Here is a 144,179-nt window from a genome sequence, read left to right as displayed (position 1 = left end):
CCAAAGGAATTTTCGTTTACGTTTTCTTATTTAGAGCAATCTAACGCTTGTTGCCATATTGACCTTAAAAGGTGAGCTTGTTCAATGACGGGATTCAAACCCACGACTCGCAACTTGAGGGCTTGAATCAAAAATTGAATTCAAACGAATTAATTTGTACACAAAATTCCAAATAACCACATGTATACTACCTGAACCACATATATTCAATAAGGAGACATTAAGTGACTATCAATAGAATATATTCATGACGAGCAACATATAATTGAAATAATATAATTTAACATTATTATATAAAGTTTAGTTATATTTTGTTAAACTTAATGAAATGTAGATGAAATTCAAAAACAAATAAAACTATACAAATTCAATAACATCAATTAATAGGGGATATCCAACTTTTGATATTCTTAACGTAGGAAAGAGTAGCAATTTATCCCTATTGGACACTGTGATGACTGGAAGAAGTAACAAATAATATATTGTTGTTGCACACTATAATGACTGGAAGCAATCACAAATAAGATATTCCTGTTAGAAACTATGGTGACTGGAAGTAGTAACAAGTGTATTAATGTTGGACACTATGATGACTGGACGTAGTAACAAATATATTCCTGTTAGACACTATGATGTTTGGAAGTAGGAATAAATAATATATTCATGTTGGACACTATAATGATTAGAAGGAGTAATAAATAATATATTCCTTTTGGACGCTATGATGACTGGAAGTAGGAACAAATAATATATTCCTGTTGGACATTGATGACTGGAAGTAGTAACAAATAATATATTTTTGTTGGAAACTATGATGGCTGGAAGTAGTAACAAATAATATATTCATTTTGCACACTATGATGACTGGAAGTAGGACAAATAATATATTCTTGTTGCACACTATAATGACTGGAAACAATCATAAATAATTATTCATGTTGGACACTATGATGACTGGAAGTAGGAACAAAGAGATTGCTGTTGGGCACTATGATGACTGGAAGTAGTAACAAAAATATTCATGTTGGACACTGGTGACTGGAAGTAGTAACAAATATATTCCTGTTGGACACTATGATGGCTGGAAGTAGAAACAAATAATATATTCCTGTTGGACACAACGATGACTGGAAGTAGGTATAAATAGATTGCTGTTGGGCACTATGATGACTGGAAGTAGTAACAAATATATTCCTGTTAGACACTATTATGACTAGAAGTAGGAACAAATATATTCATGTTGGACACTATGATAACTAGAAGTAGGAAGAAATAGTATATTCATGTTGGACACTATGATGACTGGAAGTAGGAACTAATACATTTCTGTTTGACACTATGATGACTGGAAGTAGGAACAAATAGATTGCTGTTGGGCACTATGATGACTGGAAGTAGTAACAAAAATATTCATGTTGGACACTGATGACTGGAAGTAGTAACAAATATATTCCTGTTGGGCACTATGATGACTGGAAGTAGTAACAAATATATTCATGTTGGACACTGATGACTGGAAGTAGTAACAAATATATTCCTGTTGTGCACTATGATGGCTGGAAGTAGAAACAAATATATTCATGTTGGACACTATGATGACTGGAAGTAGGAACTAATACATTTCTGTTGGACACTATGATGACTGGAAGTAGGAACAAATAGATTGCTGTTGGGCACTATGATGACTGGAAGTAGTAACAAAAATATTCATGTTGGACACTGATGACTGGAAGTAGTAACAAATATATTCCTGTTGGGCACTATGATGACTGGAAGTAGTAACAAATATATTCATGTTGGGCACTATGATGGCTGGAAGTAGAAACAAATATATTCATGTTGGACACTGATGACTGGAAGTAGTAACAAATATATTCCTGTTGGGCACTATTATGACTAGAAGTAGGAACAAATATATTCATGTTGGACACTATGATAACTAGAAGTAGGAAGAAATAGTATATTCATGTTGGACACTATGATGACTGGAAGTAGGAACTAATACATTTCTGTTTGACACTATGATGACTGGAAGTAGGAACAAATAGATTGCTGTTGGGCACTATGATGACTGGAAGTAGTAACAAAAATATTCATGTTGGACACTGATGACTGGAAGTAGTAACAAATATATTCCTGTTGGGCACTATGATGACTGGAAGTAGTAACAAATATATTCATGTTGGACACTGATGACTGGAAGTAGTAACAAATATATTCCTGTTGGGCACTATGATGGCTGGAAGTAGAAACAAATATATTCATGTTGGACACTATGATGACTGGAAGTAGGAACTAATACATTTCTGTTGGACACTATGATGACTGGAAGTAGGAACAAATAGATTGCTGTTGGGCACTATGATGACTGGAAGTAGTAACAAAAATATTCATGTTGGACACTGATGACTGGAAGTAGTAACAAATATATTCCTGTTGGGCACTATGATGACTGGAAGTAGTAACAAATATATTCATGTTGGACACTGATGACTGGAAGTAGTAACAAATATATTCCTGTTGGGCACTATGATGGCTGGAAGTAGAAACAAATATATTCATGTTGGACACTGATGACTGGAAGTAGTAACAAATATATTCCTGTTGGGCACTATTATGACTAGAAGTAGGAACAAATATATTCATGTTGGACACTATGATAACTAGAAGTAGGAAGAAATAGTATATTCATGTTGGACACTATGATGACTGGAAGTAGGAACTAATACATTTCTGTTTGACACTATGATGACTGGAAGTAGGAACAAATAGATTGCTGTTGGGCACTATGATGACTGAAAGTAGTAACAAAAATATTCATGTTGGACACTGATGACTGGAAGTAGTAACAAATATATTCCTGTTGGACACTATGATGGCTGGAAGTAGAAACAAATAATATATTCCTGTTGGACACTACGATGACTGGAAGTAAGAATAAATACTATATTCCTCTTGGACATTATGATGCCTGGATGTAAGAACAAATAACATATTTCTGTTGGAAACTGTCACGACAAAGCTACATTTTATATCTATTTTACATTCTTGAGCCCATATTTTTTATCGAAAGTAATTTCATTAAAAGGACATTATTTTATAAAATTAATAATTTTTCAACAAAATTTAATCGCCAATCAATCAAAAGAAATTAGCAAGTTAATAAGTATCAACATGCTCTAATAAACACGTTTGTAAATGCTACAAAATAATTAATCAATTATTACGTTGGTCGACACTTTTCTCAGTTCACTCAACACTTGTGTTACAGGTGTAGGAACGAGCTTACGTGACGACCATGAGGAAGGCTCAACAAATTTCACGATCGTTAGGTTTGATGTTGGTTTTTATTGTTTTATCTTTAAAAAAGTTATTTTAATTATTTAATTAAATCATACAGGGTGATATATGGATATATCAGATTTTATTAAAATATCATAAATAATTATTCTAAATACTAGTTTTATGCCTTGATTCTAATGTGTAATGGTTATCTACATTTTGAAAGCAGTAATTATTTTTAAGTTTCGTTTACTATTATAAGATTCAAGTGTAAGGAAATGTATATTATTAAAATGGAAAGAAAATTTATTTTCGCTAAATTGGTATCGTTATGCTATGCTATGATCTGATCATTTTAACATATCGTACAATTAAAAAAAAATTCAAACGTAAATAAAAATTTCGGAAAGAGTTGTTTAAACACCTGGATAAGAATATTTTTTCTATAATGTCAAACAAATCATAACATAAAACATTTTTACTTTTAACCCTTTATCAGAATATTAACTGGACACTACACAACATCTCTACCCATTCCAAAATCATTCGTTCATACGATAAGATAGGTCCTTATTAGATTTTCTTAAACACCATTAAGTTAAATGAGGAATAGTGGTGTTTATGTTACTGTATAAAACAGTGACAATGTTTATCTTCTGCATGTCTTGACCTAGCGACCAGGAAAGAACCCTCGTAGGTCAACATGAAAAATGTCCAAATGTAGTTTTTCCAAGAAGTCCACCATCAGGTATGTATTATAATAGTATGAGTAAAAAAATTTAAAACTAATTTTCGGATAACTTGATTAACCTCTTTTAGTTCAGGTAGCCTGTTTTCTCCAACACTGCCATTTGATTCTTACCAAATTTTGTTTGTGCCTTATTGTGTGCATCTGAAGATATATCAGTGCTTAAGTTCTAATTTTAGGACTTCCTCGATTGCGTTGCGAATTCATAATTGAATACCTTTGTTTGTTTGTTTCGAATTAAGCACAAAGCTACACAATGGGCTGTGCTCTGCCCACCAAGAGTAGGCCTAGCATGGCCAGGTGGTTAGGGCATTCGACTCGTAGTATGAGGGGTCGCGAGTTTGAATTCCTGTCACACTAAACATGCTAACCCTTTCAGCTGTGAGGATCAATCCCACTATTCAATTTTAAAAGAATAGCTCAAGTGTTGGCGGTGGGTGGTAATGACTAGCTGCCTAACCTCTAGTTTTAAACTGCTAAATTAGGGACGGCTAGCGCAGATAACCTTCGTTTAGCTTTGTGCGAAATTCAAAACAGACAAACAAACCCACCACGAGTATCGAAATTCGGTTTCTAATGGCATGAGTTCGCAGACATACCACTCACTGTCAACTACGTTACTCACTTATAACCCCATTCCAAGTAAAACCGCCCAATAATATTAAAATTGATATCTCTCAGAATTGGAAATACCATCCTTTCATTCATAATTGGAAACCCGGTAATATTTTTAACCATAAAATATGTAATTTCTTTCTATAATTAATAAAAAATGGATTTCGATACACGTGATGGGCAAAGGACAAGTAGTCTACTATGTTGTTTTGTGCTTTACGTACAACAACAAATATTAAATAAAATTATTCACTTTTAAAGAAACTGGATTTCAATTGGATTAGTGAACTTTCAGTGCGCAGTGGGACTGCGATAAATTTACAGACTTAAAACGCTAAAATTCTGGGGATTAATTCTCTCTAGCAGACACAACAGATAGCTCAATGTAGCTTTGTTCCACAATGAATAAACAAGCAAACAAAGCGATCTGGTACGGTGTTGATAGCTCTTAAAAAGCTTGTAATAATGAAATATTGAGCTAATAAAAGTACATTCTAGAGGTATATGTAATTATAATTGTTATTAACGCAATAGGTTCGTTTTTCCAGCCTGAGCATTGTATAAAGAATATTGTCGGCTCAGCTATAGAACATTGAAGCATATAAACTGTTTAGAATTACTTCGACTGATACCATTCGACCAACACTAATTAAATATATCACAGTTAAACCAGATAATTCTTTCTCTTTCTTCTTTGTTTTGGTTAGAAACCCAGTCATTTAACATGTTCGTCCTTTCAACCGTGATGGTGTTATAATGTATTGGCCAATCCCACTATTAGTTGGGAAAAGAATAGCTTATGGCTTTGGATATGACGGTGGGTGGTGTTCATTAGCTTTTTTCTCTCTAGTCTGTCACTTCGAAATTATGGACGACTGTTGCAGATATCCATATAGATGATTTGTGGAACATTAGGTAAACAAATATTTTCCCAGATTTCTAGGTATTTCTAAATTAGAACAGTATTTCTGGCTTGGATTATTTCCTTTCTGCCCTCTTAACATATTAAAAATAACAGAATGTCGTAACTATGTACACCAAATGGCAGCCAGAAAAATCTTACTTTTATTTAACATGGAATATTCTTGATGACGAGAAACCCACTTGAAAAAATGTATCTCAGAACGGGTGGTATGAGTTAACAAAGATTAACCTGAAGAGGAATGTCGAAACGTTGTTCTCTGCTTATCAATAAAAGTGTTAATACCCATACCAGCAGTTCTGAGATACATTAACATCGAACATTGTGACTGCGTTAATATGATTCGTAATGAATAATAAAAAAACATAAAAGAAAACATCCTTTAGTGGGACAGCGGTAAGTCAGGGACTTTTCAAAGTTAAACTTGGCGTTCGATTCCCACATTAGACATAGTAAGTACTTCAAGGTAGCGTTGCTCTACAACAACCAAACAAATACCAGAAGAAAATGGATCCATAAAGTATCGTGGAAGAAAATACACATTATAAATACATTAGTTCCTTGATGAATGGCCAAGTGGATAAGGCACTCGACTCGTAATCACAGGATTGCGGGTTCAAATCCTCGTCACACCAAACATGCTCGCCTTTTCAGCCGTGAGGGCATTATAATGTGATGGTCAATCTCCCCTATTCGTTGGTAAAAGAGTAGCACAAAAATGGTGGTAGTAGCTGCCTTCCTCCTAGTCTTATATTGCTAATTAGGGACGGCTAACGCCGATAGCCCTCGAATAGCTTTGCGCGAAATTTAAAACCAACAATCCATAATGAATGTCTTATCGCTTTGTGAACATGCAACAAGTGAAATATTTTGAAAGAAACGAGTCAACAGTACTAATTTACAAGTAAATGTGTGTATTTCACAGTAAAATACCTGGAATTCGTGCATGTGAAAGTCTAAATTAATCAGACTTTTATTTCATGATGTTACTTTATTTTCTCTTTATGTTTATAGTCACACAGTTTACCGACTTGATGATGTCTCTAGAGACCAAAGAAGCTGATGTGGATAATCAAAGGATTTGCGAAAATTATAGAACTGAGAAAAATCAAAACTACCGAAGTCGAAAGTCTAAGAAAATGCTTTTTTTAAATTTGGTTAGTGTTTATTAGCATACTGTTTTTTTTATTGTGGTCCTTTAAAACTCCAGATATGTCTCTTTTGTAGTTGTAATTATGGTAGATTTAAAACCCAGTTCTGCGAGTCAGAGGGGCATTTTTAGTGAGAACTTTCCGATAATCTCCTCTTCGATTCTCAATAAATATCTGGAATTATTGTTATATATGGAATTGAATCAGTGAGGCCAAATTAACACTTACTTCTCGGGCTATGAGGGAGCAGAACCCATACCACTATTTAAAATTCCCACTTTTATGTTTTATCATGGAAGTGGCTATAGATATTGCGCAATACAAGATCTGGTTCCACAGCGCTATCAAGCCGTTTTCTTCGCGGTTTTCGCGAGTTCCGTCGATATAAATGGTCCAGCGAAACTTACTTTCCGCTTTCAATACATTTCTACTACTTTGTGTCAGTAAATCATTCTGTATCTTTAGAATCAAACATTATTTAGATGGGGAGCTAATTAAACAGTAAAGAATTTTTTTAGCACCACCCAATCTATCCTTATATCGGAGCACATGTCGTTTTGGTTTCTAGCTTAACTACCAAAAACATTGATACTTTTTGGAAGCCCGCCCAGTTTCCCAAATTCAGTCTCAACAACCCTATAGTGGATGTTAAATAAGATTTATCTTTGTATATCTTTCTAACAGAGTTATAATGGTCAGTTAAGAGTCAAGCGAGAGGTGATTATAATATGTATTTTCTGATACTTTCATACGCTCTCATTTATATAATTGTCTAAGTTTGAAAACTGTCACATTTAAAATTTTGTTTTATCATAAGTTTCATGATCGTCAGTTGTTAATAAGAAGCGCGATGTTGTAGTTCATATTTGAAAGCTGTGTAAGTAACTGACTGTATGAAAAAATCAAAAAATCAATAAATTCAATATTAAAACATTACCCAATATATTTCTAGTTTAAATAGGTGACAATTAATTCAGTATTACATTTAAAGTATTCAAACTTTGATACCTGAGCCTTGTACCGTTAAAATATGGGTTTCGATACCCTCTATGGGCACAGTATAGTACAGATAGCTCAGTATGTAGCTTTGTACTTAACAAGAAACAGAAATTCTTAATTTATTGTTCCAAGGAATAAAGTCAAGTACTGAACATTTTTGAAGCTCACGTGAATTTCACCACAAGCGTTAATTGGCATATAACATCATGTTTTATACGCAGACGCAGAAAGAGTCCTTGTGCTATGAGTCGTCTATTTCTGCAACTGTACCAAACATGTTAAGAGGGAATAATTCAGTCCAAAGCCACAACATTCAGTACCGACAAGGGCAAGAGAACGACATGGAGTATCTCTGGAAACACCACTGATGAATCGCATTGAAAGTGGTCAAAAGGTGAGGATTATCCACTTAAAATGTAGTTTAAATATTAGCAAGACTAAACCTGTTTTGTTTGTTTCTGGATTTTCAATATATATTTGAATTAACAAAGATTAACAATGGAGGTGTTTTCTATTACTACTTCTTTCTAAAACATTTTTACATTTTACAGTTCTTAGGCGAGATAAAAATACCCTTTAAAACAGGTGTGACGGATATACTCTGCTTGCTCAGATGGTCTTAAACATTTGATCAGTTAGTATTTAGGCTAATTTCAAAGTGTCTACATTTTCCAAATTAAATGCTATAAACGTTTTTTATTTTTATTTTCTCTTTTCTTATTGTCATCTTTCGAAGCTCTACTCAAACAAGTGGTTGAATCTAACAACGTAAAATACATATTTTTTCTTCATACTCATTGGACTTAAGAATTTGGCCAATTTTGGAAATTTAAGTGTAACTTTTATAATTTTTAAACGATCCACGAATCTGCGCCGGGTTATTTAATAATTCTTTAACTCTTTCTTTTGAATCACAGCTGTTCATTAAACCGTGTATGAAGCCCAAACATTGATGTCAAACATTTGGTCTAATTATTACACGTCTAAGGTTATTTACTAATTTGCTCTAACATTATTGAACTACTTACTTGTTTCAGGTTCCGTCTTCTGTGCAAGTTTCTCTTAAATCTTATGATTATTAATTTATATGTTTTCAAAGTTTATAATGTAAATTATTAACCGTTATATTGACTCGTGGTTTCAAAATACAAATATATGCACGTGCACTTTGTGTTACAGTTAAACAACTGAGCTCCAACAGCGTGATGTTATTAGAATGAGCTTGTACAAAAACTTGTGCTAAAAAACTGGAGTTAACAATTGCACTAAAGAAGTACTAAAACAACACATTTTAAGCACAATAAAACTTATATAAAAATAATACGTTCTTACAGAAAAATAATTAAACTGATACTACGTTCTTATAATGAAAACAACAATACGTTCTTACAGTGAAGTTATATAAGAAAATAGTACGTTCTTGCAGTGAAATAATTAAACTAATACAACGTGTTTATAATGAAAACAATAGTACGTTGTTACACTGAAATTATGAAAATGAAAATAGTAGTTCTAATAGTGAAATAAATAAACTGATACTACGTTTTTATAATAAGAACAGTAGTACGTTTCTACCGTGAAATTATGAAAATAAAAATCGTACATTATTACAGTGAAATAATAAAAACCAGTACTACTTTATTACAGAGAACGAAAGTAGATGGAAGAGATCTCCTTCATCAACAACAGTGTGATATTGTAATTTCTCAAACAATATTTTGAAATTTATAAAGACACGTCGACAGCTCCTCTTTTCAAGCAAATTCACTAAAAAACATGTTTTTCCGAAGCATTTAATATTATCATTGTATTACTAAGTCGTGAATTGTTTCTCTTCTAATTTGATTAATTAAAAAAAACATTTAATACTATCATGGTGTGAGTAAGTCGTGAATTGTTTCTCTTCTAATTTGTTTAATTTAAAAATAACATTTAATACAATCATGGTGTGAGTAAGTCGTGAATTGTTTTTCTTCTTATTTGTTTAATCTTAATTAACATTTAATATTATCATGGTATAACTGAGTCGTGAATTGTTTCTCTTCTAATTTGTTTCAATTTTAATAAACATTTAATTCTATCATGATATAAATAAGTCGTAAATTGTTTCTTTTCTAATTTGTTTAAGTTTTAATTAAAATTTAATGTTATCAATGTAAAAATAGGTCGTAAATTGTTTCTTTTGGATTTGTTTAATTTTAATAAACATTTAATACTATCATGGTATAACTAAGCAGTGAATTGTTTCTCTTCTAATTTGTTTAATTTTAATAAACATTTAATATTATCATGGTATAACTGAGTCGTGAATTGTTTCTCCTCTAATTTGTTTAAGTTTTAATAAACATTTAATTCTATCATGATATAAATAAGTCGTAAATTCTTTCTTTTCTAATTTGTTTAAGTTTAAATAAACATTTAATGTTATTAATGTAAAAATAAGTCGTGAATTTTTTTCTTCTCATTTGTTTAATTTTAATAAACATTTAATGTTATCAATGTAAAAATAGGTCGTAAATTGTTTCTTTTTGATTTGTTTAATTTTAATAAACATTTAATACCATCATGGTATAACTAAGCAGTGAATTGTTTCTCTTCTAATTTGTTTAATTTTAATAAACATTTAATATTATCATGATATAAATAAGTCGTAAATTCTTTCTTTTCTAATTTGTTTAAGTTTAAATAAACATTTAATGTTATTAATGTAAAAATAAGTCGTGAATTGTTTCTCTTCTAATTTGTTTAATTTTAATAAACATTTAATACTATCATGGTGTGACATAGTCGTGAATTGTTTCTCTTCTAATTTGTTTGAGTTTTAATGAACATTTAATATTATCAATGTAAAAATAAGTCGTGAATTGTTTTTCTTTTAAGTTTTTAATTTTAGTAAACATTTAATACTATCATGGTGTGAGTAAGTGGTAAATTGTTTCTCTTCTAATTTGTTTAATTTTAAAAAGAAACATTTAATACTATCATGGTGTTAGAAAGTCGTGAATTGTTTCTCTTCTAATTTGTTTAATTTTAATAAACATTTAATACCAGCAAAGTATAAATAAATCGTTAATTGTTTCTCTTCTAAATTGTTGAAGTTTTAATAAACATTTAATTTTATCAATGTAAAAATAGGTCGTGAATTGTTTCTTTTTTAATTTATTTAATTTTAATAAACATTTAATACTATCATGGTATAACTAAGCAGTGAATTGTTTCTTTTCTAATTTGTTTAATAATAATAAACATTTAATACTATCATGGTATATAACTAAGTCGTCAATTAAACAAATTAGAAGAGAAATAATTGACGACTCAGTTATATACTATCATGGTATATAACTAAGTCGTCAATTGTTTCTCTTCTAATTTGTTTCAATTTTAATAAACATTTAATACTATCCTGGTGTGAGTAAGTGGTGAATTGTTTCTCTTCTAATTTGTTTAATTTAAAAATAACATTTAATACAATCATGGTGTGACTAAGTCGTGAATTGTTTTTCTCCTTATTTGTTTAATTTTAACTAACATTTAATATTATCATGGTATAACTGAGTCGTGAATTGTTTATCTTCTAATTTGTTTCAATTTTAATAAATATTTAATTCTATCATGGTATAACTACTAGCCTTTATTGTTTCTTTTCTAATTTGTTTAATTTAATAAACATTTAATATTATCCTGGTATAATTAAGTCGTGAATTGTTTTTCTTCTAATTTGTTTAATTATAATAAATATTTAAAACTATCATGGTATAAGTAGTATCGTGAATTGTTTCCTTTCTAATTTCTTTAATTATAATAAACATTTAATACTGTCATGGTATATAACTAAGACATGAATTGTTTCTCTTCTAATGTGTTTAATTCAAAAAAAATAACATTTAATACTGTCATGGTGTGAGTAAGTCGTGAATTGTTTATCTTCTTATTTGTTTAATTTTAATAACATTTAATCATATCATGGTATAACTGAGTCGTGAATTGTTTCTCTTCTAATTTGTTTAAGTTTTAATAAACATTTAATGTTATCAATGTAAAAATAAGTCGTGAATTGTTTCTCTTCTAATTTGTTTAATTTTAATAAACATTTAATACTATCATGGTATAACTAAGTCGTGAATTGTTTTTCTTCTAATTTGTTTAATTTTGATAAACATTTAATATTATCATGGTATAACTAAGTCGTGAATTGTTTCTCTTCTAATTTGCTTCAATTTTAATAAACATTTAATATTATTATGGTATAAGTACTATCGTGAATTGTTTCTCTTCCAATTTGTTTAATTAAAAAAAACATTTAATACTATCATGGTGTCAGTAAGTCTTTAATTGTTTCTCTTCTTATTTGTTTAATTATAATAAACATTTAATACTGTCATGGTATATAACTAAGTCATGAATTGTTTCTCTTCTAATGTGTTTAATTTAAAAAAATAACATTTAATACTGTCATGGTGTGAGTAAGTCGTGAATTGTTTATCTTCTTATTTGTTTAATTTTAATAACATTTAATCATATCATGGTATAACTGAGTCGTGAATTGTTTCTCTTCTAATTTGTTTAAGTTTTAATAAACATTTAATGTTATCAATGTAAAAATAAGTCGTGAATTGTTTCTCTTCTAATTTGTTTAATTTTAATAAACATTTAATACTATCATGGTATAACTAAGCCGTGAATTGTTTTTCTTCTAATTTGTTTAATTTTGATAAACATTTAATATTATCATGGTATAACTAAGTCGTGAATTGTATCTCTTCTAATTTGTTTCAATTTTAATGAACATTTAATTCTATCATGATATAAATGAGTCGTAAATTGTTTCTCTTCTAATTTGCTTAAGTTTTAATTAACATTTAATATTATCAATGTAAAGATAAGTCGTGAATTATTTTTCTTCTAATTTGTTTAATTATAATAAATATTTAAAACTATCATGGTATATAACTAAGTGGTGAATTCTTTCTCTTCTAATTTGTTTAATTTTAATAAACATTTAATATTATCATCTTATAACTAAGTCGTGAATTGCTTCTCTACTAATTTGTTTCAATTTTAATAAACACTTAATATTATCATGGTATAAGTACTATCGTGAATTGTTTCTCTTCTAATTTGTTTAATTTTAATAAACATTTAATACCACCATGTTATAAATAAATCGTTTATTGTTTCTCTTCTAAATTGTTTAAGTTTTAATAAACATTTAATATTATCAATGTAAAAAATAGGTCGTGAATTGTTTGTTTTTTAATTTGTTTAATTTTAATAAACATTTAATACTATCATTGTATAACTAAGCAGTGAATTGTTTCTCTTCTAATTTGTTTAATAATAATAAACATTTAATACTATCATGGTATATAACTAAGTCGTCAATTCCTTCTCTTCTAATTTGTTTTAATTTTAATAAACATTTAATGCTATTATGGTGTGACTAGGTTGTGAATTGTTTCTCTTATAATTTGTTTAATTAAAAAAAAACATTTAATACTATCATTGTGTCAGTAAGTCGTTAATTGTTTCTCTTCTTATTTGTTAAATTATAATAAACATTTAATACTATAATGGTATATAACTAAGTCGTGAAAATTTTCTCTTCTAATGTGTTTAATTTTAAAAAATAACATTTAATACTATCATGGTCTGAGAAAGTGGTGAATTGTTTCATTTCTAATTTGTTTAATTTAAAAAAATAAACCATTTAATACTATCATGGTGTTAGTAAGTCGTTAATTGTTTCTCTTCTAATTTGTTTTACTTAAAAATAACATTTAATACTATCATGGCGTGAGTAAGTCGTGAATTGTTTCTCTTCTTATTTGTTTAATATTAATAAACATTTAATATTATCATGGTACAACTGAGTCGTGAATTGTTTATCTTCTAATTTGTTTCAATTTTAATAAATATTTAATCTATCATGGTATAACTAATAGCCTGTATTGTTTCTTTTATAATTTGTTTAATTTTAATAAACATTTAATATTATCATGGTATAAGTACTATCGTGAATCGTTTCTCTTCCAATTTGTTTAATTAAAAAAACTATTTAATACTATCATGGTGTCAGTAAGTCTTTAATAGTTTCTCTTCTTAATTGTTTAATTATAATAAACATTTTATAATATCATGGTATATAAATAAGTCATGTATTGTTTCGCTTCTAATGTGTTTAAATAAAAAACATAACATTTAATACTGTCGTAGTGTGAATAAGTCGTGAATTGTTTCTCTTCTAATTTGTTTAATTTTAATAAACTTTTAACACTATCATGGTATAACTAAGTCGTGAATTGTTTTTCTTCTAATTTGTTTAATTATAATAAATATTTAAAACTATCATGGTATATAACTGAGTCGTGAATTGTTTCTCTTCTAATTTGTTTAATTTTAATAAGCATTTAATATTATTGTGGTATAACTACTATCGTGAATTGTTTCTCTTCTAAATCGTTTAATTTTAATAAACATTTAATATTATCATGTTATAACTAAGTCGCGAATTGTTTCTCTTCTAATTTGTTTAATTATAATAAATATTTAAAACTATCATGGTATATAACTAAGTCGTGAATTGTTTCTCTTCTAATTTGTTTAATTTTAATAAACATTTAATATTATTATGGTATAAGTACTATCGTGAGTTGTTTCTCTTCCAATTTGTTTAATTAAAAAAAACATTTAATACTATCATGGTGTCAGTAAGTCTTTAATTGTTTCTCTTCTTATTTGTTTAATTATAATAAACATTTAATACTGTCATGGTATATAACTAAGTCATGAATTGTTTCTCTTCTAATGTGTTTAATTTAAAAAAATAACATTTAATACTGTCATGGTGTGAGTAAGTCGTGAATTGTTTATCTTCTTATTTGTTTAATTTTAATAACATTTAATCATATCATGGTATAACTGAGTCGTGAATTGTTTCTCTTCTAATTTGTTTAAGTTTTAATAAACATTTAATGTTATCAATGTAAAAATAAGTCGTGAATTGTTTCTCTTCTAATTTGTTTAATTTTAATAAACATTTAATATTATCATGGTATAACTAAGTCGTGAATTGTTTCTCTTCTAATTTGTTTCAATTTTAATAAACATTTAATTCTATCATGATATAAATAAGTCGTAAATTGTTTCTATTCTAATTTGCTTAAGTTTTAATTAACATTTAATATTATCAATGTAAAAATAAGTCGTGAATTATTTTTCTTCTAATTTGTTTAATTATAATAAATATTTAAAACTATCATGGTATATAACTAAGTGGTGAATTGTTTCTCTTCTAATTTGTTTAATTTTAATAAATATTTAATATTATTGTGGTATAACCTCTATCGTGAATTGTTTCTCATCTAATTTGTTTAATTTTGGTAAACATTTAATATTATCATCTTATAACTAAGTCGTGAATTGCTTCTCTACTAATTTGTTTCAATTTTAATAAACACTTAATATTATCATGGTATAACTACTAGCGTGTATTGTTTCTCTTCTAATTTTTTAATTTTAATACACATTTAATATTATCATGGTATAAGTACTATCGTGAATTGTTTCTCTTCTAATTTGTTTAATTTTAATAAACATTTAATACCACCATGTTACAAATAAATCGTTTATTGTTTCTCTTCTAAATTGTTTAAGTTTTAATAAACATTTAATATTATCAATGTAAAAATAGGTCGTGAATTGTTTCTTTTTTAATTTGTTTAATTTTAATAAACATTTAATACTATCATTGTATAACTAAGCAGTGAATTGTTTCTCTTCTAATTTGTTTAATAATAATAAACATTTAATACTATCATGGTATATAACTCAGTCGTCAATTGCTTCTCTTCTAATTTGTTTTAATTTTAATAAACATTTAATGCTATTATGGTGTGACTAGGTTGTGAATTGTTTCTCTTATAATTTGTTTAATTGAAAAACAAAACATTTAATACTATCCTGGTGTGAGTAAGTGGTGAATTGTTTCTCTTCTAATTTGTTTAATTTAAAAAAAAAACATTTAATACTATCATTGTGTCAGTAAGTCGTTAATTGTTTCTCTTCTTATTTGTTAAATTATAATAAACATTTAATACTATCATGGTATATAACTAAGTCGTGAAAATTTTCTCTTCTAATGTGTTTAATTTTAAAAAATAACATTTAATACTATCATGGTCTGAGAAAGTGGTGAATTGTTTCATTTCTAATTTGTTTAATTTAAAAAAAAACCATTTAATACTATCATGGTGTTAGTAAGTCGTTAATTGTTTCTCTTCTAATTTGTTTTACTTAAAAATAACATTTAATACTATCATGGCGTGAGTAAGTCGTGAATTGTTTCTCTTCTTATTTGTTTAATATTAATAAACATTTAATATTATCATGGTACAACTGAGTCGTGAATTGTTTATCTTCTAATTTGTTTCAATTTTAATAAATATTTAATCTATCATGGTATAACTAATAGCCTGTATTGTTTCTTTTATAATTTGTTTAATTTTAATAAACATTTAATATTATCATGGTATAAGTACTATCGTGAATCGTTTCTCTTCCAATTTGTTTAATTAAAAAAACTATTTAATACTATCATGGTGTCAGTAAGTCTTTAATTGTTTCTCTTCTTAATTGTTTAATTATAATAAACATTTTATACTATCATGGTATATAAATAAGTCATGTATTGTTTCGCTTCTAATGTGTTTAAATAGAAAACATAACATTTAATACTGTCATAGTGTGAATAAGTCGTGAATTGTTTCTCTTCTAATTTGTTTAATTTTAATAAACTTTTAACACTATCATGGTATAACTAAGTCGTGAATTGTTTTTCTTCTAAATTGTTTAATTATAATAAATATTTAAAACTATCATGGTATATAACTGAGTCGTGAATTGTTTCTCTTCTAATTTGTTTAATTTTAATAAACATTTAATATTATCAATGTAAAAATAAGTCGTGAATTGTTTTTCTTCTAATTTGTTTAATTTTTATAAGCATTTAATATTATTGTGGTATAACTACTATCGTGAATTGTTTCTCTTCTAAATCGTTTAATTTTAATAAACATTTAATATTATCATGTTATAACTAAGTCGTGAATTGTTTCTCTTCTGATTTGTTTCAATTTTAATAAACATTTAATTCTATCATGATATAAATAAATCGTTAATTGTTTTTCTTCTAAATTGCCTTAGTTTTAATAAACAGTTAATATTATCAATGTAAAAATAAGTCGTGAATTGTTTCTTTTTTAATTTGTTTAATTTTAATAAACATTTAATACTATTATGGTATAACTAAGTCTTGAATTGTTTCTTTTTTAATTTGTTTTATTATAATAAACATTTAATACTATCATGGTATATAACTAAGTCGTCAATTGTTTCTCTTCTAATTGGTTTAATTTAAAAAAAACATTTAATACTATCATGCTGATAGTGAGTCGTGAATTGTTTCTCTTCTAATTTGTTTAATTTAAAAAAAAACATTTAATAGTATCATGGTGTCATTAAGTCGCTAATTGTTTCTCTTCTTATTTGTTAAATTATAATAATCATTTAATACTATCATGGTATATAACTAAGTCGTGAAAATTTTCTCTTCTAATGTGTTTAATTTTAAAAAATTACATTTAATACTATCATGGTCTGAGAAAGTGGTGAATTGTTTCATTTCTAATTTGTTTATTTTAAAAAATTACATTTAATACTATCATGGTCTGAGAAAGTGGTGAATTGTTTCATTTCTAATTTGTTTATTTTAAAAAAAAATATTTAATACTATCATGGTGTTAGTAAGTCGTTAATTGTTTCTCTTCTAATTTATTTTACTTAAAAATAACATTTAATACTATCATGGCGTGAGTAAGTCGTGAATTGTTTCTCTTCTTATTTGTTTAATATTAATAAACATTTAATATTATCATGGTACAACTGAGTCATGAATTGTTTATCTTCTAATTTGTTTCAAGTTTAATAAATATTTAATCTATCATGATATAACTAATAGCCTGTATTGTTTCTTTTATAATTTGTTTAATTTTAATAAACATTTAATATTATCATGGTATAAGTACTATCGTGAATCGTTTCTCTTCCAATTTGTTTAATTAAAAAAACTATTTAATACTATCATGGTGTCAGTAAGTCTTTAATTGTTTCTCTTCTTAATTGTTTAATTATAATAAACATTTTATACTATCATGGTATATAAATAAGTCATGTATTGTTTCGCTTCTAATGTGTTTAAATAAAAAACATAACATTTAATATTGTCATAGTGTGAATAAGTCGTGAATTGTTTCTCTTCTAATTTGTTTAATTTTAATAAACTTTTAACACTATCATGGAATAACTAAATCGTGAATTGTTTTTCTTCTAATTTGTTTAATTATAATAAATATTTAAAACTATCATGGTATATAACTGAGTCGTGAATTGTTTCTCTTCTAATTTCTTTAATTTTAATAAACATTTAATATTATCAATGTAAAAATAAGTCTTGAATTGTTTCTCTTCTAATTTGTTTAATTTTAATAAACATTTAATATTATCAATGTAAAAATAAGTCGTGAATTGTTTCTCTTCTAATTTCTTTAATTTTAATAAACATTTAATACTATCATGGTATAACTAAGTCGTGAATTGTTTCTCTTCTAATTTGTTTAATTTTAATAAGCATTTAATATTATTGTGGTATAACTACTATCGTGAATTGTTTCTCTTCTAAATCGTTTAATTTTAATAAACATTTAATATTATCATGTTATAACTAAGTCGTGAATTGTTTCTCTTCTAAATTGCTTAAGTTTTAATAAACAGTTAATATTATAAATGTAAAAATAAGTCGTGAATTGTTTCCTTTCTAATTTGTGTAATTTTAATAAATAATTCATACTATCATGGTATAAATAAATCGTTAATTATTTCTCTTCTAATTTGTTTAATTTTAATAAACATTTTATATTAACAATGTAAAAATAAGTCGTGAATTTTTTCTCTTCTAATTTCTTTAATTTTAATAAACATTTAATACTATTATGGTATAACTAAGTCTTGAATTGTTTCTTTTTTAATTTGTTTTATTATAATAAACATTTAATACTATCATGGTATATAACTAAGTCGTCAATTGTTTCTCTTCTAATTGGTTTAATTAAAAAAAAAAACATTTAATACTATCATGCTGATAGTAAGTCGTGAATTGTTTCTCTTCTAATTTGTTTAATTTAAAAAAAACATTTATTAGTATCATGGTGTCATAAAGTCGTTAATTGTTTCTCTTCTTATGTGTTAAATTATAATAATCATTTAATACTATCATGGTATATAACTAAGTCGTGAATATTTTCTCTTCTAATGTGTTTAATTTTAAAAAATAACATTTAATACTATCATGGTGTGAGTAAGTGGTGAATTGTTTCTCTTCTAATTTGTTTATTTTAAAAAAAAACATTTAATACTATTATGGTGTTAGTAAGTCGTGAATTGTTTCTCTTCTAATTTGTTTTACTTAAAATAACATTTAATACTTTCATGGTGTGAGTAAGTCGTGAATTGTTTCTCTTCTTATTTGTTTAATATTAATAAACATTTAATATTATCATGGTATAATTGAGTCGTGAATTGTTTATTTTCTAATTTGTTTCAATTTTAATAAAATTTAATTCTATCATGGTATAAGTACTTGCCTGTATTGTTTCTTTTCTAATGTGTTTAATTTTAATAAACATTTAATATTATCATGGTATAAGTACTATCGTGAATTGTTTCTCTTCCAATTTGTTTAATTAAAAAAAAATTAATACTATCATGGTGTCAGTAAGTCTTTAATTGTTTCTCTTCTTATTTGTTTAATTATAATAAACATTTAATACTATCACGGTATATAACTAAGACATGAATTGTTTCTCTTCTAGTGTGTTTAATTTAAAAAAATAACATTTAATACTGTCATGGTGTGAGTAAGTCGTGAATTGTTTCTCTTCTAATTTGTTTAAGTTTTAATAAACATTTAATTCTTTCAATGTAAAAATAGGTGGTGAATTATTCTTTTTTGATTTGCTTAATTTTAATAAACATTAAATTCTATTATGGTATAACTAAGTAGTGAACTGTTTCTCCTCTAATTTGTTTAATTTTAATAAACACTTAATATTATCATGGTATAACTACTAGCGTGTATTGTTTCTCTTCTAATTTGTTTAATTTTAATACACATTTAATATTATCATGGTATAAGTACTATCGTGAATTGTTTCTCTTCTAATTTGTTTAATTTTGATAAACATTTAATATTATCAATGTAAAAATAAGTCGTGAATTGTTTCTCTTCTAATTTGTTTACGTTTTAATAAACATTTAATACGGTCATATTGTAACTAAATCGTGAATTGTTTCTCTTCTAATTTGTTTAATTATAATAAATATTTAAAACTATCATGGTATATAACTAAGTCGTGAATTGTTTCTTTTCTAATTTGTTTAATTTTAATAAATAATTCATACTATCATGGTATAAATAAATCGTTAATTATTTCTCTTCTAATTTGTTTAATTTTATTAAACATTTAATATTATCAATGTAAAAATAAGTCGTGAATTGTTTCTCTTCTAATTTATTTAATTTTAATAAACATTTTATACTATCATGGTAAAACTAAGTCGTGAATTGTTTCCTTTCTAATTTGTTTAATTTTAATAAATAATTCATACTATCATGGTATAAATCAATCGTTAATTGTTTCTCTTCTAATTTGTTTAATTTTAAAGAACATTTAATATTATCAATGTAAAAAAAAGTCGTGAATTTTTTCTCTTCTAATTTATTTAATTTTAATAAACATTTAATACTATCATGGTAAAACTAAGTCGTGAATTGTTTTTCTTCTAATTTGTTTAATTATAATGAATATTTAAAACTATCATGGTATATAACTAAGTCGTGAATTGTTTCTCTTCTAATTTATTTAATTTTGATAAACATTTAATATTATCATGTTATAACTAAGTCGTGAATTGTATCTCTTCTAATTTGTTTCAATTTTAATAAACATTTAATTCTATCATGATATAAATAAGTCGTAAATTGTTTCTTTTCTAATTTGCTTAAGTTTTAATAAACATTTAATATTATCAATGTAAAAATTAGTCGTGAATTGTTTCTCTTCTAATTTGTTTACGTTTTAATAAACATTTAATACGGTCATATTGTAACTAAATCGTGAATTGTTTCTCTTCTAATTTGTTTAATTATAATAAATATTTAAAACTATCATGGTATATAACTAAGTCGTGAATTTTTTCCTTTCTAATTTGTTTAATTTTAATAAATAATTCATACTATCATGGTATAAATAAATCGTTAATTATTTCTATTCTAATTTGTTTAATTTTAATAAACATTTAATATTATCATTGTAAAAATAAGTCGTGAATTGTTTCTCTTCTAATTTATTTAATTTTAATAAACATTTAATACTATCATGGTATAACTAAGTCGTGAATTGTTTCCTTTCTAATTTGTTTAATTTTAATAAATAATTCATACTATCATGGTATAAATAAATCGTAAATTGTTTCTCTTCTAATTTGTTTAATTTTAGAGAACATTTAATATTATCTATGTAAAAATAAGTCGTGAATTTTTTCTCTTCTAATTTATTTAATTTTAATAAACATTTAATATTATTATGGTATAACTACTATCGTGAATTTTTTCTCTTCTAATTTGTTTAATTTTGATAAACATTTAATATTATCATGGTATAACTGAGTCGTGAATTGTTTTTCTTCTAATTTGTTTAATTATAATAAACATTTAATACTCTCATGATATAAATAAGTCGTAAATTGTTTCTTTTCTAATTTGCTTAAGTTTTAATAAACATTTAATATTATCAATGTAAAAATAAGTCGTGAATTGTTTCTCTTCTAATTTGTTTACGTTTTAATAAACATTTTAAACGGTCATATTGTAACTAAGTCGTGAATTGTTTCTCTTTTAATTTGTTTAATTATAATAAATATTTAAAACTATCATGGAATATAACTAAGTCGTGAATTGTTTCTCTTCTAATTTGTTTAATTTTAATAAACATTTAATATTATTGTGGTATAACTACTATCTTCAATTGTTTCTCTTCTAATTTGTTTAATTTTGATAAACATTTAATATTATCATGTTATAACTAAGTCGTTAATTGTTTCTCTTCTAATTTGTTTCAATTTTAAAAAACATTTAATTCTATCATGGTATAAATAAGTCGTAAATTGTTTCTCTTCTAATTTGTTTAATTTTAATGATCATTTAATATTATCAATGTAAAAATAAGTCGTGAATTGTTTCTCTTCTAATTTGTTTACGTTTTAATAAACATTTAATACGGTCATATTGTAACTAAATCGTGAATTGTTTTTCTTCTAATTTGTTTAATTATAATAAATATTTAAAACTATCATGGTATATAACTAAGTCGTGAATTGTTTCCTTTCTAATTTGTTTAATTTTAATAAATAATTCATACTATCATGGTATAAATAAATCGTTAATTATTTCTCTTCTAATTTGTTTAATTTTAATAAACATTTAATATTATCAATGTAAAAATAAGTCGTGAATTGTTTCTCTTCTAATTTATTTAATTTTAATAAACATTTAATACTATCATGGTATAACTAAGTCATGAATTGTTTTTCTTCTAATTTGTTTAATTATAATAAATATTTAAAACTATCATGGTATATAACTAAGTCGTGAATTGTTTCTTTTGTATTTGTTTAATTCTAATTAACATTTAATACTCTCATGGTGTGAGTAAGTTGTGAATTGTTTCTCTTGTAATTTTTTAATTTAAAAAAAAAACATTTAATACTCTCATAGTGTGAGTAAGTCGTGAATTGTTTCTCTTCTTATTTGTTTAATATTAATAAACATTTAATATTATCATGGTATTATTGAGTCGTGAATTGTTTCTCTTCTAATTTGTTTAAGTTTTAATGAACATTTAATATTATTAATGTACAAATAAGTAGTGAATTGTTTTTTTTTTTCTATTTTTTTAATTTTAAAAAATAACATTTAATACTCTTATGGTGTGAGTAAGTGGTGAATTGTTTCTCTTTTAATTTGTTTAATTTAAAAATAACATTTAATACAATCATTGTGTGAGTAAGTCGTGAATTGTTTTTCTTCTTATTTGTTTAATTTTAATTAACATTTAATATTATCATGGTATAATTGAGTCGTGAATTGTTTATCTTCTAATTTGTTTCAATTTTAATAAACATTTAATTCTATCATGATATAAATAAATCGTTAATTGTTTCTCTTATAAATTGATTAAGTTTTAATAAACAGTTAATATTATCAATGTAAAAATAAGTCGTGAATTGTTTCTTTTTTAATTTGTTTAATTTTAATAAACATTTAATACTATTATGGTATAACTAAGTCTTGAATTGTTTCTTTTTTAATTTGTTTTATTATAATAAACATTTAATACTATCATGGTATATAACTAAGTCGTCAATTGTTTCTCTTCTAATTGGTTTAATTTAAAAAAAAAAACATTTAATACTATCATGCTGATAGTAAGTCGTGAATTGTTTCTCGTCTAATTTGTTTAATTTAAAAAAAAACATTTAATAGTATCATCGTGTCATTAAGTCGTTAATTGTTTCTCTTCTTATTTGTTTAATTATAATAAACATTTAATACTATCATGGTATATAACTAAGTCATGAATTGTTTCTCTTCTAATGTGTTTAATTTCAAAAAATAACATCTAATACCATCATGGTGTGAGTAAGTCGTGAATTGTTTCTCTTCTAATTTGTTTAATTTTAATAAACATTTAATACCATCATAGTATAACTAAGTCGTGAAAGATTTCTCTTCTAATTTGTTTTATTATAATAAATATTTAATACTATGATGGTATATAACTAAGTAGTGAATTGTTTCTCTTCTAATTTCTTTAATTTTAATAAACATTTAATACTATTATGGTATAACTAAGTCGTGAACTGTTTCTCTTCTTATTTGTTTAATATTAATAAACATTTAATATTATCATGGTATTATTGAGTCGTGAATTGTTTCTCTTCTAATTTGTTTAAGTTTTAATAAACATTTAATATTATCATTGTATAACTACTAGCGTGTATTGTTTCGCTTCTAATTTGTTTAATTTTAATACACATTTAATATTATCATGGTATAAGTACTATCGTGAATTGTTTCTCTTATAAATTGATTAAGTTTTAATAAACATTTAATATTATCAATGTAAAAATAAGTCGTGAATTGTTTCTCTTCTAATTTGTTTACGTTTTAATAAATAATTAATACTATCATGGTATAACTAAGCCGTTAATTGTTTATCTTCTAATTTGTTTAATTATAATAAACATTATTACTATCATGGTATATAACTAAGTCGTCAATTGTTTCTTTTCTAATTTGTTTCAATTTTAATAAACATTTAATGCTATTATGGTGTAACTAGGTTGTGAATTGTTTCTCTTCTAATTTCTTTAATTTTAATAAAAAATTAATACTATCGTGGTATAAATAAATCGTTAATTTTTTCTCTTCTAATTTCTTTAATTTAAAAAAAAAACATTTAATACTATCATGCTGTTAGTAAGTCGTGAATTGTTTCTTTTCTAATTTGTTTAATTTTAATAAACATTTAATACTATCATAGTATAACTAAATCGTGAAAGATTTCTCTTCTAATTTGTTTAATTATAATAAATATTTAATACTATGATGATATATAACTAAGTAGTGAATTGTTTCTCTTCCAATTTCTTTAATTTTAATAAACATTTAATACTATTATGGTATAACTAAGTCGTGAACTGTTTCTCTTCTAATTTGTTTAATAATAATAAACATTTAATACTATCATGGTATATAACTAAGTCGTCAATTGTTTCTCTTCTAATTTGTTTCAATTTTAATAAACATTTAATACTATCATGGTATAACTAAGCAGTGAATTGTTTCTCTTCTAATTTGTTTAATTTTAATAAACATTTAATACTATTATGGTATAACTAAGTCGTGAACTGTTTCTCTTCTAATTTGTTTAATTTTAATAAACACTTAATATTATCAATGTAAAAATAAATCGTTAATTGTTTCTCTTATAAATTGATTAAGTTTTAATAAACATTTAATATTATGAATTTAAAAATAAGTCGTGAATTGTTTCTCTTCTCATTTGTTTAATTTTAATAAATAATTAATACTATCATGGTATAACAAAGCAGTGAATTTTTTCTCTTCTAATTTATTTAATTTTAATTAACATTTAATACTATCATGGTGTGAGTAAGTGGTGAATTGTTTCTCTTCTAATTTTTTAATTTAAAAAAAAAACATTTAATACTATCATGGTGTCAGTAAGTCGTTAATTGTTTCTCTTCTTATTTGTTAAATTATAATAAACATTTAATACTATCATGGTATATAACTAAGTCATGAATTGTTTCTCTTCTAATGTGTTTAATTTTAAAAAATAACATTTAATGCTCTCATGGTGTGAGTAAGTCGCGAATTGTTTCTCTTCTTATTTGTTTAATATTAATAAACATTTAATATTATCATGGTATTATTGAGTCGTGAATTGTTTCTCTTCTAATTTCTTTAATTATAACAAATATTTAATACTATCATGGTATATAACTAAGTCGTGAACTGTTTCTCTTCTGATTTGTTTTAATTTTAATAAACATTTAATATTATCATGGTATAAGTACTATCGTGAATTGTTTCTCTTATAATTTGTTTAATTTTAATAAACATTTAATACCACCATGGTATAAATAAATCGTTAATTGTTTCTCATCTAATTTCTTTAATTTTAATAAACATTTAATATTATTATTGTATAACTACTATCGTGAATTGTTTCTCTTCTAATTTGTTTAATTTTGATAAACATTTAATATTATCATGGTATAACTAAGTCGTGAATTGTTTCTCTTCTAATTTGTTTAGGGTCCGGCATGGCCTAGCGCGTAAGGCGGGCGAATCGTAATCCGAGGGTCGCGGGATCGCGGCCGCGTCGCGCTAAACATGCTCGCCCTCCCAGCCGTGGGGGTGTATAAAGTGACGGTCAATCCCACTATTCGTTAGTAAAGAGTAGCCCAAGAGTTGGCGGTGGGTGGTGATGACTAGCTGCCTTCTCTCTAGTCTTACACTGCTAAGTTAGGGACGGCTAGCACAGATAGTCCTCGAGTAGCTTTGTGCGAAATTTCCAAACAAACAAATCTAATTTGTTTACGTTTTAATAAACATTTAATACTATCATGTCGTGATACTAAGTCGACATACTACGACATACTAAGTCGTGAATTGTTTCTCTTGTAATTTGTTTGATTTTAATAAATAGTTAACACTATCATGGTATAAATAAATCGTTAATTGTTTCTTTTCTAAATTGTTTAAGTTTTAATAAATATTTAATATAATAATTTAATTTAATTTAATATCATGGTGTAACTAAGTTGCGAATATTTTCGCTTCTAATTTGTTTAAGTTTTCCGACGAAGTGACATCTTGAATATTTGCCAGAACTTAAAGAATTTCTTTTCTAACAACAGTTTTGAAATAAATGTTTTTTTTACGATTTCCAGTGTGTTTAATTATAATTAACAAAAATCAAATTAAAAACACAATAGAAACTGTTACAGAAAAAGTTAAGTAGTAATTGAAATATGTACACAGCTACATACGTACATGTGTGATATTCTAATAATATGTAATATGTACACTGCTATATACATACATGTGTTAATATTCTAATACTATGTATGCATATTTTACGTGCAGACATACATAGATGTTTAAATGGCAACGTTCTGTGTAAAAGAAACCATTGTTTTACATGTGTTTGATGTTACCTAGCTCTCTATGTGTTGTAAGGAAAATCATTGTTTTACATACGTTTGATGTTACCTATCTATTTACGTATTGTAAAAGAAACTATTGTTTTAGAAGTGTTTGATGTTACCTATCTATTTACGTATTGTAAAAGAAACTATTGTTTTAGAAGTGTTTGATGTTACCTATCTATCTATGTATTGTAAAGTAAACCACTGTTTCAGAAATGTTTGATGTTACCTCTCTATCTATGTATTTTAAAAAAAACTACTGATTTAGAAATGTTTAATGTTACTTATCTGTCCATGTATTGTAATGAAAACCACTGTTTTGAAGCGTTTGATGTTACCTATCTATGTATTGTAAAAAAAACCACTGTTTTAGAACAGTTTGATGTTTCCTATCTATCTATGTATTGTAAAAGAAACCACTGCTTCAGAAGTGTTTGATGTCACCTATCTGTGTATTGTAAGGAAAACAACTGTTTTGAAGCGTTTGATGTTACCTATTTATCTACGTATTGTAAGGAAAACCATTGTTTTAGAAATGTTTGATGTTGCCTATCTATCTATGTATTGTAAAGAAAACCACTGTTTTAGAAATGTTTGATGTTAGCTATCTATATATGTATTGTAAAATAAACCATTGTTTTGAAGCGTTTGGTGTTACCTATCTATCTATGTATTGTAAGGAAAATCATTTTTAGAAGCGTTTGATGTTACCTATCTTTTTATGTATTATAAGGAAAATCATTTTTAGAAGCGTTTGATGTTACCTATCTTTTTATGTATTATAAGGAAAATCATTTTTTTAGAAGCGTTTGATGTTACTTATCTATCTATGTATTGTAAAGAAAGCTACTGTTTTAGAAGCGTTTGATGTTACCTATCTACCGATTTTGTGTTCCTTACTTGATGAATTTATGAACAAGTTTGTTGGAGATATATTTTCGCTGTCTCATCACAATGGAATTAATACTGTAAAAATATTACATGTTTCAAAATTACTCTGGAAATTACACTTTCGAAGAAGTGAAACATTGACTTAAGTATTTTGCAAAAGGGAACAAAATAGACTATATTTTAAGTATCCACTACAGTTATCGAAACACGGTTTTTAGAGTCACAAGCCTTCAGACTTACAGTCGCTAAGCCGTTAGAGAACATTGTTTATGATAAACTGAAAATTACTAAACAAATTTTAAAGGAACTTTTTGTCGAATTTTGTTAGCGGAATTCCTTTAGTTATGTTCACTATAATTTTCCGTAAAGAACATAATTGTTCTTTCAGCCACTTAAAAATGTTGTTGATACTCGTGGTGGCAAAGCACAGGTAGCCCTTTGTGCTTAATTATAAGCAAACAAACATTTAAGACTGTGTGGTGTATTGTTCACGGTAGACTGTCGAATATAATGAGTTTACTTATTTAACAAGAGTCTCTGTAGTGAATTTTGTTCGTTTGTTTGTAGTTAAGGGCAAAACTACAGAATGGGCTATGTGTGCTGTGCCCACCCAGTTTTTAGTGTTGTAAGTCTCTAAGCTCCACTGAGCTAATGGGTGTGGGCTAGTCTGAGGATATGGCTATAATCAGTGACCCTAAGTCTTTTTATAAACAGTAAACATTAAACAGAAAGCTGTGGAAAGGCAGTTAACAATTATTATCTTACAACTTTATGGCTACTCTAAAATCGAACATAGAATTTGGTCGTCATCCTGCCCAGTAGCTCAGCTAGAAGTCTGGTGGCTTATAACCATAAAATCTGGATTTCTATACCCGGATAGCCCATTGGGTTGCTTGGCACTTAACAAGAAACAAACAAAGACCTTTATTTTAATAAAGCACTCTTAACTTAAAGTGCTTTTCAAGATTTTTAACTGTGAGGCCGTAAAAAAGAACCATCAAATTTACAATCCGTTTACATCTAGATTAACATTATATTTATGATACAATGACTTCTGTTTCGAAAGTAATTAAGGTAATTCCGAGTTGGTTATTTTTAGATATACTTTACTTGGAGGTCCTATAAATCAATGGATTATTTAAAAAATGGTTCCAGTGAAGTATCTTTCATGGATTTTTTGGTCGCTGTAATAAAAATTACTGTTTCTTATTACAGAACCAGAACAGATTGAAAGTCATTTTTAAAGTAATCCAAGCTCATTAAATAAGATATTGAATCAGCTATACTGTTCGTTAGACCAATACATAGGTTTTAGTGGATTTTTTATTAAGATTTCAAAGTGCTTTTTTTTAATATAAAGTTATATAATTAGAGTAGATGAAAAGTGATGCGCTATTGAACTTATACAGACTTGCTGTCCAAAATAATGTCTTTTTAGAGTAATATCATGTATTTCACCATCATATGTTATAACCCAAACCTAAAGTACTAATTTAATTTTATCTATTGTACTTTTCATTTTCTAAGTACATGTGGACAGAAGAATTAGATTAATAAGTGTGGTTTATATTATAAAATAAAATATGTTAAGAACTAAATGACGTTTTGATGTGTGGCTTTAGGGGATAAAAGATAATGACAAATTGGACGGTAATCTAAACCTAGGTATTAAAATATGTAACTAAACCTTTATTTCTATGTATGGTTATATGTAACTATATTTTTGCTGCGTAATTGCACTGAATAGGTAGATTTATTACAAAGATAGATAATATTTTTGTGGCCTTACATCTTTAACTATCATTATACATGAAACACATTTCAATTAAAGCAAGAGAAACACCGATTATTAATCGCTTTACGAAAGCGATACACTAGGGCTCTTGCTAACCGTAAAACTAGACAGGTATTGTCTCGAAAGTGCAATTTCTCAGCGTAACAAACGTTTTCTGAGAACTGGTAAGTTAATCTTTGGCGACTTGTCACGGAAAATTTCCATAAATCTTCCTCTGCACTTGAACTATGCACCTTGAAGCGGACAAAAGAATGAACCACGAGAGCTGCTTCAGCAGATGTGACAAGTATGTCAATAATGCGAAAACTCTGATTTTGTTTCTTCCATCATGAAAACAGCTGTTGATACCGAAGCATAGCCAGAAACCTGGGAACTTTTGTATTGTTAGCCTTCTTTAACTTCAGGTCCTTTATTTATTCTCTTGTTAACAGTGCTAAAATATATATCTAGTATTACCACTATAGCTTTCGGGTTCGGAAGGATCTCTTTCCTAATTGTTTTCTTCATTTTTTTCAGAGAGGTCATATATCCAGATTTGCTCGAATCTTTATGTAGCCTTTTACTGTCTTAAACACTTTTCTGTTCGAATATCTCCGTTTCCATGGAGGACATCAAAGATTTCATTCTTTTGAATGATATGTTCTTCAGCTTAACATATTTTAAAAATGTTGATATCATGTCTAAAAAGAGGATCTGCTAAACTTTCTAAAGTTTAACAGTGAAAAACTACTTGAGCTACTCTTTTACCAATGAACAGTGAGAGTGACCATCACATAATAACGTCCCCAAGGATTAAATGGCGATCATGTTTTTTTGTGACGAGGCGAGCATGTTTGGTGTGACGAGGGTTTGAACCCGCAAACTACGAGTCAAGCGCCTTAACCACTGGCCATGCCGGGCCTCTGTATAGTCTACGTTTTACAGATTTATGTCTTGTTGGAAATCCCAAGACTGAAATTCATTTTTGTAATAAAGTTTCTTTTATTATCCATTCAAAACGTCTCTACATTTACTTACTGAAACATAGATTCCTTGTCACCGACTTGGAAAGTTACTAGATTATGTTTAGTTGTAATCTGGTAGAAATTTTCTCTGTCTTGCTGTATTATTTTACTGAACCAGACATAGAAAATAATTTGTACTTATTTAAGTAAAAATAATCCGATTAAAAACAAACAATATTTACGTTGATTAATTCAATAAGTATAATCTACTCGGCTTGAATCAAACGAGTATATAATCAAAACGCTTCTCTGTCGAACAGATAAAACTGGAGAATGAAACCAAACATTTTAAACTGGAAGGTAAAATAAAAACGGTTGTAAAAATATAATAAATCATGGCTTAATATGAGAAAGGTTTTGTGTTAAATTGAATATAGATAAGTCAGTTACTATGCTATTTAAAATGGTTTATTTATTAGATTAATTGAAAAATGGCAACATAACAAAAAACCCAATAATAACAGCTTTCAGAATTAATTACGTAAAGGGAAAGCCACTTGACTCATAATCCAAGGGTAGCGAGTTCGAATCTCTGTCACACAAAACATACTTGCCTTTTCAGCCATGGGGCATTATAATGTGACGCTCACTCCCACTATTCTTTGGTAAAAAAGTAACCCAAGAGTTGGGGGTGGATGGTGATGACTAGCTGCTTTCCCTCTAGTCTTACACTGCTAAAATAAGGGCAGCTAGCACAGATAGACCATTTGTAGCTTTGCATAAAATTCAAAGCAAACCAAACCAGAGTAATCCTGTGTGTGTTTTCTTATGGCAAAGCCACATCGAGCTATCTGCTAAGTCCACTGATGGGAATTGAATCCCTGATTTTAGTATTGTACCACTGTACCAGCAGGGGACAACTAATCATGTGAAGATATAATTATCAACATTGTTACGATACAGAATAAATAATAATTACATGTTATGAAGACATGTTCTTACAAAAATTAGATTGTGGTTTAACATACAAAGCGCTGTTCGAAACTGTTTACAATGGCACTCTCAGAGTTTTCCCCAGGAATTGAAATTGGAGGCAGTGTTTGAATTTACAGAGGGTGAAACGGTGAAGGTAAAAGTGGGTTTTATGGAAACGAAATGAAAAATGTTTGACGGCAATTTTATTTCTTTAATTAACTGTTTTGGTTCATAGAAAAATGTTATGCATCAATGAACAGACAACTAATAAAATATCTTATACAACTAAATGAAATATTTTTTCCAATTAAAAGAAAATCTAGTTAGAGTAGCTTGACAACACTGCATGTGACTTCTTGACCATATTGACAGCTTATTAGGTACAACAGAATTTATTCAAAATTACAGGACTTCTTGTAATAAGGTTGCAAACTTATCCTAATTTCCCCCAAAACTTAGCAAAAGTATTGTTAATAAAATAGTTTATCTACAATACTCTGATAGTTGTTTTAAGGATAGCATGTAAATTGTTAAACATTATGATTTACTTAAAAATTTATTAATTATTTAAAAGAAATACAGAAATTCTAACATTGTTAAAGCATTTTCAAAATTTTATTTTTTTAAAACACAGGACAATTTACCTCAGCAATTGGTTATTATTGAGAGTAGAATTATTGTTTTGTTAATGCTTTTCATCACTTAAATGTTTACATAAGATAACTACAGACAAACATTTTGAAGCATCAACATTATTCATACATACACATGGGTTCACTTTGACTTAGAAGTTGAAAAGGAAGTTATGGTTTATTTAATAAATATTATCTGTCAAAGACATATCAGGTCTTTTATGGGCCTTTGCAAGCAATTACTCCTCAGAATATATTCAGACCAGTGTTTAGGACATTGATAATCTCAATAATAATAATAATTAACTCAGCATTATCCAGATTACTTTAAACCAATCTCACATTATCCAGATTACTTTAAGCAAATCTCACATTATCCAAATTACTTTAAGCCAATCGCAGTGTGAAATGTATATTTTGTTATTTCATTATATAATCATAAATTTTATACTGAAGCTCAAACATATTTTTTTAACCACTTATAATTTAAACTAATAATTAGCACCATAAATAGTGTAGTGTACAATATTCTTATAATCAGATTCTGATAATCAGCCTCATGAAGAGTAAATAGATACAACATGGTGTTTTCAGAGTCTCCATATGCATGCAGCCTTAAAGAATATTAACAAATATAATATATGCCATATAGTTTCTCTAAAGCACAGGTTCTCCATCACACACATCTTGGTTTGACCAAGCCTATTCCCATACTTCTTAGCAGTTTCCCTTATAAAAAAAGTGGGTTACTGCATTTAATACACAACGTATTAGAACCACCAAACTATTTTGTAGTTTAGAAGGAAATTCATCTTCTTTAGCAATATCACTGAAGTTATAAAGCATTATTGTCTTTCATCCTGTAATCAAAGATGGATTGGTCTATAAAAACACCCTAAAACTATTAGCCAGCAAGGGAATGTTGCCTTAATAGTTTGAGTGACTTCTATCTTCATGCCAAGGTTCTTTTCTTCATTCAGGCTGATAAGTGGGATTTCATCTGTATCAAACATGGGAACTAATTTGTGATAACTAAAACATAGCACCTAACAATTAGTACAAAGTTCATTTGCTACCTTACCAATTGGTACAAGTCATTCTGTGTCACCTCAACATCCATAATACATCAATATAGTTAGAAATACCTACAAGTTGAGCAAAACAGAATGAGACCTTCAAAGAATCAGAAATGTAGAAACAAGTGACAGAACCAAGTAGTAGCTTCTGGGCATCACCAATTGTACTTTTAACAGAGAAGAATAAATGGATCCACAAGGTTTACCAGAAGGTGTCTGAAGTCATACAGGATGCCCTCCCTCTGCCAAGAATCAACTCTACTATAGGTGCTTCTTTGGGATCTAAATTATTTTAATACTAAAGATAAAGAGAAAATATTGATAAGGATAGAGCCATCAGTACATTTACTTTAGCATCTGTCCAGGGGGAGCTCCCCAAGTGACAAAACATAAAGTGATGGCAAGGGGCAAGACACCAATCTATCTGTACACCACAAATCTCAGAAAAGAAAACTGCCAAAACAAGTTGGTGATAGACAGTTTAGTGAGATGTTTTCTTTGTTCAACAGAATTCACAATCAGAGGATGGAAAGGGTTATAAGCTATATTTTCTTTTTTTTCCCTTCAATTTTATTATCTTAAGAATATACTAAAATAAAATCAAAGGTAATTTCACATCAGTGATTAACAACAAGTGACGTGTTGGTGTACATAGGTCATCCCATCCACTAACCATACATAAATAATACTTGTAACATATATCTATGTTTAGTGTGTCCTTATCATTTAAATCTTTGTCAAGTCTTCTGTTACACTGATAAAATAAAATTGTCTTAGTAGAAGATGGCATCAAATCTTTGTTAAGTCTTCTGTTACACTGATAAAATAAAATTGTCTTAGTAGAAGATGGCATCAAATCTTTGTCAAGCCTTCTGTTACACTGATAAAATAAAATTGTCATAGTAGAAGATGGCATCAAATCTTTGTCAAGCCTTCTGTTACACTGATAAAATAAAATTGTCTTAGTAGAAGATGGCATCAAATCTTTGTCAAGCCTTCTGTTACACTGATAAAATAAAATTGCCTTAGTAGAAGATGGCATCAAATCTTTGTCAAGTCTTCTGTTACACTGATAAAATAAAATTGCCTTAGTAGAAGATGGCATCAAATCTTTGTCAAGCCTTCTGTTACACTGATAAAATAAAATTGTCTTAGTAGAAGATGGCATCAAATCTTTGTCAAGTCTTCTGTTACACTGATAAAATAAAATTGTCTTAGTAGAAGATGGCATCAAATCTTTGTCAAGCCTTCTGTCACACTGATAAAATAAAATTGTCTTAGTAGAAGATGGCATCAAATCTTTGTCAAGCCTTCTGTTACACTGATAAAATAAAATTGTCTTAGTAGAAGATGGCATCAAATCTTTGTCAAGTCTTCTGTTACACTGATGAAATAAAATTGTCTTAGTAGAAGATGGCATCAAATCTTTGTCAAGTCTTCTGTTACACTGATAAAATAAAATTGTCTTAGTAGAAGATGGCATCAAATCTTTGTCAAGTCTTCTGTTACACTGATAAAATAAAATTGCCTTAGTAGAAGATGGCATCAAATCTTTGTCAAGCCTTCTGTTACACTGATAAAATAAAATTGTCTTAGTAGAAGATGGCATCAAATCTTTGTCAAGTCTTCTGTTACACTGATAAAATAAAATTGTCTTAGTAGAAGATGGCATCAAATCTTTGTCAAGCCTTCTGTTACACTGATAAAATAAAATTGTCTTAGTAGAAGATGGCATCAAATCTTTGTCAAGCCTTCTGTTACACTGATAAAATAAAATTGTCTTAGTAGAAGATGGCATCAAATCTTTGTCAAGTCTTCTGTTACACTGATGAAATAAAATTGTCTTAGTAGAAGATGGCATCAAATCTTTGTCAAGTCTTCTGTTACACTGATAAAATAAAATTGTCTTAGTAGAAGATGGCATCAAATCTTTGTCAAGCCTTCTGTTACACTGATAAAATAAAATTGTCTTAGTAGAAGATGGCATCAAATCTTTGTCAAGCCTTCTGTTACACTGATGAAATAAAATTGTCTTAGTAGAAGATGGCATCAAATCTTTGTCAAGTCTTCTGTTACACTGATGAAATAAAATTGTCTTAGTAGAAGATGGCATCAAATCTTTGTCAAGCCTTCTGTTACACTGATAAAATAAAATTGTCTTAGTAGAAGATGGCATCAAATCTTTGTCAAGTCTTCTGTTACACTGATGAAATAAAATTGTCTTAGTAGAAGATGGCATCAAATCTTTGTCAAGCCTTCTGTTACACTGATAAAATAAAATTGTCTTAGTAGAAGATGGCATCAAATCTTTGTCAAGCCTTCTGTTACACTGATAAAATAAAATTGTCTTAGTAGAAGATGGCATCAAATCTTTGTCAAGTGTTCTGTTACACTGATAAAAATAAAAATGTCTTAGCAGAAGATGACATCAAATATTTGTCAAGCCTTCTGTTACACTGATAAAAATAAAACTGTCTTAGCAGAAAATGGCATCAAATCTTTATTAAGTTTTCTGTTACACTGATAAAAATATAACTGTTTTAGCAGAAGATACATCAAATATTTGTCAAGCCTTCTGTTGCACTGATAAAAATACAGCTGTCTTAGCAGATGACATCTACCCTGCCAAACTTTATGTTGTGTCTCATAGTCTTACAATTTTCCCCATTAAATATGAAAAAAAGTGATGCATCAATACTTATAAAGTTCTTTATATCTCTTTGTTTTACAAAACAGAATAGTTTTAGAGATTTTAAATATCCTTGTATGATAAATTTTTCATTCTCAGTATTGTCTCATTAGCCATCTTCTGAACCCTTTCCAACAGTTAAATGTCTTTCCTAAACCATGGAGGTTCAGACCAAACACAATACTTCATATGGCCTTAGCTATTCTTTACTCAGTTTCAAATGTTAAAGTTCTCTTAGTCTTTTGTGTGGCAAGTATAAAAAAATATACAAAAAAGGTCAAGTTCACACCATTTTTTTTGTTTATATTAGAGGTGGACAATTAACTCACTTAAATGGTGACCCATGAGCATAAATTTCCTCCATTAGCGTCACGTAAAAAATCAACTAAAATCACGATTAAGTTGATTAATCACAGTTTTTAATTAATTCAACATAATTAGACACCATTCAGGAAATAATCAATTAATAAAAATTAGGGTCTCAATTATTAATATTTTGAATTAATCCTACTAACAAAGTAATTGCAACAATGGCATTATATTCATTTATTGTAAAGCACAAAGCTACCCAATGGCTTATCTGTACTTTGTCTACCATGAGTAGCAAAATCCAGTGTGTTACCATTATAAATTTTTCTTTCAGTGAAATTAAGAAAACAATTATATTTTTTGGTTCTTCAGCCAAAATAATTTACAAGTTGAATGCAATCAATTAATGAAGCTAACAGATAACCAATTAGCAAATTTGACTAATTGTGGAACTATGGTCCTACAAAAATATCCTCAAAAAATGGACAGATTAACAAATTGGAGATAACACACTGGTTTTATTTCAAGTTGATGATAGCACACTGGTTTTATTTCAAGTTGATGATAGCACACTGGTTTTATTTCAAGTTGGAGATAGCACACTGGTTTTATTTCAAGTTGGAGATAACATACTGGTTTCATTTCAAGTTGGAGATAACATACTGGTTTTATTTCAAGTTGGAGATAACATACTAGTTTTATTTCAAGTTGGAGATAACATACTGGTTTTATTTCAAGTTGGAGATAACACACTGGTTTTATTTCAAGTTGGAGATAACACACTGGTTTTATTTCAAGTTGGAAATAATATACTGGTTTTATTTCAAGTTGGAGATAACATACTGGTTTCATTTCAAGTTGGAGATAACATACTGGTTTTATTTCAAGTTGGAAATAATATACTGGTTTTATTTCAAGTTGGAGATAACATACTGGTTTCATTTCAAGTTGGAGATAACATACTGGTTTTATTTCAAGTTGGAGATAACACACTGTTTTTTTTTCAAGTTGGAGATAACATACTGGTTTTATTTCAAGTTGGAGATAACATACTGGTTTTATTTCAAGTTGGAGATAACATACTGGTTTTATTTCAAGTTGGCAATGCCACACTGGTTTTATTTCAAGTTGGCAATGCCACACTGGTTTTATTTCAAGTTGGAGATAACATACTGTTTTTTTTTCAAGTTGGAGATAACATACTGGTTTTATTTCAAGTTGGAGATAACATACTGGTTTTATTTCAGTTGGAAATAATATACTGGTTTTATTTTAAGTTGGAGATAACATACTGGTTTTATTTCAAGTTGGAGATAACACACTGGTTTTATTTCAAGTTAGAGATAACAAACTACTTTTATTTCAAGTTAGGAATGCCACACTGGTTTTATTTCAAGTTAGAGATAACACACTGGTTTTATTTCAAGTTGACGATGCCACACTGGTTTTATTTCAAGTTGACGATGCCACTCTGTTTTTCATTAGTATCAGATTTCACTATATTATTCTGTAAAGTTTCTGGTATCATATTCTTGAGCATTTTTCCATTACAAAAATAACAGCACATGGTCTATAATCTGCAGGACAATTCATATCACTTGCTTTAAGTACATACCCACTCTATATTGACCTATTACACATATAAAACAAAACCTTGCATATCTAATAATTTACTTTCTTTAAAACTCTGTGGAAACTTTGTTTGACCAAATTGTATTATCTATTTTTAATATCTCAATATTTCCACTAAAAATTATGAGATTAATATGTAACAGCCAACCCCATTCTCATGTTTTGTTTAGGATATACAAAGTAAAAACCTGGGGCATTTATTTTTCCATATGGAACAACATCCTAACAAGTTCAGAAATAATTTAAATTACAATAACACACTTTTTCCAGATATAAATAATCTCATGTTTATTGCATGATATATTTAAAAATAAATGGAAAACAAATATTTGATGAAAGCTTATATATTAAAAAAATAAATTGCACATAAGTTGTTTTGAATATGCTCAAAATAAAATACAATAAAATATTGTTTCATTATTTTATTTTATTGTGACTCTTAAACTAACATGCAGCTACCTCATGGCAGAATAAGAGAAAATGTAACAAGGTGAAGAAACATTGTACTGGGTGATTCATTTGATCTGGTACTTCTCCAATATTCAAAAAGAGTTGTGTATAATGACAAACTGTACATACAAAACTCACACTAACATACAACAAAACTGGAGCAATTTGATACTTTTACTATTTCTGAATGGGATAAAAAATAGGACATCTGATAATACTAAATTTACTTAACTTCAAATGTAACAGCTAGTTGTTTCTCACAAGACCTTTTAGACTTCCTAGTTGTTATTTATTTTTTTTAGCAAACCCTAACTTTCCTATAGCAGTGTGAATATAACTTTGTTCAGCTTCTAACCTCTGTCAATAAATATATTTTTAATCTTAAATTTAAGGCATTTATCACATATTTTCACTTTTATCTTCAGTCAGCCAATCAGAATTTACTTTCCGTTTTGTTTTCATATTATTGGAAACACTTATTTGTATTAAAATAACTTTTTTTTTTTTTTCAGTTTCCAGTTACCTTTCACATATCATATTATGGTTCAATCAGTTTGTAATAATTCGTTATTGAACAAACCGTGTAAGCATACCTATATATTATTTTTCTAACATGCAAAATGGTTTTACTCAGGTGTTGTGTGTATGCAAACACCAATAAGTCAAATTAATAAACACCACATACGCATATTATAATATCAAAATATAATACATAACAAAAGCTGTGTTCCACTTATCACCGCATGATATAAGCCTTACAAGGTGTTTCTTAAAATTATATTAACTGATAGTAATATTTAGAGAAAATGTATGTATGATTATAAATTATTGAATGCATTGGAAATGTGCGTGTGTTGTCGTTACGCACGAATACGTAGTCTATTTGTGACGCAGAATGCTGTAGGCTGATACAATAAAGTACAAAACTTTAATTGTATACAATATCACCTATTATTATAAATTACTTATTTATGTATACGTATTTGTATTTATTTTGGGTTTTAAAGTTCCCAGATGTTTGCAAACACACATAAAATATTTAAACATACCAATGGTATATTTTTAAAATCACCAACAAACTGAAATTCGAAAAGAAACTCGTTGAGGCGAATTAAATATTCTTTTCTTGTCCAGAGTATCCGCCATATTGTCACATGCTCATTGTTAACTCAACTCACATGACCTGTTGTTTGGCCCCGTGATCAAGTGTGTTGAATCCCCTGGCAAATTCAAAACATTTGGGTCAACCACATGGATATGTTAGATGAAAATTTAGATAGCAGGTAAATAATAATAATAACATGATGTTACATATGTACTGACTTAAATATTTTGTATGGCCGACGAAGATTTGCCCTCAGTTGGTAGAAAGTGTTTCGAGAATAGGTTACGTAGGCTGGTTAGCAGTATTGGTAATCCATTCTGGGCTAATTCTAATCTCGGTAGCATCTTTTGATTTTTCTGTTAGTAATGGTGTCTAACTTATACTGCTGTAGTTGTAGTGTCATCACATAAAAATTATGTATTTAACTTATATCAAATAACGTTTTCAAAAGTGAACAGTGTATGCTCAAACCTTATTTATATAATTTTAAATTATTGAGAAGTACAGGGTCAAGTATACAACTACACTTTCACTTTAAAGTTTGTCTCGCATAATGTAAATGACTTGTGTAAATTAGAGCAGCTATTAACATTATTATTATTATTATTAGCAGTATTGTATATAATTTACTGATGCTGATAGAAATACTGTAATGAGAAATAGTGCTGTAGAAATGCGATCTTAATCGAACTAGACCACTACTTTTACTAATATATTCTCCTCGTGTTAGGCCTACAAACATTAAAAGAACAAATCTTAAAATACGTTCATTATTATTTACACACACAAAAATGTAACATATACTTTATAAAGAATGAAATCCGTGATTAGTTCATTTGTAGCTACTTTGTTGAGGTTATTCATTCAATGTGTTAACTAATCAAGCTTACAACAGTACAAATTAACATAAAATTACAATATACTGTGATTTATGCAACATTTGTCATGGGTCTTAGTTTTTTAAAGTAAGTATTATGAACTTATGTTGAAAATAAAAATAATAAGCTAAAGTAATTAAGTAATTTTAGTGTTAAGAATGCTACAGCTGGAAGCATGAATTGGTAACGTTTAAATGCTTATTGTAGACTTGTATTCATTAATACTTATAGTACCAGTAGAAAGGTCCTAGCATACTATTAATGTCTTTTCAATACAGCTTCTTTGTTTTTCCTGTATCTTTAACAATTTACTTAATACTAGCTTTAGCTTTAAGTATCATGATATATGAAGTTTAAGTTATGCTGATGTAGAATAAACATGGTAAATAATATTTAGTTATATACATGCTAGCTGACATTCACATTAAGTACAAGACATAATGTCATTTTGTTTGTTTGTGTGTGAGGGGAGTTGTAATTGGGATGGGTTACAAGTGGTGGCTTCTGTTTTTAATTCATTAGGGGCCTTTATGTACTAGGTTTGGTGACAGTGAACCCAGCATTTTGTCAGATATATGCAGACAGGAACATAGAACTTTGACAAATAATATTTGGTTTCAATAGATGTGTACTGTAACAGACAAATCACTTTGAGATGAATTTATATTTTTTTGAAACAAAGAAGTAGCAGTAACACAATCAGATGTTTAAATTTTTTAAAGCTGAAAATTTTGCCTTTCAAAAGAATGTTAAATCATATGAATAATACTAGTTTTTTTTATAGGAATAGTTCAAAATTTGTCATTTTCTTCAAGATGATGACAGAATTGAAATACTTGGCTGGTGCTTCACATTACAAACAAAAACAATGAATTATTTGACCCATCAAGGCTGTCTTTGTTTACACACCCTTGAGAAAAAGTAAAAATTAAATCCAGATTTTTTTCTCAGGAGGTTGTTTTTCTTTCTTGGACTTTTATTAGTTTCCATTACCACTGAAGGCAGCTTATTACATTAGCCAGCCCTCTGTTATGAAAATAAACTTAATAATTATTAAATAAGTCAGTATTCTGTTACAAAAATGAAACTGATAATTTATTATACAAGTCAATCTTCTGTTACACATTATGAAAATAAAACTAACTTGTTACATAAGCCAGCATTTTGCTACAAAAATAAAACTTATTACATAAGTCAATCTTATCCTACTGTTTACAAAATATAGCATAAATAAAATGGAAATTGTTATTATGTATTATAGAATTCAATAATATATCTTACCCTTTAGTTAACACTTTTATAAATATTAATTAAGTTTAAAACCTTCGCCAGATCACTTCTAAATGTTCGTTACTTAAGAGAAAATTTCAGTAGTTTAAATGTGCCTTTATATAGCAACTATTCCATTATAGGTTTCATCCTCACAGTGCTTATTTTATGAATTTCTCTGATGACTTTTGTAAGTCAGCAAGGTTTGTTTTCCATCTTTCTCTTTTTATTTTAAGGAGCGTATCTATCTTGAACTGAAAGCCAGTGATCTATGAGCATACCTATCTTGAACTGAAAGCCAGTGATCTATAGCTTCCAACCTCTTTGTTATATTACCCTTTAATTCATTCTTCAAGTTCACTAGTGATAAATTATTTTTGAAACTTTAAAAGAAACACTTCATTTCTATTTATATAACTGCATTGTATAACTTTGAACAAAGTTATTACCTAGTCTGTGATGCAAGATAGGGATTGATTTATTTTTAAATAGTTTTTATACATCAGAGTGAATTGTGACTTGTAAGTTCATCCAATTTTTAGGGCCTTTTATAGTCCTGAAAACATTTATTAGATCAGTGGAGGACTAATATAGAATGTGTAGGAAATAATTTAACTTAGTAATGTATTTAGTTCTTTATGAAAGCAAGACTAACCAGTTGTCGACCCCTTTGATTCATTTGTGTATATATGTATTTATTGTAATTTTATGTATATATGTATTTATTGTAATTTTGTGTGTATATGTATTTATTGTAATTTTATGTGTATATGTATTTATTGCAATTTCCACTGTTTTAAGATTGTTACATGTATTTTTAAAAACATCTATTTTTAAACGTGTTTTTGATTACACCTAAAAACAACTGAATGGAACTCAGGATATTTGAAAATAACATGGGGATCTATTTTTGAGACTTTTTTCAAATTACTTGGAACCAATGAACTGTAGTTTCACAGACATCTTTGTCTTAACACATTTTCACTAACTTATCTACATAAAATTTCCAATGGCATGTTCCAGTTAATTTAAATTGAAGTCTTTTAGTGTACAATTTATGAAGCAAGGTATCATTCCAGTAGCCCTCCACTATGGCTTTTATAATTAAAAATAAAAAACCTGAGTGTAGCTTTCTCAACGAGTCGATAACCTTTATTTCACACAAAATACTGGTTAATGTGTTCAGACTGTTAGTCCAAGGTTCTTTGGCTCTTGTCAAGTTGCTCCATGTGTCCATTCAACACTTTGGGGTCTTGAATGCACTGTAAGTCCCACTGTTTCATCAAATAAGTAGTCTGACTGAGTGCTGTTGAGTTTCTTCTAATCTATCAGTTCAAAATTAGGGATAGTTACCAGCAGTCAGCTTTATTATATCTTTACAAGAAAATTCTGAAACAAAATTTAAATTTCAAGGTACGCAGCTCTGAATTATTCCAAACATCCATCTATTTATTAATGCTATTTCTTAGGAGTAGAATTCTTATGTTTATGTATCCTACAAGTTTATTTTGACACATCCCAATATTGAAACGTTACTTTGAGTTTTACCTTCTTACTTCAACTGTTAATATTCTGAATTGGGAAAGAAAACTTTTGGTGAAACCAGGCTGATCAAATAATCTGTAAACCAAACTGTTTTGTATCAGTGGTACAAATAAACTTTCTTGTACCTTTAAGAGCTTGCATTAGTCTGTAAACTGAACACAAGTGTCAAGCTAGTATGCACTGGTTAAAACAGGTACTGTGTTAACACAGCCACAGATTCCTCTTAGATGTAGTGAAATTACGAAATGTAAATATAAAAAGAAAAGTAAAACATATTTTAGGTTATTGTCACTAAAATAACATCTTGTAGGGTCTTGACAATCAATCAGAAAATGAAACTTGCACAAAACATATCAAAAATGAGTAATTATAAATTTGTAAGATACAGATTTGAACATGGTTGTTAACTGTCACTACCTGTCTTGTAAGATGGCCATTCTTTTAATGTATTTATTATTGTGTACATTAAATTCATTTTCAATTAGTATGATTGCCTAAGTTCTTGTTTTTTAAATTTTAAACCCTTTCCTGAGGAACTATTTTGTTACTCCACTTCCTACGCACTCGCACAACTTGAAATGTAATTATTTGTTGTTTTTGTGTCCTGTGTATTTTGCAGCTTAGTGATATCTTACAGTGTAAGTTTCATTAAACAAACTCTAAAGCTGTACCTTGTTTTCTTTACCTGTAGGTGTTGTGTAAGACTTAAAATGAATGAAGCATATCAAATGAGACCATTTTGTGTTTAATGAAAGTGTGTTTGTGTATTTTCAGCAATGGAGACAAGGTAAATGATTCAGATTCATCTGATGATACCTCACACGTGCAGGTTGATGGTAAGTGTTTAATTTGTGCTCTTGTTGGTAATTTCTATCTGTTCGTGTGTTAAACTTTCATTTAATATTTTTATACTAAATTTATATAAAAATGGATATTTCGTATTATGTTATTGCAGATTACTTCTGTGCTTTGACAAGTAAAAGTTACCAGTTGCATATATAAGAAGTGGATGTCAGCAATATATTAACACATATCTGTTTTAATTAACACATCTGTATCTGAAGTTAACAAACTAGGAAAGTGAGTTGAGCAAAATGTAGATTGAACTTTATGCTTATAAAATGTCAGATTGTCATATGCTAATTTGAAACTTGATTTTTAATGGCTGAAAGAGAAGCATCATTGTAAATTGGTCTATTATAGTCTGTATACTATAGTAATGTAGTCTGGTTCATTTCAAGCTCACTTTGTTTTTATAGTCTGTATACTATAGTAATGTAGTCTGGTTCATTTCAAGCTCACTTTGTTTTTATAGTCTGTATACTATAGTAATGTAGTCTGGTTCATTTCAAGCTCACTTTGTTTTTATAGTCTGTATACTATAGTAATGTAGTCTGGTTCATTTCAAGCTCACTTTGTTTTTATAGTCTGTATACTATAGTAATGTAGTCTGGTTCATTTCAAGCTCACTTTGTTTTTTATAGTCTGTATACTATAGTAATGTAGTCTGGTTCATTTCAAGCTCACTTTGTTTTTATAGTCTGTATACTATAGTAATGTAGTCTGGTTCATTTCAAGCTCACTTTGTTTTTTTATAGTCTGTATACTATAGTAATGTAGTCTGGTTCATTTCAAGCTCACTTTGTTTTATTGTTTCAGGTCTGGTTCATTTCAAGCTCACTTTGTTTTTATAGTCTGTATACTATAGTAATGTAGTCTGGTTCATTTCAAGCTCACTTTGTTTTTTATAGTCTGTATACTATAGTAATGTAGTCTGGTTCATTTCAAGCTCACTTTGTTTTTATAGTCTGTATACTATAGTAATGTAGTCTGGTTCATTTCAAGCTCACTTTGTTTTTATAGTCTGTATACTATAGTAATGTAGTCTGGTTCATTTCAAGCTCACTTTGTTTTTTATAGTCTGTATACTATAGTAATGTAGTCTGGTTCATTTCAAGCTCACTTTGTTTTTTATAGTCTGTATACTATAGTAATGTAGTCTGGTTCATTTCAAGCTCACTTTGTTTTTTATAGTCTGTATACTATAGTAATGTAGTCTGGTTCATTTCAAGCTCACTTTGTTTTTTATAGTCTGTATACTATAGTAATGTAGTCTGGTTCATTTCAAGCTCACTTTGTCTTTATAGTCTGTATACTATAGTAATGTAGTCTGGTTCATTTCAAGCTCACTTTGTTTTTATAGTCTGTATACTATAGTAATGTAGTCTGGTTCATTTCAAGCTCACTTTGTCTTTATAGTCTGTATACTATAGTAATGTAGTCTGGTTCATTTCAAGCTCACTTTGTCTTTATAGTCTGTATACTATAGTAATGTAGTCTGGTTCATTTCAAGCTCACTTTGTCTTTATAGTCTGTATACTATAGTAATGTAGTCTGGTTCATTTCAAGCTCACTTTGTCTTTATAGTCTGTATACTATAGTAATGTAGTCTGGTTCATTTCAAGCTCACTTTGTTTTTTTATAGTCTGTATACTATAGTAATGTAGTCTGGTTCATTTCAAGCTCACTTTGTTTTTTATAGTCTGTATACTATAGTAATGTAGTCTGGTTCATTTCAAGCTCACTTTGTTTTTATAGTCTGTATACTATAGTAATGTAGTCTGGTTCATTTCAAGCTCACTTTGTTTTTATAGTCTGTATACTATAGTAATGTAGTCTGGTTCATTTCAAGCTCACTTTGTTTTTATAGTCTGTATACTATAGTAATGTAGTCTGGTTCATTTCAAGCTCACTTTGTTTTTATAGTCTGTATACTATAGTAATGTAGTCTGGTTCATTTCAAGCTCACTTTGTTTTTTATAGTCTGTATACTATAGTAATGTAGTCTGGTTCATTTCAAGCTCACTTTGTTTTTATAGTCTGTATACTATAGTAATGTAGTCTGGTTCATTTCAAGCTCACTTTGTTTTTATAGTCTGTATACTATAGTAATGTAGTCTGGTTCATTTCAAGCTCACTTTGTTTTTATAGTCTGTATACTATAGTAATGTAGTCTGGTTCATTTCAAGCTCACTTTGTTTTTATAGTCTGTATACTATAGTAATGTAGTCTGGTTCATTTCAAGCTCACTTTGTTTTTATAGTCTGTATACTATAGTAATGTAGTCTGGTTCATTTCAAGCTCACTTTGTTTTTATAGTCTGTATACTATAGTAATGTAGTCTGGTTCATTTCAAGCTCACTTTGTTTTTTATAGTCTGTATACTATAGTAATGTAGTCTGGTTCATTTCAAGCTCACTTTGTTTTTATAGTCTGTATACTATAGTAATGTAGTCTGGTTCATTTCAAGCTCACTTTGTTTTTATAGTCTGTATACTATAGTAATGTAGTCTGGTTCATTTCAAGCTCACTTTGTTTTTTATAGTCTGTATACTATAGTAATGTAGTCTGGTTCATTTCAAGCTCACTTTGTTTTTTATAGTCTGTATACTATAGTAATGTAGTCTGGTTCATTTCAAGCTCACTTTGTTTTTTATAGTCTGTATACTATAGTAATGTAGTCTGGTTCATTTCAAGCTCACTTTGTTTTATAGTCTGTATACTATAGTAATGTAGTCTGGTTCATTTCAAGCTCACTTTGTTTTTTATAGTCTGTATACTATAGTAATGTAGTCTGGTTCATTTCAAGCTCACTTTGTTTTTTATAGTCTGTATACTATAGTAATGTAGTCTGGTTCATTTCAAGCTCACTTTGTTTTTATAGTCTGTATACTATAGTAATGTAGTCTGGTTCATTTCAAGCTCACTTTGTTTTTATAGTCTGTATACTATAGTAATGTAGTCTGGTTCATTTCAAGCTCACTTTGTTTTTATTGTTTCAGGTCTGGTTCATTTCAAGCTCACTTTGTCTTTATTATTTCAGGTCTGGTTCATTTCAAGTTCATTTTGTTTTTATTATTTCAGGTCTGGTTCATTTCAAGCTCACTTTGTTTTTATTATTTCAGGTCTGGTTCATTTCAAGTTCATTTTGTTTTTATTATTTCAGGTCTGGTTCATTTCAAGCTCACTTTGTTTTTATTGTTTCATGTCTGGTTCATTTCAAGCTCACTTTGTTTTTATTGTTTCAGGTCTGGTTCATTTCAAGCTCACTTTGTTTTTATTATTTCAGGTCTCGTTCATTTCAAGCTCACTTTGTTTTTATTGTTTCAGGTCTGGTTCATTTCAAGCTCACTTTGTTTTTATTGTTTCAGGTCTGGTTCATTTCAAGCTCACTTTGTCTTTATTATTTCAGGTTTGGTTCATTTCATGCTCACTTTGTCTTTATTATTTCAGGTCTGGTTCATTTCAAGCTCACTTTGTCTTTATTATTTCAGGTCTGGTTCATTTCAAGCTCACTTTGTTTTTATTATTTCAGGTCTGGTTCATTTCAAGCTCACTTTGTCTTTATTATTTCAAGTCTGGTTCATTTCAAGCTCACTTTGTTTTTATTGTTTCAGGTCTGGTTCGTTTCAAGCTCACTTTGTTTTTATTATTTCAGGTCTGGTTCGTTTCAAGCTCACTTTGTCTTTATTATTTCAGTTTTAACTAAGTCATATTTGTTTTGATTTTTATCATCATATATAAAATTGATATTCGTGTAATATTTTTGTACTAGTTCAAGCTCGGTCACAAAGTTGTGACAACAGCTCGTAATATCAATTATACATATAGTTATGCACAGCACAATGTTGATTTATATTTCACTTTGGTGATGAAAACCTTGAAAATGAAGCTTGAGGCTACCCTCAGCTAGCCAATAATGATGAAGAATTAATGTTCTTAGTTGAAACAGATACAAAACCTAAGAGAACTTGCCAACAAACTTAATGTTCATTATTCAACAGCTTCCCTGCATCTTGAAGCAGTTGGTAAGGTGTAAAAGCACAATAAATAGGCACCTCACAAATAGACTGAAAACCATCAAACAAGATGAGTTGAAATCTGTTCTTCACTCCTTACTTGCAACAGAAATTATTTCTCCATAGAGTTGTCACCTGTTATGAAAAATGGATTATTTATGATAATTGACAATGAACTGGACAGTGGCTAGACTTTGAAGAAACACCAAAACGTGCCACCTGTATAAGTGTATGGTTACTGTTTGGTGTTCATCAGCAGGTGTGATTCATTATTCATTCTTAAACTCAAGAGTGACAATCACAGCAAAGAAATATTATTGTGAACTTGAAATTGTGCATCAAAGTTGTCATGAAAATATCCATCAGTGGTCATGACAGTTGACCCATACTACTTTATTACAGTGCTTGACCTTACGTGTCACACGCTACTGTCCAGAAACTTCAGTATAAAACTTCACCATATTCACCAGGTCTCTACAAATTATCAGTTTTTTAAAGATTTAGAAATTTTTTTTAAAGGAAAAATCATTTGCAAACCAAAAGGTCAATTGATAGCGCCTTCAAAGACTTCATCGCATTAGAGTATGTCCAGTTCTTTATAGATGACATTTATGAACTTAGAACTTGTTACTAGAAGTGTATTGAGTCAGAGAGAGCTTATTTTGATTAAATTAATTAAACAAAAAGATGTACTTGTTCCACATTTTCCTTTAAAAATCTAACATTTCATATACAACAGTCTGATATGAGTTCCAAACATAACTTACAAGGTGATAGCTTTCCACATAGAGTAGCTATATCCCTATCTTATGTATGTGAGGTTTACATGCCACTAGCTAATTCACACTTATAATTTCTGAGTTGAACGTGACCTTTGATGGTGCATAATAACATTAAGGTTAAGCTAAAAGCCATCCACAATTAGGAAGACAACCTCCATCTTCTGTGAAGGAAGCTTAATCTAAGTGTAAACTTTCATCAGCTTCAAACATGGACTAGCACTTCCATTCATCCTACCAACTTCTGGTCACTTTATACTTGTCTTGTGTAATAATGAAGCTCTACAACCAGTTAAATATGGAGTCTAGCAGTTCCATCAATCCTACCAACTGCTGGTCACTTTATACTTGCCTTGTCTAAGAATGAAGCTCTACAACCAGTTAAATATGGAGTCTAGCAGTTCCATCAATCCTACCAACTTCTGGTCACTTTATACTTGCCTTGTGTAATAATGAAGCTCTACAACCAGTTAAATATGGAGTCTAGCAGTTCCATCAATCCTACCAACTTCTGGTCACTTTATACTTGCCTTGTCTAAGAATGAAGCTCTACAACCAGTTAAATATGGAGTCTAGCAGTCCCATCCATCCTCCCAATTTCTGGTCACTTTATACTTGCCTTGTCTAAGAAAGAAGCTCTACAACCAGTTAAATATGGAGTCTAGCAGTCCCATCCATCCTCCCAATTTCTGGTCACTTTATACTTGCCTTGTCTAAGAAAGAAGCTCTACAACCAGTTAAATATGGAGTCTAGCACTTCCATTCATCCTACCAACTTCTGGTCACTTTATACTTGCCTTGTGTAATAATGAAGCTCTACAACCAGTTAAATATGGAGTCTAGCACTTCCATTCATCCTACCAACTTCTGGTCACTTTATACTTGCCTTGTGTAATAATGAAGCTCTACAACCAGTTAAATATGGAGTGTAGCACTTCCATTCATCCTACCAACTTCTGGTCACTTTATACTTGTCTTGTGTAATAATGAAGCTCTACAACCAGTTAAATATGGAGTCTAGCAGTTCCATCAATCCTACCAACTGCTGGTCACTTTATACTTGCCTTGTCTAAGAATGAAGCTCTACAACCAGTTAAATATGGAGTCTAGCAGTTCCATCAATCCTACCAACTTCTGGTCACTTTATACTTGCCTTGTGTAATAATGAAGCTCTACAACCAGTTAAATATGGAGTCTAGCACTTCCATTCATCCTACCAACTTCTGGTCACTTTATACTTGTCTTGTGTAATAATGAAGCTCTACAACCAGTTAAATATGGAGTCTAGCAGTTCCATCAATCCTACCAACTGCTGGTCACTTTATACTTGCCTTGTCTAAGAATGAAGCTTTACAACCAGTTAAATATGGAGTCTAGCAGTTCCATCAATCCTACCAACTTCTGGTCACTTTATACTTGCCTTGTGTAATAATGAAGCTCTACAACCAGTTAAATATGGAGTCTAGCACTTCCATTCATCCTACCAACTTCTGGTCACTTTATACTTGCCTTGTGTAATAATGAAGCTCTACAACCAGTTAAATATGGAGTCTAGCACTTCCATTCATCCTACCAACTTCTGGTCACTTTATACTTGCCTTGTGTAATAATGAAGCTCTACAACCAGTTAAATATGGAGTCTAGCACTTCCATTCATCCTACCAACTTCTGGTCACTTTATACTTGCCTTGTGTAATAATGAAGCTTTACAACCAGTTAAATATGGAGTCTAGCACTTCCATTCATCCTACCAACTTCTGGTCACTTTATACTTGTCTTGTGTAATAATGAAGCTCTACAACCAGTTAAATATGGAGTCTAGCAGTTCCATCAATCCTACCAACTGCTGGTCACTTTATACTTGCCTTGTCTAAGAATGAAGCTCTACAACCAGTTAAATATGGAGTCTAGCAGTTCCATCAATCCTACCAACTTCTGGTCACTTTATACTTGCCTTGTGTAATAATGAAGCTCTACAACCAGTTAAATATGGAGTCTAGCACTTCCATTCATCCTACCAACTTCTGGTCACTTTATACTTGCCTTGTGTAATAATGAAGCTCTACAACCAGTTAAATATGGAGTCTAGCACTTCCATTCATCCTACCAACTTCTGGTCACTTTATACTTGTCTTGTGTAATAATGAAGCTCTACAACCAGTTAAATATGGAGTCTAGCAGTTCCATCAATCCTACCAACTGCTGGTCACTTTATACTTGCCTTGTCTAAGAATGAAGCTCTACAACCAGTTAAATATGGAGTCTAGCAGTTCCATCAATCCTACCAACTTCTGGTCACTTTATACTTGCCTTGTGTAATAATGAAGCTCTACAACCAGTTAAATATGGACTCTAGCAGTTCCATCAATCCTACCAACTGCTGGTCACTTTATACTAGCCTTGTGTAATAATGAACCTCTACAACCAGTTAAATATGGACTCTAGCAGTACTATCCATCCAATCAACTTCTGGTCACTTTATACTTGCCTTGTCTTAGAATGAAGCTCTACAACCAGTTAAATATGGACTGTAGCAGTACTATCCATCCTCCCAATTTCTGGTCACTTTATACTTGCCTTGTCTAAGAATGAAGCTCTACAACCAGTTAAATATGGACTGTAGCAGTACTATCCATCCTCCCAACTTCTGGTCACTTTATGCTTGCCTTAGCGAAGAATGAAGTTGTTTCAAGTAGAAGTGTTTTGCTGTGCATGGAGGTTGTGCCACTTTTCTGTTGATGGAGGGCTTTCATCACGTAATGTCAACACACATTTACTCAGTTAAACACACGTATTTTTGAGAGAGTTATGATTGGTATATGTACGTTTTAAACTGTAAGTTATGTGAAATGTAGTTCACAAATACTGCTAGTCTGTCTATAAATGCAATATGAGAAATTGTTGATAAATGTTTGATGTTGAAACATGATTACTGGAGGTAGGAAAGCCTGTACTTTGACTGTTACTGAAATCCTCTTGTGTGTAGATGTTTTCTGTATAAAATATTTTACTGACATGTTTTATTTCAATTCATTTTTATATCTTTTCCTCTCTTTTTCACATTTTGCTGGTCTTTGAAATGTAGTTTTTTTTGTAATGAGACTTTAAAACTAACTAGAAAATTTACAAAATATATCTGATATATAAAGCAGTATTAATGTAGCCCATTACTAATAAATGAATTTCCTTGTTTTATTATATGATTTTTAAAATAGTGATAATGTTGTTGAAAATGGTAAATTGACTGTATGACTTTTGTTGAAGTGGTAATGACTAGAAAATAGTTTTATTCTCACTAGTGTTTTGTGTGTGTTTTAACATGTAATTCACTAGAACCATGTGAGAACAAATCAGAAGAGGAAAGTGTTTGGTAAATGTAGCACTTACAACTTTTGTATTGCATTTTAACTTTCATTGTTCATTTGGTTTATGCTTGTATTTGTGATACATTACCAATGAGTAATGGGCATTATTAATGAAACTCTTGATTTGAAATATTAAAAATCTTATGCATATGTAAGTTCCAAAAGTAATAACCTTTTAACCTGAGGATAGACTAGTTAATGCAGTATTTTCTTAATATCCTGAAATAAGAATAAGCCATTCTTTGGTGACTTTACCAATTTTTATTATTAAATAGGCTGTTTATTCAATTCCTTCAAACAAAGGTTTTAAAGGTTATAGATGGCTTGAGTAGGTAGAGAAAGAAATTTTATTAAAAACTTGCAAGTTTATATCATTTACCAGACGAAGTGAGATTAGCCAAATCATTCTAAAACTATAGTACAGTAGGCCAGTTTGTATATTTTTATGTAGTTTTACATATCTTCACATGAATGTTGTATGTATGTATTGTAACTGGTTGTACCGAGTGAAGTGAACGGTCCAAAAATCACTAGCTCACTGTAATATAATCAACACTGAGGGAGCAAAGTTTCTACTATCAACTTAAATCATTGCAGAGATAAAGTGATGTTTTGAATTTCATCTATCTCATGATAACGTCAGTGTAAATATGTCATACAGCATTAAAATACTTATGCTAAGCTTGGTTTGAAACATACAGTACTGCTCACATAATTCCCCATTTTTTAAATAAAAATATTGTTATAATGAATGTTTATGGGGTGAAATATATTACATTTAATATTTTTCTTCATATATTTTGCTACAAAATTAGATACCTAGTTGTTTTTGTGTAATTTTGAATCTTAAATGTTTGTTTTTTTAGATGATTCTGGTAACCCAGTAGTCACAGAACTTCATGCTCCACAACATGTCAGTAATCTAAGTGTTTGTTTTTTTAGATGGTTCTGGTAACCCAGTGGTCACAGAACTTCGTGCTCCACAACATGTCACTAATTTAAGTGTTTGTTTTTTTAAGATGATTCTGGTAACCCAGTAGTCACAGAACTTCGTGCTCCACAACATGTCAGTAATCTAAGTGTTTGTTTTTTTAAGATGATTCTGGTAACCCAGTTGTCACAGAACTTCGTGCTCCACAACATGTCAGTAATCTAAGTGTTTGTTTTTTTAGATGGTTCTGGTAACCCAGTTGTCACAGAACTTCGTGCTCCACAACATGTCAGTAATCTAAGTGTTTGTTTTTTTAAGATGATTCTGGTAACCCAGTTGTCACAGAACTTCATGCTCCACAACATGTCAGTAATCTAAGTGTTTGTTTTTTTAAGATGATTCTGGTAACCCAGTAGTCACAGAACTTCGTGCTCCACAACATGTCAGTAATCTAAGTGTTTGTTTTTTTAAGATGATTCTGGTAACCCAGTAGTCACAGAACTTCGTGCTCCACAACATGTCAGTAATCTAAGTGTTTGTTTTTTAAGATGATTCTGGTAACCCAGTAGTCACAGAACTTCGTGCTCCACAACATGTCAGTAATCTAAGTGTTTGTTTTTTTAAGATGATTCTGGTAACCCAGTTGTCACAGAACTTCATGCTCCACAACATGTCAGTAATCTAAGTGTTTGTTTTTTTAGATGGTTCTGGTAACCCAGTTGTCACAGAACTTCGTGCTCCACAACATGTCAGTAATCTAAGTGTTTGTTTTTTAGATGGTTCTGGTAACCCAGTTGTCACAGAACTTCGTGCTCCACAACATGTCAGTAATCTAAGTGTTTGTTTTTTAGATGGTTCTGGTAACCCAGTAGTCACAGAACTTCGTGCTCCACAACATGTCAGTAATCCAAGTGTTTGTTTTTTTAAGATGATTCTGGTAACCCAGTTGTCACAGAACTTCGTGCTCCACAACATGTCAGTAATCTAAGTGTTTGTTTTTTTAGATGGTTCTGGTAACCCAGTTGTCACAGAACTTCGTGCTCCACAACATGTCAGTAATCCAAGTGTTTGTTTTTTTAAGATGATTCTGGTAACCCAGTTGTCACAGAACTTCGTGCTCCACAACATGTCAGTAATCTAAGTGTTTGTTTTTTTAGATGGTTCTGGTAACCCAGTTGTCACAGAACTTCGTGCTCCACAACATGTCAGTTATCTAAGTGTTTGTTTTTTTAAGATGATTCTGGTAACTTAGTAGTCACAGAACTTCGTGCTCCACAACATGTCAGTAATCCAAGTGTTTGTTTTTTTAGATGGTTCTGGTAACCCAGTTGTCACAGAACTTCATGCTCCACAACATGTCAGTAATCTAAGTGTTTGTTTTTTTAAGATGATTCTGGTAACCCAGGGGCCACAGAACTTCGTGCTCCACAACATGTCAGTAATCCAAGTGTTTGTTTTTTTAGATGGTTCTGGTAACCCAGTACTCACAGAACTTCGTGCTCCACAACATGTCAGTAATCTAAGTGTTTGTTTTTTTAGATGGTTCTGGTAACCCAGTTGTCACAGAACTTCATGCTCCACAACATGTCAGTAATCTAAGTGTTTGTTTTTTAAGATGATTATGGTAACCCAGTTGTCACAGAACTTCGTGCTCCACAACATGTCAGTAATCTAAGTGTTTGTTTTTTAGATGGTTCTGGTAACCCAGTTGTCACAGAACTTCATGCTCCACAACATGTCAGTAATCTAAGTGTTTGTTTTTTTAAGATGATTCTGGTAACCCAGTTGTCACAGAACTTCGTGCTCCACAACATGTCAGTAATCTAAGTGTTTGTTTTTTTTAGATGGTTCTGGTAACCCAGTTGTCACAGAACTTCGTGCTCCACAACATGTCAGTAATCTATGTGTTTGTTTTTTAAGATGATTCTGGTAACCCAGTAGTCACAGAACTTCGTGCTCCACAACATGTCAGTAATCTATGTGTTTGTTTTTTTAAGATGATTCTGGTAACCCAGTAGTCACAGAACTTCGTGCTCCACAACATGTCAGTAATCCAAGTGTTTGTTTTTTTAGATGGTTCTGGTAACCCAGTTGTCACAGAACTTCATGCTCCACAACATGTCAGTAATCTAAGTGTTTGTTTTTTTAAGATGATTCTGGTAACCCAGGGGCCACAGAACTTCGTGCTCCACAACATGTCAGTAATCCAAGTGTTTGTTTTTTTAGATGGTTCTGGTAACCCAGTAGTCACAGAACTTCGTGCTCCACAACATGTCAGTAATCCAAGTGTTTGTTTTTTTAAGATGATTCTGGTAACCCAGTTGTCACAGAACTTCGTGCTCCACAACATGTCAGTAATCTAAGTGTTTGTTTTTTAGATGGTTCTGGTAACCCAGTTGTCACAGAACTTAGTGCTCCACAACATGTCAGTAATCCAAGTGTTTGTTTTTTTAAGATGATTCTGGTAACCCAGTTGTCACAGAACTTCGTGCTCCACAACATGTCAGTAATCTAAGTGTTTGTTTTTTTAGATGGTTCTGGTAACCCAGTTGTCACAGAACTTCGTGCTCCACAACATGTCAGTAATCTAAGTGTTTGTTTTTTTAGATGGTTCTGGTAACCCAGTTGTCACAGAACTTTGTGCTCCACAACATGTCAGTTATCTAAGTGTTTGTTTTTTTAAGATGATTCTGGTAACCCAGTAGTCACAGAACTTCGTGCTCCACAACATGTCAGTAATCCAAGTGTTTGTTTTTTTAGATGGTTCTGGTAACCCAGTTGTCACAGAACTTCATGCTCCACAACATGTCAGTAATCTAAGTGTTTGTTTTTTTAAGATGATTCTGGTAACCCAGGGGCCACAGAACTTCGTGCTCCACAACATGTCAGTAATCCAAGTGTTTGTTTTTTTAGATGGTTCTGGTAACCCAGTACTCACAGAACTTCGTGCTCCACAACATGTCAGTAATCTAAGTGTTTGTTTTTTTAGATGGTTCTGGTAACCCAGTTGTCACAGAACTTCATGCTCCACAACATGTCAGTAATCTAAGTGTTTGTTTTTTTTAAGATGATTATGGTAACCCAGTTGTCACAGAACTTCGTGCTCCACAACATGTCAGTAATCTAAGTGTTTGTTTTTTTAGATGGTTCTGGTAACCCAGTTGTCACAGAACTTCATGCTCCACAACATGTCAGTAATCTAAGTGTTTGTTTTTTTAAGATGATTCTGGTAACCCAGTTGTCACAGAACTTCGTGCTCCACAACATGTCAGTAATCTAAGTGTTTGTTTTTTTAGATGGATCTGGTAACCCAGTTGTCTCAGAACTTCGTGCTCCACAACATGTTAGTAATCTATGTGTTTGTTTTTTTAAGATGATTCTGGTAACCCAGTAGTCACAGAACTTTGTGCTCCACAACATGTCAGTAATCCAAGTGTTTGTTTTTTTAGATGGTTCTGGTAACCCAGTTGTCACAGAACTTCATGCTCCACAACATGTCAGTAATCTAAGTGTTTGTTTTTTAAGATGATTCTGGTAACCCAGGGGCCACAGAACTGTGCTCCACAACATGTCAGTAATCCAAGTGTTTGTTTTTAGATGGTTCTGGTAACCCAGTACTCACAGAACTTCGTGCTCCACAACATGTCAGTAATCTAAGTGTTTGTTTTTTTAGATGGTTCTGGTAACCCAGTTGTCACAGAACTTCATGCTCCACAACATGTCAGTAATCTAAGTGTTTGTTTTTTAAGATGATTATGGTAACCCAGTTGTCACAGAACTTCGTGCTCCACAACATGTCAGTAATCTAAGTGTTTGTTTTTTAGATGGTTCTGGTAACCCAGTTGTCACAGAACTTCATGCTCCACAACATGTCAGTAATCTAAGTGTTTGTTTTTTTAAGATGATTCTGGTAACCCAGGGGCCACAGAACTTCGTGCTCCACAACATGTCAGTAATCCAAGTGTTTGTTTTTTTAGATGGTTCTGGTAACCCAGTTGTCACAGAACTTCATGCTCCACAACATGTCAGTAATCTAAGTGTTTGTTTTTTAAGATGATTATGGTAACCCAGTTGTCACAGAACTTCGTGCTCCACAACATGTCAGTAATCTAAGTGTTTGTTTTTTTAGATGGTTCTGGTAACCCAGTTGTCACAGAACTTCATGCTCCACAACATGTCAGTAATCTAAGTGTTTGTTTTTTAAGATGATTCTGGTAACCCAGTTGTCACAGAACTTCGTGCTCCACAACATGTCAGTAATCTAAGTGTTTGTTTTTTTAGATGGTTCTGGTAACCCAGTTGTCACAGAACTTCGTGCTCCACAACATGTCAGTAATCTATGTGTTTGTTTTTTTTAAGATGATTCTGGTAACCCAGTAGTCACAGAACTTCGTGCTCCACAACATGTCAGTAATCCAAGTGTTTGTTTTTTTAGATGGTTCTGGTAACCCAGTTGTCACAGAACTTCATGCTCCACAACATGTCAGTAATCTAAGTGTTTGTTTTTTTAAGATGATTCTGGTAACCCAGGGGCCACAGAACTTCGTGCTCCACAACATGTCAGTAATCCAAGTGTTTGTTTTTTTAGATGGTTCTGGTAACCCAGTACTCACAGAACTTCGTGCTCCACAACATGTCAGTAATCTAAGTGTTTGTTTTTTTAGATGGTTCTGGTAACCCAGTTGTCACAGAACTTCATGCTCCACAACATGTCAGTAATCTAAGTGTTTGTTTTTTTAAGATGATTATGGTAACCCAGTTGTCACAGAACTTCGTGCTCTACAACATGTCAGTAATCTAAGTGTTTGTTTTTTTAGATGGTTCTGGTAACCCAGTTGTCACAGAACTTCATGCTCCACAACATGTCAGTAATCTAAGTGTTTGTTTTTTTAAGATGATTCTGGTAACCCAGGGGCCACAGAACTTGGTGCTCCACAACATGTCAGTAATCCAAGTGTTTGTTTTTTAGATGGTTCTGGTAACCCAGTTGTCACAGAACTTCATGCTCCACAACATGTCAGTAATCTAAGTGTTTGTTTTTTTAAGATGATTATGGTAACCCAGTTGTCACAGAACTTCGTGCTCCACAACATGTCAGTAATCTAAGTGTTTGTTTTTTTAAGATGATTCTGGTAACCCAGTAGTCACAGAACTTCGTGCTCCACAACATGTCAGTAATCGAAGTGTTTGTTTTTTTAGATGGTTCTGGTTACCCAGTTGTCACAGAACTTCATGCTCCACAACATGTCAGTAATCTAAGTGTTTGTTTTTTTAAGATGATTCTGGTAACCCAGTAGTCACAGAACTTCATGCTCCACAACATGTCAGTAATCCAAGTGTTTGTTTTTTTAGATGGTTCTGGTAACCCAGTTGTCACAGAACTTCATGCTCCACAACATGTCAGTAATCTTACTCCAACACTCCAGTATCAGTTAAGAACAGAAAATGGACATGGTGAGGTTTAGAAAGGTTTTTATTCTTCAGTCATGTTGTTTGTTTCTATATAAACATTCATTCATCTAAATATACATATAATAGTTTTTATAGTCACCTGTTTAATAGAAAGTAAAACAATTGAAAAGGAACTTTGGGAAATCCCTTATGTTATTCCTGTTGTTAAATTTAAGGGTTTGTCAGATAATCCTCATTGACAAATGTCAAAGACTGTGTCATCTCAGTTTATTACTGACATTCAATATTTCATTGAACTACTATTTATGATTATATATATATATATATACAGAGAGAGATAGAAAATTAATACTAAAAATTTAAGCAAAATACGGTAAAATGGAAAAGGTAGGACTGCATTAAAAACAACAAATATATATATATGGATTTAGTAAAGAAACGTTAAATAAGATCATTACACTATTCTGTAACAAATATAAGAATGTATTAAATAAAGATATAAAAATCAGAGAAAGTTTATTAAAAATGTCAACTGTTTTTACTTATGAATAAGGACATTAAACAACATGGTATGCGAATGTACACCTTGCTGCACATAAAGGCTTATTTAGAACATGATAATCACAGTAGGCTTAATAAATGGGTGGTGCTATACTAGTTTATTTATATAACTGGATGGGACTCTTCATACTATATAATTGGTTTACTGGACTACCAGTTAGTACTTTGTTACCACAATGAGGGCTGGTATGTTAACTTCAAGAGTTAAGTTTTCAACTAACTTTCTCCCAAATGGTAGTACCTTATTTTCATTTTTCAGTTAATTTTTTCTCTATTTTGGAGAGCACCCACATGTCACTTTACTAATTTCTATTTCTACATCTATTGCTACTCTATTTTATTTCTTTTGTGAGGCTGACAAATGGAGATTAAAGCTGATAGATGGTGTATCCTCACCACAGTGTGGGTCCTACTTCTTGAGTCACCTCCAAAACCTAGGGTGCATTATATATACCACATCATAACTTGTATCCTGGGATCTTTTAAATTAGTGCACTGTTTTTGTTTATTATTTTTGTTTCAACTTGTTTTTCATTTATACAAACTAATGTGACTGAAATGTGACTGTATTTTACAGAATACTGGTCTCCTTGAACACAGCCAAGACAAGTAACTTTAAAAGTCAGTTTTATGTTCTTGAATCTGGTAACATGACTGTATATGTGCTGTATCATTGTGACTTGTGTAGTGTTAGCCAAACTTGGATAAAAATTTAATAAAAATAATAGATTTACTAAGTGACCTGTTTTGGCTCTGTTTTAGTTGATTTGTATTCTGTAAAGTACAGCCACATTTTTACTATTTACAGATAAGTTCTCAGACTTATTTTTCTTAAAAGTATAACACTACATAAAAAAGTACAGCAAACAATTTTCTTTTCTAGTCACATTTTGTACTTGTTTGCTGCTTGCCATAGGTTGCTAACCCATGTGAAGTTTTGCATGCAGAGGATTTGAAAAGATATTATTTATTTTACTTTCATGTAAATACATATACTTGTTTAGTAACAAAAAATCTTAAATTACTCTATCAGTACCACAGAATTTCCTGATAAAGCTAAGTAACTGAGCTGTATTTGAGTCTAAAAAGTGTAAAAGTTAGGCTCACTAAGGTATTATCTTACCATTTGGAATCTAAAGAACAAGTTTGCTGCCCATATAGTTGGAAGAGGCTCAGAAAGGAATTGGAGAGAAATTCTTAGCTTATTATTAGTTATACACATGTTACTGTGTGAAGCATGTGTACATCAGCAACTATTTTCAAAAATTGAAGATGTGGGTGGTGCCATCTTGGTTGATTCAATAAATTTATTAAAATCTCAGAAAATGAAAATGTAGGAGGTTCTTATTTTATTTTTTAGCTTATCACTAGGTAATTTGTAAGAAACTATAGATTTTGTACTGCAACATCAAAAACATAAAATTTGAACTAATGTTGTCTTTAAATAAGTATTTATGTGTTGTATTATATTTACTTTTAAATTAACAAATCAATTAATATGTGATACTGGAATCAGAATTATAATATCCAATTTGATATCCAACCTATTGACATACGTTCATCATAAAATACTAGTTTAATTATGTTTTGAATGCATCAACAAATGATATGGCCTTTGACCTATTTCAACATGGTTAAAATCAAAATATTTTATGACGATTTGTATTTAAAGTAAGGTGTACCTGTTACTTAAAGTCTTGTACTGGTATGATTTCCTGCCATTTTAGCCAGTTATGTGTATAATTTTCACTGATACCTGACTAAACTCTACATAAGTTCATTGTATAGCAAGGACAGATTTTGTATGACATTTACTACTGGTTAGACTTTCTTACTTCACTAACTCTTGAGCTACACTTCAGACTGTTAAAGCTGTGTTTTGAATTCAAATCTTCACTCAATAATAGTTTTGTAAAATGTTAAACATATTTTTATGTTTATAACAAAATACTGTTAATAATTTTCCTATCCCAGGGTCTTAACATTTTAAAATAGTGTTTGTGTTATGTTTTGTTTTGAAAGTATGTGACAATTTTTATATAACATTTTATTGATAAGTATGAAAAATTAAAGTGATTGTTTTACTTTATACAGTGTTCAGTCTGTATTAGTTACTTATGATTCAATATTTTATTTCAACATAACAGGTACTGTGACTTACCGTGTTGTACAAGTGGCATCAGACTGTGATGTGAATGTTGACAGTTCAGGCCATGTTGTCACCACGGCAGGAGCATTAATTGGCCAGCCAGTTGCTCAAACAATCCTTACTAATTACTCATCACCAAATGGTGAGATAAGTCCAACATCAGATCCCCAGACCACAGATACAAGGTTTGCTTATTTTCCTGCTGTCACTGGAGCCATCACGGATGGAGGTGTGGCCACAACTCATTCTGAATCAGCCACACTGACAACATCTAGCCCTGGTAAGTCATGCACATATCTTTCAAGTACTATATCATTGAAAACACTTAGCCCTGATAAGTCATGCACATATCTTTCATGTACTATATCATTGTAAACACTTAGCCCTGGTAAGTCATGCACATATCTTTCATGTATTATATCATTGAAAACATTTAGCCCTGGTAAGTCATGCACATATCTTTCATGTACTATATCATTGAAAACACTTAGCCCTGGTAAGTCATGCACATATCTTTCATGTACTATATCATTGAAAACACTTAACCCTGGTAAGTCATGGACATATTTTTCAAGTACTATATCATTGAAAACACTTAGCCCTGGTAAGTCATGCACATATCTTTCATGTACTATATCATTGTAAACACTTAGCCCTGGTAAGTCATGCACATATCTTTCATGTACTATATCATTGTAAACACTTAGCCCTGGTAAGTCATGCACATATCTTTCATGTACTATATCATTGTAAACACTTAGCACTGGTAAGTCATGCACATATCTTTCATGTACTATATCATTGTAAACACTTAGCCCTGGTAAGTCATGCATCTTTCATGCACTATATCACTGATTATTACAGGATGTTTTTAGTGGATAATTTTCTTTCTTTGTTAAATTTCTGAATTTAATAAAATAGATTACACATAAACTTGCAAAAATTTTATAAAAAAGTAAAACTGTGTTTCTCTTTTCCAGAATCATTGCTATAACCAAATGTGGTTTAGGAAATCAGATAATCTCAAACTTCCATTTTAATCATTTAACCCTTAAACAGGAGCCATCATCAGTTGATGCTCCTGCTGCTGTCTACAACATTCCTGCTGTTTTAAGGGTTTATACGGGGCTTGAGACTTCTATTACATCATATATAATTTTGGCTGTTTTTATTCACTAATTGAAATATATCATTGAAAAAGAACTTGATGTGTTCCACTTGTTTTAGATAATTTCTATCAATAATTTCTTGAACCTATGTGTTTTTCTAACATTATGAATGAAATATATCATTGATTCTACAGTAGTTATCTACAGACTTGCTCACTGATTCTACAGTAGTTATCTACAGACTTGTTCATTAATTCTAAAGTAGTTATCTACAGACTTGCTCATTGATTCTACAGTAGTTATCTACAGACTTCCTCATTGATTCTACAGTAGTTATCTACAGACTTGCTCATTGATTCTACAGTAGTTATCTACAGACTTGCTCATTGATTCTACAGTAGTTATCTACAGACTTGCTCATTGATTCTACAGTAGTTATCTACAGACTTCCTCATTGATTCTACAGTAGTTATCTACAGACTTGCTCATTGATTCTACAGTAGTTATCTACAGACTTCCTCATTGATTCTACAGTAGTTATCTACAGACTTGCTCATTGATTCTACAGTAGTTATCTACAGACTTCCTCATTGATTCTACAGTAGTTATCTACAGACTTGCTCATTGATTCTGCAGTAGTTATCTACAGACTTGCTCATTGATTCTGCAGTAGTTATCTACAGACTTGCTCATTGATTCTACAGTAGTTATCTACAGACTTCCTCATTGATTCTACAGTAGTTATCTACAGACTTGTTCATTGATTCTACAGTAGTTATCTACAGACTTCCTCATTGATTCTACAGTAGTTATCTACAGACTTGCTCATTGATTCTACAGTAGTTATCTACAGACTTCCTCATTGATTCTACAGTAGTTATCTACAGACTTGCTCATTGATTCTACAGTAGTTATGTACAGACTTGTTCATTGATTCCACAGTAGTTATCTACAGACTTGCTCATTGATTCTACAGTAGTTATCTACAGACTTGCTATTTGATTCTACAGTAGTTATCTACAGACTTGCTCATTGATTCTTCAGTAGTTATCTTCAGACTTGTTCATTGATTCTACAGTAGTTATCTTCAGACTTGTTCATTGATTCTACAGTAGTTATCTACAGACTTCCTCATTGATTCTACAGTAGTTATCTACAGACTTGCTCATTGATTGTACAGTAGTTATCTACAGACTTGTTCACTGATTCTACAGTAGTTATCTACAGACTTGCTTATTGATTCTACAGTAGTTATCTACAGACTTGCTCATTGATTCTTCAGTAGTTATCTTCAGACTTGTTCATTGATTCTACAGTAGTTATCTTCAGACTTGTTCATTGATTCTACAGTAGTTATCTTCAGACTTGTTCATTGATTCTACAGTAGTTATCTACAGACTTGCTCATTGATTCTACAGTAGTTATCTACAGACTTGCTCATTGATTCTACAGTAGTTATCTACAGACTTGCTCATTGATTCTACAGTAGTTATCTACAGACTTGCTCATTGATTCTACAGTAGTTATCTACAGACTTGTTCATTGATTCCACAGTAGTTATCTACAGACTTGTTCATTGATTCCACAGTAGTTATCTACAGACTTGCTCATTGATTCTACAGTAGTTATCTACAGACTTGCTCATTGATTCTACAGTAGTTATCTACAGACTTGTTCATTGATTCTACAGTAGTTATGTACAGACTTGTTCATTGATTCCACAGTAGTTATCTACAGACTTGTTCATTGATTGTACAGTAGTTATCTTCAGACTTGCTCATTGATTCTACAGTAAGTATCTACAAACTTGCTCACTGATTCTACAGTAGTTATTTTCAGACTTGTTCATTGATTCTACAGTAATTATCTTCAGATTTGTTCATTGATTCTACAGTAGTTATCTTCAGATTTGTTCATTGATTCTACAGTAGTTATCTTCAGACTTGTTCATTGATTCTACAGTAGTTATCTTCAGATTTGTTCGTTGATTCTACAGTAGTTATCTACAGACTTCCTAGAGGCAGGTAAGCCATTTAAAAAAAAAAAATAAATAAAAATTAAACATTTCAGCAAAGTAAAAATAAAGTAACAAAGCTGTCAACACTGTCAACTTCTGTGACGTATTTACTCATGGTGACGTATCTACCTATTTGTTAATCCATATGCAACCTGCTTGCATTGGATGTGACACGTTCTGAGTGTGATGATTACTGCATGATAGTTGGATGTGATAATAGATCACTTTATGAACACAATAAAACCTGAATACAGAGATGAGTATAAAAGAACAGTTGCTTTTAGGCTTACGACAGAGAAGAGGTGGGGCATTCGATATGACACTGATCAGTGAGAAGAGAAGAGGTGGGGCATTCGATATGACACTGATCAGTGAGAAGAGAAGAGGTGGGGCATTCGATGACACTGATCAGTGAGAAGAGAAGAGGTGGGGCACTCGATATGACACTGATCAGTGAGAAGAGAAGAGGTGGGGCATTCGATATGACACTGATCAGTGAGAAGAGAAGAGGTGGGGCATTCGATATGACACTGATCAGTGAAAGAGAAGAGGTGGGGCATTGATATGACACTGATCAGTGAGAAGAGAAGAGGTGGGGCATTCGATATGACACTGATCAGTGAGAAGAGAAAGAGGTGGGGCATTCGATATGACACTGATCAGTGAGAAGAGAAGAGGTGGGACACTCGATATGACACTGATCAGTGAGAAGAGAAGAGGTGGGGCATTCGATATGACACTGATCAGTGAGAAGAGAAGAGGTGGGGCATTCGATATGACACTGATCAGTGAGAAGAGAAGAGGTGGGACACTCGATATGACACTGATCAGTGAGAAGAGAAGAGGTGGGGCACTCGATATGACACTGATCAGTGAGAAGAGAGAGAGGTGGGGCATTCGATATGACACTGATCAGTGAGAAGAGAAGAGGTGGGACACTCGATATGACACTGATCAGTGAGAAGAGAAGAGGTGGGACACTCGATATGACACTGATCAGTGAGAAGAGAAGAGGTGGGACATTCGATATGACACTGATCAGTGAGAAGAGAAGAGGTGGGGCACTCGATATGACACTGATCAGTGAGAAGAGAAGAGGTGGGGCACTCGATATGACACTGATCAGTGAGAAGAGAAGAGGTGGGGCATTCGATATGACACTGATCAGTGAGAAGAGAAGAGGTGGGACACTCGATATGACACTGATCAGTGAGAAGAGAAGAGGTGGGACACTCGATATGACACTGATCAGTGAGAAGAGAAGAGGTGGGACATTCGATATGACACTGATCAGTGAGAAGAGAAGAGGTGGGGCATTCGATATGACACTGATCAGTGAGAAGATTTTCCATGAAAAGGTTAAAAATTATTACACTAAATCTTTACTTACAAAAGTAATAAATGTGTTTATTTGTTTGATTACACTAAATCTTTACTTACAAGAGTAATAAATGTGTTTATTTGTGTGCCTGTGAAGTACTCTAAGTTCTTTGGACCGATCTCTTCCAATCTTGGTGAGATGAGACATTGGATTAAGGAGAATGTCCAGGACAGTTATTACCTGGCCCCAACTACTGTGTGTCATGTCAACAGCAAGTGTGTGGTTGTTTAGCTAATGTCTTTGCAATCTTGAACCAATTTAAGTTTTGTAGTTTTGTTGTTGTACATTGTAATTCAGTACTCTAATCTATTGATTGTTTCTCTTGGATTAAAATAACCCTAGAAAACTGAACACAAAACTATATATTTGAAATCTTTATGTATAAGTTTGTAATAATTTTCCTTCTTGTAAAGTATTTATTTTTTAATATCCTTGCAGGTCAGTTTTATATAATGATGTCTCCTCAAGACATGCTGCAACCGAGCCAAAGAACTATTGCTCCAAGAACACATCAATGTAGTCCAAAATTAGATGTCACAAGAACAGTGAAGGATGAACAGCGTAAGGCCACCCACAATGAGGGTGAGTTGTAATGTGATATTCCATAACATTTTTCTTCATATAGTAAATGAACTGTTCATAAAATACAGTTTTTGTGTAATTTATGTAGCTTTAACTCTTTCCTTATGAACACCCTTTTATGCACATCACGAGATCTTACATAGTCATTTTTAAAATGTAAATGCAAAGTATTATATGTAGAACTATTGAAACCTCTTTTAGCATTGTTACTGTTTTGTTGCCACTTATTAGCATAGTTTGTCACCTAGAAATTAGTTAGTTAGACAGTTGCATTGTATTTAGGTTTTAATTTTATAATTTACTTGTGTGTTATTTACATTTTAAGATGCATATTTGAAAGGTTTAATAATTTGTTTATATGCATATATAAGCTGGGAACTTCTGTTGATGTTTTGCAATAAATAAATACCCATGCTACAGAACAGGAAAGTAGATTATTAAAGTTAATTATGTGTGAAAAAAATATGTGTTGTAATTGTCTCATGAAAAATTAAAAGTATGTACATTTGTTCTGTTTTAATTTTAAACATTTCACTGTATTATGGACTGTATAGTGTGTGTTGATTGTAATAGCTACAGTTAGTAATGTTACAGAGAATGTGAAAAATATGAACATTTAACTTAAATTTTCAGTATTTACCTCGGGAGATTCTATAAGTTGTGTAAATGAAGTTTCAGACCAGTTATTTGTACTCATGTTGTTTTGTTCAGGCAACTTGAATACACACACATAAACTTGAGAGTTAAATGCAGTTGTGGGACTGTTTTAGCATTAATTTAGAAGTTTAAAACCTTACTTTATCTGAACTTCATTACTGTGAATACCTTTGCAACTTGTTATTGTACAAAGTTTCCATGAAAAGAAGATATTTGTAGTTCCACTTCAATTCAGTTTTATGATAAGTTAAAATCAAATTATAGTAGTGACAAAGAAAATAAAGTAATAACCCAAAAGCTTTTGGAAAGTGGTTTTTTTAATCACAGATGTTCGTGCATCATTACATCAGATTGACTTGTAATAATATTACAAAATAAAAACATCCAAAATAGCTTGTTTTCTCATTTTTATTTTCTGGTACAAAATAATATTCTTTCAATGGTGCATGCCCCAGAATATCACTGGCAGTATGAAAAAAATCTGATACTTTTTACTAGATGAGTATGTCCTCAATTTCATCATTCTTCTATGTTTGTTCAACCAATGTCTTGTGTTCATACTCTTCTGTCTTTCACATCTCCTACCAAGGTATTTTTTCTGTATTAATGACAATGGTTTCTCTTCACTATTTGAAGAAAATTTTAAGGCACATCTTGAATGGAAGCTTGCTTCTCAGTAGTGCATGACTTTAAATCCATTGTCTCACAGCATAACTGTTTCTCCTATCACTCATATCTCTCCAGTGTTAGTTTAACCCAGAGTTTAGGACAACTTTTTTAACATCAGTCTTGACACAGATTTTAGGCTCCTCACTCAAGATAAATCACATCTGCATGTTATAACTGGACTGTTTAATAAGCTTGTCAGAAGTTTCTGCCTTTCATACACCATTATTCTGTGTTATGTCACAGAAGTGGCTTACTTCAAAAACCAGGGTAGTTCTTATGTCTTTGTTCTTTTATATCTTCTCTACTACTCTGACTTCATTTTCAAGCCTGTCAAGTTTCTGATTTGATGAATATTTTTGTCAGACTCTTTGTCAGAATTCACTGACGTTTCACTCTGTGGTTTATCAGTGACTGTTTCAATGTTCGTATCATCCAAAGATGGATGCATTTGTTACATTGCATAACCATCTTTTTCCACTCTTCTAGTTTCCACATTCAGATTATGACTCTGGATGTTCTGGAGAGAAACTCTGCACTTTATCTATTTTTGTCTTCACTTTTTTCTCTAGTGTGTCTGTTGAAAATCGTTATGAAAGGTGCCAGGTTTTCCTCACTTTGACCATTTCAACCATTGTTTCCCGTAATGCTCCATCTTTGTCACAGATAATCATCATCTTCATCAACCTGAACATTCCTCTTCTGCAGCTCCAAGGCTGGCTGTTATTAGGTTCTTTCTCCAAGAAACCAAAACCTGTTTCTGAATAGCTCATACATTGAACAGCCTGTTAGACATAGCTCATACATTGAACAGCCTGTTAGACATAGCTCATACATTGAACAGCCTGTTTCTGAATAGCTCATACATTGAACAGCCTGTTAGACATAATAAGTTTTATCTTCCTCCAACTCCTCAAAACATATAATTAATTCTTCATGTTTTAGTTTTGTAATTGTGAGTTATTGGCTTCTTCCAATATTCTCTTCATGTCTCACATGCACCTTATTTTTTGTGATGTTTTATATAGTTGTACTCAGGTCATGCCTGAAACTTTGGTTAAAAGAAAAACCATTTTTTTACCTACGATTTCTAATCACAGTTTTCATTTCAAAAAATATTTTGTATGTCAAGTCAGCTGTTCATTATAATGTCACTTATACTGAATCCTTCAGGATGGCTTGGAGAGGTATTTTATTCCATGTGATAAAGCATGCTTATCAGATCTTGCTCGAGCTCAGTGGACAGTCTGGATCTTGAAGTGTTGTGTGCTGTAGAATTGCCAAATACTTCAGAAATGAACTTTTGTGCTATATCTCACCAAATTTGATATCCTGGCTTCAATACTTGCTAGATGATGTCTTACTGCCAAGATATGGACAGATCTCAGTGTGTTATGGAAAATTTATTAATATCATACTCTTGTCTCTTTAGCATAAGGACTTCACTAGCCTTTGGTTGCAATTGTTAATGCCCCATGGAAACCAAAACAGGTGAGTTAGTCTTTGTTACAAAGTGTACGTGTAAGTGTGTAGCGTACGTTACCCTAATATTCCTTCGTGTTTGTTTGCCACTTGGAAACCAAAACAGGTGAGTTAGTCTTTGTTACAAAGCGTACGTGTAAGTGTGTAGCGTACGTTACCCTAATATTCCTTCGTGTTTGTTTGCCACTTGGAAACCAAAACAGGTGAGTTAGTCTTTGTTACAAAGCGTACGTGTAAGTGTGTAGCGTACGTTACAAGTGTGTAGCGTACGTTACCCTAATATTCCTTCGTGTTTGTTTTGCCACTTGGGATCGTACAGTAACTCATTATTCCTTTGAGTTTCTCCACTTGAGTTCCATGAGAAGGTAATGCCCTCTGGAAGTGGACAGAGGATGCCACAGCAGCTGTCATTCAAGACAAAAGAGATGGGATGTCCATTCTCCATAGTATCAACTGTACGTGTGTTTGATCTGCTGAAGTGATGATAGCCAGTTTTACAGTGCTTAACCAAGTGTGATATTTAACTGTAACTGATAGACTAACATACTAAACTTTCTGCATATAGTTTTTCAGCAAATCTTAGATATTTGCATTTTCCAAATAATGAAGAACTGAATGCAAATGATTGATTATTGAAAGCTTAAGAAGTGTTTACAATGTTGAATAATAAAGCTAAGGAATCTTTTTCTCCATTTTAAAAAGTGGTTATTGATGAATCTGATTGTTTTTAAGGATCGCATTGTTTTCAAGAAATGCATTACAAGCACCATAGATTTTGGATAAAGATCTTTGAGAAATTTTCTACGTTTCTGTTGAGCTGTAGCTACAACATTCCTGCTGTTTAAGGATATGTGGTTCACTTTAAAAGGTGTTTATTGAAAGAGGTTATCAGTGATTACAAATAAAATGGAACACTTCTAACTGTCAGCTGTAACTTCTGTAAGAAAGGTATCAAATCTTTAATCTATGTAAGTGAAGTTGAAAGCAAAATATTTTCAACTTTATTAAATACTGCCATGATATACATTCAATACTCTATGTGAGTGTCATAAGAATATACATTCAATACTCTATGTGAGTGTCATAAGAATATACATTCAATACTCTATGTGAGTGTCATAAGAAATCATTGTGTCTTCTAATGAGCTTGGAATTGAAGTCTACAAACTAAGAAAAAAACCATCAAAGTTATAAATCATAGAGAGACTAGGAATGAAATGTTTCAGAAAATGTTAAATAATTATTTTATTAAATCTTTCTGAGTATAAAAAGTTCTGTAGATTGTATCTCAGAATGGCTGGTATGGGTGTTAACACTTGTTGATATGGAGAGAGTAACATTATATAAAACCTTAACCTGAGGATGACCTAGGAAGGTCAAAATGTTGTTCTCTCCTTATCAGTAAGTGTTAATATCCATTCCAGCCATTCTGAGATACATTTTTATTTCAAGTGGATTTCTTATCATCAAGAGTTCTGCTATCTTTAATTCTATTAGAATAATACAATAAAGTTCAAGTAATGTTGTTTTTAGTAACATTATTAATGAACTGTTCAAACTCAAAATAGATCCCCACCCCCTGTGACATAGCAGTGTATCTTAAGTGTCATCCTCACCCCCTGTGACATAGCAGTGTATCTTAAGTGTCATCCCCACCCCCTGTGACATAGCAGTGTATCTTAAGTGTCACTTTTAAATTATTTTTACACATGTTCACAGACAAAAATTATAATTTTCTACAGAAGTGGTTTCAGAGAGTAAAGGAAAAGAAACTTTCACCAATAGTTTTTTATGTAATAACTAACTTGCATGATAAAGTTTTTTATGTAATAACTAACTTGCAAGATAAAGTTTTTATGTAATAACTAACTTGCATGATAAAGTTTTTTTATGTAATAACTAACTTGCATGATAAAGTTTTTATGTAATAACTAACTTGCAAGATAAAGTTTTATGTAATAACTAACTTGCATGATAAAGTTTTTTATGTAATAACTAACTTGCATGATAAAGTTTTTTATGTAATAACTAACTTGCATGATAAAGTTTTTTTATGTAATAACTAACTTGCATGATAGTTTTTATGTAATAACTAACTTGCATGATAAAGTTTTTTATGTAATAACTAACTTGCATGATAAAGTTTTTTATGTAATAACTAACTTGCATGATAAAGTTTTTATGTAATAACTAACTTGCATGATTAAGTTTTATGTAATAACTAACTTGCATGATAAAGTTTTTTATGTAATAACTAACTTGCAAGATAAAGTTTTTATGTAATAACTAACTTGCATGATAAAGTTTTTTTATGTAATAACTAACTTGCATGATAAAGTTTTTTATGTAATAACTAACTTGCATGATAAAGTTTTTATGTAATAACTAACTTGCATGATAAAGTTTTTTATGTAATAACTAACTTGCATGATAAAGTTTTATGTAATAACTAACTTGCATGATAAAGTTTTTATGTAATAACTAACTTGCATGATAAAGTTTTTATATAATAACCAACTTGTATAATAAAGTTTTTTTATGTAATAACTAACTTGCATGATAAAGTTTTTTTTATGTAATAACTAACTTGCATGATAAAGTTTTTTATGTAATAACTAACTTGCATGATAAAGTTTTTTATGTAATAACTAACTTGCATGATAAAGTTTTTATGTAATAACTAACTTGCATGATTAAGTTTTTTATGTAATAACTAACTTGCATGATTAAGTTTTTTATGTAATAACTAACTTGCATGATAAAGTTTTTTTATGTAATAACTAACTTGCATGATAAAGTTTTTTATCTAATAACTAACTTGCATGATAAAGTTTTTTTATGTAATAACTAACTTGCATGATAAAGTTTTTATGTAATAACTAACTTGCATGATAAAGTTTTTATGTAATAACTAACTTGCATGATAAAATTTTTATATAATAACCAACTTGTATAATAAAGTTTTTTTATGTAATAACTAACTTGCATGATAAAGTTTTTTTTTATGTAATAACTAACTTGCATGATAAAGTTTTTTATGTAATAACTAACTTGCATGATAAAGTTTTTTTATGTAATAACTAACTTGCATGATAAAGTTTTTTATGTAATAACTAACTTGCATGATAAAGTTTTTTTAAAAAGCTAACCACTTTCTTCATAAGTATCCTATTGATTTACTGTGTTAGATATATGGGTTTAAATATTGTTATTTTGATGCATTAACAGTGGAAAGAAGACGGCGAGATAAAATTAACACCTGGATAATGAAGTTGTCAAAAGTTGTGCCTAACTGTACAGTGGATCATACCAAACAAGGCCAGGTGTGTATATACATGTCAGTGTATTGTGATCATACCAAACAAGGCCAGGTGTGTATATACATGTCAGTGTATTGTGATCATACCAAACAAGACCATGTGTGTATATACATGTCAGTGTATTGTGATCATACCAAACAAGACCATGTGTGTATATACATGTCAGTGTATTGTGATCATACCAAACAAGGCCAGGTGTGTATATACATGTCAGTGTATTGTGATCATACCAAACAAGACCATGTGTGTATATACATGTCAGTGTATTGTGATCATACCAAACAAGACCATGTGTGTATATACATGTCAGTGTATTGTGATCATACCAAACAAGGCCAGGTGTGTATATACATGTCAGTGTATTGTGATCATACCAAACAAGACCATGTGTGTATATACATGTCAGTGTATTGTGATCATACCAAACAAGACCATGTGTGTATATACATGTCAGTGTATTGTGATCATACCAAACAAGACCATGTGTGTATATACATGTCAGTGTATTGTGATCATACCAAACAAGACCATGTGTGTATATACATGTCAGTGTATTGTGATCATACCAAACAAGGCCAGGTGTGTATATACATGTCAGTGTATTGTGATCATACCAAACAAGGCCAGGTGTGTATATACATGTCAGTGTATTGTGATCATACCAAACAAGGCCAGGTGTGTATATACATGTCAGTGTATTGTGATCATACCAAACAAGGCCAGGTGTGTATATACATGTCAGTGTATTGTGATCATACCAAACAAGGCCAGGTGTGTATATACATGTCAGTGTATTGTGATCATACCAAACAAGACCATGTGTGTATATACATGTCAGTGTATTGTGATCATACCAAACAAGACCATGTGTGTATATACATGTCAGTGTATTGTGATCATACCAAACAAGACCATGTGTGTATATACATGTCAGTGTATTGTGATCATACCAAACAAGGCCAGGTGTGTATATACATGTCAGTGTATTGTGATCATACCAAACAAGGCCAGGTGTGTATATACATGTCAGTGTATTGTGATCATACCAAACAAGACCATGTGTGTATATACATGTCAGTGTATTGTGATCATACCAAACAAGGCCAGGTGTGTATATACATGTCAGTGTATTGTGATCATACCAAACAAGGCCAGGTGTGTATATACATGTCAGTGTATTGTGATCATACCAAACAAGACCATGTGTGTATATACATGTCAGTGTATTGTGATCATACCAAACAAGGCCAGGTGTGTATATACATGTCAGTGTATTGTGATCATACCAAACAAGGCCAGGTGTGTATATACATGTCAGTGTATTGTGATCATACCAAACAAGGCCAGGTGTGTATATACATGTCAGTGTATTGTGATCATACCAAACAAGGCCAGGTGTGTATATACATGTCAGTGTATTGTGATCATACCAAACAAGGCCAGGTGTGTATATACATGTCAGTGTATTGTGATCATACTAAACAAGGCTAGATGTATGTATGTGTGTACACATCAGTGTATTGTGATCATACCAAACAAGGCCAGATGTGATTGTACTAAACAAGACCATGTGTATGTGTATATATGTATATAGGACTTTTAATATTTGTCAATCACAACGAAAAGGAATAAAGACAATGCTGAAATTGTACATGTGTGTGTGTATGTATTGTTAACATCTTCTCTTGTAAAGAAAATGTACTTGCTGTTAAACAGCTTAAATTTGTATGTATATTCTGTTCTGTTAAACAGAGATGTCAGATGAAGGCAGTATTTGTTGTTATTACTTTATATAGTTATCAAGTGTGCCATCCCTATTGAACTATTTCTTTCAGATCACTCACATGGAACTGCAGGTTTCACTTCGTGATTACATAGTAACATTTACTCACATGATCTTGAGGTCAAAATCTCTTTAAATGTATTACTTTAAAATTAAAATTGAAAACAATGGAAAAAAATGTGATTTTCTGGTGATAAAAATAGTGTTACCCCCCAGTGCCACAGCAGTATGCCTGTAGACTTAGTGCTAAAATTCAGGTTTCAATGCCCACGGTGGGCAGAACGTGGATAGCCCATTGTGAAACTTTGTGCTCAATTACAAACAAAAAACAGACTAACATTAATCTGAACCTCACACTGCAGCTTCAGTGTTTTTCAGAGACTGTTAATATGATACACTGGCCCCTTCAGTGTAGTTCTGAGTCAGATTTAGAAACTACTTGGTTACCAGCATGACACTGAATTGCAACATTTAATAACTAACTATCATCACACACCCAATTATAAATATTGTAGTTAGGTCTAGCTTATAAACATTTCTAATAATTCTGTATAGATGTGGATTCCAAACAGTTTCTGATTGTTTAATAAAAGTTTTATTTAAACTTTAGGTTTTCAGAAGATGGTTATTATTGAATATTACAAAATGCACACTACAGAAACATTTAGAGAAATATATAGGAATGCCACACACATCTACTTGTAATGCACCAAAACATGTAATTGTATGTGCAATTAAACTTGCTTCACTTTCAGTTGTGCTGGCATTTTATCACTAAATTTGAGATAACTATGCCTCAGGTTTGTAGTTTCTAACCTATTCATTTAGCTTGTGTTTTAGAAGAAATCATACAGGCTGAATATACTGGTGTGTACAGAAATAAACAACAAGAAAACACGTATGTTTAACATGGATAGAAAGAGACCACTATTCCTTCAAGATTCTTTCTGCATTAGAAAAAAAGAAACAAACCCAATCAATTTTCATGAAATTATCAATTCCTACCAGCTTCTAGGATTTTTTGTGGCAACTCGTTTTATAAGCTAATCACCCTATTAGATAAAAAATGTCAGATCTTACTTTTTATCTCAAGATTAAATAAAAACTAAAAGATCTTAACCTATCCTCACAATCATTCCTAGATTCTTTCCAGTAGCTCTCTTCTAAAATCTTTCCAATAAATAAGTGTACTTTTGTAGATAAGAACAAAAAAACTGTCAATATATTCTGATTAAAGCTAAACACATGATTTTTGTAAAGAGGTAATATCCTTGTTTGACTCGTGGGTGGAACATTCACATAAACTCTAAAGATCAATTATTTTCAGTGTTGGCAATGAAGAACTGCCTTATGTGACTTGTTTACCACTGTGAAAAATATCATATGAACTAGTTACTGCTGTGTCAAGATCATGTGTGACACTGTGAAAAATATCATATGAACTAGTTACTGCTGTGTCAAGATCATGTGTGGCTTGTTTACCATTGTGAAAAATATCATGAACTAGTTACTACTGTGTCAAGTTCATGTGTAGCTTGTTTACCACTGTGAAAATATATGAACTAGTTACTACTGTGTCAAGATCATGTGTAGCTTGTTTACCATTGTGAAAAATATCATATGAACTAGTTACTACTGTGTCAAGATCATGTGTGACTTGTTTACCACTGTGAAAAATACCATATGAACTAGTTACTGCTGTGTCAAGATCATGTGTGGCTTGTTTACCACAGTGAAAAATATCATATGAACTAGTTACTGCTGTGTCAAGATCATGTGTGACTTATTTACCACTGTGAAAAATATCATATGAACTAGTTACTGCTGTGTCAAAATCATGTGTGGCTTGTTTACCACTGTGAAAAATATCATATGAACTAGTTACTACTGTGTGAAGATCACGTGTGGCTTGTTTACCACTCTGTGAAGATCAGCATTATTTGAGAGATCAGTGTCTGTTTTAACATCTTACATTATCTACCAGTTGTTCTCATAAACTTGTATCAAGACATCAAGCTACCTTACATTATCTACCAGTTGTTTCTGATAAACTTATGCCAAGACATCAAATCATCTTACATTATGTACCAATTGTTTCTGATAAACTTATGCCAAGACATCAAATCATCTTACATTATGTACCAATTGTTTTTGATAAACTTACACCAAGACATCGAATCATCTTACATTATGTACCAATTGTTTCTGATAAACTTACACCATGACATCAAGCCACAGTGCTTTTCTTTTTGCGGAAAGCCAAATGTTCATACATGTTAAAAATTGGTACATGAATGATAATTGGTCTTGCTTTCCCAACGTAAAATTGTTTAATGCCGTAAACCTTTGTAAACCCAGAACGTCCACCCCAAGACTTCTCAGTCTTTAATTTCCAATTTCTCCTATGAGTCTGTTTTTGTGTTGGTTTTTCTCTTTTATATTAGAGCAATCTTCCCCATAGCTGTGTCTAACTTATTCTCAGACGAGATATGCACGTAGAGTGGTTATTGATAAAGAAAACCTTTGTTATGTATTTGTCATGGATGAAATTACTTAAAGATAACTTGGGTTTTATGATGTTCTAACTTGTAGTCAAACATAAAGATGTTATCTTTGTTTACTCTCGGTTTAAAACAGAGTAAAGGAGGGATCCTTGCCAAGACTTGCGACTACATCCAGGAACTGAGAAGTACCAACGTCAGATTACCTGATATATTAAAAGAGAATGAGCAACTGTCATTGAATGTACAGTTACTGAGGCAACAGTGTGAAGACTTGAAGAATGAAAATCAGATGTTCCGAGCACATCTGCAACAACAAGGGATCACTGTATCTGATCATCTGAGAACAAATGCTTCATAGCTGATGTCGTATAGAACTTATGTATTAGTATTCAGGTAATCGTTTGTCGTATAGAGCTTATGTATTAGTATTCAGGTAATCGTTTGTCGTATAGAGCTTATGTATTAGTATTCAGGTAATCGTTTGTCGTATAGAGCTTATGTATTAGTATTCAGGTAATCGTTTGTCATATAGAGCTTATGTATTAGTATTCAGGTAATCGTTTTATTACTGTTAACTAACATTCCTCTCTAACATTATCAAAGTAAACTAAAACAATAATGTAATTAATTTTTGTTGTTATATCTGAAGGTTTATTAACTGAACATCACAGACATTATGTCTCTTGGTTTAAAGAAATGGAGAAACTGTTATGAGGTAGCTGTTGGTAATGTTTGTGTTTTAGGTGTATGTATCCTAGGCTACAATATAGACTAAATCATGAATTTCTTCTGTTTCAAGAGTAATTGTAACCAAAATTAAGAGTAACAAATATTTTTATTTCTTGCTTTTGAAGCTCATGTGTCATGCTGAGTTGTAGCCTACAGAGTACGTAATTATTGTGATGATTTATGGCATGTGCATGTTTTACTGTCAACATGGCAGCGTAAGTTGCAATGTTAAGGATCCATCTTATAGTTTCATTTTAGCATGTACGGTCTGACTGAAAGGCAACACACTACTGTTTTGTGGTGTGAGTGGTTAAATCAAATGACTTTTGGGACCTATTTAGGGAAATTATTGGTCAGTCTGTAAAAGTTCAGATGAAGAAGTAATCATAGCTTAGATTGTTATTATATCACTAAATATATTTGTATTATACATTAAAATTCTGAGCACACAGTAACCAAGGGATTTTTTTTGTTTTTCAGGCTGTATATAATGCCTGAATTTGACTTGTTGAAGGTTTCTTACTTCAAAAGAAAAACTTGTATTCCAGCATCTTTGAAGTTTTTTAACCAGAAAAACAAAGAAGCACCACTAGTGTTGGTTTGACTTGTTTATCACTTGTTTAAAATGTATGTCAGTGGATGAAAAAGGTCAGATGAAACACCTTTAGTTTACGTTATAAAATTATTGTTATTATTACTGCTTGGAGTAAGAATGTAAATATTTTAAATGAAACTTGTGTAACAAGTAACAAATATTACTTTATGTAGCAAATAACAGTTATGAAACTATTCTGTGTTTGTTTGGAATGACGGAAAGTGTGCTAAGACGCATTCGTTTTAAACTAAGGTGAGACTGGTTAAACCATTATGAGGTTATAGGTACAAATAAAGTACAGGTAAGTAGATATAGAAAGATTTCAATTGCATTGTTTGATTTTTCTAGTGACACCAGATTTGTTTATCAAATTACTTTTAACACATTAATTTCGATTTTTTCAGTAGATATTTAAAAAAAAACTGAAAATATACTAAACGACCTTACACATCAACGAGTAATACCTGGTTGCAGACAGAAACGATTTATTTTGAACACTTGTGAAACAGATTTAATTTGGATTTATATAATTATTTCCTGATACCAACAGAATGTGAAACCGAATATTTTATTCCAGAGTTCATATGTTGTTTGTTTTTTTGTAATGTATTCCATGTACAGGTTGAAGAGTGATTTATTATCAAAGATTCTGGAATAAGATAAACATACTGGCAGTTTTAGTTCCCAAATATTAACATCAGATCGCTAGCAGACACAGAAAAGTGTTGGACAGCTTAATTGTCTCACAAACCATTACAACGAAACTTAACCCTAATAACAGCTTTAGTTCACTCTATTAGTCATGTTGTAACTTACTTTCCATAAGCTCTGTACTTGTAATGATGAAAACTTTAGTACATACAGTTTATAGGACGTTTCATATCCATAATTAGATTGAATCAAGGAAATGTTACACTTTTTTACACTAATTAAAATAAGAGTATGCTTGTATTTTAAGTATATTCAGACAAGAGTGGTGTATACAGATAACCAATATATATGTATGTGTACAGAATTGAACATTTTGCTTTGGATAAAATAAAAACAGAGAAAGAATAATAAATGTGTTTTTTGGTACATGTGTTTAAACAACACTAAAACGAATTTAGAAAAATAAATATATTTTCAAATAATTCTTGGTGAAGTATATAAAACTTACTTAAACCTAACTTAAAAACACTTTAAAAGTGTACGAGTAGTGTCATTAGATGCATTATTACATCATTAGATCCATTATTACGTATTCAGTAAGATAAACATAGCTGTCGTTTAATTATGATTTTCATGGTAACTATTATTTTGATTAATGGATATAATCTGTTATCATAATTTTTATTGGTTATTTTAAATATAAATGTTTGTGTGTTGTCATAGGATCCTCTAACTTATAGTTACTTGTTTATTGTCAAGTTTTTTTCAAATATCTAATGCTCACAGTAAACACTTAGCAAAAAAACACCACTTCTGTAAGAGCAGTGAAGTTTGTGAAACAAGCGATGTTCCAAGACAAATCTGTTCCATGCTCTCATGTTCCACCAGTGATTCTAATCCAGCAATTAATTTTTGTAACCAATTCCTTTTTTGTTTTTACTGTCCCTCGGGCCTGTTGGTCAATGTGACGGTAGCGGAATCTCCATCCAGAATATGCTCGCCACTTCAGCCATGAGGGCATTACAACGTAACATTCAATCCCACGAATTTTTGTTTTCTCTCTAGTCTATGAGTAGTTTTGCTTGCAATTTTTCAAACAACAACAAATCTGTACATCAAGAACCAACTTATTTTCACTTCAATCAACTTGTAGTTACTTAGCGGTAAATCAAAGTTCCTAACGCTAAACTACGAGTTTATGTAGAGACAACTCATTGTATAACTTTTTGTATAACAAACAAAAGGTATCGGTGTCTAAAACAGTTGTACAGTATATGTTTAACATTTGTCATAACAGTTGTACAGTATATGTTTAACATTTGTCATAACAGTTGTACAGTATATGTTTAACATTTGTTATAACAGTTGTACAGTACATGTTTAACATTTGTCATAACAGTTGTACAGTACATGTTTAACATTTGTCATAACAGTTGTACAGTACATGTTTAACATTTGTCATAACAGTTGTACAGTATATGTTTAACATTTGTCATAACAGTTGTACAGTATATGTTTAACATTTGTCATAACAGTTGTACAGTACATGTTTAACATTTGTTATAACAGTTGTACAGTACATGTTTAACATTTGTCATAACAGTTGTACAGTACATGTTTAACATTTGTCATAACAGTTGTACAGTACATGTTTAACATTTGTCATAACAGTTGTACAGTACATGTTTAACATTTGTCATAACAGTTGTACAGTACATGTTTAACATTTGTCATAACAGTTGTACAGTACATGTTTAACATTTGTCATAACAGTTGTACAGTACATGTTTAACATTTGTCATAACAGTTGTACAGTACATGTTTAACATTTGTCATAACAGTTGTACAGTACATGTTTAACATTTGTCATAACAGTTGTACAGTACATGTTTAACATTTGTCATAACAGTTGTACAGTACATGTTTAACATTTGTCATAACAGTTGTACAGTACATGTTTAACATTTGTCATAACAGTTGTACAGTACATGTTTAACATTTGTCATAACAGTTGTACAGTATATGTTTAACATTTGTCATAACAGTTGTACAGTAAATGTTTAACATTTGTCATAACAGTTGTACAGTATATGTTTAACATTTGTCATAACAGTTCTACAGTATATGTTTAACATTTGTCATAACAGTTCTACAGTATATGTTTAACATTTGTCATAACAGTTCTACAGTACATGTTTAACATTTGTCATAACAGTTGTACAGTACATGTTTAACATTTGTCATAACAGTTGTACAGTACATGTTTAACATTTGTAATAACAGTTGCACAGTACATGTTTAACATTTGTCATAACAGTTGTACAGTACATGTTTAACATTTGTCATAACAGTTGTACAGTATATGTTTAACATTTGTCATAACAGTTGTACAGTATATGTTTAACATTTGTTATAACAGTTGTACAGTACATGTTTAACATTTGTCATAACAGTTGTACAGTACATGTTTAACATTTGTCATAACAGTTGTACAGTATATGTTTAACATTTGTCATAACAGTTGTACAGTATATGTTTAACATTTGTCATAACAGTTGTACAGTACATGTTTAACATTTGTTATAACAGTTGTACAGTACATGTTTAACATTTGTCATAACAGTTGTACAGTACATGTTTAACATTTGTCATAACAGTTGTACAGTACATGTTTAACATTTGTCATAACAGTTGTACAGTACATGTTTAACATTTGTCATAACAGTTGTACAGTATATGTTTAACATTTGTCATAACAGTTGTACAGTACATGTTTAACATTTGTCATAACAGTTGTACAGTACATGTTTAACATTTGTCATAACAGTTGTACAGTATATGTTTAACATTTGTCATAACAGTTGTACAGTACATGTTTAACATTTGTCATAACAGTTGTACAGTATATGTTTAACATTTGTCATAACAGTTGTACAGTACATGTTTAACATTTGTCATAACAGTTGTACAGTACATGTTTAACATTTGTCATAACAGTTGTACAGTACATGTTTAACATTTCTCATAACAGTTGTACAGTACATGTTTAACATTTGTCATAACAGTTGTACAGTACATGTTTAACATTTGTCATAACAGTTGTACAGTATATGTTTAACATTTGTCTTAACAGTTGTACAGTATATGTTTAACATTTGTCATAACAGTTGTACAGTAAATGTTTAACATTTGTCATAACAGTTGTACAGTAAATGTTTAACATTTGTCATAACAGTTCTACAGTACATGTTTGACATTTGTCATAACAGTTGTACAGTACATGTTTAACATTTGTCATAACAGTTGTACAGTACATGTTTAACATTTGTAATAACAGTTGCACAGTACATGTTTAACATTTGTCATAACTGTTGTACAGTACATGTTTAACATTTGTCATAACAGTTGTACAGTACATGTTTAACATTTGTCATAACAGTTGTACAGTACATGTTTAACATTTGTAATAACAGTTGCACAGTACATGTTTAACATTTGTCATAACTGTTGTACAGTACATGTTTAACATTTGTAATAACAGTTGCACAGTACATGTTTAACATTTGTCATAACAGTTGTATAGTATATGTTTAGCATTTGTTATAACAGTTGTATAGTATATGTTTAGCATTTGTTATAATAGTTGTACAGTAAATGTTTAGCATGTGTTATAACAGTTGTACAGTATATGTTTAACATGTGTTATAACAGTTGTACAGTACATGTTTAACATGTGTTATAACAGTTGTACAGTACATGTTTAGCGTGTGTTTATTTTTGACGTCATAGGTTTCGATTCAACTCCTCTCTCCACAGTTTCTACAGATATTTTTCACGACTTATTCTGGTTTTTCTATTCTACCTCCGTTATTGTTTCACAGATGTCGCTAGTTTATTGCGAATGTTTACAGTTTATTCCAGCGGTATCCAGACCTAAATCTATTTACGTTGGTACTTCTGGTATAAGTGTTTCCCGACAAATTTCTTCATACAGTAAAGAAACAAACAATATTTTATACGTATTACACTTACAAGGATTTGAGATTTCCGTTTTAAAACACTCCTTAACAAATGGTATTATCATGGGACATACATTTACAAGTTCTGTACGACGCGTTGGATAACATACTTCACCGGTGAAGACGACACTGATGTTAATTTGTTACTTTTCTCAATAATTATTTTTACTAATGTTTTGAGAGTGTTAATACAACTTTATTGAGAATTATCCGTTTGTAAAAAGGCTCGTAACAAAAGTAATAACTTCAAACGAAACTCGTGTTGCTATGACAAGGTATTAAAAATGAATAACATATCTTATATGCAAAAACGGCTCGTTTGGGTTGAGAAAACATTAGACACACAGTGTGGTTTTTATACTTAGGATGTTTTCCCTGTGCACTGAACATTCCATGTGTTCGAAAATAGCTGGGAGTAACATGAATATCTTCAAAATAAACTTAGAAAAAAATGTTTCAAATGTAAAAAGCACACACGGTAGTTTGATTTTGAATGCACCCTTCCTCCATGCAGAACATCAGTAAATATACGGACTCACAAGTTACAAGGTTTTGATTGTCCAACATGGCCTTTCTTTAAGTGAACGGACAGCCTCTTCTCTGAAACCATGTGGCCAGACCGTAGAAAGAAGAAACGGTCATATTGAACATGTAAAAATCGCATCCTTATACGTCACTGTAAAATGGCATTATGTAAATGTTTCCCAGGTTTCGTGTATTCCAATAAGGTTGCATCATCTCTTAATGAATCTTCTGTTTAAGAAAGTGTTGAAATGGGTTCAGTTAAGTACTAAACTTGTTTATATATAGTTAGCATGTTTTAAAGATGCTAAAGTTTCAGCTTAGGTTCCCGTATGCCCAGCGACTTAGTAATAAGTCTGCAGGTTAACGACTCTAAAGAACAAGATTCGATACCCGTTGGGGACAAAGAAGAGATAGTTGATATGGTAGCTGTGTGCTGTTTTGTTTGCGTTAGAGAAAGGCTACATTCACCTATCTGCTGTGTTCACTGCATTTTCGCATTGTATGTCCTGGCGGGAAGGGAAGTTTTGTATTTAACAACAATCAAACTTTGTTTTCTACGAAGTAAAAAGAGACAGACTGGCTTATGGTATGAATCGCCACCTTCTGTTAAAATGATCTAGTTTAACCAGCTTTCGAAACCCAACCAAGAACGTGATCCATTGTAAGACTTCACACCTTGATTGGTATGCAGAATATTGCTAGCTGTTGTGACAGAACTGCTATAAAGAAGGTTGGCCTGATCCGTAGACACTGAATTTCGAATAATTGGGCTTAATGTCGCAAAGTTTATAATCGATATGTGTTTTATTTCTAAACATTAGACTCTCTGAGGTCAATTAGAGTTTCAGACAGTAATAACTACAGGTTAACGCTGACATTTTACTGAAACGTGTATATACATTAAGCCGATGCATGTTTTTATTATCACTATGTAACTCTAGGTGGCTTCTTTTCTCTACCAGACGCCATGAATAACACAAGTTGTTTCCATCGCCCTCAATGTTGAAGTAATGTGTCATGCAAGCCACAATATCTTAACGAGAACAGACAGTAGAAAGAAAATAATCTTTTAAAGTTTGATTCAGAATTATCACATAGAATTTTATAACGAAATAGTATAAACTAACATCTGAATGTTTTCCTCTAGATAAAATGATTTTTTTGTGTGTATATGTGAACTCACTGTTTTTCTGGGAACAAACGCGAGTCGAAGCAATACGCTCGAGATATTTAAGTATTTTTTTCAGCCTGAGTGAAAAGCAACGTGTTAAGAATATTGTTCAGAACTTTCTTAAGTCGCTATTATTTAATTTTAAAACCGTCAGTCGGTTGTACGTGAATTATCATATATTCCTGGAAACTTTCAAAAAGAGAAAATTCATTTGATTCATTTCTCATAGAAAACATAGAATAAATTAATAATTCGATATTTTAATTTGAAAAACACTATGAAACTACCGAAACATAGTATTTTGTGGATGAAAGGTCTTCCAAAGCAAGGTCACTTTTGAGTCATTACATGGTGATCTTGATTTAAGATACAAGAATAGTTTTTAATATGTTCATGACATCTAGGACATTCCGTTAGATGAAACAACAAGTGCTCTTAAACATGCTCTTAACATCTCGGACATTCTGCAAGATGAAACAACATCAAGTGTTGTTAAACGTGCTCATGACATCTAGGACATTCCGCGAGATGAAATAATAGAAATTGTCCTTAAACTATTTCTTATTAGCCAAGCGTGTTAAGGCGTGCGACTCGTAATCTGAGGGTCGCGGGTTAGCATCCCCGTCGCGCCAAACATGCTCGCCCTTTCAGCCGTGGGGGCGTTATAATGTAACGGTCAATCCCACTATTCGTTGGTAAAAGAGTAGCCCAAGAGTTGGCGATGAGTGGTGATAACTATCTGCCTTCCCTCTAGTCTTACATTGCTAAATTAGGGACGGCTAGCACAGATAGTCCTCGAGTAGCTTTGTGCGAAATTCAAAAACAAAAAGTATTTCTTATAACTTTATTTGGTTGATGTCTGCTCAGTGATATCAGATTTACTAAACCATCAAAGACAGAAGTTACAGTGAAAAGAACAAGGTACCTTATTGTTGTTGTTCATCCTTCGTGAAAACTGTTATATTCTAAAGTTTTGGACGACATCAGCTGATATGACACCTTTTGTTTTGTTTCTCGCAGCAGTAACTATGATTTGCAAACATTCCACCCATATTTTATGGGAAAAGAAATATCGGTAGGATAATACATGTGGATATTGCTTTATAAATCTATTTTGATATTACGTACATTTATTTAAATAACATTTCAAAATCTCGTTAATCGAATGGTTATCTGATAATTCTAGTGTCATAATTTAATAACATTTCTAATCCCGTGTTTTTTTTTTATTATTTTTGTTTATATTTCTGGTTGATGTGCAGCCATATTCGATGCTCATTATGTAAATTTAAGTTTAGGAGTTAAGCCTTGTTTGTTTTTTGAGAAAGCAGTACGTAAACGTCTGTATAACAGTAGCTTTGATAATAAACAAACTGTATCACAGAATCTTAAGTGTAAGCACTATAAAGCGTGGTTCTACCTTACAGTACTGTAGTTTTATCAACCCAGAAAAAATCATAGAGAAATTCTGGTTCAAGGCACGACTGGAGCTATTGTATTTATCAATAACTATTATAAAACTTTCATAAGATCCCAGGACGGTATCGATCAGTGAGAATGATTTATGAGATTCATCAACGTTAACCTTTTCAGTATCTTCTATACTTCGATTTTTTATGATTCGTGGGTTCACGAGTAAAAAACTCATTTTCTGTCACAGTTTCTTCGAATCGAACGTAGGTTTTTTTTACGTTTTTTTAAAATATAAATAGTAATGTTCTAAGTCAGGGTAAGAACGTTTTATAAAATCAAATTTATTAGACAGTTTTTTTTTTCATTTTACTGTAAGTAAATAATATTTAAGGCAACATATTTGATATATTAAGTAAATATTTTAAAGTTATGAACATGCTAATATCAAATGAATATATCGTATAATAACGTACATTACACAAATTTAATTAGTATAATAACGTAAATCACATAGGGCCCGGCATGGCCAGGTGGTTAAAGCACTTGACTCGTAATTCGTGGGTTCGAATCCCCGTCACACCAAACATACTCGTATTTTTAGCCGTGTGGGCGTTATAATGTGACGATCAATCCCACTATCGTTGGTAAAAGAGAGGCCCAATAGTTGGCAGTGGGTGGTGATGACTACCTGCCTTCCCTCTAGTCTTACACTGGTAAATTAGAAACGGCTAGCGCAGATAGTCCTCGTGTAGCTTTACGCGAAATTAAAAAAAAAAAAAAACAGCAAACAAACAAATCACACAGAATAAAACTGGTTGTACGAAAACCACAATTCGCATTCAGTTATGACAGTAACAGTAAACATGGCAGAAAAACATTAGCTCATTGTTTATGGAACTTAAAACTTAACACATGAAAAAATCTTATTTTTGGAGAAGCAATACTAACAAACTGTGAGTGAACGTAAAGAAAAATATTTAATAATAGAGGAACTAGGACATATGTGCTAAATCTAGTGCTAACAAGGTTCCACACCCATTATCAGGTCTTATCAAGATGGTTGAGACATTACACAGATATTGTTGAAATATATTTGAGTGGTTCAGACACATTTTACGCTGTGAAATTATATAACAATAGTTTTCTATGTGAACTAAGCTGAGAAGACCTAGTGCACTTTTTATCAAATTTATGTGTCATTACAAACTAAGGATTAATCTTACAATAAACCGTATGAATATAAGTCATTACAAACTAGTATTAAACTAAGGATTAATCTTACAATAAACCGTATGAATATATCATTACAAACTAAGGATTAATCTTTCAATAAACCGTATGAATATGTCATTACAAACTAAGGATTAATCTTACAATAAACCGTATGAATATGTCATTACAAACTAAGGATTAATCTTACAATAAACCGTATGAATATATCATTACAAACTAAGGATTAATCTTTCAATAAACCGTATGAATATGTCATTACAAACTAAGGATTAATCTTTCAATAAACCGTATGAATATGTCATTACAAACTAAAGATTAATCTTTCAATAAACCGTATGAATATGTCATTACAAGCTAAGGATTAATCTTTCAATAAACCGTATGAATATGTCATTACAAACTAAGGATTAATCTTACAATAAACCGTATGAATATAAGTCATTACAAACTAGTATTAAACTAAGGATTAATCTTACAATAAACCGTATGAATATAAGTCATTACAAACTAAGGATTAATCTTTCAATAAACCGTATGAATATGTCATTACAAACTAAGGATTAATCTTACAATAAACCGTATGAATATAAGTCATTACAAACTAGTATTAAACTAAGGATTAATCTTACAATAAACCGTATGAATATAAGTCATTACAAACTAAGGATTAATCTTTGAATAAACCGTATGAATATGTCATTACAAACTAAGGATTAATCTTTCAATAAACCGTATGAATATGTCATTACAAACTAAGGATTAATCTTTCAATAAACCGTATGAATATGTCATTACAAACTAAGGATTAATCTTACAATAAACCGTATGAATATGTCATTACAAACTAGGGATTAATCTTTCAATAAACCGTATGAATATGTCATTACAAACTAAGGATTAATCTTACAATAAACCGTATGAATATGTCATTACAAACTAAGGATTAATCTTACAATAAACCGTATGAATATGTCATTACAAACTAAGGATTAATCTTACAATAAACTGTATGAATATAAGTCATTACAAACTAAGGATTAATCTTTCAATAAACCGTATGAATATAAGTCATTACAAACTAGTATTAAACTAAGGATTAATCTTACAATAAACCGTACGAATATAAGTCATTACAAACTAGTATTAAACTAAGGATTAATCTTACAATAAACCGTACGAATATAAGTCATTACAAACTAGTATTAAACTAAGGATTAATCTTACAATAAACCGTACGAATATAAGTCATTACAAACTAAGGATTAATCTTTCAATAAACCGTATGAATATAAGTCATTACAAACTAGTATTAAACTAAGGATTAATCTAACAATAAACCATATGAATATAAGTCATTACAAACCAGTATTAAACTATGGATTAATCTTAGATAAAACAGAGGCAATTTTATGTTCTAAAACTATTAGGAATTAAGAAAATAAAAAAATTGAACATTTTCAAACTTTCGATCGTCATTGGTCTTAGAATAATGGATTTCCCGCGTCTCTATATAAAGTTAAAACGAACACCTAAAGTAACCAATTTTTCAAAAAAGGAACACGTGCTTTCGGGTGATTAATATCGTTCACAATAAAACAATTCATTTCAGATATTAATTGTTTGTTGTTTAATTTCACATAAAGCTACACAAGAGATATCTGCGCCAGCGGTTCCTAATTTAGCAGTGTAAGAATAGAGGGAAAGCAGCTAGTCGTCACCACCCACCGCCAACGGCTGCTTTTTAACCAATGAACAGCAGAATCGGCCATCACATTATAACGCCCACATAGCTTAAAGGGCGAGCGTATTTGATTTGACGGGGATTCGAACCCGCGATCCTAAGATTACGAGTCGAGTGCCTTAACCACTTGGCCATAACGAGGCCTCACACTTACGAGCATATCTTAATTTTCGGTAGTATTTTACCTCTTGTGCTATTTTTCAGTGCCTAACAAGGAAAGTACAACTACTGAGTAGGGCAAAATTGTAATGGATATTAATAAATATTGTTTTTGTTCTGCAGAATGTGCACGTTAATATGTCAGATTTTATTCTCAGTTCCTGGAGTTGAGAACCTATGTAACAATTAGGATTAGAGATAGTTTGTGTATCGATAAACGTCGTACCTTCTCTGAGACCTGCCCCACAGTGGAAAGTTTGGTTTGATTTAAATCTCACTAAAACTACGCGAGGCTTATTCGTGTTAGTCACCCCTAATATAACAGTATAGACAAGAGAGAAAACTGTGTGAGTCAACACCACCCACCTCCAACCCTCGGGTAATTCTTTTACAAACAACTGTTGGAATTAACCGTCACTTTTCACGTACCCATGGCTAAAAGAACGAGCGTGTTTGCTGAAAAGGATTCGAACCCACGAATCTCAGATTACGGATCGATCGTTTTAACCTCCAGATTATCCTTGTCTGAAGGATTCTAAACATAAAGCTCGGCTTTTGATACTAGTTAACTTCAGAGAGACAACAACTCTGATGTTCATTTCCAACATAAATAACAAAATATGAGTGATATCATGTGTTGCTTTTCACATTTACGCATACATCCGTTTCATTAGTTAAATGCTACGCGTTTCTTACATATGTTTCAACAATACCGTTCGACGTTTTTCTCGTTAGCTTTAATCCAGTCATCGCTCTAGGTAATTGTTTTATTGAAATTCGGATAAAATAATGCAAAAATATCTTTCAAAACGGATCAACAAACCATATTCGAAAACCAATTGTGCTAAGGTTTAGTCAAGTCGCTAGAAAGATTACAAGAGACGTTTATAAATCTTAATTTCATTACCATTTGAACAAGTTGTAATAATACCAAACAAACTTCTTTGTCGGTTGTTGTTGTTTCCACCTTTCTCTACTTTAACATGTTAAAATATCGTTTTGAAGTCCTTTCAGTTAAGATATTTTTATTCTGAAAACTAAGCGAAAGTCTACATTTTTATGAATCATTAAACACGAAACCGTTTCACTGGGAACAATCACTTATACTAGTAGCTCAACAATGAAGACGATTGCGTAAAGCACATTGTATTAAACAATGTAAACAATGAAATAAAGAATAATAAAGACTCCACATGATACCTGGACGTAATTATAGAAGTACAAACTTACGTAAAACGTATTTAATGTCTATAAGTGTAAACAAATGTGATTGAAGACAAGTTTCCCCAGGGCATTCGATTCGTAATCCGGGGATCGCGGTTTTGAATCTCCATCACACCAAACATGCTCGCCCTGTCACCGGCGGGTTGTTATTATGTTACGATCAATCCCACTATTAGTTGGTAAAAGAGTAGCCCAAGAGTTGGCGGTGGGTGGTGATGACTAGCTGCTTTCCCTCTAGTTTTACACTGCTAAGTTGGGAACAGCTAACTCAGATAGCCCTTGCGTAGCTGTGCGCGAAATTCAAAACATACACACATGTTACCTTCATAAATAATATTTATATGACACAACTTTCCTTAATTCCCGCAGGTTTTAGAAAACAAACGAAACTAGGTAGTATCTATAGCCTACTAAAACAAGAAAAGGTTTAGGTTTTGTTTTTGTTTTCTTAAACTTGACGAATGTATTTTGTGGATTAATCATCACGTGTCCGGGACATTTCTTTGACATACGTAGTTGCCACAGGCCATGCATTGGATAAAATAAATTACGCACTCCCACTTACATATAAATAGTCTCTTAATATGAATCTAGAGTTCATTTGAGTTTAATTTGTGAAAAATTTTCAAGTAACTAAAAATAACGCGTACCTGACGCCCTCTTGTTGTTGTTGACTTAATTAATATCCATTTGGGGTTTTATGTTGAAGATAAGTTGTGATTTTACCTATGACAAACTAGTAGATAGAAATGGTAAATATATTAAAACATCACTTAATTGGGATTTTATCTTGGGCAAACTAGCGGGGAGAGATGGTAAAGATATTAAAGTGTCATTGGTTGAGATTATATCCCGGGCAAACTAGTAGAGAAGGATGTTAAAGATAATAAAATATCACTTAGTTGGGGGCGCTTGGAGTAGGAAGGCTCAGTTTCGTTCTAGTTGGAGTGCCTGTTTTCTTCTGAGAAATCTAACAGGCAAACTGAAAGACATATTATGTTAAGTCTAGCTTTACAAGAGAGAAAAATAGTACAATATTTGAGAAAGAGCCCGCCATGGCCAGGCGCCGGGTTCATTACTCGTAACCTAGGGGTAGTAGGTTCGAATCCTCGTCACACCAAACATGGTCGCGCCTTCAGCCGTGGGGGCGTTGTAATATTTTGGTCAATCCTATTATTCCTTGGTAAAAAGACTAGCTGATGGTGGTTGGTGATGACTAGTTACCTTCTCTCTAGTCTTATACCAGCGCACATAGTCATCGTGTAGCTTTAAGCGAAATTCAAAAACAAACAAACAACACAAATATTTACAAACTCTAACTTGAGCTGCGAAAACATTCGTTCAGTGCTAAGTTAGGAGAGCTAGAGCAGATAGGCCTCGTGTAGTTTTGCGCGAAATTAAAACAAACAAAGTTCTTATGAGTTGGAATCGCTGTGTGTTATGATTGATAAATAGATTAAGTTTCCTCCTTAAGGTAAAACACTCACTACTTTCAGACCGTAACAAGTGTTTAGTGAAGTATATAAAAGGTTTTGTAGCCTTTCTTAAAGCTCGTTTTCGAGGACAACTACACAAACAAATAACATCAATATAAAATGTTTAGTTTTTGTATATTTTATGAAATGTGGACCATTAGGATTCTTTATTACAGAGTTTCAGTTCTTATCACGTAACAACATTCAGAGTTAAACATTTTCCCTGTAACAATGTCCACGTACAGTTGATAAGTTGCAATAACAATAAAACAAATGTAAACTGGTATGGTGATCCTATTTTATGTCTTGACGGATCTACTGTTACTCTTATTAACTTGTATTGAGAGCAAAATAGATTCAAACATTCGATTAGTTTTCCAAAGTCACAACTTCATCTCCTCTTAAACAGCGGGCTTTATTTAGCATTACTTAGGTTTAGGTGTATTGATGATGCCTTGTTTTATGTACGAAGCTGATAAGAAAATCTGCCACAGTTTTAATTTAACCACCGTCCATATGGAAGGCAGACAGTGAACAGCACCTTATCACCTGCCACCCAAACTAAGGGATTGACTTTTACTCTTATAACGCATCCGTATGTTAAAATGAGGGAAATATTCGTGGTTTTAGGCGTTTTCCAAATCGGCATTCTAGTTTCGATATTCAGATCTTTGTCACAGGGCCACATCCTATTGAAATTTTGAGCAACGTAATATAAATTAACAAGGCGAGAAACATCGACAATATAAATTAAGTATAATAGTCGACTAACCAAATATAAGCTGGGAGAAATTTTATGGAAAATAAAATAAATCTGTCACTTATAAAAAAGCATGAAGTCTCTTGGAGTACTAAATAATGAATTCAGTAGGCCTAAAGTAATACGTTGCTCAATATATATATATAAAATAAATCAGTAAAGTTCGTAGGAAACACATGAAAAAAACAGCAGCTCAAGCAATAAAGATACAAAAAACTGTTCGATAAGTACATGACAAACGGAGGCTGGGTCGTATCAAAACTAGTATAAATAATCGATAGCTACTAATTTTGTTTTGTTTTGAAATTCGCACAAAGCTACTCGAGAGCTATCTGTGCTAGCCGTCCCTAATTTAGCAGTGTAAGACTAGAGGGAAGGAAGCTAGTCATCACCACTCACCGCCAACTCTAGGGTTACTCTTTTACCAACAAATAGTGGTATTGACCGTCACATTATAACGCCCCCATGGCTGAAAAGGCGAGCATGTTTGGCGCGACGGCGATGTGAACCAGCGACCTTCAGATTACAAGTCGCACGCCTTAACGCGCTTGGCCATGCCTGGCCCAGCTACTAATTTAAAGAATGAAATGAGCCCTGGCCCCTCACATTGTAAAAAAATATATCCTACCGATATCACTCGCAAAAAGTATCATTAAAATATTTTAACACGATATCGATGAGAAAGAAAATGATAAAGATAGATACATATATGGAAAACAAACATACTGTTCGATAAAGATAGATACATATATGGAAAACAAACATACTGTTCGATAAAGATAGATACATATATGGAAAACAAACATACTGTTCGATAAAGATAGATACATATATGGAAAACAAACATACTGTTCGATAAAGATAGATACATATATAGAAAACAAACATACTGTTCTCTGCAAGGGAAATACTATAAATAGAAATTATTTCACAAAAAATATTTGACTTAACAATAGTTTGAGGTTTTAAATTTATTTAAGGCCTTGGGTTGCCGTTTTTACCTAATTTGGAAGATATTTATTCTTTAAAATTATTATATTTACATTGAAAATGATATAAGTATAAAATAAAAATTATTTATAATTTTGCGAACGACTATCTATCTGCAGCGTGTTAGTTTTAAAAACGACACCTATACGAACTAAATGGCAGACTCACGTGACAGAGAAACCTCGAGATTTGCAGTAGTAATCTATTCGTCGTTATTAGAAAGATCAGTTTTAGAGGTTCAAGTGTTTGAAATGAATTTTATTAAAAACGTAAGTATAGGATGTTTATTAAGAGGGAGAGATTTTTTGAAAATTAGTGTAAAAACTTATCGTATTTCCTGACGTCGAAGACGCTATTTATTTATTTATTTATTTATTTCCCCCAAAAAGTCTAACAAAGAGAGGCGTAGCTGGGATTTTCAGCGCCCGGGGATAAAGTCAATTTTCGCGCCCCCTCGTGACAAAATGTAAGCTATAAGGGGGTCCGTCATGCTTTCCCGGAAATTTATGAGTTTTATAACATGAACACCCGCATTTCGTGGCGTATTTTTAGGGTATGAAGGAGATAAAAAAAGTGAAACAATTGAGACAACAATAGTATTTTGAAGATGTAATTGAATAACAGAGAAGGACAGAATGAGAAAGAAGAATACATATAAAAAATTAATGTAGAATTATTTTATACTAAAATAATAGTCAAATATAACATTGCGAACACTTAAAACATTACTTTGGATACAGTAACCTGAAAAGTTAACATAAAGTAAAAGAAACAGTTTGATATAATGTTTTGGATGTAATTCTGTAACTTCAAAGAGAAATTCTTCTTGCCTTTGCTGCTGCAAATTTATCGATTAGTTCCTCAAAATGTATGATGTCGGTGACCTCTCGCTCCACACTCAGCAAAGCCAAGGCTGACAATCTTTCCTGTCCCATGGATGATCTCAGGTAAGACAGGATAAGTTTTAACTTACTAAAGACCTTTCACAACTGGCAATAGATGTTGCAACAGTTAGTAAGATCTGCAGACTAACTCTCAGATTTGAAAATACGTCATTCCCATACTGCACAATGAAGCGAATCAGGCCCTCTGGTGTCGAAAGCTTAACATCAGCCCTTGTCTTGAATAACATTCGGCAGTCCATTATTTCACTGAACATCTCCAAGCCATCCAAGTCTGTATCGTAAGAGCTTTCCATAAAAATGCATCTCTGTTTAAAGCTATTCTCATTAGTTGTGGACATCAGTTCCTTTATGCCTAAAAGAAAGCCAAAACTAGAGTCCAGTTTCTTCAAGCTGATGAATCTGTCTCCATTTCTGTGTGTATTTTGTCAATCATACTTTTCATCAGTCATAGCATTTCATTTTCTGCTGTGAGTCCTACATCCTCTGCTGTTTCTCCGGGTATTTTTTTCTTCTTTCTTTGCCGTCTCTCAATTTGGACATCACAAAAACTGCACAGTTCCTTTGCTTCTTTAAGAGAATTTTTGTATATGGCTTCACTATTTTCTAGGAAATACCCGTGTAAAGCCTGAATATCTTCAGCAGCATTATGGAAATTCATAGTGTGATCCTCAAGCCTTTTCTGAACCCGGTCAATCTTGGCAAGTACAGTATTCCAGAACCAAAAAACCAAAAACTCAAATGTTAGAATCCGATGTAACAACTGAACTGCATCACTTCTTGTATCTGAATTTTCCTCCTAATGATACGAAATATTTTCCACTAGTTCTACCAATTGTTTTAGTTGATCATGTATCGGTTTAACAACTTCTATTCTGGTACCCTAACGAGTTTCTGGCTCTGACTTCACTGATACGCCAAGAGCAGTTTTCAATCTCTCCCATCGAAGAGTTGACCGCGAAAAATAAACATAGATAGCTTGCACAGTACTGAAAAATGTCACGCCTGCTACCTCATGACTAACAGCATGAACCCCAACTATATTAAGTGTGTGGTTATCACAGTTAACAAATGTAGCCTTTGAGTTGAGTGCAGCAAGTCATTGTTGCACTCCTTATTTGTGGCCAGACATTACAGATGCATTGTCGTAACACTGTGATCAAGTCTTTGAAAGGTAATTTATCCTTCTCAAGTTGTCGCAATATTATGTCTGAAATACTTTTTTTATGGGCTTGAATGAATCCTAAGAAAGACTCCTTCACAAGTACAGTTTATTCCTCGAAGTTTATATCTACATATCTAATGGTCTCCGACATTTATTCTTGGTGAACAGCGTCAGGAGTTTATTCAAACATTATTCCACAGTATTTGGCTCTTTGGATATAACACACACAAGTGTTTCTCTAATTGTAAATGCTAAAAGCTGGATGAACTCACTCTGTATTTCTGGTGATAAGTACGTAGTTGATCCTGGATTTTGCTGCCCATACAAAAGGTGACCCTTCATGACTGGATCGAACTCTACAAGAAGTTCTATAAAATTTCCAGTGTTTCTGTGACTCTCCCCTTTTCAGTTTCAGTGGTACTTTCTCTGTGGCCTCTTAGGGCCACAAATTTTGTTCGGCTAATTATTTTATGCAACATAACTCCCTCTTAAGTACTTGTCGACATTTTTCCTTCTCTTTAGTAATTTGATTTTGAAGCTGTGCATCTATTAAACCTTCTTTTTTTATCAGCCTCCTTTCGATTTCCTTCCATGTTGTGAAATAATCCCGATGTCTTTGGGAATTCTCATGTGCAGTAATTCTTTTCTGTTTTCTTCAGTTTTCAGTTTCCAGAGAAGAACAGTTACGAAAAAGCAGACAAAAACAAAATACTGCCCCCTACACATGGGAATACACCAACCAAGATCGATTCACCTTCTTTTCCTAATTGTTTTGTAAACCAATGCTGAAATCAATTATCTATTATTTGTTGTGCAGAAGGCCCAGCACTATTCTGAAAATAAGTCGACCCTCTCTCCACTGTGAGAAGTACATCTGACACGACTGCTTTTCCTGATGCTTTGTCAAACTTCATGTATCCAAAGTCTTAATGGTGAACCACATCAGCTATAATTTTAGTACATTTTGGATTATCTTGTTGAACTGGTAAATCATCATCGAAATCTTCTTCAGAATTTGATGAACCTTGGAATTCCATTTTATCTAAATATGGCTGTTTTGAATCGGTTTTACTGCTGTACTTCTAAGTCTTCTTGTTCAAGTTTTTTCGTAGAGTCATGTGATGTGTGTCTCGTTACATCCTCTACTGATTTTGATGTCGATGATGCAGAATCTTCTCCTCTTTTCAGAAATGCTGTCAGGATTTTGCTTCACTTCGCACATCCTTCATCTTGGGTCTTCTTTTGTTTTCTTCCTTCTGACCCACTTAATTTTCTCTGTTGTGCTCGGTTCATTTTATTGAGTATCTGTAAAAAAAAAATAGAAATATAGAATTAATAACTGATCATGTTGGAACTGAATTATTGTTTATATTATAAATATTCGAACTTGTATAATTTGAAATTTTTCCCTTACATTAACATACAAATAGACGAACTTACATTTCATAATGAAACCGGAAATGACCAGTGACATTTTATACTTTTGAGATATGACTATAGACCTCTTGGAGTAACATTATGGGCGAAACATTCCCCTACTGTGCCTGGATATTTGAATTATGGAACCACCAAACGCCACGCACCCCCCCTCAACCCCGAAACCATTCATGTCAGTCTAGAAACTCAGAACTTCCCGCACACCCGCTCTAAACCCCACCTCCCCCATCTCGAAACGCGTAACTCTATCCCCGCACCTCAAGACATAAACATGTCGCACTCACGGCCCTCTTGAGGTGTGAGTAATTTTATGGAAGCCGAGTAATTACTTACTTTAATGTTATGTAATCCAGAAGCCTGAACCGTTTGGTTATTCGGATATTCTTTACCGTTGTCGTACCAATAAAACCCTGGGAAGCTTTTTTAAGAACTGCAAATATAGTATTTGCTAAAATCAGGATTTCGTAATTTCTTATCTGCTGTATAAGAAATTATGATATTATATTATAAAGAATCATGTTTCCCGGCACATCGCTGTACTGTTACGCACTTCTCTGCTTTTAATTCCATGAGTAATAGAATAGTTATTGACGAAAGAGTTTACGCTTTCGCTTTGGTCCGAAGTTGGGTGGGATAAAGCTAGCTATGACGCTAGGGTAAAGCTAGGGCGAACAGCGTGAGTAGATCAAACGAATGATCAATAGTTAATTGATTATGGTATAACGTGACTAAATCACAACCAAGTTGTGGCAAAACATGACGTTGCAACTCCCATATATGGGACATTGGGCATTAATTGGTTAAGAAAGGAAAACATTTCATTCTGAAATTCATTCCTAATTATGTAACATCAGTTTGGCGCCCCCACCTCATCCCCGATGCTGCGCCCGGGGACAGATGTCCCCCTTGCCCTCCCCTAGCTACGCCACTGCCAACAAATTTACTCTGCGTCTTCATAGACCGAAACCTAGGCCTAGCCAGTCATCCAAGCCCCTCTCTGTGACCCAGAATAAAATGTATAAGTTATTTAGTATTAAATTACAAATAAATAAATAAGAACAGGTCACCGTACATATGATGCTGTAATACCGACACTCTTTCTAACTCTCAGGCTTAGAATAACGTTACTACTGGTAGTAATACAGATATTCCAGTGGTAATATAAGGTATACACTTTCAAAAGGTAGGTATGATAAACATATAACTAACAAAACACAAGTAGGCAAGAGGACTCGTGTACTGTAAGTCACTAAATAATCGAAACGTCTTGGTAAAACTGATGGAAGTGCTGAGACCTGGTTCTCATGTTTATCTTTTTATACAAAGTCTGGATAATCAGAATGGGTGCGTCTGCGACGACATGAAATACGGTAATTATTTTTATACAAAGTCTGGCTAATCAGAATGGGGGTGCGTTTACGACGACATGAAATACGGTAATTAAAATAGCTATAATATTCCCTACCATTTATTCCCCTCTGATTGCTTGTTTGTAGTTAATCACAGAGCTACGTAATGGATTATCTGTGCTATGCTCACCACGAATATTGAAACCCGGTTTCTAGCGTTGTAAGTTCTGAGACATACTATGACATTAAGTGGGCTTTTTGAGACATACTATGTCATTAGGTGGGCTTTCTGAGACATACTATGTCATTAGGTGGGCTTTTTGAGACATGCTATGTCATTAGGTGGGATTTTTGAGACATGGTATGTCATTAAGTGGGCTTTTTGAGACATGCTATGTCATTAGCTGGGCTTTTTGAGACATATTATGTCATTAGGTGGGCTTTTTGAGACATATTATGTCATTAAGTGGGCTTTTTGAGACATGCTATGTCATTAAGCGGGCTTTATTGTTTCTTTTTTTTTATTAACATTGGAAGATGATTCGTAAATGTTTTCATTAAAGCTACGTGTGGATGTATGTTTTATTGAACTTCAATTACGTAAGTTGTAACAGAAATTGGTTTGATTCTGTTGAGATAATGATAAAGAAACAGATTTATATATAATTGCACCAATTACTACGTTTAATGATAACTAAGGTCATGTAATATCTTGATTTCTAAACACAAAGTCACACAATGTGCCCACCATGAATATTGAAACCTAATTTTTAACATTAAAATCTTTATCGCTGAACCACGTGTCATGCTGATATATATTTATAATAGTTGTAAGCTGTTTTTGTTTAATTGGTTTTAACACACATTACTGATGGATATGATGCATTAGATAAATGTTTAACTCTTAACATTACTAGTATATAATAGTGGCCAATATATATATATACATAGTTTTAGAAGTGTTATTTAAAAATAATATTATTATTGTTCCCATTGTCTTATTGTTTAAGAAATATGTACCAAGTGTAGTTTAGAAGCTTTGTCAAAACTCCGACTTTATCTAGTAATGACAACAGTACAGAAATAAGCAGAAAATAAAGGGTGGTGGAAGATATGAAACACCCTATAATATCATATTCAGTATTTTTAATTTTTCATTGTTATCAGCGTATGAGTGTGTGTTACCTAAGTTTAAAATGTTTATTATCTCTGATATGAAACGTTCTTTGACGTTAAATCAATGGATGTTTCTCCCCCTATACCGTGCTAACAGAAATCAAGTTGATTGGTTCTATCAATCAAAAAAGCTTTGTATTTGATTAAAACATATACGGGATCAGTCACTGGCTTTTAAAACATAACTGGAAAATAGCCTTAAGACATTTAGCAACATAGAGGATTTTCCACTATACTCAAAATCACTACTTGATTTCTGGAACAGATTATAAAATGTCGAAAATAATCCAATTATTTTAAGTTTATAAACTTTTTGAAATGAAATAATTGGTTATAAAAGTTCAACTGACTTTCACATAAGATTATACATATTTTTTTTTAATTTCTCAACAGATTTGTGGAATATAACGTTTACAAACGTACTTTAAGTAAGCTTAATAAACTCATTTATTCTTTGGGAGATTTGAAGCTGCAGAATTCTGTTACCGTATGAAAAATACTGGAAAATTAATAACATTGATTATTTGTGTCTACAAATAAACATACACTTCGACTATCAGGCCTACAAGTGAAAATTTGTACAATGTACAATGGTACACAATGAATATCTGTACTCTGTCCACTGCGGATAGCGAATCCAGGATTTTAACGTTTATTTAGGCAAACTTGCAGTAATATATGCACCAAGCAGTAAAACCCACACTTAGACACCTGTAAAGCCCTTTCAGCCGTATGGGCGTTATAATGTAACAGTTAATCCCACTATTTTTGGTTAAAGAGTAGCCCAAGAGTTGGCGGTGGGTGGTGATGACTAGCTGTCTTCCCTTTAGTTTTACATTGCTAAATTAGGGACGGATAGCGCAGATAGCCCTCGTGTAGCTTTGCACGAAATTCAAAACAAAATAACAAAACACGCGAGAAACTCTACTGTTCAGCATGTTCTATTACCAGTTTAATCGGTTTGTTTGTTGTTAAGCAAAAAAAAAAACATGCAATGGGCTATTTGTGATTTGCCCACCACCGATATTGAAACCTTATTTAAAGCCTTAAGACACCCTGAGATTTACAGATAAGCCAATAGGAGACAGTCTAAGTGGTCTTATGAAAAGACGATATAGTTTAATTACGCTATGAAATATTAATAGGGTTATAATATTTCTATATGCATTATGTCCGCCTAGTACAGCGATAAATCTACGGATTTACAACCTTCAAGTAAGGGGTTGGATTCCTCTCGGTGAGCTCAGCTCGATGTGGCTTTGCTATTAGGAAATATATTCTATATATGCTTTGAAAAGAATTTATAACATTTGATATATATATATATATAAGTATTTGTTGTTTATTCAGATTTTAAGAAGAATAAATCAAAAGTTGAAACTGTCCATTTTCTTACCGTCGGTAGTATTTTAAGCCGATTTTCATGAAGTTCCGACAGTTGTTCAAGTTGAAATATAGCAAAAGGAAATAATTTAAGAAATTTGATTTCTTAAAGTTCATGAAACAATAAAACGATGTGACAACGAATCAAGAATGATAACGTTTCAACGTTCTTCATCAAAACTACTAAACATTTGAAACTCCCATATTTTTATTTATTCTACTACGCATTTACATTAAAATATTGATGTTTGTTTGTTCTATAAAATTGCTGTAATTTCAGTAATTTTGTTTTACCATTCTTAATAGGATCTCTAACTTGCACTGTGCATCATGATATATATGTGATAAATGTATTGGAAAAATAAAATTACCTTTCAAAATAATCGCCATTGCCAGGTGTTAAGGCGAACGACTCACCAAACTCCGTCGCACCAAACATGTTCACCCTTTCAGCCGTGGGGGCGTTATAATGTGACGGTCAATCCCATTATTTGTTTGTTAAAGAGTAGCCAAGGAGTTGGCGGTGAGTAGCGATGACTAGCTTCCTTCCCTCTAGTCTTAAACTGCTAAATTAGAGACAGCTAGCGCAGATATCCCTCGTATAGCTTTGCGCGAAATTCAAAACAAACAAACCATCGGAAATCGCATATATGGTTTAGGTAACTTGCAACTTGTTCAGGCAGCTTGACTCGCAATCTGAGGATCGTGCATTTGTAGTTCCGTTACCAACCATGATCCTTTCAGTCGTTGGGACGTAATAACGTCCCGGTTAATCCCAATATTCGTTGGTAAAAAGCAGAAAAAGAGTTGGCTGTGGGTAGTAGCGGCTAGCTACCTTCCCTTTAGTCAATCATCTCTACGTTAGGGATGGACAGCTGGTACAAGTACCTCTCACGTAGCTCAACAATCCACAACTTATACTTGAAAGATTTTATTATGAAACCTTATAATTACAGAATTGAGGAAGAACAAGAGAAACATATGTTTAAAAAGTTGATAAACTATTAAAAACTAGACCGACTGGAAACTTTATAAATAAATAGATGTTTACAAACAAATCCAGAAATGTTTTAATTGACAAACTTTAGGTCACTTCCGGTTCTGCTACAAACCATCTCAGTCTGTTCCTGATGGTGTCTTTACTGGTGAAACTGTGGTCGTAACCAATGAAGTACGTATGAAAGATTCTTGTTGTCAATTGTGCAGACTCGACAAGTTTATGTGCTGGCCAAGGTTACAGTTGTCTCATTCCTTGTCTATATAGAGATGGTGAAACATTAAATGTATTTGGTTACAAAAAACAACATATTTTGTTCTCTAGAATAAAAATAGTTTACGTCAATTCTTGTAACCGTTGAAACTCTCTCTTAGCAAACTGAAGTTTAACACTTTGATGACTGAATAGTTGACCCTTATTTTAAGAATTGAGAGTTCCAACCACCAGGTTTCGCCAGACCAATCTTACCAATCAACCAACGTTGAACTCTTTTCTTAGAGTAGGAGTATAGGATTTCGACACTTGTTTTTCAAAACAAAGTTTAAAGAGGATATTCCAAACCTAAGTTGACATCTTAGGTTGATACATTTAATGACGATTTATTAAATCAGCTAAATAGTTTCTAATCTAGCCTGTCGTTTTAAAATTAGTAGCGATTAGCCCTCTCAGCTCTTGTGTGGCTCTGCGCGATTATCTGGAACAAACAAAACATTTCGAACGTCAGAGACACCTGGCCTGTGGCAGCACTCTTCAAAAAGTAAATATTGTTTCACCCGGTTATCAAGTTTCCAAATGATTCTTTTAAGTGCAAAGTTACACAAGGGCTATCTACAGGGATCGAAAATGAATTTTCAGCGTTATAGTTACGTTATAGTGAAATCGGTATCTTATTAATTAGATCCTAATTACAACAAATAAATTAATCATTTTCAGATGTAAATGCTTACGTAAAGTTTTTATATATGTCTACTATGATCGCTTTTTGACTAAAGGTGTCTTTAAAGAGTAACTTGTAGGGTTTGTTTCTGTTTCTTTGAGCACATGACGAACTTCTTGAATAAACTTGGAACAAACAACAGTTCTCTTCTGATCTACCTGAGTGGTGTTAAGTGATAGCAAATAAAAAAGCTTTAAGGTTTCCAAAGTTTCATTTTCGTAAATAATACACGTGTTGCTAGCAAGAATAAGTTATTCCATTAAACATTTTAACATACTATCCCAGAAGCAAGATCTTCTCTCTGTGTTTGTTTTGAACTGTTTTGGAAACACCGTGAAGCGTGATGTTATCGTACGCTCAATAAGCAGACTAATTGTAAATGATTTCAGACCAAGGCAACTAACATAAAAGGTGTAATATACTCGTTTACCTTATTCATTTAATCGGTTGGAGAAGCATAAATAACGCGTACGTTAAGACCAGAAACTGAACTTCTGATTTTCATCTGAATTTCGAATTATTTCTTAATTAAAGAGGTGGCGCTTTTACTTCGATATAAAATATGTTGATCCCAAAATAAGAGGAACTGAGTAGAAAATAAGAAAATGTCTGTTGACAAATGACTTGATATGAAATCAAAACAATTTTTTTTAACCCTTAAACGGCGGCCATCATCAGTTGATGTCGCTACTTACAACATTCACGCATTTTAAGGGTTAATGCAAACTTTGATGTATTTGTCTTCCCATCTTTTGGACAAAAATAAGACTATTTGTCATACAGAACGAACTCTAACTTATATGTTTACATTTTCTAAATCAAGGTTGACTATTGGAAGAGGGGCAGAAGTTATTCTAAATTCAGAAGATATAAAACTAAATTTATAAAATGCTATATCCGAATGTCAGTCGCACAAACTGATACCTTAAAATTAAATACTTTAACGTCGAACTGTTCTCGTTGAAAGCTAAGCCTTACTTGGTAAGACTTCCAAATGACGTGAATTATGTGAAAAGTCCACTTATAAACCTTTCTAAGCCTTAATTGTATAAATAAATGATAATGTTTTGAAATGTGTGTTTTGAAGGCATCTACGCATAATATTTTATTATCTGATGCACAGGTTTATTTCACACTTAAATTCACTCTACTCACACATCGAATGATTGAGTAATTTACAGAGGAAATGGTAGATGTTTATTATATAGGTGGAGAAACTATTATATCTATGCACTGCTGTCCTTAAATGTGCCCTGGGGAAGGCATCCAGATGGCACTACCATATCAACAACAGTACGCTAAGGAATTCACTTTTCACTCATATAATGATATAAAACTTAATAGTACGGGGAATATTTTGTGGAGAACAACACATTGGTTTTGTTTGAAAGACAAAACAATGTGCACAGTTGTCTTTGATTTTCAAGTGTTAGAGCTACTCATGTGCCGCAACAGGTCCTTGAGTCCAGCACACTCATGACAAGGCTACATCGAAATGCTCACACTTGAAGTGATCTATGTCACAGGAGACGGAAGTTCAACTTGGTAAGGTTCAGTAGTATAGAGCAGGGTAAGATCTATAGATGAGGGTAAGCATACAATACAGATAACGATGATATTCTTACGTGACTGTGTGCATGTAGTTTTTTGTTTTTGAATTTCGCTACATGAGGGCTATTTGTGCTAGCCGTCATCACTTTAGCAGTGTAAGACCAGATGAAAGGCAGGTTGTCATAACCACCCACCGCCAACTCTTGGGATACTCTTTTACCAACGAATAGTGGTATTGACCGTCACGTTATAATGCCCCCACGACTAGTGTGACTGAGATTCGAACTCGCGACCCTCGGATTACAAATATATGTAGTCTCCAATTCTGTGTAAAACGTCACAGAATAGCTTGTCAAGAGTAATAGAGACAGCTTTAACATTTTGTCAACAGAAAAAGAGATTTAACAGTTTGTTAGAAGTAATAGACACAGATTTAACAGTTGGTTGACAACAATAGACACATAAATTTAACAGCTTCTTAACTATAATAGATACTTAGATTTAGCAGTTTGTTAGCAGTAATAAATACATAGATTTAACAGCTTGTTAACAGCAATAGACATACAGATTTAACAGTTTAACAACTATAATACATAGACAGATTTAACAGCTTGTCAACTATAATACACACGTAATTGAACAGTTTGTTAACAGTAATAGACACGTAATTTAACAGTTTGATAGATAAATAGTTGCCGCAGTTTTCTAGGAACTTTTCATCTTTTTTTCTCTGACAGACATTCTTACATAATTTACTATAATATTCTAGACACAAGAATTTTTCAATAAAAAATTTTAATTTCTAATTCCTTGTATTAACTTTCTTTTCTTGTAAGGTATAATGATATCGAATATTGGTGAATTTTCAAAGAAGTGATGACTTGAACGTTGGGAGTTTAATGAAATGAGTTCCATGTTATGAAGCTTACATCAAGAGTATCTTTCTCGTCGAACAATAAGAAAATAAAGTTTACATCAAGTGTATCTTTCTCGTCGAACAATAAGAAAATAAAGTTTACATCAAGAGTATCTTTCTCGTCGAACAATAAGAAAATAAAGTTTGCATCAAGAGTATCTTTCTCGTCGAACAATAAGAAAATAAAGTTTACATCAAGTGTATCTTTCTCGTCGAACAATAAGAAAATAAAGTTTACATCAAGAGTATCTTTCTCGTCGAACAATAAGAAAATAAAGTTTACATCAAGAGTATCTTTCTCGTCGAACAATAAGAAAATAAAGTTTACATCAAGTGTATCTTTCTCGTCGAACAATAAGAAAATAAAGTTTACATCAAGAGTATCTTTCTCGTCGAACAATAAGAAAATAAAGTTTACATCAAGTGTATCTTTCTCGTCGAACAATAAGAAAATAAAGTTTACATCAAGAGTATCTTTCTAGTCCAACAATAAGAATATAAAGTTTACATCAAGTGCATCTTTCTAGTCGAACAATAAGAAAATAAAGTTTACATCAAGAGTATCTTTCTAGTCGAACAATAAGAAAATAAAGTTTGCTTCAAGTGTATCTTTCTAGTCGAACAATAAGAAAATAAAGTTTACATCAAGTGTATCTTTCTAGTCGAACAATAAGAAAATAAAGTTTGCTTCAAGTGTATCTTTCTAGTCGAACAATAAGAAAATAAAGTTTACATCAAATGTATCTTTCTAGTCGAACAATAAGAAAATAAAGTTTACATCAAGTGTATCTTTCTAGTCGAACAATAAGAAAATAAAGTTTACATCAAGTGTATCTTTCTAGTCGAACAATAAGAAAATAAAGTTTACATCAAGTGTATCTTTCTAGTCGAAGAATAGGAAAATAAAGTTTACATCAAGTGTATCTTTCTAGTCCAACAATAAGAAAATAAAGTTTGCTTCAAGTGTATCTTTCTAGTCGAACAATAAGAAAATAAAGTTTACATCAAGTGTATCTTTCTAGTCGAACAATAAGAAAATAAAGTTTGCTTCAAGTGTATCTTTCTAGTCGAACAATAAGAAAATAAAGTTTACATCAAATGTATCTTTCTAGTCGAACAATAAGAAAATAAAGTTTACATCAAGTGTATCTTTCTAGTCGAACAATAAGAAAATAAAGTTTACATCAAGTGTATCTTTCTAGTCGAACAATAAGAAAATAAAGTTTACATCAAGTGTATCTTTCTAGTCCAACAATAAGAAAATAAAGTTTACATCAAGTGTATCTTTCTAGTCGAACAATAAGAAAATAAAGTTTACATCAAGTGTATCTTTCTAGTCGAACAATAAGAAAATAAAGTTTACATCAAGTGTAACTTTTTTGTCGAAGAATAGGAAAATAAAGTTTACATCAAGTGTATCTTTCTAGTCCAACAATAAGAAAATAAAGTTTACATCAAGTGTATCTTTCTAGTCGAACAATAAGAAAATAAAGTTTACATCAAGTGTATCTTTCTAGTCCAACAATAAGAAAATAAAGTTTACATCAAGTGTATCTTTCTAGTCGAACAATAAGAAAATAAAGTTTACATCAAGTGTATCTTTCTAGTCCAACAATAAGAATATAAAGTTTACATCAAGTGTATCTTTCTATTCGAACAATAAGAAAATAAAGTTTCTTTCAAGTGTATCTTTCTAGTCGAAGAATAAGAAAATAAAGTTTACATCAAGTGTATCTTTCTAGTCCAACAATAAGAAAATAAAGTTTACATCAAGTGTATCTTTCTAGTCGAAGAATAAGAAAATAAAGTTTACATCAAGTGTATCTTTCTAGTCGAACAATAAGAAAATAAAGTTTACATCAAATGTATCTTTCTAGTCGAACAATAAGAAAATAAAGTTTACATCAAGTGTATCTTTCTAGTCGAACAATAAGAAAATAAAGTTTACATCAAGTGTATCTTTCTAGTCGAACAATAAGAAAATAAAGTTTACATCAAGTGTATCTTTCTGGTCCAACAATAAGAAAATAAAGTTTACATCAAGTGTATCGTTCTAGTCCAACAATAAGAATATAAAGATTACATCAAGTGTATCTTTCTATTCGAAGAATAAGAAAATAAAGTTTCTTTCAAGTGTATCTTTCTAGTCGAAGAATAAGAAAATAAAGTTTACATCAAGTGTATCTTTCTAGTCCAACAATAAGAAAATAAAGTTTACATCAAGTGTATCTTTCTAGTCGAACAATAAGAAAATAAAGTTTACATCAAGTGTATCTTTCTAGTCGAACAATAAGAAAATAAAGTTTACATCAAGTGTATCTTTCTAGTCCAACAATAAGAATATAAAGTTTACATCAAGTGTATCTTTCTAGTCGAACAATAAGAAAATAAAGTTTACATCAAGTGTAAATTTTTTGTCGAAGAATAAGAAAATAAAGTTTACATCAAGTGTATCTTTCTAGTCCAACAATAAGAAAATAAAGTTTACATCAAGTGTATCTTTCTAGTCGAACAATAAGAAAATAAAGTTTACATCAAGTGTATCTTTCTAGTCGAACAATAAGAAAATAAAGTTTACATCAAGTGTATCTTTCTAGTCCAACAATAAGAAAATAAAGTTTACATCAAGTGTATCTTTCTAGTCGAACAATAAGAATATAAAGTTTACATCAAGCATATCTTTCTAGTCCAACAATAAAAATATAAAGTTTACATCAAGTGTATCTTTCTAGTCGAACAATAAGAAAATAAAGTTTACATCAAGTGTATCTTTCCAGTCGAACAATAAGAAAATAAAGTTTGCATCAAGAATATCTTTCTCGTCGAACAATAAGAAAATAAAGTTTACATCAAGAGTATCTTTCTAGTCGAACAATAAGAAAATAAAGTTTACATCAAGAGTATCTTTCTAGTCGAACAATAAGAAAATAAAGTTTACTTCAAGTGTATCTTTCTAGTCGAACAATAAGAAAATAAAGTTTACATCAAGTGTATCTTTCTAGTCGAACAATAAGAAAATAAAGTTTGCTTCAAGTGTATCTTTCTAGTCGAACAATAAGAAAATAAAGTTTACATCAAGTGTATCTTTCTAGTCGAACAATAAGAAAATAAAGTTTACATCAAGTGTATCTTTCTAGTCGAACAATAAGAAAATAAAGTTTACATCAAATGTATCTTTCTAGTCGAACAATAAGAAAATAAAGTTTACATCAAGTGTATCTTTCTAGTCGAACAATAAGAAAATAAAGTTTACATCAAGTGTATCTTTCTAGTCGAACAATAAGAAAATAAAGTTTACATCAAGTGTATCTTTCTAGTCCAACAATAAGAAAATAAAGTTTACATCAAGTGTATCTTTCTAGTCGAACAATAAGAAAATAAAGTTTACATCAAGTGTATCTTTCTAGTCCAACAATAAGAAAATAAAGTTTACATCAAGTGTATCTTTCTAGTCGAACAATAAGAAAATAAAGTTTACATCAAGTGTATCTTTCTAGTCCAACAATAAGAATATAAAGTTTACATCAAGTGTATCTTTCTAGTAGAACAAAAAGAAAATAAAGTTTACATCAAGTGTATCTTTCTAGTCGAACAATAAGAAAATAAAGTTTACATCAAGCGTATCTTTCTAGTCCAACAATAAGAATATAAAGTTTACATCAAGTGTATCTTTCTAGTCGAACAATAAGAAAATAAAGTTTACATCAAGTGTATCTTTCTAGTCCAACAATAAGAAAATAAAGTTTACATCAAGTGTATCTTTCTAGTCGAACAATAAGAAAATAAAGTTTACATCAAGCATATCTTTCTAGTCCAACAATAAAAATATAAAGTTTACATCAAGTGTATCTTTCTAGTCGAACAATAAGAAAATAAAGTTTACATCAAGTGTATCTTTCTAGTCGAACAATAAGAAAATAAAGTTTGCATCAAGAGTATCTTTCTCGTCGAACAATAAGAAAATAAAGTTTACATCAAGAGTATCTTTCTAGTCGAACAATAAGAAAATAAAGTTTACATCAAGAGTATCTTTCTAGTCGAACAATAAGAAAATAAAGTTTGCTTCAAGTGTATCTTTCTAGTCGAACAATAAGAAAATAAAGTTTACATCAAGTGTATCTTTCTAGTCGAACAATAAGAAAATAAAGTTTGCTTCAAGTGTATCTTTCTAGTCGAACAATAAGAAAATAAAGTTTACATCAAGTGTATCTTTCTAGTCGAACAATAAGAAAATAAAGTTTGCTTCAAGTGTATCTTTCTAGTCGAACAATAAGAAAATAAAGTTTACATCAAATGTATCTTTCTAGTCGAACAATAAGAAAATAAAGTTTACATCAAGTGTATCTTTCTAGTCGAACAATAAGAAAATAAAGTTTACATCAAGTGTATCTTTCTAGTCGAACAATAAGAAAATAAAGTTTACATCAACAATAAGAAAATAAAGTTTACATCAAGTGTATCTTTCTAGTCGAACAATAAGAAAATAAAGTTTACATCAAGTGTATCTTTCTAGTCGAACAATAAGAAAATAAAGTTTACATCAAGTGTATCTTTCTAGTCGAACAATAAGAAAATAAAGTTTACATCAAGTGTATCTTTCTAGTCGAACAATAAGAAAATAAAGTTTACATCAAGTGTATCTTTCTAGTCGAACAATAAGAAAATAAAGTTTACATCAAGTGTATCTTTCTAGTCGAACAATAAGAAAATAAAGTTTACATCAAGTGTATCTTTCTAGTCGAACAATAAGAAAATAAAGTTTACATCAAGTGTATCTTTCTAGTCGAACAATAAGAAAATAAAGTTTACATCAAGTGTATCTTTCTAGTCGAACAATAAGAAAATAAAGTTTACATCAAGTGTATCTTTCTAGTCGAACAATAAGAAAATAAAGTTTACATCAAGTGTATCTTTCTAGTCGAACAATAAGAAAATAAAGTTTACATCAAGTGTATCTTTCTAGTCCAACAATAAGAAAATAAAGTTTACATCAAGTGTATCTTTCTAGTCGAACAATAAGAAAATAAAGTTTACATCAAGTGTATCTTTCTAGTCTAGTCGAACAATAAGAAAATAAAGTTTACATCAAGTGTATCTTTCTAGTCCAACAATAAGAAAATAAAGTTTACATCAAGTGTATCTTTCTAGTCGAACAATAAGAAAATAAAGTTTACATCAAGTGTATCTTTCTAGTCCAACAATAAGAAAATAAAGTTTACATCAAGTGTATCTTTCTAGTCGAACAATAAGAAAATAAAGTTTACATCAAGTGTATCTTTCTAGTCCAACAATAAGAAAATAAAGTTTACATCAAGTGTATCTTTCTAGTCGAACAATAAGAAAATAAAGTTTACATCAAGTGTATCTTTCTAGTCGAACAATAAGAAAATAAAGTTTACATCAAGTGTATCTTTCTAGTCGAACAATAAGAAAATAAAGTTTACATCAAGTGTATCTTTCTAGTCGAACAATAAGAAAATAAAGTTTACATCAAGTGTATCTTTCTAGTCGAACAATAAGAAAATAAAGTTTACATCAAGTGTATCTTTCTAGTCGAACAATAAGAAAATAAAGTTTACATCAAGTGTATCTTTCTAGTCGAACAATAAGAAAATAAAGTTTACATCAAGTGTATCTTTCTAGTCGAACAATAAGAAAATAAAGTTTACATCAAGTGTATCTTTCTAGTCGAACAATAAGAAAATAAAGTTTACATCAAGTGTATCTTTCTAGTCGAACAATAAGAAAATAAAGTTTACATCAAGTGTATCTTTCTAGTCGAACAATAAGAAAATAAAGTTTACATCAAGTGTATCTTTCTAGTCGAACAATAAGAAAATAAAGTTTACATCAAGTATCTTTCTAGTCGAACAATAAGAAAATAAAGTTTACATCAAGTGTATCTTTCTAGTCGAACAATAAGAACATCAAGTGTATCTTTCTAGTCGAACAATAAGAAAATAAAGTTTACATCAAGTGTATCTTTCTAGTCGAACAATAAGAAAATAAAGTTTACATCAAGTGTATCTTTCTAGTCGAACAATAAGAAAATAAAGTTTACATCAAGTGTATCTTTCTAGTCGAACAATAAGAAAATAAAGTTTACATCAAGTGTATCTTTCTAGTCGAACAATAAGAAAATAAAGTTTACATCAAGTGTATCTTTCTAGTCGAACAATAAGAAAATAAAGTTTACATCAAGTGTATCTTTCTAGTCGAACAATAAGAAAATAAAGTTTACATCAAGTGTATCTTTCTAGTCGAACAATAAGAAAATAAAGTTTACATCAAGTGTATCTTTCTAGTCGAACAATAAGAAAATAAAGTTTACATCAAGTGTATCTTTCTAGTCGAACAATAAGAAAATAAAGTTTACATCAAGTGTATCTTTCTAGTCGAACAATAAGAAAATAAAGTTTACATCAAGTGTATCTTTCTAGTCGAACAATAAGAAAATAAAGTTTACATCAAGTGTATCTTTCTAGTCGAACAATAAGAAAATAAAGTTTACATCAAGTGTATCTTTCTAGTCGAACAATAAGAAAATAAAGTTTACATCAAGTGTATCTTTCTAGTCGAACAATAAGAAAATAAAGTTTACATCAAGTGTATCTTTCTAGTCGAACAATAAGAAAATAAAGTTTACATCAAGTGTATCTTTCTAGTCCAACAATAAGAAAATAAAGTTTACATCAAGTGTATCTTTCTAGTCGAACAATAAGAAAATAAAGTTTACATCAAGTGTATCTTTCTAGTCGAACAATAAGAAAATAAAGTTTACATCAAGTGTATCTTTCTAGTCGAACAATAAGAAAATAAAGTTTACATCAAGTGTATCTTTCTAGTCGAACAATAAGAAAATAAAGTTTACATCAAGTGTATCTTTCTAGTCGAACAATAAGAAAATAAAGTTTACATCAAGTGTATCTTTCTAGTCGAACAATAAGAAAATAAAGTTTACATCAAGTGTATCTTTCTAGTCGAACAATAAGAAAATAAAGTTTACATCAAGTGTATCTTTCTAGTCGAACAATAAGAAAATAAAGTTTACATCAAGTGTATCTTTCTAGTCGAACAATAAGAAAATAAAGTTTACATCAAGTGTATCTTTCTAGTCGAACAATAAGAAAATAAAGTTTACATCAAGTGTATCTTTCTAGTCGAACAATAAGAAAATAAAGTTTACATCAAGTGTATCTTTCTAGTCGAACAATAAGAAAATAAAGTTTACATCAAGTGTATCTTTCTAGTCGAACAATAAGAAAATAAAGTTTAATAAGTGTATCTTTCTAAATAAAGTTTACATCAAGTGTATCTTTCTAGTCGAACAATAAGAAAATAAAGTTTACATCAAGTGTATCTTTCTCAAGTCTTTCTAGTCGAACAATAAGAAAATAAAGTTTACATCAAGTGTATCTTTCTAGTCGAACAATAAGAAAATAAAGTTTACATCAAGTGTATCTTTCTAGTCGAACAATAAGAAAATAAAGTTTACATCAAGTGTATCTTTCTAGTCGAACAATAAGAAAATAAAGTTTACATCAAGTGTATCTTTCTAGTCGAACAATAAGAAAATAAAGTTTACATCAAGTGTAAGTCCAATAAAGTTTACATCAAGTGTATCTTTCTAGTCGAACAATAAGAAAATAAAGTTTACATCAAGTGTATCTTTCTAGTCGAACAATAAGAAAATAAAGTTTACATCAAGTGTATCTTTCTAGTCGAACAATAAGAAAATAAAGTTTACATCAAGTGTATCTTTCTAGTCGAACAATAAGAAAATAAAGTTTACATCAAGTGTATCTTTCTAGTCGAACAATAAGAAAATAAAGTTTACATCAAGTGTATCTTTCTAGTCGAACAATAAGAAAATAAAGTTTACATCAAGTGTATCTTTCTAGTCGAACAATAAGAAAATAAAGTTTACATCAAGTGTATCTTTCTAGTCGAACAATAAGAAAATAAAGTTTACATCAAGTGTATCTTTCTAGTCGAACAATAAGAAAATAAAGTTTACATCAAGTGTATCTTTCTAGTCGAACAATAAGAAAATAAAGTTTACATCAAGTGTATCTTTCTAGTCGAACAATAAGAAAATAAAGTTTACATCAAGTGTATCTTTCTAGTCGAACAATAAGAAAATAAAGTTTACATCAAGTGTATCTTTCTAGTCGAACAATAAGAAAATAAAGTTTACATCAAGTGTATCTTTCTAGTCGAACAATAAGAAAATAAAGTTTACATCAAGTGTATCTTTCTAGTCGAACAATAAGAAAATAAAGTTTACATCAAGTGTATCTTTCTAGTCGAATAAGAAAATAAAGTTTACATCAAGTGTATCTTTCTAGTCGAACAATAAGAAAATAAAGTTTACATCAAGTGTATCTTTCTAGTCGAACAATAAGAAAATAAAGTTTACAAGTGTATCTTTCTAGTCGAACAATAAGAAAATAAAGTTTACATCAAGTTTCTAGTCGAACAATAAGAAAATAAAGTTTACATCAAGTGTATCTTTCTAGTCGAACAATAAGAAAATAAAGTTTACATCAAGTGTATCTTTCTAGTCGAACAATAAGAAAATAAAGTTTACATCAAGTGTATCTTTCTAGTCGAACAATAAGAAAATAAAGTTTACATCAAGTGTATCTTTCTAGTCGAACAATAAGAAAATAAAGTTTACATCAAGTGTATCTTTCTAGTCGAACAATAAGAAAATAAAGTTTACATCAAGTGTATCTTTCTAGTCGAACAATAAGAAAATAAAGTTTACATCAAGTGTATCTTTCTAGTCGAACAATAAGAAAATAAAGTTTACATCAAGTGTATCTTTCTAGTCGAACAATAAGAAAATAAAGTTTACATCAAGTGTATCTTTCTAGTCGAACAATAAGAAAATAAAGTTTACATCAAGTGTATCTTTCTAGTCGAACAATAAGAAAATAAAGTTTACATCAAGTGTATCTTTCTAGTCGAACAATAAGAAAATAAAGTTTACATCAAGTGTATCTTTCTAGTCGAACAATAAGAAAATAAAGTTTACATCATGTATCTTTCTAGTCGAACAATAAGAAAATAAAGTTTACATCAAGTGTATCTTTCTAGTCGAACAATAAGAAAATAAAGTTTACATCAAGTGTATCTTTCTAGTCGAACAATAAGAAAATAAAGTTTACATCAAGTGTATCTTTCTAGTCGAACAATAAGAAAATAAAGTTTACATCAAGTGTATCTTTCTAGTCGAACAATAAGAAAATAAAGTTTACATCAAGTGTATCTTTCTAGTCGAACAATAAGAAAATAAAGTTTACATCAAGTGTATCTTTCTAGTAAGAAAATAAAGTTTACATCAAGTGTATCTTTCTAGTCAATAAGAAAATAAAGTTTACATCAAGTGTATCTTTCTAGTCGAACAATAAGAAAATAAAGTTTACATCAAGTGTATCTTTCTAGTCGAACAATAAGAAAATAAAGTTTACATCAAGTGTATCTTTCTAGTCGAACAATAAGAAAATAAAGTTTACATCAAGTGTATCTTTCTAGTCGAACAATAAGAAAATAAAGTTTACATCAAGTGTATCTTTCTAGTCGAACAATAAGAAAATAAAGTTTACATCAAGTGTATCTTTCTAGTCGAACAATAAGAAAATAAAGTTTACATCAAGTGTATCTTTCTAGTCGAACAATAAGAAAATAAAGTTTACATCAAGTGTATCTTTCTAGTCGAACAATAAGAAAATAAAGTTTACATCAAGTGTATCTTTCTAGTCGAACAATAAGAAAATAAAGTTTACATCAAGTGTATCTTTCTAGTCGAACAATAAGAAAATAAAGTTTACATCAAGTGTATCTTTCTAGTCGAACAATAAGAAAATAAAGTTTACATCAAGTGTATCTTTCTAGTCGAACAATAAGAAAATAAAGTTTACATCAAGTGTATCTTTCTAGTCGAACAATAAGAAAATAAAGTTTACATCAAGTGTATCTTTCTAGTCGAACAATAAGAAAATAAAGTTTACATCAAGTGTATCTTTCTAGTCGAACAATAAGAAAATAAAGTTTACATCAAGTGTATCTTTCTAGTCGAACAATAAGAAAATAAAGTTTACATCAAGTGTATCTTTCTAGTCGAACAATAAGAAAATAAAGTTTACATCAAGTGTATCTTTCTAGTCGAACTAAGTGTATCTTTCTAGTCGAACAATAAGAAAATAAAGTTTACATCAAGTGTATCTTTCTAGTCGAACAATAAGAAAATAAAGTTTACATCAAGTGTATCTTTCTAGTCGAACAATAAGAAAATAAAGTTTACATCAAGTGTATCTTTCTAGTCGAACAATAAGAAAATAAAGTTTACATCAAGTGTATCTTTCTAGTCGAACAATAAGAAAATAAAGTTTACATCAAGTGTATCTTTCTAGTCGAACAATAAGAAAATAAAGTTTACATCAAGTGTATCTTTCTAGTCGAACAATAAGAAAATAAAGTTTACATCAAGTGTATCTTTCTAGTCGAACAATAAGAAAATAAAGTTTACATCAAGTGTATCTTTCTAGTCGAACAATAAGAAAATAAAGTTTACATCAAGTGTATCTTTCTAGTCGAACAATAAGAAAATAAAGTTTACATCAAGTGTATCTTTCTAGTCGAACAATAAGAAAATAAAGTTTACATCAAGTGTATCTTTCTAGTCGAACAATAAGAAAATAAAGTTTACATCAAGTGTATCTTTCTAGTCGAACAATAAGAAAATAAAGTTTACATCAAGTGTATCTTTCTAGTCGAACAATAAGAAAATAAAGTTTACATCAAGTGTATCTTTCTAGTCGAACAATAAGAAAATAAAGTTTACATCAAGTGTATCTTTCTAGTCGAACAATAAGAAAATAAAGTTTACATCAAGTGTATCTTTCTAGTCGAACAATAAGAAAATAAAGTTTACATCAAGTGTATCTTTCTAGTCGAACAATAAGAAAATAAAGTTTACATCAAGTGTATCTTTCTAGTCGAACAATAAGAAAATAAAGTTTACATCAAGTGTATCTTTCTAGTCGAACAATAAGAAAATAAAGTTTACATCAAGTGTATCTTTCTAGTCGAACAATAAGAAAATAAAGTTTACATCAAGTGTATCTTTCTAGTCGAACAATAAGAAAATAAAGTTTACATCAAGTGTATCTTTCTAGTCGAACAATAAGAAAATAAAGTTTACATCAAGTGTATCTTTCTAGTCGAACAATAAGAAAATAAAGTTTACATCAAGTGTATCTTTCTAGTCGAACAATAAGAAAATAAAGTTTACATCAAGTGTATCTTTCTAGTCGAACAATAAGAAAATAAAGTTTACATCAAGTGTATCTTTCTAGTCGAACAATAAGAAAATAAAGTTTACATCAAGTGTATCTTTCTAGTCGAACAATAAGAAAATAAAGTTTACATCAAGTGTATCTTTCTAGTCGAACAATAAGAAAATAAAGTTTCTTTCTAGTCGAACAATAAGAAAATAAAGTTTACATCAAGTGTATCTTTCTAGTCGAACAATAAGAAAATAAAGTTTACATCAAGTGTATCTTTCTAGTCGAACAATAAGAAAATAAAGTTTACATCAAGTGTATCTTTCTAGTCGAACAATAAGAAAATAAAGTTTACATCAAGTGTATCTTTCTAGTCGAACAATAAGAAAATAAAGTTTACATCAAGTGTATCTTTCTAGTCGAACAATAAGAAAATAAAGTTTACATCAAGTGTATCTTTCTAGTCGTGTATCTTTCTAGTCAATAAGAAAATAAAGTTTACATCAAGTGTATCTTTCTAGTCGAACAATAAGAAAATAAAGTTTACATCAAGTGTATCTTTCTAGTCGAACAATAAGAAAATAAAGTTTACATCAAGTGTATCTTTCTAGTCGAACAATAAGAAAATAAAGTTTACATCAAGTGTATCTTTCTAGTCGAACAATAAGAAAATAAAGTTTACATCAAGTGTATCTTTCTAGTCCAACAATAAGAAAATAAAGTTTACATCAAGTGTATCTTTCTAGTCGAACAATAAGAAAATAAAGTTTACATCAAGTGTATCTTTCTAGTCGAACAATAAGAAAATAAAGTTTACATCAAGTGTATCTTTCTAGTCGAACAATAAGAAAATAAAGTTTACATCAAGTGTATCTTTCTAGTCGAACAATAAGAAAATAAAGTTTACATCAAGTGTATCTTTCTAGTCGAACAATAAGAAAATAAAGTTTACATCAAGTGTATCTTTCTAGTCGAACAATCGAAAATAAAGTTTACATCAAGTGTATCTTTCTAGTCGAAAATAAGAAAATAAAGTTTACATCAAGTGTATCTTTCTAGTCGAACAATAAGAAAATTTACATCAAGTGTATCTTTCTAGTCGAACAATAAGAAAATAAAGTTTACATCAAGTACATCAAGTGTATCTTTCTAGTCGAACAATAAGAAAATAAAGTTTACATCAAGTGTATCTTTCTAGTCGAACAATAAGAAAATAAAGTTTACATCAAGTGTATCTTTCTAGTCGAACAATAAGAAAATAAAGTTTACATCAAGTGTATCTTTCTAGTCGAACAATAAGAAAATAAAGTTTACATCAAGTGTATCTTTCTAGTCGAACAATAAGAAAATAAAGTTTACATCAAGTGTATCTTTCTAGTCGAACAATAAGAAAATAAAGTTTACATCAAGTGTATCTTTCTAGTCGAACAATAAGAAAATAAAGTTTACATCAAGTGTATCTTTCTAGTCGAACAATAAGAAAATAAAGTTTACATCAAGTGTATCTTTCTAGTCGAACAATAAGAAAATAAAGTTTACATCAAGTGTATCTTTCTAGTCGAACAATAAGAAAATAAAGTTTACATCAAGTGTATCTTTCTAGTCGAACAATAAGAAAATAAAGTTTACATCAAGTGTATCTTTCTAGTCCAACAATAAGAAAATAAAGTTTACATCAAGTGTATCTTTCTAGTCGAACAATAAGAAAATAAAGTTTACATCAAGTGTATCTTTCTAGTCGAACAATAAGAAAATAAAGTTTACATCAAGTGTATCTTTCTAGTCGAACAATAAGAAAATAAAGTTTACATCAAGTGTATCTTTCTAGTCGAACAATAAGAAAATAAAGTTTACATCAAGTGTATCTTTCTAGTCGAACAATAAGAAAATAAAGTTTACATCAAGTGTATCTTTCTAGTCGAACAATAAGAAATATTAAAGTTTACATCAAGTGTATCTTTCTAGTCGAACAATAAGAAAATAAAGTTTACATCAAGTGTATCTTTCTAGTCGAACAATAAGAAAATAAAGTTTACATCAAGTGTATCTTTCTAGTCGAACAATAAGAAAATAAAGTTTACATCAAGTGTATCTTTCTAGTCGAACAATAAGAAAATAAAGTTTACATCAAGTGTATCTTTCTAGTCGAACAATAAGAAAATAAAGTTTACATCAAGTGTATCTTTCTAGTCGAACAATAAGAAAATAAAGTTTACATCAAGTGTATCTTTCTAGTCGAACAATAAGAAAATAAAGTTTACATCAAGTGTATCTTTCTAGTCGAACAATAAGAAAATAAAGTTTACATCAAGTGTATCTTTCTAGTCCAACAATAAGAAAATAAAGTTTACATCAAGTGTATCTTTCTAGTCGAACAATAAGAAAATAAAGTTTACATCAAGTGTATCTTTCTAGTCCAACAATAAGAAAATAAAGTTTACATCAAGTGTATCTTTCTAGTCGAACAATAAGAAAATAAAGTTTACATCAAGTGTATCTTTCTAGTCGAACAATAAGAAAATAAAGTTTACATCAAGTGTATCTTTCTAGTCGAACAATAAGAAAATAAAGTTTACATCAAGTGTATCTTTCTAGTCGAACAATAAGAAAATAAAGTTTACATCAAGTGTATCTTTCTAGTCGAACAATAAGAAAATAAAGTTTACATCAAGTGTATCTTTCTAGTCGAACAATAAGAAAATAAAGTTTACATCAAGTGTATCTTTCTAGTCGAACAATAAGAAAATAAAGTTTACATCAAGTGTATCTTTCTAGTCGAACAATAAGAAAATAAAGTTTACATCAAGTGTATCTTTCTAGTCGAACAATAAGAAAATAAAGTTTACATCAAGTGTATCTTTCTAGTCGAACAATAAGAAAATAAAGTTTACATCAAGTGTATCTTTCTAGTCGAACAATAAGAAAATAAAGTTTACATCAAGTGTATCTTTCTAGTCGAACAATAAGAAAATAAAGTTTACATCAAGTGTATCTTTCTAGTCGAAATAAGAAAATAAAGTTTACATCAAGTAAGAACAATAAGAAAATAAAGTTTACATCAAGTGTATCTTTCTAGTCGAACAATAAGAAAATAAAGTTTACATCAAGTGTATCTTTCTAGTCCAACAATAAGAAAATAAAGTTTACATCAAGTGTATCTTTCTAGTCGAACAATAAGAAAATAAAGTTTACATCAAGTGTATCTTTCTAGTCGAACAATAAGAAAATAAAGTTTACATCAAGTGTATCTTTCTAGTCGAACAATAAGAAAATAAAGTTTACATCAAGTGTATCTTTCTAGTCGAACAATAAGAAAATAAAGTTTACATCAAGTGTATCTTTCTAGTCGAACAATAAGAAAATAAAGTTTACATCAAGTGTATCTTTCTAGTCGAACAATAAGAAAATAAAGTTTACATCAAGTGTATCTTTCTAGTCGAACAATAAGAAAATAAAGTTTACATCAAGTGTATCTTTCTAGTCCAACAATAAGAAAATAAAGTTTACATCAAGTGTATCTTTCTAGTCGAACAATAAGAAAATAAAGTTTACATCAAGTGTATCTTTCTAGTCGAACAATAAGAAAATAAAGTTTACATCAAGTGTATCTTTCTAGTCGAACAATAAGAAAATAAAGTTTACATCAAGTGTATCTTTCTAGTCGAACAATAAGAAAATAAAGTTTACATCAAGTGTATCTTTCTAGTCGAACAATAAGAAAATAAAGTTTACATCAAGTGTATCTTTCTAGTCGAACAACAAGAAAATAAAGTTTAAAAGTGTATAGTCGAACAATAAGAAAATAAAGTTTACATCAAGTGTATCTTTCTAGTCGAACAATAAGAAAATAAAGTTTACATCAAGTGTATCTTTCTAGTCGAACAATAAGAAAATAAAGTTTACATCAAGTGTATCTTTCTAGTCGAACAATAAGAAAATAAAGTTTACATCAAGTGTATCTTTCTAGTCGAACAATAAGAAAATAAAGTTTACATCAAGTGTATCTTTCTAGTCGAACAATAAGAAAATAAAGTTTACATCAAGTGTATCTTTCTAGTCGAACAATAAGAAAATAAAGTTTACATCAAGTGTATCTTTCTAGTCGAACAATAAGAAAATAAAGTTTACATCAAGTGTATCTTTCTAGTCGAACAATAAGAAAATAAAGTTTACATCAAGTGTATCTTTCTAGTCGAACAATAAGAAAATAAAGTTTACATCAAGTGTATCTTTCTAGTCGAACAATAAGAAAATAAAGTTTACATCAAGTGTATCTTTCTAGTCGAACAATAAGAAAATAAAGTTTACATCAAGTGTATCTTTCTAGTCGAAAATAAAGTTTAATCAATGTATCTTTCTAGTCGAACAATAAGAAAATAAAGTTTACATCAAGTGTATCTTTCTAGTCGAACAATAAGAAAATAAAGTTTACATCAAGTGTATCTTTCTAGTCGAACAATAAGAAAATAAAGTTTACATCAAGTGTATCTTTCTAGTCGAACAATAAGAAAATAAAGTTTACATCAAGTGTATCTTTCTAGTCGAACAATAAGAAAATAAAGTTTACATCAAGTGTATCTTTCTAGTCGAACAATAAGAAAATAAAGTTTACATCAAGTGTATCTTTCTAGTCGAACAATAAGAAAATAAAGTTTACATCAAGTGTATCTTTCTAGTCGAACAATAAGAAAATAAAGTTTACATCAAGTGTATCTTTCTAGTCGAACAATAAGAAAATAAAGTTTACATCAAGTGTATCTTTCTAGTCGAACAATAAGAAAATAAAGTTTACATCAAGTGTATCTTTCTAGTCGAACAATAAGAAAATAAAGTTTACATCAAGTGTATCTTTCTAGTCGAACAATAAGAAAATAAAGTTTACATCAAGTGTATCTTTCTAGTCGAACAATAAGAAAATAAAGTTTACATCAAGTGTATCTTTCTAGTCGAACAATAAGAAAATAAAGTTTACATCAAGTGTATCTTTCTAGTCGAACAATAAGAAAATAAAGTTTACATCAAGTGTATCTTTCTAGTCGAACAATAAGAAAATAAAGTTTACATCAAGTGTATCTTTCTAGTCGAACAATAAGAAAATAAAGTTTACATCAAGTGTATCTTTCTAGTCCAACAATAAGAAAATAAAGTTTACATCAAGTATCTTTCTAGTCGAACAATAAGAAAATAAAGTTTACAAATCTTTCTAGTCGAAAATAAAGTTTACTTTCTAGTCGAACAATAAGAAAATAAAGTTTACATCAAGTGTATCTTTCTAGTCATCAAGTGTATCTTTCTAGTCGAACAATAAGAAAATAAAGTTTACATCAAGTGTATCTTTCTAGTCGAACAATAAGAAAATAAAGTTTACATCAAGTGTATCTTTCTAGTCGAACAATAAGAAAATAAAGTTTACATCAAGTGTATCTTTCTAGTCGAACAATAAGAAAATAAAGTTTACATCAAGTGTATCTTTCTAGTCGAACAATAAGAAAATAAAGTTTACATCAAGTGTATCTTTCTAGTCGAACAATAAGAAAATAAAGTTTACATCAAGTGTATCTTTCTAGTCGAACAATAAGAAAATAAAGTTTACATCAAGTGTATCTTTCTAGTCGAACAATAAGAAAATAAAGTTTACATCAAGTGTATCTTTCTAGTCGAACAATAAGAAAATAAAGTTTACATCAAGTGTATCTTTCTAGTCGAACAATAAGAAAATAAAGTTTACATCAAGTGTATCTTTCTAGTCGAACAATAAGAAAATAAAGTTTACATCAAGTGTATCTTTCTAGTCGAACAATAAGAAAATAAAGTTTACATCAAGTGTATCTTTCTAGTCGAACAATAAGAAAAAGTTTACATCAAGTGTATCTTTCTAGTCGAACAATAAGTTTACATCAAGTGTATCTTTCTAGTCGAACAATAAGAAAATAAAGTTTACATCAAGTGTATCTTTCTAGTCGAACAATAAGAAAATAAAGTTTACATCAAGTGTATCTTTCTAGTCGAACAATAAGAAAATAAAGTTTACATCAAGTGTATCTTTCTAGTCGAACAATAAGAAAATAAAGTTTACATCAAGTGTATCTTTCTAGTCGAACAATAAGAAAATAAAGTTTACATCAAGTGTATCTTTCTAGTCGAACAATAAGAAAATAAAGTTTACATCAAGTGTATCTTTCTAGTCGAACAATAAGAAAATAAAGTTTACATCAAGTGTATCTTTCTAGTCGAACAATAAGAAAATAAAGTTTACATCAAGTGTATCTTTCTAGTCGAACAATAAGAAAATAAAGTTTACATCAAGTGTATCTTTCTAGTCGAACAATAAGAAAATAAAGTTTACATCAAGTGTATCTTTCTAGTCGAACAATAAGAAAATAAAGTTTACATCAAGTGTATCTTTCTAGTCGAACAATAAGAAAATAAAGTTTACATCAAGTGTATCTTTCTAGTCGAACAATAAGAAAATAAAGTTTACATCAAGTGTATCTTTCTAGTCGAACAATAAGAAAATAAAGTTTACATCAAGTGTATCTTTCTAGTCGAACAATAAGAAAATAAAGTTTACATCAAGTGTATCTTTCTAGTCGAACAATAAGAAAATAAAGTTTACATCAAGTGTATCTTTCTAGTCGAACAATAAGAAAATAAAGTTTACATCAAGTGTATCTTTCTAGTCGTGTATCTTTCTAGTCAACAATAAGAAAATAAAGTTTACATCAAGTGTATCTTTCTAGTCGAACAATAAGAAAATAAAGTTTACATCAAGTGTATCTTTCTAGTCGAACAATAAGAAAATAAAGTTTACATCAAGTGTATCTTTCTAGTCGAACAATAAGAAAATAAAGTTTACATCAAGTGTATCTTTCTAGTCGAACAATAAGAAAATAAAGTTTACATCAAGTGTATCTTTCTAGTCGAACAATAAGAAAATAAAGTTTACATCAAGTGTATCTTTCTAGTCGAACAATAAGAAAATAAAGTTTACATCAAGTGTATCTTTCTAGTCGAACAATAAGAAAATAAAGTTTACATCAAGTGTATCTTTCTAGTCGAACAATAAGAAAATAAAGTTTACATCAAGTGTATCTTTCTAGTCGAACAATAAGAAAATAAAGTTTACATCAAGTGTATCTTTCTAGTCGAACAATAAGAAAATAAAGTTTACATCAAGTGTATCTTTCTAGTCGAACAATAAGAAAATAAAGTTTACATCAAGTGTATCTTTCTAGTCGAACAATAAGAAAATAAAGTTTACATCAAGTGTATCTTTCTAGTCGAACAATAAGAAAATAAAGTTTACATCAAGTGTATCTTTCTAGTCGAACAATAAGAAAATAAAGTTTACATCAAGTGTATCTTTCTAGTCGAACAATAAGAAAATAAAGTTTACATCAAGTGTATCTTTCTAGTCGAACAATAAGAAAATAAAGTTTACATCAAGTGTATCTTTCTAGTCGAACAATAAGAAAATAAAGTTTACATCAAGTGTATCTTTCTAGTCGAACAATAAGAAAATAAAGTTTACATCAAGTGTATCTTTCTAGTCGAACAATAAGAAAATAAAGTTTACATCAAGTGTATCTTTCTAGTCGAACAATAAGAAAATAAAGTTTACATCAAGTGTATCTTTCTAGTCGAACAATAAGAAAATAAAGTTTACATCAAGTGTATCTTTCTAGTCGAACAATAAGAAAATAAAGTTTACATCAAGTGTATCTTTCTAGTCGAACAATAAGAAAATAAAGTTTACATCAAGTGTATCTTTCTAGTCGAACAATAAGAAAATAAAGTTTACATCAAGTGTATCTTTCTAGTCGAACAATAAGAAAATAAAGTTTACATCAAGTGTATCTTTCTAGTCGAACAATAAGAAAATAAAGTTTACATCAAGTGTATCTTTCTAGTCGAACAATAAGAAAATAAAGTTTACATCAAGTATCTTTCTAGTAACAATAAGAAAATAAAGTTTACTTCAAGTGTATCTTTCTAGTCGAACAATAAGAAAATAAAGTTTACATCAAGTGTATCTTTCTAGTCGAACAATAAGAAAATAAAGTTTACATCAAGTGTATCTTTCTAGTCGAACAATAAGAAAATAAAGTTTAAGTGTATCAGTCGAAGTAAGTAAAGTTTACATTGTATCTTTCTAGTCGAACAATAAGAAAATAAAGTTTACATCAAGTGTATCTTTCTAGTCGAACAATAAGAAAATAAAGTTTACATCAAGTGTATCTTTCTAGTCGAACAATAAGAAAATAAAGTTTACATCAAGTGTATCTTTCTAGTCGAACAATAAGAAAATAAAGTTTACATCAAGTGTATCTTTCTAGTCGAACAATAAGAAAATAAAGTTTACATCAAGTGTATCTTTCTAGTCGAACAATAAGAAAATAAAGTTTACATCAAGTGTATCTTTCTAGTCGAACAATAAGAAAATAAAGTTTACATCAAGTGTATCTTTCTAGTCGAACAATAAGAAAATAAAGTTTACATCAAGTGTATCTTTCTAGTCGAACAATAAGAAAATAAAGTTTACATCAAGTGTATCTTTCTAGTCAATAAGAAAATAAAGTTTACATCAAGTGTATCTTTCTAGTCGAACAATAAGAAAATAAAGTTTACATCAAGTGTATCTTTCTAGTCGAACAATAAGAATATAAAGTTTACATCAATAAGAAAATGTATCTTTCTAGTCGAACAATAAGAAAATAAAGTTTACATCAAGTGTATCTTTCTAGTCGAACAATAAGAAAATAAAGTTTACATCAAGTGTATCTTTCTAGTCGAACAATAAGAAAATAAAGTTTACATCAAGTGTATCTTTCTAGTCGAACAATAAGAAAATAAAGTTTACATCAAGTGTATCTTTCTAGTCGAACAATAAGAAAATAAAGTTTACATCAAGTGTATCTTTCTAGTCGAACAATAAGAAAATAAAGTTTACATCAAGTGTATCTTTCTAGTCGAACAATAAGAAAATAAAGTTTACATCAGTGTATCTTTCTACAACAATAAGAAAATAAAGTTTACATCAAGTGTATCTTTCTAGTCGAACAATAAGAAAATAAAGTTTACATCAAGTGTATCTTTCTAGTCGAACAATAAGAAAATAAAGTTTACATCAAGTGTATCTTTCTAGTCGAACAATAAGAAAATAAAGTTTACATCAAGTGTATCTTTCTAGTCGAACAATAAGAAAATAAAGTTTACATCAAGTGTATCTTTCTAGTCGAACAATAAGAAAATAAAGTTTACATCAAGTGTATCTTTCTAGTCGAACAATAAGAAAATAAAGTTTACATCAAGTGTATCTTTCTAGTCGAACAATAAGAAAATAAAGTTTACATCAAGTGTATCTTTCTAGTCGAACAATAAGAAAATAAAGTTTACATCAAGTGTATCTTTCTAGTCGAACAATAAGAAAATAAAGTTTACATCAAGTGTATCTTTCTAGTCGAACAATAAGAAAATAAAGTTTACATCAAGTGTATCTTTCTAGTCGAACAATAAGAAAATAAAGTTTACATCAAGTGTATCTTTCTAGTCGAACAATAAGAAAATAAAGTTTACATCAAGTGTCGAACAATAAGAAAATAAAGTTTACATCAAGTGTATCTTTCTAGTCGAACAATAAGAAAATAAAGTTTACATCAAGTGTATCTTTCTAGTCGAACAATAAGAAAATAAAGTTTACATCAAGTGTATCTTTCTAGTCGAACAATAAGAAAATAAAGTTTACATCAAGTGTATCTTTCTAGTCGAACAATAAGAAAATAAAGTTTACATCAAGTGTATCTTTCTAGTCGAACAATAAGAAAATAAAGTTTACATCAAGTGTATCTTTCTAGTCGAACAATAAGAAAATAAAGTTTACATCAAGTGTATCTTTCTAGTCGAACAATAAGAAAATAAAGTTTACATCAAGTGTATCTTTCTAGTCGAACAATAAGAAAATAAAGTTTACATCAAGTGTATCTTTCTAGTCGAACAATAAGAAAATAAAGTTTACATCAAGTGTATCTTTCTAGTCGAACAATAAGAAAATAAAGTTTACATCAAGTGTATCTTTCTAGTCGAACAATAAGAAAATAAAGTTTACATCAAGTGTATCTTTCTAGTCGAACAATAAGAAAATAAAGTTTACATCAAGTGTATCTTTCTAGTCGAACAATAAGAAAATAAAGTTTACATCAAGTGTATCTTTCTAGTCGAACAATAAGAAAATAAAGTTTACATCAAGTGTATCTTAAAGTTTACATCAAGTCTTTCTAGAACAATAAGAAAATAAAGTTTACATCAAGTGTATCTTTCTAGTCGAACAATAAGAAAATAAAGTTTACATCAAGTGTATCTTTCTAGTCGAACAATAAGAAAATAAAGTTTACATCAAGTGTATCTTTCTAGTCGAACAATAAGAAAATAAAGTTTACATCAAGTGTATCTTTCTAGTCGAACAATAAGAAAATAAAGTTTACATCAAGTGTATCTTTCTAGTCGAACAATAAGAAAATAAAGTTTACATCAAGTGTATCTTTCTAGTCGAACAATAAGAAAATAAAGTTTACATCAAGTGTATCTTTCTAGTCGAACAATAAGAAAATAAAGTTTACATCAAGTGTATCTTTCTAGTCGAACAATAAGAAAATAAAGTTTACATCAAGTGTATCTTTCTAGTCGAACAATAAGAAAATAAAGTTTACATCAAGTGTATCTTTCTAGTCTTTCTAGTCGAACAATAAGAAAATAAAGTTTACATCAAGTGTATCTTTCTAGTCGAACAATAAGAAAATAAAGTTTACATCAAGTGTATCTTTCTAGTCGAACAATAAGAAAATAAAGTTTACATCAAGTGTATCTTATCTAGTCGAACATCAAGTGTATCTTTCTAGTCGAAAATAAAGTTTACATCAAGTGTATCTTTCTAGTCGAACAATAAGAAAATAAAGTTTACATCAAGTGTATCTTTCTAGTCGAACAATAAGAAAATAAAGTTTACATCAAGTGTATCTTTCTAGTCGAACAATAAGAAAATAAAGTTTACATCAAGTGTATCTTTCTAGTCGAACAATAAGAAAATAAAGTTTACATCAAGTGTATCTTTCTAGTCGAACAATAAGAAAATAAAGTTTACATCAAGTGTATCTTTCTAGTCCAACAATAAGAAAATAAAGTTTACATCAAGTGTATCTTTCTAGTCGAACAATAAGAAAATAAAGTTTACATCAAGTGTATCTTTCTAGTCGAACAATAAGAAAATAAAGTTTACATCAAGTGTATCTTTCTAGTCGAACAATAAGAAAATAAAGTTTACATCAAGTGTATCTTTCTAGTCGAAAATAAAGTTTACATCAAGTGTATCTTTCTAGTCGAACAATAAGAAAATAAAGTTTACATCAAGTTATCTTTCTAGTCGAACAATAAGAAAATAAAGTTTACATCAAGTGTATCTTTCTAGTCGAACAATAAGAAAATGTTTACATCAAGTGTATCTTTCTAGTCGAACAATAAGAAAATAAAGTTTACATCAAGTGTATCTTTCTAGTCGAACAATAAGAAAATAAAGTTTACATCAAGTGTATCTTTCTAGTCGAACAATAAGAAAATAAAGTTTACATCAAGTGTATCTTTCTAGTCGAACAATAAGAAAATAAAGTTTACATCAAGTGTATCTTTCTAGTCGAACAATAAGAAAATAAAGTTTACATCAAGTGTATCTTTCTAGTCGAACAATAAGAAAATAAAGTTTACATCAAGTGTATCTTTCTAGTCCAACAATAAGAAAATAAAGTTTACATCAAGTGTATCTTTCTAGTCGAACAATAAGAAAATAAAGTTTACATCAAGTGTATCTTTCTAGTCGAACAATAAGAAAATAAAGTTTACATCAAGTGTATCTTTCTAGTCGAACAATAAGAAAATAAAGTTTACATCAAGTGTATCTTTCTAGTCGAACAATAAGAAAATAAAGTTTACATCAAGTGTATCTTTCTAGTCGAAAATAAAGTTTACATCAAGTGTATCTTTCTAGTCGAACAATAAGAAAATAAAGTTTACATCAAGTGTATCTTTCTAGTCGAACAATAAGAAAATAAAGTTTACATCAAGTGTATCTTTCTAGTCGAACAATAAGAAAATAAAGTTTACATCAAGTGTATCTTTCTAGTCGAACAATAAGAAAATAAAGTTTACATCAAGTGTATCTTTCTAGTCGAACAATAAGAAAATAAAGTTTACATCAAGTGTATCTTTCTAGTCGAACAATAAGAAAATAAAGTTTACATCAAGTGTATCTTTCTAGTCGAACAATAAGAAAATAAAGTTTACATCAAGTGTATCTTTCTAGTCGAACAATAAGAAAATAAAGTTTACATCAAGTAAGAAAATAAAGTTTATCTTTCTAGTCGAACAATAAGAAAATAAAGTTTACATCAAGTGTATCTTTCTAGTCGAACAATAAGAAAATAAAGTTTACATCAAGTGTATCTTTCTAAGAAAATAAAGTTTACATCAAGTGTATCTTTCTAGTCGAACAATAAGAAAATAAAGTTTACATCAAGTGTATCTTTCTAGTCGAACAATAAGAAAATAAAGTTTACATCAAGTGTATCTTTCTAGTCGAACAATAAGAAAATAAAGTTTACATCAAGTGTATCTTTCTAGTCGAACAATAAGAAAATAAAGTTTACATCAAGTGTATCTTTCTAGTCGAACAATAAGAAAATAAAGTTTACATCAAGTGTATCTTTCTAGTCGAACAATAAGAAAATAAAGTTTACATCAAGTGTATCTTTCTAGTCGAACAATAAGAAAATAAAGTTTACATCAAGTGTATCTTTCTAGTCGAACAATAAGAAAATAAAGTTTACATCAAGTGTATCTTTCTAGTCGAACAATAAGAAAATAAAGTTTACATCAAGTGTATCTTTCTAGTCCAACAATAAGAAAATAAAGTTTACATCAAGTGTATCTTTCTAGTCGAACAATAAGAAAATAAAGTTTACATCAAGTGTATCTTTCTAGTCGAACAATAAGAAAATAAAGTTTACATCAAGTGTATCTTTCTAGTCGAACAATAAGAAAATAAAGTTTACATCAAGTGTATCTTTCTAGTCGAACAATAAGAAAATAAAGTTTACATCAAGTGTATCTTTCTAGTCGAACAATAAGAAAATAAAGTTTACATCAAGTGTATCTTTCTAGTCGAACAATAAGAAAATAAAGTTTACATCAAGTGTATCTTTCTAGTCGTTTACATCAATATCTTTCTAGTCGAACAATAAGAAAATAAAGTTTACATCAAGTGTATCTTTCTAGTCGAACAATAAGAAAATAAAGTTTACATCAAGTGTATCTTTCTAGTCGAACAATAAGAAAATAAAGTTTACATCAAGTGTATCTTTCTAGTCGAACAATAAGAAAATAAAGTTTACATCAAGTGTATCTTTCTAGTCGAACAATAAGAAAATAAAGTTTACATCAAGTGTATCTTTCTAGTCGAACAATAAGAAAATAAAGTTTACATCAAGTGTATCTTTCTAGTCGAACAATAAGAAAATAAAGTTTACATCAAGTGTATCTTTCTAGTCGAACAATAAGAAAATAAAGTTTACATCAAGTGTATCTTTCTAGTCGAACAATAAGAAAATAAAGTTTACATCAAGTGTATCTTTCTAGTCGAACAATAAGAAAATAAAGTTTACATCAAGTGTATCTTTCTAGTCGAACAATAAGAAAATAAAGTTTACATCAAGTGTATCTTTCTAGTCGAACAATAAGAAAATAAAGTTTACATCAAGTGTATCTTTCTAGTCGAACAATAAGAAAATAAAGTTTACATCAAGTGTATCTTCGAACAATAAGAATAGTCATCAAGTGAACAATAAGAAAATAAAGTTTACATCAAGTGTATCTTTCTAGTCGAACAATAAGAAAATAAAGTTTACATCAAGTGTATCTTGTATCTAGTCCAACAATAAGAAAATAAAGTTTACATCAAGTGTATCTTTCTAGTCGAACAATAAGAAAATAAAGTTTACATCAAGTGTATCTTTCTAGTCGAACAATAAGAAAATAAAGTTTACATCAAGTGTATCTTTCTAGTCGAACAATAAGAAAATAAAGTTTACATCAAGTGTATCTTTCTAGTCGAACAATAAGAAAATAAAGTTTACATCAAGTGTATCTTTCTAGTCCAACAATAAGAAAATAAAGTTTACATCAAGTGTATCTTTCTAGTCGAACAATAAGAAAATAAAGTTTACATCAAGTGTATCTTTCTAGTCGAACAATAAGAAAATAAAGTTTACATCAAGTGTATCTTTCTAGTCGAACAATAAGAAAATAAAGTTTACATCAAGTGTATCTTTCTAGTCGAACAATAAGAAAATAAAGTTTACATCAAGTGTATCTTTCTAGTCGAACAATAAGAAAATAAAGTTTACATCAAGTGTATCTTTCTAGTCGAACAATAAGAAAATAAAGTTTACATCAAGTGTATCTTTCTAGTCGAACAATAAGAAAATAAAGTTTACATCAAGTGTATCTTTCTAATAAGTCGTGTAACAATAAGAAAATAAAGTTTACATCAAGTGTATCTTTCTAGTCCAACAATAAGAAAATAAAGTTTACATCAAGTGTATCTTTCTAGTCGAACAATAAGAAAATAAAGTTTACATCAAGTGTATCTTTCTAGTCGAACAATAAGAAAATAAAGTTTACATCAAGTGTATCTTTCTAGTCGAACAATAAGAAAATAAAGTTTACATCAATAAGTCGAACAATAAGTAAAGTTTACATCAAGTGTATCTTTCTAGTCGAACAATAAGAAAATAAAGTTTACATCAAGTGTATCTTTCTAGTCGAACAATAAGAAAATAAAGTTTACATCAAGTGTATCTTTCTAGTCGAACAATAAGAAAATAAAGTTTACATCAAGTGTATCTTTCTAGTCGAACAATAAGAAAATAAAGTTTACATCAAGTGTATCTTTCTAGTCGAACAATAAGAAAATAAAGTTTACATCAAGTGTATCTTTCTAGTCGAACAATAAGAAAATAAAGTTTACATCAAGTGTATCTTTCTAGTCGAACAATAAGAAAATAAAGTTTACATCAAGTGTATCTTTCTAGTCCAACAATAAGAAAATAAAGTTTACATCAAGTGTATCTTTCTAGTCGAACAATAAGAAAATAAAGTTTACATCAAGTGTATCTTTCTAGTCATCAAGTGTAACAATAAGAAAATAAAGTTTACATCAAGTGTATCTTTCTAGTGTATCTTTCTAGTCGAACAATAAGAAAATAAAGTTTACATCAAGTGTATCTTTCTAGTCGAACAATAAGAAAATAAAGTTTACATCAAGTGTATCTTTCTAGTCAACAATAAGAAAATAAAGTTTACATCAAGTGTATCTTTCTAGTCGAACAATAAGAAAATAAAGTTTACATCAAGTGTATCTTTCTAGTCGAACAATAAGAAAATAAAGTTTACATCAAGTGTATCTTTCTAGTCGAACAATAAGAAAATAAAGTTTACATCAAGTGTATCTTTCTAGTCGAACAATAAGAAAATAAAGTTTACATCAAGTGTATCTTTCTAGTCGAACAATAAGAAAATAAAGTTTACATCAAGTGTATCTTTCTAGTCGAACAATAAGAAAATAAAGTTTACATCAAGTGTATCTTTCTAGTCGAACAATAAGAAAATAAAGTTTACATCAAGTGTATCTTTCTAGTCGAACAATAAGAAAATAAAGTTTACATCAAGTGTATCTTTCTAGTCGAACAATAAGAAAATAAAGTTTACATCAAGTGTATCTTTCTAGTCGAACAATAAGAAAATAAAGTTTACATCAAGTGTATCTTTCTAAGTCATCAACAATAAGAAAATAAAGTTTACATCAAGTGTATCTTTCTAGTCGAACAATAAGAAAATAAAGTTTACATCAAGTGTATCTTTCTAGTCGAACAATAAGAAAATAAAGTTTACATCAAGTGTATCTTTCTAGTCCAACAATAAGAAAATAAAGTTTATAAGTGTAGTTTATAAAGTTTACATCAAGTGTATCTTTCTAGTCGAACAATAAGAAAATAAAGTTTACATCAAGTGTATCTTTCTAGTCGAACAATAAGAAAATAAAGTTTACATCAAGTGTATCTTTCTAGTCGAACAATAAGAAAATAAAGTTTACATCAAGTGTATCTTTCTAGTCGAACAATAAGAAAATAAAGTTTACATCAAGTGTATCTTTCTAGTCGAACAATAAGAAAATAAAGTTTACATCAAGTGTATCTTTCTAGTCGAACAATAAGAAAATAAAGTTTACATCAAGTGTATCTTTCTAGTCGAACAATAAGAAAATAAAGTTTACATCAAGTGTATCTTTCTAGTCGAACAATAAGAAAATAAAGTTTACATCAAGTGTATCTTTATTCGAACAATAAGTAAAGTTTCTTTCAAGTGTATCTTTCTAGTCCAACAATAAGAAAATAAAGTTTACATCAAGTGTATCTTTCTAGTCGAACAATAAGAAAATAAAGTTTACATCAAGTGTATCTTTCTAGTCGAACAATAAGAAAATAAAGTTTACATCAAGTGTATCTTTCTAGTCGAACAATAAGAAAATAAAGTTTACATCAAGTGTATCTTTCTAGTCGAACAATAAGAAAATAAAGTTTACATCAAGTGTATCTTTCTAGTCCAACAATAAGAAAATATAAAGTTTATCTTTCTAGTCCAACAATAAGAAAATAAAGTTTACATCAAGTGTATCTTTCTAGTCGAACAATAAGAAAATAAAGTTTACATCAAGAGTATCTTTCTAGTCCAACAATAAGAAAATAAAGTTTACATCAAGTGTATCTTTCTAGTCGAACAATAAGAAAATAAAGTTTACATCAAGCGTATCTTTCTAGTCCAACAATAAGAATATAAAGTTTACATCAAGTGTATCTTTCTAGTCGAACAATAAGAAAATAAAGTTTACATCAAGTGTATCTTTCTAGTCGAACAATAAGAAAATAAAGTTTACATCAAGTGTATCTTTCTAGTCGAACAATAAGAAAATAAAGTTTACATCAAGTGTATCTTTCTAGTCCAACAATAAGAAAATAAAGTTTACATCAAGTGTATCTTTCTAGTCGAACAATAGGAAAATAAAGTTTACATCAAGTGTATCTTTCTAGTCCAACAATAAGAATATAAAGTTTACATCAAGTGTATCTTTCTATTCGAACAATAAGAAAATAAAGTTTCTTTCAAGTTTATCTTTCTAGTCGAAGAATAAGAAAATAAAGTTTACATCAAGTGTATCTTTCTAGTCCAACAATAAGAAAATAAAGTTTACATCAAGTGTATCTTTCTAGTCGAAGAATAAGAAAATAAAGTTTACATCAAGTGTATCTTTCTAGTCGAACAATAAGAAAATAAAGTTTACATCAAATGTATCTTTCTAGTCGAACAATAAGAAAATAAAGTTTACATCAAGTGTATCTTTCTAGTCGAACAATAAGAAAATAAAGTTTACATCAAGTGTATCTTTCTAGTCGAACAATAAGAAAATAAAGTTTACATCAAGTGTATCTTTCTATTCCAACAATAAGAAAATAAAGTTTACATCAAGTGTATCTTTCTAGTCGAACAATAAGAAAATAAAGTTTACATCAAGTGTATCTTTCTAGTCCAACAATAAGAATATAAAGTTTACATCAAGTGTATCTTTCTAGTCGAACAATAAGAAAATAAAGTTTACATCAAGTGTATCTTTCTAGTCCAACAATAAGAATATAAAGTTTACATCAAGTGTATCTTTCTATTCGAACAATAAGAAAATAAAGTTTCTTTCAAGTGTATCTTTCTAGTCGAAGAATAAGAAAATAAAGTTTACATCAAGTGTATCTTTCTAGTCCAACAATAAGAAAATAAAGTTTACATCAAGTGTATCTTTCTAGTCGAACAATAAGAAAATAAAGTTTACATCAAGTGTATCTTTCTGGTCCAACAATAAGAATATAAAGTTTACATCAAGTGTATCTTTCTAGTCGAACAATAAGAATATAAAGTTTACATCAAGTGTATCTTTCTAGTCGAACAATAAGAAAATAAAGTTTACATCAAGAGTATCTTTCTAGTCCAACAATAAGAAAATAAAGTTTACATCAAGTGTATCTTTCTATTCGAACAATAAGAAAATAAAGTTTCTTTCAAGTGTATCTTTCTAGTCCAACAATAAGAAAATAAAGTTTACATCAAGTGTATCTTTCTAGTCGAACAATAAGAAAATAAAGTTTACATCAAGTGTATCTTTCTAGTCCAACAATAAGAATATAAAGTTTACATCAAGTGTATCTTTCTAGTCGAACAATAAGAAAATAAAGTTTACATCAAGTGTAAATTTTTTGTCGAAGAATAAGAAAATAAAGTTTACATCAAGTGTATCTTTCTAGTCCAACAATAAGAAAATAAAGTTTACATCAAGTGTATCTTTCTAGTCGAACAATAAGAAAATAAAGTTTACATCAAGTGTATCTTTCTAGTCCAACAATAAGAATATAAAGTTTACATCAAGTGTATCTTTCTAGTCGAACAATAAGAAAATAAAGTTTACATCAAGAGTATCTTTCTAGTCCAACAATAAGAAAATAAAGTTTACATCAAGTGTATCTTTCTAGTCGAACAATAAGAAAATAAAGTTTACATCAAGTGTATCTTTCTAGTCCAACAATAAGAAAATAAAGTTTACATCAAGTGTATCTTTCTAGTCGAACAATAAGAAAATAAAGTTTACATCAAGCATATCTTTCTAGTCCAACAATAAAAATATAAAGTTTACACCAAGTGTATTTTTCTAGTCGAACAATAAGAAAATAAAGTTTACATCAAGTGTATCTTTCTAGTCGAACAATAAGAAAATAAAGTTTACATCAAGTGTATCTTTCTAGTCGAACAATAAGAAAATAAAGTTTACATCAAGTGTATCTTTCTAGTCGAAGAATAAGAAAATAAAGTTTACATCAAGTGTATCTTTCTAGTCCAACAATAAGAAAATAAAGTTTACATCAAGTGTATCTTTCTAGTCCAACAATAAGAATATAAAGTTTACATCAAGTGTATCTTTCTATTCGAACAATAAGAAAATAAAGTTTCTTTCAAGTGTATCTTTCTAGTCGAAGAATAATAAAATAAAGTTTACATCAAGTGTATCTTTCTAGTCCAACAATAAGAAAATAAAGTTTACATCAAGTGTATCTTTGTAGTCGAACAATAAGAAAATAAAGTTTACATCAAGTGTATCTTTCTGGTCCAACAATAAGAATATATAGTTTACATCAAGTGTATCTTTCTAGTCGAACAATAAGAATATAAAGTTTACATCAAGTGTATCTTTCTAGTCGAACAATAAGAAAATAAAGTTTACATCAAGAGTATCTTTCTAGTCCAACAATAAGAAATTAAAGTTTACATCAAGTGTATCTTTCTATTCGAACAATAAGAAAATAAAGTTTCTTTCAAGTGTATCTTTCTAGTCGAAGAATAAGAAAATAAAGTTTACATCAAGTGTATCTTTCTAGTCCAACAATAAGAAAATAAAGTTTACATCAAGTGTATCTTTCTAGTCGAACAATAAGAAAATAAAGTTTACATCAAGTGTATCTTTCTAGTCCAACAATAAGAATATAAAGTTTACATCAAGTGTATCTTTCTAGTCGAACAATAAGAATATAAAGTTTACATCAAGAGTATCTTTCTAGTCCAACAATAAGAAAATAAAGTTTACATCAAGTGTATCTTTCTAGTCGAACAATAAGAAAATAAAGTTTACATCAAGTGTATCTTTCTAGTCCAACAATAAGAAAATAAAGTTTACATCAAGTGTATCTTTCTAGTCGAACAATAAGAAAATAAAGTTTACATCAAGTGTATCTTTCTATTCCAACAATAAGAAAATAAAGTTTACATCAAGTGTATCTTTCTAGTCGAACAATAAGAAAATAAAGTTTACATCAAGTGTATCTTTCTGGTCCAACAATAAGAATATAAAGTTTACATCAAGTGTATCTTTCTAGTCGAACAATAAGAAAATAAAGTTTACATCAAGTGTATCTTTCTAGTCCAACAATAAGAATATAAAGTTTACATCAAGTGTATCTTTCTATTCGAACAATAAGAAAATAAAGTTTCTTTCAAGTGTATCTTTCTAGTCGAAGAATAAGAAAATAAAGTTTACATCAAGTGTATCTTTCTAGTCCAACAATAAGAAAATAAAGTTTACATCAAGTGTATCTTTCTAGTCGAACAATAAGAAAATAAAGTTTACATCAAGTGTATCTTTCTGGTCCAACAATAAGAATATATAGTTTACATCAAGTGTATCTTTCTAGTCGAACAATAAGAATATAAAGTTTACATCAAGTGTATCTTTCTAGTCGAACAATAAGAAAATAAAGTTTACATCAAGAGTATCTTTCTAGTCCAACAATAAGAAAATAAAGTTTACATCAAGTGTATCTTTCTATTCGAACAATAAGAAAATAAAGTTTACATCAAGTGTATCTTTCTAGTCCAACAATAAGAAAATAAAGTTTACATCAAGTGTATCTTTCTAGTCGAACAATAAGAAAATAAAGTTTACATCAAGTGTATCTTTCTAGTCCAACAATAAGAATATAAAGTTTACATCAAGTGTATCTTTCTAGTCGAACAATAAGAAAATAAAGTTTACATCAAGTGTAAATTTTTTGTCGAAGAATAAGAAAATAAAGTTTACATCAAGTGTATCTTTCTAGTCCAACAATAAGAAAATAAAGTTTACATCAAGTGTATCTTTCTAGTCGAACAATAAGAAAATAAAGTTTACATCAAGTGTATCTTTCTAGTCCAACAATAAGAATATAAAGTTTACATCAAGTGTATCTTTCTAGTCGAACAATAAGAAAATAAAGTTTACATCAAGAGTATCTTTCTAGTCCAACAATAAGAAAATAAAGTTTACATCAAGTGTATCTTTCTAGTCGAACAATAAGAAAATAAAGTTTACATCAAGTGTATCTTTCTAGTCCAACAATAAGAAAATAAAGTTTACATCAAGTGTATCTTTCTAGTCGAACAATAAGAAAATAAAGTTTACATCAAGCATATCTTTCTAGTCCAACAATAAAAATATAAAGTTTACACCAAGTGTATTTTTCTAGTCGAACAATAAGAAAATAAAGTTTACATCAAGTGTATCTTTCTAGTCGAACAATAAGAAAATAAAGTTTACATCAAGTGTATCTTTCTAGTCGAACAATAAGAAAATAAAGTTTACATCAAGTGTATCTTTCTAGTCGAAGAATAAGAAAATAAAGTTTACATCAAGTGTATCTTTCTAGTCCAACAATAAGAAAATAAAGTTTACATCAAGTGTATCTTTCTAGTCCAACAATAAGAATATAAAGTTTACATCAAGTGTATCTTTCTATTCGAACAATAAGAAAATAAAGTTTCTTTCAAGTGTATCTTTCTAGTCGAAGAATAAGAAAATGAAGTTTACATCAAGTGTATCTTTCTAGTCCAACAATAAGAAAATAAAGTTTACATCAAGTGTATCTTTGTAGTCGAACAATAAGAAAATAAAGTTTACATCAAGTGTATCTTTCTGGTCCAACAATAAGAATATATAGTTTACATCAAGTGTATCTTTCTAGTCGAACAATAAGAATATAAAGTTTACATCAAGTGTATCTTTCTAGTCGAACAATAAGAAAATAAAGTTTACATCAAGAGTATCTTTCTAGTCCAACAATAAGAAATTAAAGTTTACATCAAGTGTATCTTTCTATTCGAACAATAAGAAAATAAAGTTTCTTTCAAGTGTATCTTTCTAGTCGAAGAATAAGAAAATAAAGTTTACATCAAGTGTATCTTTCTAGTCCAACAATAAGAAAATAAAGTTTACATCAAGTGTATCTTTCTAGTCGAACAATAAGAAAATAAAGTTTACATCAAGTGTATCTTTCTAGTCCAACAATAAGAATATAAAGTTTACATCAAGTGTATCTTTCTAGTCGAACAATAAGAATATAAAGTTTACATCAAGAGTATCTTTCTAGTCCAACAATAAGAAAATAAAGTTTACATCAAGTGTATCTTTCTAGTCGAACAATAAGAAAATAAAGTTTACATCAAGTGTATCTTTCTAGTCCAACAATAAGAAAATAAAGTTTACATCAAGTGTATCTTTCTAGTCGAACAATAAGAAAATAAAGTTTACATCAAGCATATCTTTCTAGCCCAACAATAAGAATATAAAGTTTACATCAAGTGTATCTTTCTAGTCGAACAATAAGAAAATAAAGTTTACATCAAGTGTATCTTTCTAGTCGAACAATAAGAAAATAAAGTTTACATCAAGTGTATCTTTCTAGTTGAACAATAAGAAAATAAAGTTTACATCAAGTGTATCTTTCTAGTCGAACAATAAGAAAATAAAGTTTACATCAAGTGTATCTTTCTAGTCGAACAATAAGAAAATAAAGTTTACATCAAGTGTATCTTTCTAGTCCAACAATAAGAATATAAAGTTTACATCAAGTGTATCTTTCTATTCGAACAATAAGAAAATAAAGTTTCTTTCAAGTGTATCTTTCTAGTCGAAGAATAAGAAAATAAAGTTTACATCAAGTGTATCTTTCTAGTCCAACAATAAGAAAATAAAGTTTACATCAAGTGTATCTTTCTAGTCGAACAATAAGAAAATAAAGTTTACATCAAGTGTATCTTTCTGGTCCAACAATAAGAATATATAGTTTACATCAAGTGTATCTTTCTAGTCCAACAATAAGAAAATAAAGTTTACATCAAGTGTATCTTTCTAGTCGAACAATAAGAAAATAAAGTTTACATCAAATGTATCTTTCTAGTCGAACAATAAGAAAATAAAGTTTACATCAAGTGTATCTTTCTAGTCGAACAATAAGAAAATAAAGTTTACATCAAGTGTATCTTTCTAGTCGAACAATAAGAAAATAAAGTTTACATCAAGTGTATCTTTCTTGTCCAACAATAAGAAAATAAAGTTTACATCAAGTGTATCTTTCTAGTCCAACAATAAGAAAATAAAGTTTACATCAAGTGTATCTTTCTAGTCGAACAATAAGAAAATAAAGTTTACATCAAGTGTATCTTTCTGGTCCAACAATAAGAATATAAAGTTTACATCAAGTGTATCTTTCTAGTCGAACAATAAGAAAATAAAGTTTACATCAAGTGTATCTTTCTAGTCGAACAATAAGAAAATAAAGTTTACATCAAGAGTATCTTTCTAGTCCAACAATAAGAAAATAAAGTTTACATCAAGTGTATCTTTCTAGTCGAACAATAAGAAAATAAAGTTTACATCAAGTGTATCTTTCTAGTCGAACAATAAGAAAATAAAGTTTACATCAAGTGTATCTTTCTAGTCCAACAATAAGAAAATAAAGTTTACATCAAGTGTATCTTTCTAGTCGAACAATAAGAAAATAAAGTTTACATCAAGTGTATCTTTCTAGTCGAACAATAAGAAAATAAAGTTTACATCAAGTGTATCTTTCTAGTCGAACAATAAGAAAATAAAGTTTACATCAAGTGTATCTTTCTAGTCGAACAATAAGAAAATAAAGTTTACATCAAGTGTATCTTTCTAGTCGAACAATAAGAAAATAAAGTTTACATCAAGTGTATCTTTCTAGTCGAACAATAAGAAAATAAAGTTTACATCAAGTGTATCTTTCTATTCGAACAATAAGAAAATAAAGTTTCTTTCAAGTGTATCTTTCTAGTCGAAGAATAAGAAAATAAAGTTTACATCAAGTGTATCTTTCTAGTCCAACAATAAGAAAATAAAGTTTACATCAAGTGTATCTTTCTAGTCGAACAATAAGAAAATAAAGTTTACATCAAGTGTATCTTTCTGGTCCAACAATAAGAATGTATAGTTTACATCAAGTGTATCTTTCTAGTCGAACAATAAGAATATAAAGTTTACATCAAGTGTATCTTTCTAGTCGAACAATAAGAAAATAAAGTTTACATCAAGAGTATCTTTCTAGTCCAACAATAAGAAAATAAAGTTTACATCAAGTGTATCTTTCTATTCGAACAATAAGAAAATAAAGTTTCTTTCAAGTGTATCTTTCTAGTCGAAGAATAAGAAAATAAAGTTTACATCAAGTGTATCTTTCTAGTCCAACAATAAGAAAATAAAGTTTACATCAAGTGTATCTTTCTAGTCGAACAATAAGAAAATAAAGTTTACATCAAGTGTATCTTTCTGGTCCAACAATAAGAATATAAAGTTTACATCAAGTGTATCTTTCTAGTCGAACAATAAGAATATAAAGTTTACATCAAGTGTATCTTTCTAGTCGAACAATAAGAAAATAAAGTTTACATCAAGAGTATCTTTCTAGTCCAACAATAAGAAAATAAAGTTTACATCAAGTGTATCTTTCTAGTCGAACAATAAGAAAATAAAGTTTACATCAAGTGTATCTTTCTAGTCGAACAATAAGAAAATAAAGTTTACATCAAGTGTATCTTTCTAGTCCAACAATAAGAAAATAAAGTTTACATCAAGTGTATCTTTCTAGTCGAACAATAAGAAAATAAAGTTTATATCAAGTGTATCTTTCTAGTCCAACAATAAGAAAATAAAGTTTGCTTCAAGTGTATCTTTCTAGTCGAACAATAAGAAAATAAAGTTTACATCAAGTGTATCTTTCTAGTCCAACAATAAGAAAATAAAGTTTACACGAATTTTGTTAAGCCTACTTAGGCCAAACCTTTCGATACGACTATACTTTTCTTCTTCTAAGTTCACAAATCTTTAAATTTATCGTGATTTTTTTAGAAATTCAGTTTATATTTAACTCTGCTTTTCTTTATGTAGAAAAGAAATTTGCATTTTTTTGTTTTTTGGAAGCGATATAATGTTTTTTATTAAATTATATTAGGGTTCGTTTTTTTTGAGGTTTTCTAAAAATAAAGAAATCGAAGCTTTAATACTTAATTTTGTTTAAAATACGAAAATGACATTAAATAATTTCCCTTTTTTTTAAATAACGATGAAAGTTTGATTTTTAAAAAATCCCTTTACAAAGTGCCTGATTTTACAACATTAAATATGAAATTATCGATTATATTGATTTGTTAGGAAAAAATAGTAAGATTTAGACTGTTGTTAACGATATTCGATCGTTGTCCAGGCCGGCATGGCCAAGTGTGTTAAGGCGTGCGACTCGTAATCTGAGGGTCGCGGGTTCGCATCCCCGTCGCGTTAAACATGCTCGCCCTTTCAGCTGTGGGGAGTTATAATGTGACGGTCAATTCCACTATTCGTTGGTAAAAGAGTAGCCCATGAGTTGGCGGTGGGTGGTGATGACTAGCTGCCTTCCCTCTAGTCTTACACTGCTAAATTATGGACGGTTAGCACAGATAGACCTCGAGTAGCTTTGTTCGAAATTCAATAACAAACAAACAAGCTATCGTTTCCAACAGCTAAAAAGTAATTCTCTTACAACAGGACACAAATAAACTTGCATGTGAAATGTGAACCACAACAACTTTCTTCATTTCAGAATTTTAACTGAAAATTCCTGTTTGTTTTTATGTTCTTATTTCTCTCATTTTAAGAAGTAAAGTAATATCGACAGTAGATAGAATAGTTACGACAACTCTACACTGAAATCTCGAGAGTTGCGTCAAGTGCATGTTTCTAGGGAAATATTCCTCAACCCGACCCAGCATGGTCAGGTGATTAAGGCACTCGACTTGTTATTTGAGGGTTGCGGGTTTAAATCCCCGTCACACCAAACATGCTCGTCCTTTTAGAGTTAGGGACGTTATAATTTCACACTCAATCCCACTGTTCGATGGTAAAAGATTAGTCCAAGAATTGACGGTGGGTGGTGATGACTAATAGCCTTTTCTCTAGTCTTAAACTGCTAAATTAAGAACGGCTAGCGTAGATAGCTCTCGTATAGCTTTGCACGAAATTCAAAACATATTAAACATCCTTTTAGCTGCAAAGGCGATATGACGTGATCGTCAAACCTACTATTCAATGGTAAAAAGAGTAACCCAAGAGTTGGCGGTGGGGGGTGATGACTAAGTCCTTCACTCCAGTGGCTAAGCTACACGTTAGCTTAGCCACTGTGTATTATAAATAAGTAACTGTACATTACTACTTATTATTTGTATATAACTAATACACTGCTACTTAGGGACGTCTACTATAGATAGCCCTCGTGTAGCTTTGCGCGAGAAAACAAACAAATTCTAGAGAAGTAGCTTTCACAAACATTATGTAAAACACCAAGAGTATATATTTTGTAATTTTAATATAAAACATCAAGGGTGTAGCTTTGGTAATTTAAATAAAAAACACCAGTTTTGAATCACTCAAAAAGTTAATAATTTTATGCAAATTGAATGTCAAATCTAGGATTGCGTTTATTTCTTAGTGAAAGTGAATCGTTGAGATTGTAATGAAAAATGTTGTATCTCTTTCAAAGTTTTAAAAAAAGAAACTTTCTCTCTCATCGAGAATAATAACAACTTTAACGAATCTCTAATGAGTTTTTACATTTGGGAATTGTTATTGAAAACTCCTATTTTTCTAGGCTTTTGTTTTGTTTGTCTTTTCTTATAAAAGTATTGTTAAACCGAATATCACATCTTACTCGAATCTTGGTTCCAAAGTCCATTCTCTGGATTCCTCCGTTTACATTGACGTTCCAGTTGTCTGCAAAGTTTTCATCGGTTTTTTTTTATTCTGTACTGTGGTAAAAAAAATCACCAAACATCTGCAGCTTTTAAACTATCTCAAAATAATAGCCTTTGATTTCCAAATAATTTATTCTTTCTTTACCCATTACTTACATATCAAGTTTAGTGTTTAGTGTTTTATGTTTCACTTCATCTGTTTAAAGCTGAAACAGACTCAGTTTAGACTGTGTCAAAACTGTTTGTTCATTTCAAAAGAGAATAAACACAACAACATCCAACTGAACTACAATTATGAAAAGGTCTTCGAGTTATATTGTTTGTAATCTTTTCTCCTTTAAAATAGTGAACTTGTTCTAAATAATGAAGGGTAAAAACTACGATTGTATTCAAGTTTGTATATCGGGCTGCGGATCCAAAGACCCAAGGTACAAGCAGTGGTTTACCACCGAACACGCACTATACTTTATAACTAAGCTGCTTAACTTAAGAGTAGTCACGTGGATTGGAGTATTTACAATTGTTTGAACAATCTCAGCTTATCAGTTAAAATTAGAAATGTCGATGTCAGAATTTTATAACCTCTGACCTACCCGTAATAAGCTCATGTGTAACGTAACGTTTAACTCAGAGTTAAAATGTCAGATACTTAGGATTTATCCATTTTCCGTCTTTCTTGAAAAATTGTAAACACAATTGGTATTTAAATATATACATATATAAAACTATTACATGTATTTATATAATAAAACTTTCCATCTCTCAAAAACTCAATGTCCATCATATGAGAGATGGTGGGATGTTGCTCATAACTTGCTGCCATCCTTCTAGTCCATCAGCTAAACCGTTACGGGCAAGTTACATGAACTAAATCTGTTTACTTTCGGAATAAGAAAGTAACGTAAATATCACACAAGAACTGCGCACCTCTTCTGTCAAAAAGTACTGTTCTTAAAAAAATCAAATTTTATAATAGAACTGAAAAGATAGAGGGATTTTGTAGAAAAGAAATTGAACTTTATAAATATATAACATAGTAAAGGAATAACTAAATATATATATTTAAATCGAACTTTAAATACATAACATTATAAAGAAACAACTAAATATATATTTAACTCCATCTATAAGTATATAACATTATAAAGGGACGAATAACTCCATCTATAAGTATATAACATTATAAAGGGACGAATAAATGTGTATATTTAAATCGAGGTATAAATATATATCACTATAAATGAAAAACGAAATGTGCATATTTAA

General features: G+C 30.1%; 1 protein-coding gene across 2 annotated transcripts; it reads left to right on the top strand.

Annotated features, from left to right (window-relative positions):
- The first annotated feature begins 39,165 nt into the window (after positions 1-39,165).
- Positions 39,166-78,763, top strand: LOC143233412 (upstream stimulatory factor-like). Of its 2 annotated transcripts, none has more exons than XM_076469623.1 (8): positions 39,166-39,305; positions 43,594-43,655; positions 58,106-58,207; positions 60,874-61,155; positions 65,821-65,964; positions 71,998-72,092; positions 76,510-76,769; positions 77,586-78,763. In XM_076469623.1, exons 1-7 carry the CDS (start codon positions 39,274-39,276, stop codon positions 76,732-76,734), a joined length of 942 nt encoding a protein of 313 aa, XP_076325738.1. In that variant the 5' UTR covers positions 39,166-39,273; the 3' UTR covers positions 76,735-76,769; positions 77,586-78,763. The 2 variants fall into 2 exon arrangements, with proteins under 2 accessions (XP_076325738.1, XP_076325739.1); XM_076469624.1 differs by lacking the exon at positions 39,166-39,305 and adding an exon at positions 39,443-40,092.
- Positions 78,764-144,179: the final 65,416 nt, after the last annotated feature.

This window comes from Tachypleus tridentatus, chromosome 12, assembly GCF_004210375.1.
Source record: "Tachypleus tridentatus isolate NWPU-2018 chromosome 12, ASM421037v1, whole genome shotgun sequence".
NCBI classification, from domain to species: Eukaryota; Metazoa; Arthropoda; class Merostomata; order Xiphosura; family Limulidae; genus Tachypleus; species Tachypleus tridentatus.
Note: the sequence above shows the minus strand (reverse complement) of the source record. Positions and strands in the feature narration are given on the sequence as shown.

What these genes read in the sequence shown, in the direction of transcription:
- LOC143233412 (XM_076469623.1), top strand. Translation starts at nt 39,274, where the DNA reads ATGGATATGTTAGATGAAAATTTAGATAGCAG. An exon ending in ACTGACAACATCTAGCCCTG is followed by an intron (nt 61,156 to 65,820) that starts GTAAGTCATGCA and finishes ATATCCTTGCAG; the next exon opens with GTCAGTTTTATATAATGATG. An exon ending in ATCATACCAAACAAGGCCAG is followed by an intron (nt 72,093 to 76,509) that starts GTGTGTATATAC and finishes GGTTTAAAACAG; the next exon opens with AGTAAAGGAGGGATCCTTGC.